At 43.9% G+C, this 129046-nt stretch overlaps 4 protein-coding genes across 12 annotated transcripts; 2 read left to right on the top strand and 2 right to left on the bottom strand.

Moving 5' to 3' along the window:
* Positions 1-20541: 20541 nt before the first annotated feature.
* On the top strand, positions 20542-36354 carry IRF6 (interferon regulatory factor 6). Of its 7 annotated transcripts, XM_061187498.1 has the most exons (11): positions 20542-20852; positions 23595-23662; positions 24323-24492; positions 24732-24815; positions 25360-25536; positions 29132-29336; positions 30363-30491; positions 32515-32673; positions 33731-34123; positions 34838-34956; positions 35612-36354. In XM_061187498.1, exons 5-11 carry the CDS (start codon positions 25363-25365, stop codon positions 35834-35836), a joined length of 1404 nt encoding a protein of 467 aa, XP_061043481.1. In that variant the 5' UTR covers positions 20542-20852; positions 23595-23662; positions 24323-24492; positions 24732-24815; positions 25360-25362; the 3' UTR covers positions 35837-36354. The 7 variants fall into 7 exon arrangements, with proteins under 7 accessions (XP_061043481.1, XP_061043483.1, XP_061043480.1 ...); XM_061187500.1 differs by lacking the exon at positions 23595-23662 and having other exon boundaries at positions 20542-20766; XM_061187497.1 differs by lacking the exon at positions 23595-23662.
* A 4034-nt stretch (positions 36355-40388) lies between these two features.
* On the top strand, positions 40389-47972 carry C3H1orf74 (chromosome 3 C1orf74 homolog). 3 transcript variants are annotated; one of them, XM_061187503.1, is made up of 2 exons: positions 40389-40622; positions 41324-47972. In XM_061187503.1, the coding sequence occupies exon 2, from the start codon at positions 41419-41421 to the stop codon at positions 42208-42210; it is 792 nt and encodes a 263-aa protein (XP_061043486.1). In that variant the 5' UTR covers positions 40389-40622; positions 41324-41418; the 3' UTR covers positions 42211-47972. The 3 variants fall into 3 exon arrangements, with proteins under 3 accessions (XP_061043486.1, XP_061043487.1, XP_061043488.1); XM_061187504.1 differs by having other exon boundaries at positions 40389-40626; XM_061187505.1 differs by lacking the exon at positions 40389-40622 and adding an exon at positions 40639-40700.
* Positions 42461-62996, bottom strand: TRAF3IP3 (TRAF3 interacting protein 3). The gene is made up of 16 exons (XM_061187495.1): positions 62922-62996; positions 61406-61809; positions 59587-59734; positions 59393-59456; positions 59086-59110; positions 58794-58823; positions 58605-58700; positions 52104-52175; positions 49692-49832; positions 49432-49569; positions 47519-47654; positions 46931-46993; positions 45370-45429; positions 44141-44277; positions 43283-43396; positions 42461-42682 (listed from the first exon to the last, which is right to left on the bottom strand). Exons 1-16 carry the CDS (start codon positions 62983-62985, stop codon positions 42590-42592), a joined length of 1785 nt encoding a protein of 594 aa, XP_061043478.1. The 5' UTR covers positions 62986-62996; the 3' UTR covers positions 42461-42589.
* Positions 62997-80036: 17040 nt separating this feature from the next.
* On the bottom strand, positions 80037-128111 carry HSD11B1 (hydroxysteroid 11-beta dehydrogenase 1). The gene is made up of 7 exons (XM_061185542.1): positions 128032-128111; positions 112100-112213; positions 111226-111356; positions 110386-110497; positions 110064-110255; positions 82169-82312; positions 80037-80560 (listed from the first exon to the last, which is right to left on the bottom strand). The coding sequence occupies exons 2-7, from the start codon at positions 112185-112187 to the stop codon at positions 80343-80345; spliced, it is 885 nt and encodes a 294-aa protein (XP_061041525.1). The 5' UTR covers positions 112188-112213; positions 128032-128111; the 3' UTR covers positions 80037-80342.
* Between the last annotated feature and the right edge of the window lie 935 nt (positions 128112-129046).

The following is a 129046-nucleotide window of genomic DNA, read 5'->3' as shown; positions in this document are numbered from 1 at the left end:
GGTTGAAGGCAGTGCCTTTATATTATGCCATAATATAAATACCAACTAACATTTAATTGGTATTTATATACCAACATAATATAAATACCAACTAACATGTGCCGGCGCATCTCAATTCATCCTCACAACAGTAAACAAATAAACCTTGTTAATAAGCCTGATATTGGAGATGAGAAAGCTGACGCTTACAAAAGGTTACATACACACTAGCAAGAGAGGAGATGGAAACCTAATTCTCTCTGATGCGACCACAGGCTTTTCCCACTAGGATCTGCCACATGCGTGTGCTATGTGAAGAATGGGGACGCAAGGCTGATATTCCCACCCTTACCCTACCCCCTCATTTTCTGAAAGTATTGCAAGGGCCCCTGGTAACAAATCTGTTCTGACATTTTTCATGTTATAAAAGCAAAAAACACATCCAGAGAGGTAAAGTGACTTTCCTAAATCACCCGGAGAGTCGATGTTAGAGAAAGCAGTAAAACTCAGTAAAGTGTCTCAAAACTGAATTGGGGCAAATTGGGATGGAAAACTTTTAAAGGGTAAGTAACTTTTCTATATCTGGATCGTAGTGGTGGTTACACCTTGTATACAATTACCAAAATTAATCAAACTGTACCTTTAAAATTGGTACATTTTAATGCAAGTAAGTAATAATCTCAATAAACAAAGGGGAAAAAACAACGCAACTGGACTTAATACTCTAGAGACAGGCAGAGTGTGCAGGGATACTTAAAAACCACAGGATAAACACAGAGACACTTTTCTTCTAATAGTAACTTACAATGTCAATCATAAACCACAGAATTCACCTGAATATTTAAGGTAAAATAGGAGCCGTCAAAGACTGTTCACTGGCTCTGCTATTAGAGGATTGTCTGTGAGAGAATTTGAGCTTTGTCCAATACCATGTCACACCTATAGAAGTCGCACTATAACTATTAAAATCCTATTTTTGTGGTTCTGGAGACCATCTACTCCTAATTAGATTCTGGGAGGTTAGGGTGAGGTAGGGAGGCGAGGGGAGGGAGTATCAAGAAAATATGCAAACAGCAGGTAGTGCCAGCAGATGGCCCAGCCAAGGAACCCATAAACAAACAGACATCTGTCTTCTGTCTAATTTCAAGATAAAAAGTACAGTCACTTACATAAACAAAAGGCTGTTTGCAAATGTCATCATACATACTAAGGCACTAACCACAGTATAACCTGGCTATGACAAAAAAGTCATACAATGTTTTTTCTCCTCCCACCCTATTTCAAGTGCCCCAGCTTCCCTCCCCAGAGGCAACCAGTTTCTTGGTGTTCTTCCAGAGACCTGCTATAAAAAGCTGTACTCTTGAGCACTTGATGTGACTCTTTACTCTCTCCTGGTTTCCACGTCATTGTAGTCCTATGGACAGGTCTAGACTGCTCCCTGGTTCAGACAGAACTGTGCCCTAGCTCCACCCAAGTGGTCTCATCATTGGCTCACTGAGCCCGCTTCTGAAAATATTTATATTAGCCTTTGACAACATAAAAGGGTATGCTTTGTGAAATTTTAACCTGAGAGTTCGGAATTTAAACATTTTTTTCATGCCTCCAGTGAAAGTTCTCTTAGTAAAACCCACACAAAGAAGATGCATGTGCCAACTAGTGAAGGCCCTGGGAAAATTGTAATAAAGGCAAAATTTGTTCTTCCCTTTCTTCTTCCCACACTCAGCCCTTCCTTTTCCCTCCTGCAGGGTTTTCTTTGACCTTGGCCCTCAGGGACTCAGTATTTTCAGGGGTAAAATCAGTCCAGGAAATAATCTTTTATACTAGTTTGTAAAGAGAGGCTGATGAATTAATGTTACTTGGGTATTTTCAATTCGGGGAGACTCCCTAGGATAACGATCTCAAGGGGTGGGAGGGGGGTGGCTGTCCCTTAGGACAAGATGGTCAGAATATTCAGAAAAGTGTTAGTTTTTCTTTATTAAAAACTTTTTCTTTGGAAAACTTCAAGTATATACAAAAGTAGACAAAACAGTATAATACACTCCCATGTTCCCATCCCTCGGCTTCAATGCAAGGCCATCTTGTTTCATATATATGCCCACCCACTACCCCTAACTCCCGCCCCCGTATTATTTTTGAAGCAAATCCCAGACATTGTATTATTTTATCTGTAAATATATTTTTTAAAATATCTAAAAGATAAGGGTTCTTTCTTTAACATAGTCACAATGGCACTATTTCACCTAAAAAAAAAGGTGATAACAATTTTTTAATATCATCATGTAACCAGTCAGTATTCAGATTTCTGATTGTCTCATAAATGTCGTCTTTTTTTTTTTTTTTTTACACTGTTAGTTGAACATGTTCTGCTGTTCTCTGTGTTTCTCGTGAATACATTGTGGGATTTAGAACTTTGATCAGATTTCATTATAGCTGATATTTTATACTTCCATCAGGAGGCGTATACCATCTGGTTGCCTTTCATTCTGTGATGTTACCAGTCATTGGTAGTCAATGTCTAAATTTGTTAATTCATTAGAGGTCACATTCTAATTCTATCATGAGGTGATATTCTAATTCGATCATTTCTTCTTCACTTACTTGCTGGACTATTTCTATGAAAGCAAGCTTTTCCTTCTCCTAAATTTTGCTTACCCAGTGGTACTGTTTGTGTAGGAAAAGCAGAAGAAATGCTTGATTTTCTCCCTTCATTTACTAATTTTCAACACAAGGAGTCAATTCACTAGATCTTCTAATGTTGACCAATCAAGTTTTTTTTTTTTAATTTTTAGTGTCATTATGAACTCATGGAATTATACAAATTGATGTGTTTTAATCCCTTGCAAATATTATGGTGTACATGATTTGAAAGAGCTTATTTGACATATAGTGATGTATTTGAAAAGACAAACTACGTCCTAATACAAACCACAGAAAGTAAACAGGAGTCTATCTGAGATTCTCAACAGAGCAGGAATGGGAAGGTGGGGAAGGAGCACAGTTTGAGGATACAGATCAGATGCTGGGGAAGTTTGAGTTTTGAAATTTATGTGATAATATAAGTGATAACAAGGGCACATGTGTTCAAGATATGTTGACAGGGAGCCATAAATAATCCAAAGGTATGACTCTCTAATGATGAAAGCTCCGACACCTCAGCTACTGATTTGAGAAGATTCTGGGGAAGGTGTGTGTGCACCCACACATCTGTCTCCTCCTAAATGCCTCAAATTAGACAGTCTCCTCCACCACATGTATGCATACATGTCTGTATACACCCCAAAGCCATCCAGCCTCATCCTGAGAGTGCTGGCAGAAATCAGTCTCTTGCTACCCGTATAATGAAATGAGCTTGTTTATTCATTAAAAAAAAATGTACTAAACACCATGTGCCAGGTGCTGTGCTAGCAGCTGAGGCTGGGGGAAAGAATAAGATCCATTCCAGCCTCTTCAAGGAGCTCTCAGCCTCATCCAGGTATGGATAAGTGTGCAGACTATTACGATACACTGTGATAAATGCTAAACTGATAGATGCTGGGTGCTAAGGAAGCAGCTCGGTCGGGGTTTTGGGGCTGCCGGGGGTTGGGGGCCGGGGGGGAGGGTCATCTGCTGCTTTTGAGCGTTTGTCAGTCTGTCACGTTCATTGAACATCGGTATTGAACTTGAGATTAATCTAGATTGTAGATTTTAGGCTGTATGAGTTGTTTCAGCTGACTTCATGAACAGCATGTGTGTGTGTTCAAGACAGGATATGAGGGATATAGGGCAACAGGAAATTAGAAAGCTGGGTAGTCATCGGATTCCACAGCGTTTATTGTGTAAGGAGCAATGAGCTTTCTAGGTGGAGCATATTTTAGATAACAAGATTATGTCTGAAAAGAGAAAAGCTTTGTAATGCATTTCAATGAACTCTACATAACTTGAAAATGTAAAACACTATTATATGTAGTACCTACCCTTTCTATTCATCTGTACCCAGAAGAACTACCCATTGTCAAACCCAGAGCCTGGCATAGAGTGACCTGTAATAATTATGTTTCCTCAAGCTTATCAGAGGTTGGTTTATATTAGGCCTAGCCTAAAACTGAAATATTTTATCAGATTATATTCATCTGACTGAGAACAAGGCTAAAATGCTACACTAGAGGGGATAAAGTTTTACATCCCTCCCTCTAGTGGAATGTTGGTGTAACTACATTCTGTTTTTCACATTTTTCTGGCAGAGGCTTAGCAGGCAAACCTTCATTCATTTATCAAACATTTTCTAAACAGTTACCATGTTCCTGTCATAATGTTAGGCATTAAGGATTTAAAAAGCTCAGACCTCAGGCTTTCCCCTTGAAGACCTCATAGTCTAGTTGGGGAGACAAAGCAATTAACAAATAATTATTTTGTCATGGGCTAGATTATAAGGATGTCTACAAAGGGTTTTAGGAACCCAGAAGATAAAGAAGCTCCTCTTGCTGTGGAGGAGAGAGGAAAGGTCATGGGGAGTTGCACAGAGGATGCACTGAGTCAGGGTTTCCTGGGAAAGAAGGTTCCAGGGACAGGGAATAGCATGAGCAAGGTGGAAAGATGTGTTTGGAAAACTGTCTGTGGTCCCTGTTGCTGAGGTGGGTGGGTGGGAGTAGAGAGGTTGGAGAGACGGACAGGTGAGGAGTCAGCCCACTAAAGGCCTTGCATGCCTTGCTGGGGCATTGAGGCCCAATCCCATATAAGGTGAGGAGCCCTTAAAGGATTTCAAGCAAGGGGGTTATGTGAACCGATTTGGACTTTAGCGAAATCACGGTGATGTCTGTATGGGTGACAAGGACATTAAATCTTCCTTTCTGACGCCTTCCTGGAGCAGCCGATTCACTATTGATGCTGCCCACCTCCAAAAGACTTTGGAGACTTTTTCATGTTTTTACCAAAGGCTTCCTCCCACTTCTCAACATTTCTTGAAACTAGTATTTCAAGTCTCTCCTGATAGAGTTTTCCTCAGTTGAGACTGTAGTGAATTCAGTTTGTGAAATCCACGCCATCCATGCTAGTTCCTGTGTGGGGCATAGATACAACATGAGGGGGTCATATGGGCCAAGCTAATGGGCCCTGCTCCCCACCTCTGTTAACTGCTTCTGTTCTCCCTCTGTTCCTGTGGCTCAGAGACCCTTATATCCATCTTGACAGATACTAAATGATCATCTGGGTCAATATTGCCTTAATGAGAACATTTGTGCATTCTCACAAGGTAAAGTTTCCTTCCCCGTCATTTTGGTGACTGATAATACTACTGTAAATGTATTTGGTTTTTTGAAGCTCATAGGGTATTAATATGTTGGAGCACTATGTAAACTTAAAGAAGTCATAAACAGCATTTATTACTTTGGTATATCAAAAAAAAGAATGTCAAGATCATTCAAATCACACATTAAATTTGAGGTTTCTATTAGACATCTAAGTGAAGAGGTCCAGGAGGTAGTCAAATATGCATGCACATCTGGGATTCAGGGGAGAGTCCAGGATGCCAGGATGCCCAAATGGGAGTGGTCAGCATATGAATGAGACTGAGTGAGATCACGACGTGTAAATACAGAGAAGGAGCCTGAGAACTGAACCCTGGGGCCTTGTAAATTTCAGGGGCTGGGGGGATGAGGAAGAACCAGCAAGGTGATGGAGAAGGAGCAGCCATTTGGGGAGCAGGAAAGCTGATATCGTCTCCCATTTACTGATCAATCCGTCTCAGGAAAGGCAGGTTTACAAAGGGGTTAAGACCGAGGGTATTGGACTCAGTTGGATCTGGATTCAAATCTCCGTCACATAGTAAGTACAAAATGAGTTTACACTTCATATATGCCACTGAAACTAGTATAGGACCTGGAGGGTATTTGTTCAGTAATCACTGATTGCACATTACTGTACACTGGGCATATATTGAGTGGCAAGGGAGTTTATGAGAAAGAATAAAACAGAGGCCCTGGCCTCAGGGAGCTCAGAGTTCTGAGGGAAGGAGCAGTCCTAGAAGCCGATGATTGTCCATGACATCACAACATGATAAATTCTTGAATGAAAGTATGAGCCATGCACTGAGAGAACAGAGGAGGAGTGATTAATCCAGCCTGCGATGGCCTGACTTAAATGTGATGCTTTTTTTTTCTCATTCACCTTTTACATGCCATTTCACCCATAAAATTCATGACTCTTCTGAGCACCACCAGTTAACCTACATGACAGTTTATGAGAATGCTTTTCTTTAGGAGAAAAGAAGTGGGGAAAAAATCCTCAGGATATAGACTACGGTCCTACATTTAAAAAAATGAAGTTAAGAATTACCATCTTGAATGAAATTGAATCTATAATTGCCTTTTAGCCCAAATTGACAGCAGCTGCTATGTTCTCCCACTTTTGACTGTTAGCAAATCACTCCACAGTGTGGTTCTCCCATCACAGGCTTAACTGCCCAGCCTGTTACATCTGGTGTGGGAGGCTTCAGTGATCTTAATCTTTTTCCTTGGGCGCTGATTTACCTTCCATTTTGGGGGCAGCTTTTCTTGTTCAGATAGTGAAGCCCCAAGAATGTCAGCCTTTCCCATATTGAACAACCATACATTTCTCATGAAGAAAATTTCTAGCATCTTCTTGTGGTTTTTATTTCTCCTTGTTTTCCTCTCTGTGCATTTATTCTGGCTAGAACTAAAAATTTTAGAAATAAAGTTTGCAGCTAAAGATGTCCTTCATGAGTTTACCATAAATTCTTGCACTGAAAGTTCCACAAAGGCAGATTGCAAAGCTGCTTGTAAGTCAGTGTTGAAGGCGGACTACCTTCATTCTGCAGACTTAGATCTCCTCCAGCTCTGCCTGAAGAGGGGATTTTGGAGCCAGATGAATGTTTGGATCATTGTGTCCTCCAATCCTAAAGTAACTGTAACTGTAGTCCCTTTGATGGCTGGGGTGGATGACAGTGAATGTATCTGGGACAAGGCAGGAAAAGAGATGAGGGCAGCATGGGTAAGTGTTGAGCATTGTCAGCTGGGATCCAAGGAGGACATTCTCTTCAACCAGCCAGGAATATACCCAGGAACCAGTGTTTGTTCTTCCAAAAACAAAAAGACCATGAAGAATCATTAAAAGAAAATAAAATTAGACAATTGTGTAGCCCTGATTTAAAAATGAAGAAAACACTAGCCTTTTCTCTTAGAAAAGATAGTTAAGGTTTATTTCCTACAAAGGTTATATATTATTTGAAGAATAACTGCTCTTCAGAGTTGTCCCTGTACTTCAGCCTTTAACTAAAGGGACCAAGTCTCCTTTAAAGTAGGAATCCCAACGACACTGAGTACAATGGACTGAATATTTGTGTCCCCGCGCCCCATTGCCAAATTCATATGTCGAAATCCTAACCCCCAATGTGATAGTAGCAGGAGCTGGGGCCTCTGGAAGGTGATTCGGTCATGAGGGTGGAGCCCTCATGAATGGGATTAGTGCCCTTATGAAAAGGACTCCAGAGAGCAACCTTGTCTCTTCCACCATGGGAGGACACAGCAAGAAGATGGCCTTCTAAGAACTTAGAAGTTGGTCTTCACCAGGCACCAAATCTTCTTGGACTTCCCAGCCTCCATAACTGTGAGAAATAAATATCTGTTGTTTATAAGCCACCCAGTCTATGGTATTTTGTTATAGCAGCCCAAATGGACTAAGACACCAAGTTTCTCCATGAGTAGATTAGCAAGGTGTTTAGTCTTCCCTCTGGTTTGGCCAAGTCTCTCAATGATGCTGACCCAGTCCAAAGGGTCAGTCCTGGTTACATTCATCAGCAGTCACTGCTGAAGCCTGGCTGTGCTCCAGGGGGCAAGAGGAGACATTCTCCCCAGCCCTCCCTGTGCCCTCCCCCAGCTCCCCCCAATTTGTTATACTCAGTCTCAGGCATGCCACTAGCTCCCAGTGGTATAGCTCTTTAGGGTCCGAGTTCTTCACTTGATGGGTGCATGGCCATTTCCCTTGGCAAACCCATAGTGTCAAGGTAGGTGGGCTGGAAGGAGGCTTCAGCATCAGCCTCATGCCGTTCCCAGAGCCAACTCACCCCATGATGGGCTCCAGGCCCTAGGTCACTACTGTCTTACGGTGAAGGTCATTTCAGTGGCCTTGTCACAACTGTCTGTCATTGAGCCTTGTCAGGGCCCCTCTAGTTCATCTGACATGTTCTGGTGACTCTGAATCTCAAAGAGACTAGATCTACAAAGCTCAATATGAGCCATTACTGTTGTTGAGCATCATTTGCTGTCTAAGCATAAGTTCCTATTAAATTAAACTGAATGAAGTAGGAAGGGTGGGGAGGAGTTGGCTCTGCCACTCGCAGATGAGTGTGTGTTTGTGTGTGTGTGTATGTTGTGGGGAGAAGAACAGGCTATAAAGACCTGAGAGCGCATTCTACTGAGGTCCAGGACTCTAATTTTCTTTCTCGTGATTTCCTAAGAGAGTCTAGGGTAGGGCAAATACCAAGGTGTTGAAGACAGATTTGGGGTGACAGGGAAATTTTATAACCTCTAGCTAATTTGCCGTCATCAGAGTCAACTGTCTAAAATTCTTGAACCTTCAGCCAGTTTGGGCAGAGGCCTTGCACTGCCAATAGTAACAACATAGAACACTTCTGTAAGTTTTTACAATCACATAACAGGCCAGATAAAAATCATACGGTAGGTATGCCAGGAAACCCAGAGAGAGCTGCTAAGAGCCCTGGGAATCCAGAGAGAGGCAGACATGCTTCTTTGGTCTATCACAAACATCAATTTTTCACAACCCAATTAGTAATGCTGAGTATCTCCTCTATGCTACACCTTTAGGGAATGAAATGCTCTGGCTCTTCCTGTGCAAGAGTTGATCACCTCCGTGGGGAAAGCAAAAGGATGCACTCCTAGAAATAAATAATTAAGACAATAGACTCTGGACAAGGCCTCTGGGCATGACCTTTAGCTGCCCTGGTTAGCATTGTGTGACCAGCTACCTTCAGAAGGAAATGCTTATATACCTCCCACATGGCCACTCTACATAGCAACAACCTGATTCCTGGCATTAAGGAAGAGTTTGCTCCTAGTGGTCAGGGCATTTGGGTTGAGAAGTGAGATGGCAGCAGCTGGCACCCCTTCTGTCCGTTCCAGAGCTAGGGTAGACCAGACGGAAGGCTTTTTACCATTTACCAAAAGGCTTTACTCCAGGCTTTACCATTCATCAAGAAGGCACACACATCTCCCAGGAGAGGGTGGCTACTGTGCTTGGAGAGCCGGGTGCCTTGTTGTAGTGAAAAACCATCTGAACAAGTAAAAAGACAAGGCTAAATCAGGGTAGGTGGGAGCAGGGACTGGGGCTGGCAGGGACATCTACCCTCGTATTGGATTAGAAGAGGTTGGCCATCTCCTGGGAGAGTGAGGTAGGTATTTCTTACAAAAAGCAAAGTCCCCCAGTTTCCTACAGGGCTATGAGCAAAAGTGCTGTTAATTATGTTAACTACAATAACAGAGCACTTCAGTTCTCAGGAGAGCTTTTCATCTTCAAAGGGACACCAGGATGGAGCATTACCGGTTGACATGAAAGTCTCTGGAGTTTCAGAACTGAAGTCTGAAGTCCGAGGGGCCCTAGCTGTGTGGGACAGGCAATGCCCAAGGAATTCTCTTGCTTCAGGGTGGGGAGCAGGTCAAGGCAGGGTTATGTGTCCAGAAACTGGCCCTTGCCTCCCTGAAATTGGAGAGGCAGGGGGATGGAGTGTCAGCCTCAGTCCAGTTCAACGGAGTCCTGCCCCCTATATCGGGGTTGCCAGATAGGTACAGGACACTCAGTTAAATCTGAATTTCAGATAAGCAAAAAGCACACGGATGCAGTAAACAATTATTTGTTGCACACACACACACACACACACACATACACACACACACACCACACACAAACACACACAGCTCCTGCGCAATCAGAGGCTGGGCTTCCTACCCAGAGACTCTGACCTGAGAGCTCAGCAAGTCGGGGCGTGTTCCCCCAAGGCCACAGGGAACAGGTGCTCTCCAGACCTGCCCAGACCCAGCCTCTTTCCCGCCCTCCTGTGGGAATGCGAGAAAGTCCTCCTTTCAGGGACTCAGGACTGGGCTGCTGGGCAGACAATCCAGCCTTCCCAACTCCCTTATTTGCCTTGGATTTGGGGATGAAACAACCTCAGGGATGGAATGTCTCAAGCTTCCCTTCCCTCCCCTCTTTCCTTCTCTACACCCTGATATCCACCCCACCACTCTGTAGCTTAAGGGAGAAGAAGCCTGTGGCCACCCACCCACCCCCATCGCCCTGAACTGCTGGAATAGAAATTCCTCTGTGACAAAACCCAGGGAGAAATGGTCCCTGGGCTGAGATGAGCTTTCTGCCTAGGCGGTGGAATCCAGGCCACCAGGACGGGTCTGGGCCTGAGCTAGAAATGCCTCCGGTTTCCCAGGCTGGGCAGGAAGGGAAGACAAGCTGGCACTTGCCACAGCGCAGAATAGCAACTGGGAGGTGGCCATGCCTGCTCTGAAACAGCGAAACTCTTGGGGCCTCCAGACATTGAAGCACTTAGAGAGAGGTTCCCAGGCCCCTAAACCTCCAGATCCAGCCCCTGGGTTCAGTCAGTCAGGGTCAAGGACAGAGCATCTTGCCTTCTTCACGCCCCCAGGACAGACAGATGGTCATGCACATTCACATCCTGGGATATTACTTCAGGCCTGTGGGCAAGATTAACATTCCAAAGCTTGGGTTCCCCTCCATGACCTAATGCAAAGGACACGGAGCCAGGCAGATCGGGCCTGGCCAGCTTCCTACTCACCATTTATCAGCTGGTAATTTATCCATTTACCTTGGATAAGACTCTTTTAAAGATTAAATTTAAGAAAAATCCCCCGATGGACTTGAAAATAAATCCATTTAAGGAAAATGAATGTGTGCAAGATGAACTGACTGGCCAGCAATGCAGTGCATGGGGTTCTGGTACAGAAAGCGGAGCACTGAGCCGTGACTGTGCCTTCAAAGACAAGATTCTGGAAAGAGTCCAGAAATTGGTAAATGACTCTCAGAATTGTATAGAGGAACAACAGCTTTCCCCTGCGAATTGTCATAGTTGGCAAAACATGCTAGTGTTTCCTTCTCTCCTTATCCTTTCTTAATAAATTGAAAGTATATGAATATATGAATAAAATGTGACACAGTTCATGGGCATCATTCAAATCATTACCTGCCAATTATGGGTGTCTGTTGAACACTGAACAACAAATGTTTCTTGACTGACTAAACTACTGTCTGATTTGATGAAGGGAGGAAGAGAGGAAGAAAGAGGGGAAGGAAGGAAGGATTGATTTTATGTCAACTGAGTAGATCTTAGCAGAAATCCTGACTCTGATTTTAGAAGCCTCAAACACTGATATTCTATTTCCCCAAATCCCCCTTCACTGGCTCTATTGTTTTCCCACCTCCTTTCATTTCTTTCTTTTTTTTTAAATTAATTTTTATTGGAGTATAGTTGCTTCACAATGTTGTGTTAGTTTCTACTGTACAGCCCACCTCCTTTCATTTCTATGTATGCAGCAGCCATGAGCAGCTCTGCTAATAATGTTTGTAAAAGAGTGAACTAGATCAGAAAAAGCCTTGTAGCTACCTGGTACCCCTAGGGATTTAGTCATCCAGGATCCTGGCCAGCAAGATCTGGTGGGTCCTTGTTTGGATTTGAAAGACCCAGAAGAAACTGCTACTGCTAGCAACTCAACGTTTTACAGATGTCACTGTGCTGGGGAGGGACAGGTGGTGAGTGGGCTGACTCATCTCTGATTCCTAGGTCTGAACAAGATAAGAGAGGGAAAACAGTCCTAGAGAACGGGATCAGAAGTTTCCCAGGGGGGTTAAAATCAAGTGGAGCCACACACAGGACATCTGAGCTGTCCCCACATCCTGGATGGGGGATAGGGGGTGGTGTAAGGGTCTGACAAAGAGCTGTTTCTACTCTTCGACTCTTAGTCTATCTTAATCCATCTCTCTTGCAAGACATTTTGTCTATTTCCAAGTTCAGAGATTTGAACTTGAACCTGAGTGTGGCCACTTCCCGTGTCATCTGTTATCCTCCATGAGCCTCAGTTTCCTCAAGCGTACAATACAAATACTAATAACTAACACATACATATACATTTAGCAAACATGTTTGAACACCTACTGTGTGCCAGGCTCTGTGGCAAGCACTGAGAGCACAGTGGAAATAAGACAAAGTCCCTGTCCTCCTGGAGCTTACTTACACTCCAGGCAGAAGCCCCCAGAGGGCAGCTCCTATGGGGGGTTTTATATACAATTAAAATTTTATACGTAATCAAAATTTTTAAAAAACTTGTTGCAAACATATAAAAAATTGGAAGATTTTATATAAAAATCTAGATTTCCCAGTGGCAAAACTGGTCCTGTCTTTCTGTACAGCAACCATCAGCCAGAACTCTGGCTGCTTCCTTTAAAAGGAACACATGCTTTCCAAGTAGACACAGTCCCCAACATTCCCAGACACTCTTACCTTGTTCAAACTTCAACAATATTTTTGTTTATTTGTTTGTTTACCTAAAACCCTTCAATGTTCCCTCACTGTAAATAGGAGAAAGTCTAGCTCTTTGATATGACATTCCATTCAAGGCCTTCCAGATCTGTTTCCTGCCTAATGCATCCCTATAAATGCTACACACCAGTAAACTGCAGTTTCCTGACCATCCCATGTGGTACCTCTGAACCTGTGCAGTGCTATTTTCTTTCCCTAAAATGTCTTTTGCTTCTGTTTTTCTATCCAGATAATTAATATTGACATTTAAGGGTCATCTTAAACATCTCCCTCTCCCTTTGTGCAGGCTTCCTGTGAGGAAATGCCCAGAGAGTCACATGGTCTGGAGACCCTCAAAGATGCAAATGGTCCACTTGAGACCAAAGGGGAATCAATTGTTCTTTATCTTATGGTTGGGCCCAGGGACCTTCCAATTGGTGGCAACTTGTAAAAAGCCTCAGCTTTCCAAATAAGTGGGGACAAAATATAAACATTAAATGAAATAATGTCTGTAAGTGAAATTAGACAATACTTTTTAAAATATTGAATGGAATTATTGATGCTGGATAAGCAGCAGCTATTATTCCAGTTGTTATTATTATTCGAAGTGGAGGCCACTTCATCAAGGATGATAGGTCAGCAGCTGCAAAGTGTGTTCAGAGAAGAAGAGTCTGTTAGGGCTGCAGGGTAGCGGAATAGTAAGAGATGTGATTGGACAAACAGAAGAGGGCCAGCAAGGGGCCTTCCAACTCATCTCCCTGCTTGGCCATTTTCTCCTTTCTCTTTATTTTAAACACAGCAGCCAGAGTGATCCTGCAAAACAAGTCACCCCATGTCACTTTTCTGCTCAAAACCCCTAGTGGCCCCCTATCTCTATCAGAGTAAAAGCTGCAGCTATTAGGTCTCAGATCTCACATCCCAACCGTCTCCCCTCTCTCCTCACTCTGCCAGACACTGGGCCTCATTCTGACCTCCCTGCTCATCCTTTAAAGTGTGCTCTTACCTCAGGGCCTCTGCACTTGCCAGCCTCTCTTTCTGGACCCATATTCCCTCTGCTATCCCCAGGGTTCCCTCCTTCATTTTCTTAGATCTTTACTTAGATGTCTTCTTCTTGCTGGTTAGTCTATCTAAAATTTTACTTCTCCCTCGCCCCCTCCACTTCCTGACCTGTTGCCTTATTGTTCTTAGAACTTATCACCAACTAACATGCTTTACTTATCGTACTTGTTTATCTTGGTTATTGTCTATCTATCTCCCCCACTAGAATATAAGCACTATGAGAGCAGAAGTTTTTATCTGTTTCTCTTGCTCACTGCTGTATCCCCAGCACCTAGAACAGAACCTGACACATAGTAGATACACAATAAACATTTGTTGGATGAGTGAATCAAGTTTCTTGATTCAATAAACATTGGGAAATCACAGAATGTTTTTGACCAGAAGAGTAAACCCATCAGAGCTCACAAAGGGGCTTAGGATAGATTAGGGTAGGGGATAGGATGGGGCCACAATAGTAGAAGGATACACATGTGAAGGTTTTAACAGAGGGCTTCAGTAGGAATAAAAGAAAACAATAGGAGGCAGTAAGTTTCATGAGGGCAGGGATTTTGTCTGGCATATAAGAGGCGCTGAATAAATATTTACTGAAGGATGAATGAAGGACTGATGCTTGTGTCTCATGTGGGATGGACCCAGGGCTCTGGTTTGGGTCTGTCTTAGAAAAGATATAAATCCTTTTTGATCTTGACTCGGATGTTCTCGTGGTCAGGGGTTACACAAGATCAACACTGAACTCTTATAACTGTATGTACATCTTCCCTTTCTTCCTGGATTGGGCTAACCCTCCATGGCATTTAGTCACCTTGTAGGCCTCAGTTCAACTCAGACAAATTGGGATTCAGACTGTGGGAATTGAGGAGGGGGGTCGAGCTGTAGATGTCTAAGAGCAGCATCCAGATCGAATGACCTTTTTGAATGCTATACAACCAAAGTTTTAAGTGATGTGGAGAAATTAGTGTGGAAGGCAGCCCATAGTGTGGAAAATCAGTGTGCCAGTCCAGAGCCCTTCAAGAGAGAGGAAATCCCTGTGGACACCATCTTTACCTTTTCTGCAGAACGATAGGTAATGGAATAGGAGGCTAATCTAGGTTGAGGTTGTGTATGTGGACTCTGTTAAGAGAAAGTTCCCACAGTGGAGGGGTGGAGGGATGGAGGGGTGGAGGTGGGGCTGGTACTTGGTCAAAGAACCTCTCATTCATGCCCTCCCTTGTCTGCCCTTTAGTTAGCTACATCTCCTCAAAGGAATTATTCACTAGGCTCTGATATCCACACTTGGACCTTGCCCCTAATACAATCAACAGAAATGAGGTGCTTCACATTCTCCCTGCCCCAAGAATAAATATACAGTAACTCATTTCTGAACTCTTCAGGTTTTAATTAAACCAATGCCTGGTGCCCAGAACTGTGCCAGATCCTTGCCTAAATATGGGAGGTGCAGCAGTGGAGAAAACATACATTTGCTGCTTTACTTATTTGTTGCTTTACTTATTTCATTTAATCCTTTTGTCAGTCCTGAGAAATAGGCAGTATCCTCATGCATGAGTTGAGTAAACTGAGGCCCAGCCAGCTCACACAGCGAGGAATTGAAAGAGGAGAAATCTGAGACAAATTTTGACTAATTCCAAAGCACAGGTTGTTTTTCTGAGGACGTCAGTGCTGCCTCTATAATTTACTTGTAGAACTAGGAACTGTTAGAACTAGAAGGTGATTGTGGGATTTGTTCAGCTCCTTCAGATAAAGGGGCTCAGGCTCAGACAGCAACGGTGACAAGCTCTGCTGTCACCAAGTACCAAAGAAAGATCTGACACCCAGGTGTCTCCTGATTCCCAGGTGCTCTTTCTTCTTTCTTTAAAAAAAAATACTAATAATACTATTTTTCTTAAATTTTATATATATCTGCTTTAAAAATTAAATAGTACTGAAAGCTTTAAAATCAAAATATCAGCCCTCCCCACTCCTTATTTTTGTTGATGTAATATTTCATCTCCTAATATTTTCTGTTGAAATCTTTCGTCCATCTTATCTCCCCGCCTGTGCTTTTGTCCTCTCTTAACCTTATGGGTTAATATCTTTTTTTTTTTTATTCCTTCCTTGTTATTTTACTGGAATGGCCTGGGGAGGGAGACAAGATAAAACACATTTGGTCAATCAGTCTTATTGAACAGAAGTCCAGTTTTTCATCTCACTGACCCCCAATGATCCTGTATCCCCAGATAACTCATTTTTCTGAAGTCAACACATTCTCCGCTGCTCATGGAGATCACCCTGCCCCTAGCCCTGTGCCAGGAACTCCTGACTTACAGGAGTTCCTGTCTGCCCTCAAGGACTTGACTGAGGCCTGGAGAGAATGATTTACAGGAGGAAACAAAAAGCAGATAATAGCAGTGAGAAGCTCTCCCATCCACACAGCACTTGTCCAATTTCAGAGAGCTTTCATATCCACGATCTCATTTCATAGCCATAGATAATCACAGGATAGGTAGTTTGGTGCTGACCAAAGTCAAAATCAGGACACTGCTCTGTCCCAACAGGGAAACATATTTGAAATCAGGACTATGAACCCTCACGTTCATGGTACTTGTAACGTCTTGTTTGGCTCTTTTATCTGCAGGTCCAGTGACAACTTTCTTTGCCAGGGGAGATGGAAGTGGACTGTTAGATTGGCGCTGAAGGGAAGAAGTTTGGAGGGAGGGCCCCAGGTGGGCAGCGTACTTCCAAGGGAGTTACAGAGCCTTCTTTTTCCTCCTCCTCCTCTTATACAGATCCAAGTTTGGAATAAAGAAAGCTGCTTCTCTGAGAACACTTAACCAGTGCTCAGCTTGGTCCAAGGATAAGAAGAGAGTCAGAAACAAATAATTCTGAACACTTTAGTGGAGAATTCTCCTAAAGTCCCAAGCCAAAGTCTGTTTCATTGTCTGGGTTGGAAAGTCAGATTCATTTATAGATTTCTGCTGCAGCTTCCGTTGCAGAAATCTCAGTGATTCTAGGATTTGGATTGCATTCTGGGATGCAGTCTATGGAGGGTAAGGGGACAGAGGAAGGGGCAACACCAATGTGCACTACAATTTAGGTTGTTGTTCAGGCAATGTGTTAGGCCCATCTATAGCCCCAGTACCTTGAAACACTTGATGGAGCCAGAGATAAACCAGGGCGTAGAAAGGACTTGGGGTAGACCTGATGGGTTCCAGAATTGCCTTCCAGAGGCTGGCTGGGGTCTGAGTTCCTCTGAGAGAGCACAGAATTGGATTGTTTAGCTTGAAGTCCCTACACCTTCTTCAGCAGCTCCACTGACGTGCAGCCCAGTCTCTGAGATTATTTGCTGTCACTGATTCCAGGAACACTCTCCACTGTACCGAGCCATTAGAAAAGGTTCCAGTTGCCATGCCCTCTACTCTGCAAGGAAGAGGGTGGGATTTGGGTCACCTTTGGGCTTCGGGCTTTATTGTCATATGTTTGATATTGCAGAGGCTAAAGCCACAGGGTGGTGAAAAAGACCCCTCCTCACCAGGTAAGAGTTGCCTGGGAGCCAGAGAGGGAAATTCCCTGATTCCCTGTAGTTGTGAATCACGGCCTCTGTGCTCAAACGTACATCCCACTGCCTGAAACTCAGACTCACAAGTGACTCAGTAATGCCTCACCTGAGCAGGGACGGAGGGCAAAATGCTGGGAACACTGCAGGCTCAAGCCACACTGGGGATGTCTGAATCCTGTGAGAGCTCTTTTGAGAACATAGAAGAACTGATTCCTCTAGAGCCCTTGCAGGGACTCACAAGATGTTCTTATTCCTCAGACCAAGCAGATGAGGTATGTCTCAAGCAAAGGAGACTTCAGGGTGGCCTATTGCCAGCTCTCATCATTTGAAGAGCCAGGAATTTCCTTCTGATCTCTACCTTAATTCCTCCTGCTTTATTCCCTTTTATTGATTCTTCAGTAGAGTGACACAAGAGTTGTTCACCATAGTATCAACAGTGTCTAGATGCATGGGTAACTTTAAAAAAAAAAATTAACGACCAGTGCAGCACAGTCAGAATAGACTCTGGCTGGGGTGCTGAACAGGGTCCAAGCGGGAAGAGCTCTGGGCTTGGGTTCTAGTCTTGGCTTTGTGGCTAATTTGCTATGTGACCTTAAGCAAATCACTTGACCTCCCTGCGCCTCAGTTTTCTCACCTTTAAAAAAGGGATATTTGGACTAGAGGTTGCAAACTCATATGCCTACAGAATCGGGCAATTAAAGTAAATGAGTGAATCCAATATGATGGGGTTGTCCTGACTGCTACCTGTAGACTCCCTCTAAATGGGCAGCTGTTGCCTGTTGGAAATGCTGCCCTAGGCTGTCCAGAGCATTTGACTCTTCAAGAGATGCTAAGGATCTGGATGTTTATGTGAAATCTCCCAATGTTTAAAAAACTGTGTGGGGGACTTGCCTGGTGGCACAGTGGTTGAGAATCCTCCTGCCAATGCAGGGGACACGGGTTCGAGCCCTGGTCCGGGAAGATCCCACATGCCGTGGAGCAACTAAGCCCGTACACCACAACTGAGCCCGCATGCTGCAACTACTGAGCCCATGTGCTGCAACTACTGAAGCCCGTGCACCTAGAGCCCGTGCTCTGCAACAAGAGAAGCCACCGCAATGAGAAGCCCTTACAACGCAACGAAGAGTAGCCCCCGCTCGCCACAACTAGAGAAAGCCCATGCGCAGCAACGAAGACCCAATGTAGCCAATAAATAAAAAAAATCTAAAAAAACAGAAAACATGTGGGTCAAACAAACATCTCTAAGCCAGTTTCATCCCTAGACTAGAGGATTTGAAGGGCCCTCCCAACTCAAATTTTCTGATTCTAAAACATGTGTCTTCCAGGGAATTCCCTGGCGGTCCAGTGGTTAGGACTTGGAGCTTTCACTGCTGTGGCCCCGGGGTTCAATCCCTGGTCAGGGAACTAAGATCCCACAATCCACACAGAGCAGAAGAAAAAAAAAAATGTGTCTTCCAAAGAAGATCACTAAGAAATCACCTTAGTTATGGTAATTTCAACTACTGGAAAAGTGAATGTCCGTGTGTGCACTCATACTTGTATGCCATTGGGCTTTTGGCTCCCCTCAAATGACACTCTCCTGGTGGTCTTCCTCCATCACACACACCTGCAGTGGACTGTTTGCTTGGTCTCAGGGGCCCAGCCCTGGGCCAGATGGAAGATATGGCTTGTCCGGTGAGCTCATCAGCAGTAATAGGCTGGCTGTGCTGACGAGATAGCCCTTCCCTTCCCCTAAGTGAAGGGAAGAGTGGCCACAAGCAGTGACTGAGACAGAGGCTGCTTGAGTCAGGATCTGGGCCTTGCTGCCTTCCCAGGCCTTTGCTGGCTATGTCCCTAGGCTGAATTGGGACTAGGAATCAAGTTCACAGTATTACCAATCTGGAGCTCTCCAACCCATCTGTATTAGTTTGCTAGGGCTACTGCAAAAAAGTAGCACAGACTGGGTGGCTTAAACAACAGAAATTTATTGTCTCACAGTTCTGGAGGCTAGAAGTCCAAATCAAGGTGCCTGTAAGGTTGGTTCCTTCTGAGGACTCTGAGTGAGGGAAGGATCTGTCCCAGGCTTCTCTCCTTGGCTTGCAGGTGGCTGTCTTCTCCCTGTGTCTCTTCACATCATCTTCCCTCAATGCCTATCTGTCTCTGTGTCCAAATTTCCTTTTTTTAGAATGACACCAGTCATATTTGATTAGGGCCCACTCTAATGACTGCATTTCAACTTGCTTACCTCTGTGAAGACTTTATCTCCAAGCACGATCACATTCTGAGATACTGCAGGTTATAGGACCTCAACATCTGAATTTGGGGGGGACACAATTCAGTCATAACACTACTCCATCATGGTCTCTCACTCATTGCTTTAAACTCCAAAACCTAAGTACCCTGCTTATGCCCCTTCTTACCTGTGACAGCCTAGTGCTTCCACATCTCATGTACTAGTACACAGCTCACTGTAAGCATGCACTTTACATGCACTGGAGTTCTCTGCAGTGGGAAAGGTGAGGGAACTTTTATCAAGCACCTGTTAGGGGACATACAGGCCTTGAATTTCAGGTAATAGTAGATGTCTGTTTATTCCACGAGACAATGCCAATATGGTACTTTTTATCCTCACACCAATAAAAATGGTATTTATACTGCACTTGGAAAGTGCCAAATACTGTTCCAAGCACTTTATATGAAGTAATTTTTTGAATGCCCACAACACCCCTTTGAGGTGGGTACTATTATTTACCTCCTTCTACAGATAAGAAACCGAGGCGCAGACAGCTTAAAAAACTTGCCCAAGTCTGTAGTAACTGATGGAGTTGGATTTGAATCTCAGTAGTTGGCTCCAGAGGCCATGCTTTTAATCATTACCTGATAGTATTTGGAAAAGGCAGGACTATTATTCTCATTGAATAGATGAGGAAACTGAAACTGAGCAGCTAAGCAACTCACTCAGGGTCATAGGGGTAAAAGGCAGAGTGAAGGCAGAATTCCTGCCCTGGAAGCCACAGGGCTTCCCTCAGAAGGGACCAAGTGTCCTGAGTCCCTTCCCCATACCCCACTCCACTTATACAGGCCCACAGGTATTAGGGCCAACCCAGATTCTCTAAATCCTTATTTGTAGTTAACCATCTCCATACCGCAGGGTGATTATGGGGCATGAAGGAAGGGAGGCACCTTCTCGACTTAGATCTAAGTCTTTTCGACTTATTTTTCCTCCCAGTCGCTTCCAGTTCAGAAGACCACCAGCCCCAAGGGGTCAGGCCTAGACCCCAGTCCCGGAATTTTCTCAGCCCGGATTAGAAGCGGGGGAGGGCGGTGGGGAAGGGGCTGGGCGGGGCTGGGCCGCCCAGGAACGCATAGTATCATATTTCTCGAATCCCGCCAATCCTGAACGCAGGGGGGCGTGTCCACACCTGGGAGGCGTGGCCGGACGGTGGATGGGTCCGCGGCGTCCCGAGGCGAGGCGCTGACGTGAGCTTGGCTCACCTGGGCGGGGAAGGTGAGGGCCGGTGTGGGACTGGGAGCGGAGCCTGTAGTCCCTACTTGCGCAGAGCCAGGTGTTGCTTGCCCAACCGGCCGAGGATAGCAGTGGCGACGGGTGATCCTGACTGGGGACTTGGTTTGGAGGGACGTTCGCTTCTGGCAGCCGGATTGAAGAAAGGTGGGGACGCCAACGTCTGGAGCCTCGCTTGAGGGAGGGAGGACACGCCCGCCGGTGAAGAAGCGTCCCCTCCAGAGTTTGTGGGGGTGAGGAAAGCTTGCTTAAGGACATCTTTTTGTTTGGGGATACCCTCTGTTTAGGGGTATATTCTGGGCCTCTAGCCATAATTCCCACGCCCTGCCTCCCTGCTTGATTGGGTGCCCATCGCTCTGCTTCAGGTAGCTTTCGGGCGGTCCTAGCCCGGGGACGCTGGGCCCTTACCGACCCCCTACTTCTGTCGACTCCCTTTCCCTCCCGCCCAACTGGAGTGTGCGGCTCTCGGGCCCCTACCCACCAACCGTCGGGGAGCGCTAAGGCTCCTCCACCACGGTGGTCCTCCCAGCTCACTGCTCCGCAGGCCCCTGGATCCCGAAGAGGGGATTTCCCAGGCCGGCCGGCCCTTGATCTTAGTGGGTGTTTTGGGAAATTGCGCGTCGGGGCGGCCAGTCACTTTAGCCAGTTTGTTTCATCTCCAGGGATTTGTTTAGCACAGTCAGGCCCCTGCCCTGGGCCTGAGAGACACCCGTGAATTTCCAAGTAGCTAAGCTACGTGCTGGCGAGGGTGGCGCCGGGCGTGGTTGCTCTGGGGGTGAGGCCCTCTTCGCCTGAAACGGCTGGAGGGCTGGTATAGAGAAGTGGGGAATGTCTTCCAGGCCTGACTGGAAAGCAGGCCCAGGGTGCCACTGTTTACAGGGAGCCTGCTGTGTGGTAAAGGGGTCATCCCTACCCCAACCCTGCTCTCTTGGTGGATGTCAAAAGTGGAAGCCAGGGAAGGGAGAGGAAGAAGGCGTTTGAGTAGGGGTTGGTGAAGGCTGGTGCTGACCCAGGAGAGTAGTTTTCGATGTTTGTATAATGCGTGACAGCAGCACCTGTACCCTGTAGCTCCCTCTCTCCAGCCCCCAACTTCAATCAAGCAGGGAGGCAGGGCGTGGGAATTATGGCTAGAGGCCCAGAATTTACCCCTAAACAGGGCTAAACTAAATGGAGGAAAGACTGGGGAACTTGGAAGATGGCATTTCAGGTCTCTCCAGGAGGAAGGGAAAAAGCAGGACCACTACTGAGGCCTGTCTGCAAGAAATGAGGGGGTGTGTTTTACTCTGAGCAAAACCATTGACGACTGAATCTTGGCTTTGGGGTGGCTGTGTTCCTGGAAACCAGTCTGGGCAGGGGCTGCAGAGGTGGCAGTATGGGTGTTTGTAGGGGACCTGTTCCCTGGAATGGGGGTGTGAGAGAGGATGGTTTATGCCTTGGGGAGGTTAATAGTGTCCCTGCTCAGTGCCCAGTATGAGGGGAGTGGATGGGTTAAATCTTTGTTCTTTGGCTAGTTGAATACCTGTTGGAGACACAGGCCTTGAATTTTGCTGTGGTGGCAGCTAGAGATACCAGAGCTGAGTTAAACTAGGCTGAGCTTGTTCTGTGGGCATTGGGATTTGGGTCTTGAGAGTGTTCTGAAAGAGAACTCTGGTTTAGGTGTGTTTAAGGGTGGGTGTCATGCAGTCTCCTCCCTAACCACTTCGTTGGCCCTCCGTGCTGCTTGGATCTTTGTTGATGTTTTTCATTTACTTTCTTGGTGTATAGAAGAAGGGAGGGACTTAGAAGGCTGGGTGCAGTGGCAGGATATGGTACAGCACACTCTGACTCACAAGTGTTGGGTCCAGGCCCCAGATAAAACACTTTGCTGTGCCTCAGTTAACCCAGCTGTAAAATGGGGATGATAACAATGGGGATGATAATTTCATTATGAGGATGAAATCAGACACGTTAAATAAAAGCGCATGTAAAAAGTGTTAAGCCTATGTAGATAGAGAGGATTGTTATTACCATGGTTTCATTAGCTGAAGGCCATCATCTTTTATATCTCCCAGTGGCCAAGAAATGTCTTAGCTTCCTGTGGTTAAAAAAAATACTACTTGTAGTGTTTTGTTTTTAAATTGTGAATCGAAACATGTCATTGTAGGAAAATGTGAATCATATATAAAAGTACTTAGGCACGTATAAAATTCACCCACAGTCCTATCACCAGGTAACCACTAAGAACTTCTTGTTGCATCGATGTATTACTTCTTTCCCTTTTAAAAATTCTCTGTGCTTATATACACAAGTGCATGTTATGTTACAAGATGGAGATACTACTATACAGTCAATATTGTATGATGCCTTTTCCCCCCTTAAGTACATATTTAAACAGTTTCCCAAATCCAGTAAAAATTCTTCAGATGCCTCGATGTTAATGGCTACTTGATATTGCAGCCTATGAATGTCTAATTAGATATTTTTCTCTGTGATTTTGGTTGCTTCCAAATTTTCCCTCTCTGCCTGTTCTTATAGTCTAAGGTACTGGGTGGCAGGTGGAGGAGATCTTGGTCGACTTTCAGAAGGTGGAGAGGGTTAGCTGTGATGGAGGTGGGGCATGGAGGAGGAGGAGGCTGGGGCAGCGTTGCTCCTGTGTACTGCCATCTTGGGAGAATGCTGAGAACACAGGGCTCTAGATCTTAAGTCATCGACCTCTAAGGGTGGCTGCCTCTCCCTCCCCATCACTCTGTGCAGTTCCTTGTGTTGGCCTGGTTGCCTTAATTTATTTTGATGTGCTGTGGATCAACTAGGATAAGCCCTTTTCTTCAAAGCCCATGATCTGTCAAGAGGTGGATTTCACGTATCTGCCAGACCTCGACACAAGACTGACCAATATTGCAACAGAAATTCTCAAAAGCCCCTCACTAGGTGGACCAGTTTGCTGCCCATTTCCCTGTTCTCTTTGTTCTTCCCTTACCCCATCCCCCTTCCCGCAGGCAAGGACTGAGGAAGAGAAGGCTAGAACTTGCCCTGGGGAGAATATGCATTCCCTCCTCCTTATAAGGTAAATGTTCTCCATGGTTTGATAGCTTGACTTTGCTGACCTACAGAGCAACCTACACCAAGGCCAAGAACATGGGGGTGGGGGGCACTTGAATACCGAGTGCCACCTCACCTGCCCACTGTGAGCTGCTCCCAGGGGGGAAGGTTTCAGTTGCAGAACTCGGTAATTGGGTCAGAAGGCTCAGGTGAGAGCAGGTCCTGCCTTGCTCTTAAAGTGCCAGTGACCGAGCTGGGTTTGAGTTTTCCCATGTGTTGGGAGCCTGGCTGGGGAGAGAAGTGGCCTTAGGACCCACCCCTTAAGCTAAGTTCCTCCAAGGGGGAGCCTTCAGCTGACTCAGCTGGTTTGGTTTCTGAACCGTGATCCAGGTGGGAATCTTTCTGGGTGGGAAGGTGACTTATTTATCTTCCTTTTCTCAGGTCATTGGATGTTTGAGCAATTCCAATGTGGATTTCTTCAGGGAGTCTGATGAGAACATTGTGTTTAGTAACTAATGTCGCCCTTGTCACACAGCAGCTGACGGACAAATATTTGTTGAATGAACGTTCTTTTGCAGGCCTGTCTTTCTCACCTGAAGTAAAAACAAAGAGAAATGAGAACGCCAAAAAATCTAAACACAACACCCCAGGCAAACACTTCTCCGGTAACTGCTTTTTCCTTTAGGCACCCAATCTGGGCAGGCCTTTGTTTCCCGCTGTGAGTGCTGACCGCTGCCACCGAATGTTATCTGCTATGCTATGCCCTTTATGAGAATCAATTGCAGACTTTACCCAGGCTGGCTCCTGCAACCAATCAGTTCAATTCAGCCTCTGTGGGGAGGTAAACAGACCCAGGTGAGGAGGCTATCCTAGCAGTACAGAGCTTGTCTTATGACTGGTTTTAGTACTCTAGGGTTAGGAACTGTGGTATTTGATCATTCTAGGGCATCTTAGCTTTACCAGACTCAGGTACAGGGCAGGGTTCTTACACTTTGTCTCCAGTGCTCCCAAGCCTTGTCCTAGACACTGGATTGTCGGTGGGGATAACCAGCTCAGACACGCCCCCCCCCCCGACATTTTTTTTTTTGGTGCAGAACCTTTGGGTGGCCCAGAGAAAGGAAAACTGACTTGAGGCCCAGCTCTCAGATTCCTGTGGATACAACTGCCTGCTCACCTATGTAAGTGAGGACTTTGGAACCAGGGACCATCCCTCGCCTTCTTCTCTCTCTTCACGATGCTGTCATTTCTTATTAAAATATTCCCATTCACCTTAGTTGTCTAAAAAGAGAGCATGCTTCAAGTTCTTGCCTATATACTTGCTGTTTCCATAACTTTTTTCTTCCTTCTCCCGAGATGAGATTGAAAAGAACAGTTTCTCTCCTCTTCCCTTGGTACTTGCGGAAGGACTGTTTTCCAGCAGGGATGACATCATCTTTTTATTTTTCTGCCTTAGGATTTAAATAGAAGAAATGTGATCTACTTACCTGATAAGTCTGATTTGGCTAGAGCATGAAAAATAAATGGCTTTGGAATAAGAATCAAAAGAACCTTTTACCCTCTTTTCTTTTCTTCCCCACCTGGCACAGTTTATTCCCATATTTAGTTTCTTTGCTGTAATCTAATGAAACTGTAGCTCTATCATATGGGAACAGTGGCTGGGAACTTTCCCAGGGGCTGGCCTAATTCTCCTCTCCCCATTTCTTCCCCCTCCCCCCAACCCAGATCATGGCTCTCCACCCCCGCAGAGTTCGGCTGAAGCCCTGGTTGGTGGCCCAAGTGGATAGTGGCCTGTACCCTGGGCTCATCTGGCTACATAGGGACTCCAAACGCTTCCAGATTCCCTGGAAACATGCCACCCGGCATAGCCCCCAACAGGAGGAGGAAAATACCATTTTCAAGGTAAAGGTCTTCTTTCACCATCTGACTTAAAGTGTTTTCCAGTTCTCTCAGACCTTTCTGGTTTCTTGTTCTTCTGTTTTCAGTTTTGGCTTGAAGAAGTACTAGATCCAAAATGCTGATGCAACAAAGAGAATGTTTATGATGGGGGGGTGGGGGCAAACTTAGCAGGCATAGTAATTTCTCTTGTTGGGGCATGTCTGTTATGGTTGAGGCCATTTATTCTTTCCCATTGGTCAAAGCTACTCAACTCACGTCCCAGGGGATCCCAGGTGTGACTGGCTAAACTCCTGTAAGTGCGTGTATGCTGTGGTTGTTCTAGAGCTCCCGAGGGTCAGCCAGCAATCAACCCTTCATTCGCTCAGGGCTCTTGCTCTGGCCCAGGAATGGCTGTCCAGATCAGGGCAGAACTACTGAGTGTTAGCAGGCTCCTAACAGCCTGTAGCATGGGTGTTGAGGGTGCTTTGCAAGTTTTTCTTCTGATATTAAAACACTTTGCCCCATCCATAACTTCCGCTTAAAAATGAAAGGTGATTTAATTACAGGTTTTTATTCTACAAATATGTTTTCTTAACTGAAGAGTAGCTCTGATGTGAGAGTTATTTTGCTTCACTGAAAATAAGATTGAATCACACGGTATATCATAACATGTAAGTGAAACCGAAGTCTAAGACAGAAGTAGGTGGGAAGCTCGTTGTGGGAAGGGGTATTATGTGGTTTGTAACTCCGGAGCCCATGCCTCTGCTCCAGACCAACTTCTCTGTGCTGGTCAGTCTTCCAACTCATGAGTAGCTTTAGTTCCTGCACTCCCAAGGCATGGAGAAATGAGTTTCCCCATTTCTTCCCTGACTATAAGCTGGAAGTCAGAAGTGAAATCCAGTCCCTACCCTGAGCCTCTCAAGGTTGATGCTCCAGGTTCTTGCTGAGACTGGGCCAGGAAAGGTGGACTCATACCACAAAGGAGAGCCAACCTAGAGTTGTTTCCCACCCAACTCAGTTATATTGGGTGTAGAGGTGAGAGGTGGAGAAAAAATTGGCCTGTGAATACTTAGAAAGTAAATGAATGCTTTTAATGTAAAAATTAAATAATGATATGAAAGTGGTAAGGAAAACATCTATAAATCAGCACCATTTATTGGAGCTGGCATCAGAGGGGGATGGGCCTGCCCTGGCCCAGCTGGCCTCTGGCTGTGGCCTTGGTCTGAAGACTTGCTGTTGAAGTGCCTGGTGGTGGCTGGCCATGGGGAGGAGGCTGGTTCCTGAAAGCTCCACTCGTGAGAATGTTCTGTATGCTTAGGGCTTGAGGAAAAATTGGCTGTGGGAAGCTGCTTTGTCTTACTGATATCTGTGTATCTGTTTGCAGAATGCTAAGGGAGGGCCTGGGTGTCAGGAGAAGAGTGAGGGTGCTTTCACAGATCCCAAGCTCTGACAGGCCTTTGGCAGGATATGGGGTGTGGGCAGTGATGACTAGCATTAAGTGGGTGCCTGCTCCATACCCTAGGTCCGTTATCTCATTTGCTTCTCGACAACACTGTAAGGGGGGCGGCACCCTCATGTTATAGATGCAAAAGCTGAGTCTCAGAGGGGCTATGTAACTTGCCAAAGTCACATAGCCAATAAGTGGTGGGGTTAGGGTTTGAACCCAGGCCTATCAGCTCCCCCATTATCAGACGGCCCCTTCTGACCAGGAGCTGGGAGACCTGGCTTCAGATCCTACTACCATCACTTGCATGTGTGGTCTTGGACAAGTCACATAATCTCTTTGGGCTTTAGCTCCCCCTTCAGTAAAATGGGGATAAAACCAGTCTTGCCTGCCTCACAGGATTGTTGTGAGAATTGAGTGAAATCTGTATGGGAAGGGACTCGTAAATTGCCATAAAAATGCAGAGACTGTGTCCATTTTAGGAAGAGAAATAGGGACCTGCCCAGTGACCAGAATCTCAGAAGCAAGACTCAGAATGGGTTTGAATAAGGGATGTTTATAAAGCACAATGATTGTCATGTGGTGGGTACCACCCTCTGCTGCATCAGCCAGGTTCTCTGCATCATCTGAGTGGGCCCTGGGGAATGGCTGTGTTGTGAGCAGGATGTCTGGGGCTGTGGTTCTGAGTTAGTCTGGCTGCTCTCTGTGGAGGGGCAGGGATTCAGGGAGCCACAGAAATTTTGCAGACCTGTGCCAAAGTCAGCACAGCCCAAGCCAGCTGGATGGGGCCAGAGGGGGAGTGGGCACGGAGGATCAAACAAAGAGAGGGGAAAACGTGAGGAGGCAGCAGCCAGGTACTGCCAGGTGCAACTGGAGATGTGCCTCTCCGACACTAGGGACTCACTAGGGTGAGGTTGAAATCCCCTACAGGGGGTTGGATGGAATGGAGCCTGCTGAGTGCCCAAGGGCAGCAGCTTTGTCAAACTGCTTCATTCCATACTGCACATCAAGTGGAGGAGCCCCCAGATCTGAGAAGATGGTAAGAAGAAATGAGTGAATTGGAGGAGAAGGATTTAGATTGGCTATTGGGAGAAGCTTCCTCATGATTGTGAGGCTCTGCAGGGATTGACTGAGGGAGACCAGAGAGCTCAAAGGATGGGGCCGGAAAAATTCCATTTCGGCTTGAGGAAGCAGTCTACATTCAGGAGCGGAGGCGGGGAGTTGGGACTGGACAAGCAATATGCCCTCTCCACTTGAACAAGCTGCCGTGTGCTTCCTGATCTTGAGTCCTCTGCAAAAGACATCCCCCTTTTCTGCACCAGCACATACGTCACACCCCTGAAGAAAGCGTAGACATCTGAGATACGTTAACAGTGGGGGAGGGCTGATATCCCGTGAACAGACACATAAATGCCTGTTAGACCTGGAAATTGAAAACCAGAGAGGCGGGGCCACACTGGTTTTGGCCCAGGCCACCAGCCACTGGTGTTCCCAGCAAAATGTTCCCAATGTGGGAGTTTGAGGAAGTAGGGAAAGGCAGGTGGTGTGAGTTTATTAGGACTTGAGGCCCTCAGCCTCCCACTGAGGCAAGCTGAACCCCCAGAGCGTGCTTCCTGCCCTCCTATGGGCTGCTACTCCTAAAGGTACTTGGTTTCAGTAGTTATTTGTGCATCAGATTGAAGACTGAAGGGAGAGGGAACAGCAAGCCTAAATTCTTCATATCATATGCCATCTCCCTTTCTCTTCTTATTATATAAGCAATTCATGTCAAAAACAAATAAGTAAAACAAAACAAAACAAAACAAAATTACCTGAAATCCTGCTATCCAAAAGTTACCATTAGTATTTTGGTGTATATTTGTTCCAGATTTTTCTTTATTTTCAACCCTTCATTATGGCCATTGTAGTCTTGACAGGTGATGCTGGCACAAGCACTTGAGATGAGGCTCCTCTTTTTAAAAGATTGTATTTGCATTTGGCTTCATTTCTCTCAGGCCCTGCCTTGCCTGGTCCCCAGGGTGGTGTTTCCTGCTGCAGTCTCTGTAAATTGGAGTTGGGGTGATGGGGCGGTCAGGCAGGGCTGTGTGTATCTGTGTCTGTATGAGGGAGGGCGGGCACACTTTCCAGTGTTTCTGGGCAACAAGCAGGCACTCACTGCAGTTTCCTATCCCTCAGGCCTGGGCTGTGGAGACAGGGAAGTACCAGGAAGGGGTGGACGACCCCGACCCAGCTAAATGGAAGGCCCAGCTCCGCTGTGCGCTCAACAAGAGCAGGGAATTCAACCTGATGTACGACGGCACCAAGGAGGTGCCCATGAACCCAGTGAAGATATATCAAGTGTGTGACATCCCCCAGCCCCAGGGCTCAATCATTAACCCAGGTGAGGCCCCAGCTGCTGGGGAGAAGGTGGACAGTGTGCCAGGTTCCGGGCTGGACCCTTAAAGCGATAGTCGACTTGAAAGTCTCCTCGTTTACAAAGTTGAAGACTGGTAAAGCAAGAAATCCTGTCCCTAGAAAGAACCCAGAGAACAAAAGATATAAACTCAGCAAAGTCTTCCTGCTCACCCAGTGGAACAGTAAAGCATTAGAAAGAAGAGCGGGTATTGAGTTCTGTAAAAAATAACTTCTCTTGGGACTCAACACTGAGAAGAGAGGCCAGATAGTTTAGAAGAAGGAGGGATTAAAACTTAGAAGGTCTGAGTTATAAACCTCGTTCTTTCCATTTCACTACTTGTGGGACATTGAATCAAGTCATTTGACCTTTTGAGCCTCAGCTTCTTCCACTATAAAATCTGAGTTCTCATCTTTCCTGCGTATTTCAAAGGCTGTTCTAAGAATCAATTGACATGACATTATGAAGGCTATTAAGTTCTCTTTATAAATGATGGGTAAGTGATTATTTACTTTGTATGGTATTTTTCCTAGGAGAATACCACCTGATCCCTATATTTACTCAATGTTTAGCAAGTTCTGACTAAGAGCCAGATAATTTAGACTTGACCTCCAGTGAATCTAGTGAGGCTCTGCCATGAGGGAAGGGTCTGTCTTCACATTAAGCTTACAAAGGAGAGAAGCTGTGGTCCTTGGGTCCTTAGAAGGGATGCTAATGTGTAGAAAGGGGTTTAGAGTAGGAATTAAAGGATTTCTAGGAGAAGGGAGTAGGGTCTGCAGCTCCTGGATAGGGGAGGGGATGAGAGCTTGCACTGGGGCTCCGTAGGAGGAGCTGGGAGTGGGGTGAACACCCTTGGTTCCCACTCTTTGGCACTGAGGGTGCATACTGAACCCAAGGAGCCTCTGTACTGGCAGTGCCTAGCTTGAACAGTGGGTCAGCTGCAGGGGTGACAGTGCAATGTAAGCGGCTCACTTGTGACCTGTGTGTGTGTGTGTGTGTCTGTTTCTCGGGTAGGATCCACTGGATCTGCTCCTTGGGATGAGAAAGATAATGATGCGGATGAAGAAGATGAGGAAGATGAGCTGGACCAGTCACAGCACCACGTTCCCATCCAGGACACCTTCCCCTTCCTGAACATCAATGGTGAGTGGGGGTGCGGGGTGGGACAGAGGCATGGAGAGGATGTAAGGGGCTTTGATTTTGCAACAGTTGACACCGTATCCACCATTGCACTGGGAGCAGCGACCAGGCCCTGTGGCCAGGCTGCCAGTCTGTTAGCAAGTAGGAGTCATAGGCAAAGGAACTCCGTAGGCATAGTTATCCCAGTGGGGTGGCTTCTAGGCAGAGAGAGCATCTTCTGAATCTTATGTGATAATTCAGAGAAATTAAAAAATTAAATTCATTCTCAATCCCGCATACAAATACACAAGCTGTTATAAATTTTGCTGATTTCCTTCAGGCCAAGTGCAGAGATCATTTTCGTGAATTGTAGGCAAACTCTTCTGCTATCTCCCTCGGTATAAATTTTCTGTCACTGCCTTAACAGCCTCTGCTAAGGCTGTATCATGGGAAACTTGTGGCTCTACAGCTCTTAATACTAGGCTCTGATAAAATTTATCTACTAGAGACTTTTATCTTTTTTTTAAATTGACTTTTTGAATTCAGCTTCCCAGGAAAGATGAGTTTAGAGGTTGGAGGGTCACTGTGAGACAGAGCAGGTACTGCATCTCCCATTGCACATTCTGAAGATGCTCAGACACAAGGTGAATTGCTCTTCCGCAGCATCTTCACTTGAACTTTTCACTGACGTGCAAGTCATATGACTTGCATTCAGTTGAGTAGCTTTTCACTACTTTTCTAAGTTCCATCTGACTGCTAGGGTCAAATGAGATACTTTTGCCACCTAGAAAATTTAGTATATCAAGATGATTCCTGTAGGATTTTGGAGTACCCTACTCTAGGTGATGCCCCTTCTTTTGAGAATCAGGAAATGACTCTTATCTGTCTACTTGCCCTCCTTCACTTACCCTGTCATTTATAACTTTGCAACCAAGTGATGAGTAAAGACAACGATCATAGAGCTCTCTCAGGTTAATATTGCCACAGCTACATTCCCACTTGGTGCAATTTTAAGATTTGGACATTTGGAAATGTGAGATCCTTTCCCAAATCTTTGGCTGACTCATTCTGTTATTCTCACCCCTTAAAAGGATGCAACCCATTTCCAGGATCCTGATTTCCCATTTTTTTTTTTTCATGTTTTTTTAAGCTAATGTTGTGTGGCCTTATGTTATGGGCCACCTTGGATCCTTTATGGAAACATGTGAACATATATTAAAAATAAAAAAGTAAAATGGGTACATAGGTATAACCAGACTCGTACACAGAGGGTCAAAGAAACCTTAACCTCTGTGATTTCAGAGCTGTTGGGCAGAGGAAGAAGAATTGTTGAAGAATAGATGCTTAAAAGGTGAGGCTAGGAGGAAAAATCTGTAAACTTTGGAGTGAGCCGACTTTGACAATAGCAGGGATATAGGATGTGTTTTTCATTCTCTCTTTTAAAAGCTTTAACTGGATACTTTTGAATAAATAATACTCTTACATGGTTTAAAATTCATAATGGTACAAAAAGGAAATCAGCTGAAAGGCTTTCCTTCTATCCTGTCTGAACAGTTCCTTCCCTGGAGGAGACAGATCTTTCCAGGTTCTTGAGTATCCTTCCAGATGTTTCATGCATGTAAAAAAGTATCTGTTTGTTTTTAAAGGAATTTCTATACATTAACACTTACTCGAAGCTAATCAACCAATTTAGTTGAGTTCATTTTATGGAAGACAACCAGTTGCTATTTAATTGCTGGGTTCAAATTTTGTAACAGGGAATCTCTCATTCATACCTGTTCTAATTTAACCCCAGAGAGTACCCACTTGTCTGTTAATCATCAGCAAATGCATGTTTTCAGAATTATGAGTTTATGAGAGAACTAATAAGATGAGGAAGCAGAAGCAGGGGAACCTTATTTCTTTTGGTGTTTGTTGGGGGAATTACTGATGGGCTGCCACACTGAGTTGTGGTCCAATGTTGGACCTTTTAGGTTTTAGAGCTTCGGACCCAGGTGATATGCATGTGTGGTGCTCCTGCCTGCTCACCCACATCCTTCTGTTCTAGGTTCTCCCATAGCACCAGCCAGTGTGGGTAACTGCAGTGTGGGTAACTGCAGCCCCGAAGCAGTGTGGCCCAAAACGGAACCTCTGGAGATGGAAGTACCCCAGGCACCTATACAGCCTTTCTATAGCTCTCCAGAGCTGTGGATCAGCTCTCTCCCAAGTAAGTGAGCCTTGATTTCCTAGCTGGATCTTCAGCTCCTATTACAGTCCATTTCCTGCCCCACCTTCTGCCTCCATTTCTTTGCCATGTATAGAATAGTCCCCCAGGCAGCCTCTGTGTCTGGTTCCTGGCTGGCTGATGAGTCATCAGGAACTAAAGAAACATTAGCCCATACCTACTTGCCCATAGGGATGCTCTGATTGGTGCTGTGCAGCTCTAGGTTACTCACCTGTTAGGTGGGCGGAAGGCCTGGGTTTATCAGTTTGCCTAGGGGATTTGAGGACAAGGTCAGTTGTGGGATGGGGAGGTGAATGACTGTGGATTTGGTCAAGGAGGCTCTTGGGTTTTGAGAGACTTTAGGACCCAGAGAAAATCTCTTTCTGAATTGGGTACAAATTGATCTCGGTGAAGAATCATTGTCATTGCACCTCCCTTTCACACTACACATGGTAGGGGAGGTGCCAGGGGAGTACTAGCATTTTGTCCAAGAGGCTGATAGCTTTGATAAGACCTATTAGGGTTCAATGGACTCTAGCTGAGTGAAAATTTACTTTGTTGTGAACTGTGTCCTTCTATGATATATTATTAGAACATATCAACAGTGTGTGCTCATCTGTGTAATTTTCAGAAATATGCCTTGGTATTGCTTATTGTTCCTCTGGTTTCTTTAAACAGTGAGTCAAAAATGATACACAAACCAGATGCTGCCTTAGTTTTCAGCTCCTTCCAATGCCTATTGATGTAAAGACTCAGTCAGTACAAAATGGGGAGACCAGGACCCAGAACTCTGGTTGGAGAAATTCTAGCTGTTAGGGTGTGGTGACTGAACAGAGATAGTATAGATGGAATTTGAACTATTTGCTTCAAGGCAGCCTTTTGAGTGACTATTCCAGGGATATGTTGATGTCTCCCTTTGTTGCAGGAAGGATAACTATGGCAGTGGCCTTCCTGAACGCTGGTTGAAAGGTGGCTTGGTCTTGATGGACTTGCATGAGTCTTAGGGATGGACGGGCAGAGCAGCAGAGCAGGACTCTCACTGTCCCCCCTCACCTTGCAGTGACTGACCTGGACATCAAATTTCAGTACCGTGGGAAGGAGTATGCGCAGACCATGACGGTGAGCAACCCCCAGGGCTGCCGGCTCTTCTATGGAGACCTGGGTCCCATGCCTGACCAGGAGGAGCTCTTTGGTCCCGTCAGCCTGGAGCAGGTCAAGTTCCCAGGTCCGGAGCACATCACCAATGAGAAGCAGAAGCTGTTCACCAGCAAGCTGCTAGACGTCATGGACAGAGGACTGATCCTGGAGGTCAGCGGTCATGCCATCTATGCCATCAGGCTGTGCCAGTGCAAGGTGTACTGGTCTGGGCCATGTGCCCCATCGCTTGTTGCCCCCAACCTGATCGAGAGACAAAAGAAGGTCAAACTGTTTTGTCTGGAAACGTTCCTTAGTGGTGAGTCTTTTTTCAGACGATTGATGGTGGGAACTGCTCCCTGCAAGTATGTCTTCCTCCTTCCTGCCCCCCTTTCCTGGCTCTGCAAAGATCTTCACCAAACAGTTTCTTCTGGAGGAAGTCAAGGTAGAAGGGGACCTTGATTCTGAAAAATAAAAGTGACCTGGGCAACAAAGAAGGGTGTTCCACTCCAAAGCTATGTATTTGAAGCCAGTTTTAGGTGGTTGTGGCTCCTTTATTGGCAGAAGGAGGAGACAGCCTTGTTATTGCTCCCCAAATTCTACCAGCTTATCCTGAACTTTGGAAGGTGACCCTGTTCATCATAATCAGCAAAACATATACTCTTCTCATTTGGGCCATATTTGAGTGGCAAATTTAAGCAGACATATTTAGGGAGACCACTGAGATGTGAATTTTCCAATGTGATTTGAACCCTAAGTCTGGTGTAAGTGATGTCCAATAGAACCCTCTGAAATGATGAAAATGTTCTATATTTGTATTGTTCAATATGGTAGCCACTAGCCACCTGTGGCTATTGAGTATGTAGATGTAACTAATGTGACTAAGGAACTATTTAATTTTAATGAATTTAAATTCAATACCCACATATTGTGGCCAGTGGCTACTATTCTGGACAGTATAAAAGAAAGTATTTACTGAGTAGGTGTGGAATGACCCAGTACACCAAACTCCATGCTCTTCCATGTTCTGCAGATCTCATTGCCCACCAGAAAGGACAGATAGAGAAACAGCCACCATTTGAGATCTACTTATGCTTTGGGGAAGAATGGCCAGATGGGAAACCTCAGGAAAGGAAACTCATCTTGGTTCAGGTGAGGAGATAATAATGTGTCAACAACTCTTTGCCTTTTTATCAATGCTTTAGCCTCTAGGTCTGGGCTTGAGCCCTGAGTGAGGATCCATCAGCCTCTGTGGGTTTTAATCCCATCAGATGTAGCAACTTGAGCTTTGTACATTGTACAGTAGGACCAGGCTGGAGAATACAGTGTCCTCAAAGCAAGTGACTGATTCAGGGGACACCTTGTTCTCTTACTGACATTAGAGTCTTGCTGAAACCTAACAGGATATGACTCTTTCTAGCTCTTTTAGAAAAACCTTTTGAGGTACTTTTAAGAACGTGTTCTTATTCTGGAAAGTGGCAGCAAGACCACTTGGGTTTGGCTGTGGATTTGTGCATCAAGACAGGCAATAGATGAAATTTGGGTAAAAGTCTTGCTAAATAAGCAGTTATTTATTTAGGCATGTGATGTGATGCTACTTCTAGGTTCTTTACCTTCATTTGAACCAAATTCTAACGTGAACCTTGGCAGGATGGTCCAGAGAGATGAAGGCATAGTCAGTATCTAGACATTAAAGTGGTGGGCTTCCCCACAGCCTCACTGGTCCTTCCTTCAATCTTGGGCCCCTCCTGCTGTTTAAAAATACCCTTTCCTCAGTGGATAGCTGTGTGCTCTGTGTCCTGAACAGGTCATTCCGGTGGTGGCTCGGATGATCTATGAGATGTTTTCTGGTGATTTCACACGATCCTTTGACAGTGGCAGTGTCCGCCTGCAGATCTCAACTCCAGACATCAAGGATAACATTGTTGCTCAGCTGAAGCAGCTGTACCGCATCCTTCAAACCCAGGAAAGCTGGCAGCCCATGCAGCCCACCCCCAGCATGCAACTATCCCCTGCCCTGCCAGCCCAGTAATCATGAATGCCATCTTCCTTCTCTTTTTTACAGTATTGTACATATGGATATTTTTTATTAGTCAGATTTAACCAGCTTTTAAACCTGTCTTCTTTCTAACAATATTAGTACTCTCTGACTCTCCAAATATGCCTAGCTTTTAAAGTTGATTTAATTTATGGAAAAATCACCCTTCATACTTTCCCTTTCTTTTTTAAACCTCCCCATGGTAGTGTAATGTAGTAGAAGGAGATTTGGCCTGGGAGTTTGGACACCAGGGTTCTAGCTGCAGCTTTGCTTCCAGTGGTGTGACCTTGAACCAAGTCATTTAGCCTCTGGGCTTCAGATTCATTACTGCAAAATGAAGGAGTTGGAATGATGCCTGAAATAATGCCAGCTTTAAAACTCTGACTCAGTGACTTCATTCTACTTGTACAAGGCCAAACTGCCTGGAACAGAACATTTCTGCCTCGTTCTTGCACCACATTTTTTTTTTTTTTTTTTTTTTTTTCTTTCATTAAAGTTCCCTCAAGCACTGATTTGTCCAGGATTGATTTCCGTTTGACCTGTTCTGCTAGTATAGTAAGCTGGCTCCCTGATGGGGGAAGAGGGAGGGAGGGGCGCCGGCTGGTTGCTTGGGAACCAAGCTAGATATCTAAATAGAAATAGGTGCCAAAGTCTGAAAGTCACCCAGCCTGCGGAGTAAAAACTCACAAATTGAGCTTCTAAAGGGAAGCTGTTGATGTAGAAGGCTTAGGGATTCTGTAGAAGAATTGGTCGTCAGGTTTTCAACTCATCACCACTGAAATACGGACATACTTCGGAGATATTGCAGGGCTAGTCCCAAACCACTGCAATAAAGTGAATATTCCAATAAAGCAAGTCACACAAATTTTTTGGTTTCCCAGTGCATATAAAAGTTATGTTTACATTATACTGTAGTCTGTTAAGTGTGCAATAGCATTATGTCTAAAAATACAAATGTGCATACCTTAATTAAAAATACCTGGGGACTTCCCTGGTGGTGCAGTGGTTAAGAATCTGCCTGCCAATGCAGGGGACATGGGTTCGAGCCCTGGTCTGGGAAGATCCCACATGCTGTGGAGCAACTAAGCCCGTGTGCCACAACTACTGAGCCTGCGCTCCAAAGCCCGTGAGCCACAACTACTGAGCCCGCGTGCTGCAACTACTCAAGCCTGCGCGCCTAGAGCCCGTGCTCCACAACAAGAGAAGCCACGTTAATGAGAAGCCCGTGCACTGCAATGAAGAGTAGCCCCCCCTCGCTGCAACTAGAGAAAGCCCGCGCACAGCAACAAAGACCAAACGTAGCCAAAAATAAACAATAAGTAAATTAATTAAAAAAAAATAAAGATACTTGATTGCTAAAAAATGGTAACGATCATCTGAGCCTTCAGCGAGTCATAATCTTTTTGCAATAGTTATATCAAAGATCACGGATCACCGTAACAAACATAACAATAAAAAAGTTTAAGTATTGTGAGAACTACCAAAACATCACATACAGACATGAAGTGAAAAAATGCTGTTGGAAAAATGGCACCAATAGGCTTGCTTGACGCAGGGTTGCCACAAATCCTCAATTTGTAAAAAACATAGTATCTGCAAAGTGCAATAAAGCAAAACACAATAAAATGAGGTATGTCTGTACCACTGTGTGTGTGTGTGGTAGATGACAGTATATAACTCAGTGATAGCCTTTGGAGAGGATAGAACTCTCTTGTTCTTTTTTCCCTTCTTTGAGGAAGACCTGAGAGTGAGCTGGGCATCCAGGACCAACTCCTGTGACCGCAGAGGAGACAGGGACAGTTCCTCCTTGTATGGAGATGTTTACAGTCTTCCTGTCATTTGGATTTTTTGTGGATGGGAAAAATGGGGTGTTGAATGTGTTAAGGTCAAGGTGAAGAAGGGCTGGGCAGTGCTTTTCTGGAAATGGCTCACCTAGCACAAACCTGCTTGTCTCCCTTCCTGGTGGAGGTAGCTGGGTGTGAACAATTAAGGTGAAGAGTGTAGATTAAGGTGTAGAACATTGCAGCTATGGCTACAATTAAGGTGTAGAACATTGCAGCTATGGCTGCCACAAACTGGTCTGATCTATTAACTTTTGCTCTGTCCCTGACCCTTTGACTCTGTTTTGTTTTTGTTTGTTTTGTTTTTTAGGGTGAAATTATACATAATTTAAACTCCAGGACCTAAATGGAAAACAAGATGCTTATCTCTGGTTGCAGGTTCCAACCCTCCTGAATACTGATACCTATGTGTACCATGCCATATTAAGAAAGTCCATGTCTGGTCTGCTACCCTTAAAGCAAGCCACCTCCTACTTGCTACTGTAGTTGAGCTAGCTGTAAAGTTGGGCTAGCTTTACTTCAAAAACCCCTCAATCACAAGTGGCAATGGGACTTATTTATTTAGAAAGCTTAAGCTGTAGTTTTAGGGTCTCTAAGGGACCTAGTAGTATCTGCTATTACTAAAGCATGACCAAGAGAAATCTGGGTGTTCTCTCTAAGGCACCTAGTAGAATCTGCTGTTAATAAAGCATGACCAAGAGAAATCTGGGTGCTCAGGTGCGCAGCTGTGAGCAGAGGTTGGGCTTCTAGAGACCAGGAAACATGCAAGGTATAGTAACTTTATATTTTGGGGGCATTTTGTTGAGTGGGTGAAGTGAGGGATTTGGTCTTGATGTCTGGCTGCCTCTGTCTGTATCTGCATAGCTCAAAGTTAAAAAGAATCCACAGAAAATACATTGGGAGGGCAACTGCTGGATCTGGGCTGGTCCCTTCCCCTTATTCTGTGAGACGCTAACAGCCAGGCTGTACACCTGGATGGGGGCCCAGAAAATGTGAGCTGGCAAAGGGTGTAGAGAACGGTGTTCTTAAGTGCTAAGAAGGATTGAACTTTTAGTATGTGATTGTAATGAAAAGCTGATGAATATGTTAGAGGAATGGATGAGTGGTTTTATGTGGTCTTAACCCAGTAGTGTAGTTTCTTCCTTGTTCTTTATCCTTTTCAGAACACTGGGAGAGCGCATGCAGGGCTCTCCACTGATCTCCCTCAGTGCTCCTTCTCTGGTCCTGATGCCAGGTGTCCTTTCTTGGAGACTCGGCCTACTATCTCCTTTGGTGGCTACACCACTCATTCCCTTGGTGTTTTCTACTTCCTTGCCTTCACCTTGCTTAAGACTGGGAAGGGAGTTAGGTGGTGTCACCAGCTTTTCGTTTTCTTCACTGTCCACCCCACTAAACTAGATTAGCTGTAGGTGTCAATTGGGAGGGCAAATGTTGGATCTGGACTGGTCCCTTGCCCACATAATTAGGTCCCTGGCTATATGTTCCCAGAGCACCCTATCGTTCCTCTTTCAGAATAATCATTTCCCTTGTAATTGCTCAGTTTGTGTCCTGCATGACTACAGACTTGCTGGAGGTAGGGACTGTTTGTCTTGGACTTTGCTGCCAGCCCTTAGCACAATGTCTGGTACATAGTATGTTCTCAAATATTTATTGTTAGAATAAATGCATTAACTCAATACGTCCTTCATTTCAGAAACTGCTAACTACCATGGGAAAATAAAGTAAATATGGGGATGGAAAAAATTCTAAAATTAGTTTCTGCTCTGCTTCTGACTCCCTCTGAGCTAAGAACGTTAGCGTGGGAGCCCCTACAAGCTGGACCTCCTTCCAGGCTGGCCCCACCTTTACTCTACAGTGGTCTCTTTTCACAGTCTGAAGATGCCACCAAGGTACAGCCAGGAGTGAAACTTCCAGTGTAGATGACTGCAGTTCCCTTAGCCTCTGCCCTGCCCATGTATCAATAAGTTTGGGCTGTTTCTTCAGATACGAATTTTCTCAAGAAATTCTTTCCCTTCGTGGTATGGGCCATATCACTGGTAGTTAATCTTTCAGTGAAATAACTTTTTCTTCCTAATGACCTGATTGAAAAGCTTCTGCACCTCTGCCCCTCATTTCTCATGTGAAGTCAGCAAACTGAATTCCTCAACTTGAGCTCCAAGAAGGTGGGGTTTTTGTCTGTTTTCTACGCTGTAATACTTCCAGCGCCCAGAAGCATACCTAGCACACATTTGTTGAGAGTAAATACTCATGCACTTCACACCCTGCTTAGAGATGACAAACTTTGGCCAGGACGCCTGTCCACCCACTTCTCGGAATTCAGCCTCTCAGGATTTAGGTAGGTCAAAGTAAAAAACAAAAAACTTTCCAGCACCCACAGGTGAGGATATTATGCAAAACACGTCGCTTGTCTTGAGATAAGTTTCATTTGGAGGGGAAAGTACATTTCTCCAGAGACAAATCAAAGCGTGTTTTTGCGTCGAGTGCCCTGCTTCTGCCTTCCGGGTCAAACGGGACACCGGACTTAACAACACATAAGTAGGGCAAGCGGCGGGCTACTAGCTTCACCCGCCTCTTTTCTTCCACTCCCGCCTCTTTCCATTCCTACGCAGACGGGTGGGGTCCGCCTCTGCGTAGGAATGGAAAGGGGCCGGAAGGGGCCGGGCCGCAGGCGCCCAGACTTCCGGCACGCAGCCGGGCTGCCCTGCCGGTAGTTCTAACGCGAGGCGCGCGAGCGGACTTCGTGACGTCAAGGAAGGCGGTGGGACGGGGGACGTGTTGGGCATGCGCAATAGATCGACTTCGCCGACCCTGGCCCCGCCGCCAGTAAAGGACCTGCTCAAGTTTTGTGGCGGAGAGCGGGCGCCTAGCGGCTTTCTTGCCGGCGGGCAGGAAACTGGCAGGAGTTCCTGAGCCTGAACGTGCAGCGGAAGTAGAAGAACGTATGTATGTGTGAGAGAGACCTCTGCCTCATTTAACAAATTACGATACTATGCTCAGGAAACGGTGTAGGGGTTGAGGTGAGCCCATAGTCCGAGGGTCCGTGGATGTCCACTAGTAGGGGAAGGCGGGACCAGCAGAAGTTAAAATACAACCCTCTTGCAATTCTACCCGATTTCATTTATTTACTTTTCTGTCTCAGGGTGAGATGGTTGGTAGTCCACATTCTAGTGTATATTAGTTTAATCAGATTGCTATTCTTACAACTATTGGCGGGAAGAGAAGGGGGAGTTGGCAGTGAAAAGAGTGCATTTGGAACCTAGAACTCTATCTCAGAGGGCAGTTTTAGGTGAAATGCTCAGAATTTTGCCAAAAACTCCTCTGCTTCCTTTCTGCCCCAAACCCCTTAAGGTTTGAATCAGAGAAAATAAATAAAAACAGGTAAAATTCAGCCAGAGAGAATATAAATCTAGCCGTAGGCTAGAAAGACACTTGAATTTGGGACTAATGGAGGCCAAGTCAACCAAAAAATCAGATAGCATTGGTGACCCCATCTTGTCTGGGCTAGGTTAGCATTCCAAAGCAGAGGGAGGGGAAAATGGCCTCTGGAAGATGCTGTAAGACTTAAGGGAAAGTTGTTGGCAGGTTTCCTGGTATGTCACTAGCTGGTGTTAATAATCCCCTGCTACTGCTTTGTTTTTAGGCCCTTCTTCAAGTGTCTGGAGCTCAGAGATGCAGCCCAGGGGAGGGAAATGTGACTAGTTGAGGAGGCCATGCTTACTGTTGCTGCCAGATCCCATGTCAGCACCAATTCCTCAGATGCTGGTGGCAGCTGCTCAGCAGACCCTGGGCATGGGAAAGAGACGAGGCCCACCCCGAGCTGTGTGCCTTCATCTAGCCGGAGAGGTGCTGGCTGTGGCCAGGGGACTGAAGCCAGCTCTGCTCTATGATTGCAACTGTGCAGGGGCAGCAGAGCTCCAGAGCTATCTGGAGGAGCTGCAGGGCCTGGGCTTCCCAACCCAGGGACTTCACATCCTTGAGATTGGAGAAAACAGCCTGATTGTCCTTCCTGAGCATGTGTGTCGGCATTTGGAGCAGGTGCTGCTTGGTACCATACTCTTTGTGGATGTTTCAAGCTCTCAACTTCACCCTTCCGTCTGCTCCCTGGACCAGCTTCAGGACTTGAAGGCCCTCGTGGCTGAGATCATCACACATTTGCAGGGGCCATGGAGGGACCGATCCCTGGCCGTCTCCTGCAGCAGGCTCCATTCCTCAGACTGGAATCTCTGTACTGTGTTTGGGGTCCTCCTGGGCTATCCTGTCCCCTATACTTTTCACATGAACCAGGGAGATGACAACTGCTTAGCCCAGACTCCACTACGGGTGTTCACTGCCCGGATCTCATGGCTACGTGGTCAACCACCAGTCTTGCTCTATTCCTTTAGTGTCCCAGAGAGCTTGTTCCCATCCTTGAAGGACATTCTAAACACTTGGGAGAAGGACCTTAGAACTCGATGTAGGACTCAAAATGACTTCGCTGGCCTCAGCATCTCTTCTGAGATAGTCACACTGCCGGCTGTGGCCCTCTGACTTTTAACTCTTTTCCTGTGTAGAAGGAGCTCGGTAAATGATCAGCTCTCGGTCAGAGATGGCAAATAGGAATCATCTCAAGTGCCAATTCCAAGCATCTCGAGGACACTAGGGAAGAATGCTGTAATAAATTTGCCATTTTTATGCTGAACTGGACTAGGGAGAGTAGACCAGGATGCTTCAGGAATAAACAGAGTTCTCTGGAACAGAGGCCATCAGGTGAAGTTTATTTGTTTATTTTTACAGCAGGTTAAAAAAATAATGAGAGTCAGAAATCTCAGTTGAGTTGGAAAAACCCACACATTGAAGTACCCAGACCTGAGTTTTTTACTGAATTTCTCGCTTCTGATTTTTACCCAAGGCAGCTGTCACCAGTTATTCAGAGCTTCAGGCTGTCCTTATTGGCCAGGAACACTGCCACTGCTATAGCAATCAGTGCCATCAGCATCAGGAGCCATCGGCCACATTGCCTCTGTGAGGAGGAAGGGGGAGAGAAGAGAAAGAGGCCATGGGTTAGTCAGAGAAGATGCAGGCAAAAATAATCTTCCTTCTTCCCATTCTAGCCCAGTGGAAAACCTTGGGTTGGTGGAGAAGAAAAAGCTTTTTATATCTCTGTCTCTCTCACTTTGCCACCTCCCTCGGGATAAAACCACGTTCCAGTGGTCACTGGCCCAGCGAACCACAGCCAGCAGGGGCCAGGTACTTAAATACTGATATGAATAATCAAAAGTGGAAAATAACTCAGCAAAATTGTATTCTGTTTATATTCCTTTTCTCGTCACTCTCTCTTTGCCACTATGCTCATAATAGACTAAAAGAACACCATTTCATACTTCAGCTAGTAGTAAGTTTTTCCCTTCAGGCTCAGGCGTTCCATGAAAATTAGGCTTGGAGGCATGAGCCAGTGTTTCTTTACATGGTTGCTATACTCTCAGTACAGTATAAACCAAGCTGAACGGGGCCGGCTGGTCAGATGTTGGCATGGGCTAAACAATTTTATGGGCAAGATTTGGCTAAAGGAGGAATCGTCCCACCATCACCTAGGGCTGTATGGGAGGATAGACCGTCTTACTCTGGGAGGCAGTTGCTGGCTCTGGTTCAGCTCTTCTCGGCAATGCTGCAGCTTACGCAGGCAGGAGAGATACTCATCGCTGAGGCTGTCTAATTCTGAATGCAGTTCTCTGCACTGTGCGGGGAGGGAGGGGGAGACCACCACCAAGGTCATCAAGACAGTTCTGTCAGGGACAGAGCCCAGGTAGGGGAGAGGGCCCTGTGTAAGTTACCCTGTCATTCATTTGGAATTTTTACCTCCATCCTCCCCAGCTTTTCTCAGAGCTTTCAGTTTGCCTTCTGACTGTCTCACCTAGTTTATTTGTAATGTGTTCATTTAAATGATTGATTATAATGCATATTATTATATATTATACATGTGTGACAGTTGTATGTGCCAGTGCTTTGTAAATGGAGACACACAAAAATGAAGTTCCTACAGCATACACAACCTGGAAGTGATCTTAGTGCAAGTCTCTTTGCTGGGAACTAGTTGCATGTGAACACTTCTGGAGCTACGTATTTCTGTGAGTATGCAGATAGGAAGAGTTTTGTTATTTAAAAGACGCTGTATGAAGTTTTAAGATACTCAATGTAGGACAAAGTTTGAGGAGTTAATGTGTTTGTTAAATGTGTTTGAGTTTAGGTTGACTTTCTGAGAAGTAACTCTTTAGTAAAACCTTGAATAAGGGTTGGTATAAATAAGAGAAAAGATTGACAATTTAACCCGAAAGCAAAGATGTTTTATTCAGGCCTAAATGAATACCTGCAGGCATCCAATCACAACTTAAGCTCTGAAATGCCTGTTGTCTGGCTGCCTCCCAGCAGTTTCCCTATCACTGTAGGGTGAGCCCCTTACTATCTGAGGTCACCATCTCACCTCCTTTTCCTTGGCCAGGAGCTGCAAAGTTTTCTTTTGGAGCTGGTCTCTGAAATCCCAGTCTTTCTCCTTCCCTGGACCGTCAGGCTCCACTTCGTTATGGGAGGGCTTTGGACTCCACCCAGGCAAAGCCTGATCTAAAAAATCAGCCAGATTCGCAGTGATAGTGAGGCCCATACCGCTGAGGAATGGCCCCTACACACTGAGAGAACCCCTAGGCGGGAGGGTTAAGGAAGGGCCTGTCCCTGGCCAGACTGTGTGGATTGCAATTCTCTGACTTTTAAAGAACATCCACTGGGACCCTGCCCAGACTGGACAGAGAACGGGAATTTGAGCCCCTTGAGGGCAAGGTTGGCATTTTACTTCTCTCTGTATCTCTAGTCCTGTCTAAAGCCAGATACTTTTAGAAAATACTTATTAATTTAGTGTCTTTGGTTGCATGTCACATCTTTTAGTCTGGGAGTTTTGCTGGATGCTTCAGTATAACTCCATTTTCCTTCTGTCCTTGTTTCAAAATGATGAGATGAGAATGGCAGTCATATAACTCATCTTCATGTAGTTAAAGATGGTTTTTCAGTCACCTGGCAGTCTGCATCTTGGTGAAGAGAGCCCTGGACTGGGAGTCAGAAATTCTGGATTGTTGTCATAGCTGTGTCCTTAATTTGTGTGACCATAGACCTTCATTTACCTTCATTTTCTTATCCATCCTATGTGGGCATAATAATTCCTTCTTTATATTTTACCCAGTGACTGTGATGACAAAACAGAGGGCCATGTGCAGTGGATAAATGAGGAGCTTTTGCCTCTCCAGATGTATGATGAATTCGTCTCAGGAAGCTAAGGCAGCAGACTTGAGGGCTGAGAGTGAGGTGACTGTGGCATGTGACGTGTTTTCTACTTGGGGAGCTGGATGTGGTTTGGAAAGTTCAGGGTAAAAATTAACATAAAATCCTGAGTTCAAAATCAATTTATTGAAATATTCAATACAGACATATGTTTTCAGAGGGAGTAGAAATCCTTTTCACAGTTTATATACCTCTCAGGATAGGAGGCTAACTGAAGTATTTTCAGAGCCAGTGATGAGTCCTTAAAATGCTCCTCTAGCTCCCTAACCTAATAGACTCCCAGAACTGGGTGGGACTCCAAGAGGTCATGTAGTCCATCCCTCTGTCTCTAGGCGGACAAGGAAAGAGCAATATCTTAGAATTTGTGGAAATAAATTTGCTGACCTTTCTTTGTTAAGAGTTTCTCCTGTTCTTGAAGCTGTAAGGATTGATTCTGAAGCAGACCTGTTGGAAAACACAAGGAACTTTTCTGTGCTAGCATATTTACTGCGAAGAGTATCTTTTCAGAACTTTGCTTAGAACCTTAATGATTGTGTTCCCATCTGTAGTTGGTTGAACTGTGTCTCCCCCCCTGCCCCCCACAAATTCATATGTCAAAGCCCTAACTCCCAGTACTTCAGAATGTGACCCTGTTTGGAGATAGGTTCTTTGCAGAGGTAATCAAGTTAAAATAGGACATCAGAATGGGCCCTGACCTAATATGACTGACGTCCTTATATGAAGGGGTAATTTGGATACAGACATAGATGGATGGAAGACGTGTGAAGAGATGGACAAGACAGCCATCTCCAAAACAAGGAGAGCGATCTAGAACAGATCCTTCCCCCAGAGCCCTCAGAAGGAACCAACCCTGCCTGACACCTTGATTTTGGACTTCCAGCCTCTAGCACTATGAGAATGTAAATGTCTGTTCTTTAAGTCACCCAGTTTGTGGTGCTGTGTTATGAACACACCATCCTTATGTCTTTTCCTACCATGTACATTTAAGTCTCTGCTTAAATGTTACCCTAGAAGAAAGACTTTCCCAGATGACCCTGTGTAAAATAGCAACTATTTTCTCTTTAACCTGCTTTATTTTCTTCTCTAGCCGTTGTTAATACCTGACACATATTTGTTCATAGAAACTCCGTAGTCCACTGTAGTGTTTCCTTAGAATGTAAGCTTTGTTAGGGAAGAAACAGTGCCAGCTCTGTTCATTACTGTATCCTCAGTGTGTATCTAGGGTGCCTGGCACTTGGTAGGGGCTCAATAAATATGTATTGAATAAATAAAGGCATGATTTTGAAGTGACTTGCCCATTCAGCTCCCGCTGTGTAGGAGCCTGGCTTCTGCTGGTGTTCTTTTTCCCTTACCCCTATGGCTGCCTTGCTGTTTTCATATTCATTGCTGTTTGCATGAAACTTCTCTGTCAGGGTGTCAGAGGTTAAGGTGTTGGGCAACCAGCAGAGCTATTAATTGAATCAGGTTCTCCAGCTTTTCAGAAATTGCCTGCTTTTCTTCTGAGACGTCCCTTTTCCTCTTTGGCCTCAACATGTAATTTTGAAGTGGACTGAGGCATATGTAGTGTGAGCTTACTTTCTGAACCATTCCTAGTGACAGAGGTCTATGTGACATATGTACATAATGAATTAGAATATATAAAATAAGAACTACCTTAGAAAACTCAACACGTTTTGAAATCTGCAGTTCTGGGGGAAATGCAGGTGGTTGTCAGAGAACATGGTGGAGAAAAGTAGAAACAAAAAAACCCAGAGGCTAATGTGGAACTTGTGAAGAGCTGTAAATGACCTCACTGCACAAGAAGAGGGTCTGAAAATGCAGAGGTAGAGGATATGCCAAGGACCGGGCTCCCCATCCCTCCTTTGGGTGCCTTTCGTGGGGCAGGAACCCCAAGAACACCAAAAAGCCACCTGTGCTACTTTCAGAATCTGGAAAGGGGACTTACTCTGCAACTGCTGTACTTTGGTCACCAGGGCGAGTTTCTCCTCCTCTGACCTCTTTAGTTGATCTGAAAATGAAATAATGCAAACCAAAATAGAAGAACCTAAGACTTAATGAGCTCACCCCGGAGGCTGGAAATTAGATGCTGTCTTGCCCATGGCCTCTGACAAGTGTCAAGTGCAAGTTGCTCTTTCTTCTGCTTGTCCCAGTTTGGAAGAGGTGAACCAGAACCCGACTACCTGGGATTTCATCTGCATCAACAGTGGGCTGAATTAAGGGTTATATGTGCACATAATTTGGTCCTCTCTCAGCTGACAGAGGCTGTGACTGGGAAACCTTCACCATGCCTTGTGTTTCAACTGACCTTTCCTTTAAATTAGGAATGCGGCCTTGACATGGGACTGCTGTGTTCTGGCTTAGAGGGATGGGCTGGATCCTTTCAGTCTCGGATGATTAAAACAGCCTTGACTTTTTCTCAAAGTCAAATGAAATCGCCAAGTCAACCAAACAAACAAGTGAAAGACTGAAGCCTTTCCACCCAGCTTCCTTTCTCTGGGCTCCTTCAGCCAGAGGCCTCCAAGGAGAAGGGTACCTTGTAGGTGCTGGGTATCCGAGCTGCACAGGTCCCTGTCCCCCTGCAGGCGTTCAATCTTGGCCTGCAGCTCCTGGTGCGCATTCTCCAGAAGTCGTAGGGCCTGGTTCATCTGCAAGTCTCTACTGTCTGCTCCCTGGAAGGAGGAGGAGGGGTGGACACAAGCAGGTCAGTGCTAGGGTGGAGGTGGGGGGCAGATCCCAAGGAAGAGGAAAACTGTAGAAAATTGTGGAATTTTAGAGCTGGAAAGAGTCTTAGGGAAATGGAAAAATAGGAAAAGTTTTTAAATGCTTTGCTCTATTCCTCACGCTTACAGCAAACAGTGCATTAGATTTTTGATGTTCACAAGGGATACATTTGGGTAACTGCCCAAATTAAGGAATACTGAATCATCACTTTTCTAGATGTCTTCACTTTGTCTTTACTTCTCATTCTCACGCTATCCGGGGTGGGGCGGGGTGCGGGTAGTATCATTTTTCACAACGAATTAAGGTTAAAAAGAAAAGGGCCTTCAGGAGAGTTGCCTTGTAGGTGATTCGAGGAAGAGAACAGTGGGTGAGGTGTGGCTGCGGTGCAGCGCCCAGCGAGGTTCCCTCCTGTGATAAGACGACTCACTTGCTGTTTCTAAACAAATGGGCTTTTTTTTTTAAAACAAAGAATTTTAATGTCCTTTGAGAAATTCTTTGCCTTTTAAAATAAAAAATTAAAGAACAATATAAGAATAATTTGTACCTAAGACTATAAAAAGTGAGAAACAAAAAAAAAATGAGAAGCAAATAAATTCTAAGGTTTTTGTTTTTTAATAGATTTGAAAGGAAATCTATAGATAAATCTTAAATGTTTTTAACCCCCATTCCTCTGTCTGATCTGTTCTTCCTTTTTCTACATTTGGAACATTAATTCTTCATAAACAAATATGATGTCAATGAGTACAAACTGCTCGAGGTAATAAGGGAATTACAAATGTCTTTTTAATGACTTTTAACTAGAGTTGCACTCTTCTTCATTGCTAATAATAGGATATTGTATATAAAACTCAAACACATTGATTTCTGGACCACCATCCCCCCAACAAATTCTTTACAATCACTCAAAATGTTCCCCTTTCTCCCTGCTCACCTTAGAGCCACACATTAAGGTTTAGGTTGTTAAAAAACATAACAAATCAAACAAACGAAAACAACTTTCACACTTAATTGATCTTATTTCTAGAACTGGCACACACTAGGATTCTCAGATCCCAGCTTCAGTAAAAGTATAAAGAGACACTTTTGAGGTGGGTCCTCGAAATTCCAAACCAAGTAAGTAAAATCTGCGAAAAACAATAGCTAATATTTATTGAGAGCTTATATGTGCGAGGCATTGTGCTAAGTGCTTTGCATGGATTTCCTCACCTAATCCTCACAACAATCTTATGATAGAGGTACCATTATTATCCTCATTTTACCGATGTGGAAACTGAGGCTTAGGAGGTTAGTTAACTCCTTCAAGGTAAACACGGATTGGAAATGATGGAACCCTTGAGAATGCCAAGGGTCTACAGTAATGGCTTAAAAAACACATTGGCAAGATGTGTTAATTGATACTCAAACTGTAAGTAAACTGGTGACATTTGTTCTCCGCCAGTAGTGGGCATTTCTGAACTGGATGCCCTGCTGGGATGGGGTGCAGAGAGTGGGTTGGGGTATGACAGTAGGCTGATGACTCTTCCAGCCCAGCCCTTTGCATTTGGATGATGTCATTTCAATGAACACTTAGGTCATTAGCATGAGCAGTGCAGACATCCTTGCTAAACTCAAAATTAGCTTTGGGGCCCCTTGCCCAGCAGCAGCTTCTCTCATCACTGCTGTCAACACTTCCCTCCCCTAAACCCTGCCTTCCCTTCCCACCTCCCTACCCCCAGGGCCTGGTACCTGCAGTTTGGACTGAAGCACGTGGAGCTGGCTCTCCAGCTCCCTGTGCTGGGTCCCCAGGGCCCTCCAGTCCTCCTTCAGAGCCTCGTACTGGCTCTTCCACTCTTCACACTTCTTCTCGGCCAGAGCCAGGGACCGCTGAGGGAGATCAGAGAAGAGGGTGGTGCCTTGGGGGTTCCAGGGAGTCGTGCAGCTGGCTCCCTTGCCACCCAGACTGCCCCAGGGTTCCCAGCCCCAAGGATTATGGAGCATCCCCACACCTGTGTGCTCTGCAGTTGCTGTTCTGCACTCATTTTCTCCTCCAGCACTTTCTGCAGTGACTCCTTGGCCTTCTGCTCATAGCTGTTTTTCTGGTCTTCCATCTCTAATAGCACCTTATTCATTCCCCAAGGAGTGTATTTCTGTAAATTGGAGGCAATTCAACAAATACACATTGAGCTACTGTGTGCTAAAGCCTGAGCAGGGATACAGAAATGAAAAGAAATGGGTCCTTGCCCACAGGGCAGAGATGTCAGTAATCTGGTGGACCTTCTTCCAGGCTGGAGGCAGGAAGGGAGAGTCCCTCAGGTGATGTGAGAGGTGAGTGGGGATAATAAACTGCCCTGGGCATGCTGGGCATTCTCCCCTAGGCCTTCCACAGGCACTTGAAATCCAACATTTCCAAAGGGACATCATCTTTCTAAACCTGCTCCTATCTCAGTGACCAGCATCACCACCCACCCAGTCTCCCAAACCCTAAACCAGGGAATCATCCTTGATTTCTCTCTCACCTTCTCCAAGGAATCAGTTCATCATCAAGCTTTGTCAAGTCAACGTCTTTAACAGCTCGTATCTGTATCCTCTATCCCTACTGCCACCTCCTTAGTTCAGACCCTAGTAATACTATTATATGGATTATATAGAGACTATATATTATCTTCATGCCTTGCCTCCCTTCAAACCCTTTTCAGTCCTGCAGCTAGAGGGTTCTTTCTAAAATTTAAATCTGATCACGTCACAACCTGCTTAAATCTCTCAGTGCTTCTCAGTGTTCTAAGGATCAGGTCCAAACTCCTTGGCATGGTTCCTACTTACAAGCCCAGACTTTCATCTCATGCTGCCTCCACGCAAGCTGAACTGCTTGTAGGTCCCCTAAGCACTGTGCTTTTCAGCGTCTGCCTTTGCCCATAAAGCTTCTTCTACTTAGAGTATCATGACCCAAACTTTTCACCTGGTTAACTTCTACCCATGTTCAAGATTCAGCCCTAGAATCATAAATTCTGATAAACTTGGTCAACCATACCTAACCCCCGACTCTTTATGGATTAGGTAGTTTTACTGGTGTTCACATAATATCTATATTTCTATCTATTGACTCATCTATCTCCTTTAAGGGATTGTAAACTCCTTTGAGGCAGGGAGCATTTTTTAAAAAATAAAATTATTTTTATAGGCTTGGGGATCTGAACAATATTCAGTAAAGTCAAGTTTTAAAAATTAATACATTTGTATTTTTAGAATTTCTCCTGGCTTTAAGATCAAAAAGAAAAAGACACAAGAGCAGCTTTGCAAATTCACTGGGGGTCTTGCCCTTCCAGTGCTTTTCATTTTTATGCCCTGTGATTTTTGGGAAAGCAGGAGCCTTTTACTATCGATTCTGGGTTACCCAACTGGGTAAGAGATAGTCTAGATAACGCAAATTTAGAGTTCAATATGAAATCATTTCCATCTAGCTTTGGAATCATCTGAAAATTTGGATTTAAATGTTGAGTGGGTCTTATGTTCTTGGAATTGTCATTAGAAACCAGATACAGGAGTTACTGGTTGAGATCATACATGGTTATGTCCGGGTTATTGGACTTAACCATGCTGGTCACTGGCCAGCTTTATCCCCCACTGAAAACGCGTAGACTGGCATTCTGGATTATATGTCAGTCTCTTATGAGCTTGGTTGGCATTACTGAAAAAATAAAAGTTGTGGATCCGCAAACCCATAGACTATATAGACTATGTTCCCCTGCAAAATTCTAACTACATGGCCACCTTATCTTCCTAACAAACATCAAGTGGGAGCAGTCTGGCCGGTCCATCTCGTTCTCTTGACTTATCTCCCTGCCTGTCAGAAATCTATCACTTCTCGAGTGTGAAAACTGACTTTTTTCTCTCTCATATAATCCAAGATCAGGCCAATCAAGAGATTACCAGAGCTGGATAACAATGCCACAGAAAGCCAGGAGTCACAGTCTTTTACTTTCTCCCAGGGATTGCTGCTAGATAAAAGTTGCCCATGGGATGAAAATCATTTTGCGAGACTTCATTGCAATATCCAACTCATCTGTTCAAATATTAGGGCCTATGAAGTTCTATCCAGGCGAGCTGAATCTTTACCAAGGGCCTCTCCCTATGTTTCCAGGTATTCTAATGTTCCCCTGGAGCTGGCAAAGTGCTTAGTGCTGGGCTTCCTTTCCTAGGGTGCAAAGTGAAGGACACCAGGAGAAAGGGAGAGGGGGATGGAGATAGTGTTTCGGTGAATTGGAGACCAAAGTGAAAATGGTAAAGGCCAGAACGGGGTGAGTAGGGATGGGTGCATTAATCTCTAGCAGGTGATGTTTCTAGAGAGTAAGCTTGAGGTTCAAGCATTCTCTCCCTTAATTCTAGATTCCTGGGCTAGAAGTGTCCTCCAGAATGCTTACCTGGGTACAGGTGTACAGCTGGTTTTCCAAAGATCTCAGTTTGCCCTTCAATTTGTCTTCATTAAGCTGGCCCTGGAGCAAATGGGATGAGTTAGCCAGAATACAGCTTGGGCCAGAATATAGCATGCAAAGAGTTTTGTTCTGTATTCCCAGCCTACTGCCTAGAATAAACAGTGTTTGTGGAATTGAGCTCTTTCAGGAGGTAGAGAGGGGGAGAGATGACGAAGGATGTTTGGAAAGAAGAGGATCTTTTCCTCTTTCTCTGTAATAGGAGAAGGAAGAATCAGACTGGCCCCCAAAGTCTTCTGTGTACCTTGAGGTTTTGTATCAAATGGCTCAGGGTATCATAGCAGGGGCCCATTTGAAGGAAAGCTTCTAAGCTCTCCTTTTCTTCTTTCATTACCTCTCTCCCCTGTCTGTCCAGGCACTTCTGTACTCCTCACCTCCTCTCAGTCTAGTACATGGCCTTTTACCTCTAAAGGCCAATAGGACTAAAGGGGTCTCCCCTCCCAGGGGGAATATACATCCCTCCCTTACCCCCTGTTATGGGGTGAATTATGTCCCCCTAACCTCCCCCCAACGTTCATACGTTGACCTCCTAATCCCCAGTACCTCAGAAGGTGACTGTATTTGGAGATAAGTTCTTTAAAGAGATAATTGAGGTCCTTAGAGTGGGCCCTAATCCAATATGACTGGTGTCCTCATAAGAAGAGGAGATTTGAACATCAGGATATGCAGAGGGAAGACCATATGAGGACACAGGGAGGAGAAAGCCATCTGCAAGCCAAGGAGAGAGGCCTCAGAAGAAACCAACCCTGTCGACACCTTGTTCTCACACTTCTAGCCTCCAGAACTGTGAGAAAATACATTTCTGTTGGTGAAGCCACCCAGTCTGTGGTACTTTGTTATAGCAGCCCTAGCAAACGAATACAGTCCCCTCCCTGCCCTGCGCACACACACACACACACACACGCGCGCGCACGCACACACACACACACACACACGACTCAAGATGAGAAATTCTTTAAGAAAGCAGGAAAGGGATGAGGGATATTAAGGCAGGGTGTGTATGTGTGTGTGGTAGTGACGGTGGTGGTAAGAGGACCTCCCAGAAAGCCACATGCTATTTATTCATGAGCTGGGTCTGTCTAGTGGCATTTTGGACATTCCAAGAGGGATGTAAATCTCAAGGGTGGGGGTGGCGAAAGGCAGGCAGGAAGGCCCGTTATCTGTTTCTCAATTTTTCAGTATTTCTCCTTAGCAGCCGACAGCTTCCTTGCTGCCTTATTCTTTCCTCCACCTGTAGACATTTTCCTTTTTCCCAGGTAGGGGTTTTGTACCTCCAGTCCTGAGTCTGATTTAAGGTTGTGTGTGTGAGGAGGTGAGGGCGGGGAGGTGCCGTGGATGAGAGCCAGTTTCCCAGAGAAAAGGCCATGGGTCTCTTTAGCAGTAACCGGTTCTCATATCCGTTCGCTGGCTTTTCCAACCAGGCCCCGTGGGATGCTTGTGAGGTCTAGAAATTACATTTCTCCTCAGGCCTGAGACGCCACGGTCCCTCTCCGTCGGGCGGCTTGGACGTTTCCAACCCTTACAACGTTTCTGGTCTGTAACGGCCAGAGGGCAGAGGAGCCTCTGTTTTGAGGTCTGTCCCCCTCACTGAGTTTCAGGGCACCTGGGAGAGGCAGGAAGTGGTATCTCACAGCTCCTGTTTTGATCTTGTTTGACTGATTCTTCTAACCCTGGGAGCCAGGGGGCGCCTCCACCCTTTTTCCTTCCTGTATTCCTCAGCGGGGCCTTGCAAAAGAGAAAGGCTTTGCCAAAAATAATTTTTCAAAGTGCCTCCTGCTATTAATGTTTTTCATAATGTCTGGCGTGAGAGCCGAGAGTCAGGATTTGGCATCTACAATAACCACAGGGCTTTGGGACAGATAGAACAGAGGGACAAAGACTTCCACTGTTCTGGGCTCCGGAGTAACTGGGAAAAGTTACTCCCCTGCATGGCCTGTTCACTATTAATCCACAGGTCCTGAAATCAACCCCCTCCACCTGTACCGCAGCTCCGGGTTCAGATCGTCTGACTCTGTGTATTTTCCTTTGCCTAAACTCTTACTTTGCAGGATGCAATGAAACCCACTAAGTTTGACAGTTTATCTTGCGGTAGTTTCAGAAGAAAACAAACACGCCCAAGGCAATATTCTTACAGTTCCCCCCATCTCCTACCCTCTCTGGGTAGCTCCCTTCTCCTTTCTTAGTACGGTTTTTATCCAGTATTTTTGCCTCTTCCAACTGTTTTTGTGTTTTAGCCACACCCCAGATTACTTTTCCATTCACGTTGTAACAGAAGACAATTCAGGCTAGGCCCTTCAGTGTAGACGAAGGGCCACCCAAGTCTGGGGCTTGAAAACATCTCTGACCCACAGCTCCGCCTGCCCAGACTCCCCAAGGCAGGCAGGAAAGTTGCAGCCAAGTTGTTGCAAATGGGGCATGTGGTTTCCTGGTCTGAGCCCCAGCTCTCCCCACATGAAGCCCAGTGGTACAGTATGGGGGAAGAAGCACTTTTTACAGGCCAGTTGTGGACCTTTTTTGGCAGTTGCATCCCAGGAACCCAGGGTTCAGAGAGCATAGTACCCCCAGTTGTAAAAGGGAGCAAGGTGGAGGCCATACACACCTGGTGCCGGTCTGAGGGCTTCAGCTCCTGCTTCTGCTTGGCTTTCCCCTGCCTCTGATCTCCTCTCCAGAAACACCACCGCCTCACCGCAGAAGCACCAGCCCACTTCTCATCTCTCTGCTCTACTAGAGGTTGCTTAGGGCCTGCAGCCAATCCCCCACTGCGCTGTCATCTTAAGATCTCATTTCCACTTTGCAGAACTTAAAACCCACGTGTGCCCTGCTCTGGGTTTGTATTGCCCCATACTGAGGGCTCGCTTTCTCTACCGCCCGAACTGTTTCTGCTCTGAAGCTTGGACCCAGCTCAGGAGTCTCTGCCGTGCCCCAGGGCCTGTCACATCCAAAAGGCCCAAAGTCAGCTTGAAGGTGGAGGCAACGGAGGGAGCTGATCTCTGGTGTTCTAATGGAGTTTGTGGTGAGCTTCTCTGCATGTGAAGTTGGAGATTCAAATTATGGAGGCCAAATGGAAAAAAAAATAGAGGCCTGAACTTGGCTGAATATCAGAGTCCCTGTTCCGGCCACATTCTTCCACTTACTTTTCCCAAGTACTGCAGTCTGGGACTGTCCTTTCATTGAAGTTGAGCTTTCCAAGGGAGGGGTAGGGGGTTGAATTGTCTTGTTTTGGGGGAAGCAAGAGCTGTTAACTGAAAAATCTGAGACTATTTTTCTTAAAAACAGGAAGCTGAGGGGTTGGTGGGGAGGAAGAAGACAAAAAGGGCGAATATTAGGAGGGGGGGGGAGAAGGGAGGGAGAAAACCACATAGAGGAACTCCTGCCCTCTGCAGGAGCATGGAGTGAAACTGCCCTCAGAGTCTACCTTGGAAATGTCTTTTAATAAATCCTCCCCATTCCCACCACGCCGGCTGTAATTCAAGTTCTGATTGTGTCTTACCTGTGGTATTGCAAGAGCTTTCACCACCCCTACACCCACTCAGAGCCGGGGTCCTCATTGTTGTCAGAGAACCTTTTATAAGGTTTATAAAACACAGATCTGATCAATTGCTTTCAACTCAGTTCCACAGCTATCTTTTTCATTTCACTTCATTTATTTATTTATTTCTTGGCCACGCCGCACGGCACGTGGGATCTTACTTCTCCGACCAGGGATCGAACCCGCACCCCCTGCATTGGAAGAGTGGGGTCTTAACCACTGGACCGCCAAGGAAGTCCCACCACAGCTATCTTAGTACACGTGCTGCCAAGCGAGTGCAACTCCAAGGCTACTGGACAAGCTCCTTCTCAGGATGGGCCGGACACTGCTAAGTGTAGGGCTTTAAACCTGAGGAAAGCGTGGTCCCACTGCGCCCCTGCTTATTGCCTGAGGCAGTGTTTCTCAAACTGGGGTGGCATGCATTCTCATGATATATATATATATATATATATATATATATATGTATATATATATACTTTTCCTTTAAAAGGGAATCTATAACTATTTAAGTTTGAGATACCCTATTCAACAGAAAAAGTTTAAGTGCCATATTTCTAGAGACCTATCTGAGGCCCTTTCGGTCTTATCTTTGGAGCTACTCTGACACAGTCCCTTCATTTCCATCACACTCTGCTATACCCTATGCTTTGTTACACCTAGGCCTGTAATCATTCTGATTCCTTTACTGTAAGCACCCTTTTCCTTTTTCCTTCTTCTTTCCCTTCATCATTCCTGCTTCTGTACTGGTAAACTCCTATTCAACCCTTCCAGACCCCGCTAAAGTGGTCCCTTTGCTTTGGAGTCTACCCTATACCACCTCAGGCAGAAGAATTGCTCCCTTCTCTTTTCTCTGTGTCACTTTGTAGAAAGTGCTGCTACAGCTTTAGCACACTGCAGTAGAGTTATTTATGACCTGTCTCTCTCTTCCTGGCTGCTATAGGAACTCCTAAAGACAAAGGACCCTACTTCTGTCCCTGTAGCACCCAAGCCAGCACATAGTTGGAACTTATCAGATGTCTGTTGAATAAACGAGTGAGACAATCTCAGTTTAGTTCAGCACCGGAAACCACCTGGCATGCACAGCTGTCTGTCTCAGGCTCCTACTCAGCTATGAAAACAACTTCCTTAACCAGCAGGAGCCCTGAACATAAACACCTAAATCCAGGTACAGTGACCGACATGAAGAGGGAGGGCTGAGCCTAGGAGTCTCTTTGACATCACTGCAAACTTCTTAGTTTTGTCCCACGTCTTCCCATCCCATCTCTCTGTCTAAGCACAGCCATCTACGTGGTAAGGTCAGATGTTCACGGAGGCTGGGTGGTTGTGTGTTCTCTCTGTGCACCCGGGGCTTTCTGCTCCAGTGGCATCAAACTGCTTATGGTCCCTGAACATTAATGTCTACGGGTTTCGATGTGGGGTCCAAGGACCCCTGGGAATCCAGGATCTGCAAGGTCTTCCCTTTTCCAACTACATATCTGTGTGAGGCTGGATTTTCCTCATATGCTTCAACCAAAACAATGTATTAACAACAGACTGAATGCAGACGCAAATATGAGAATCTAGCTGTCTTCCGTTCAGACATTAAAAAGATTTGCCAGCTCGGTGCTTTGTGACCACCTAGAAGGGTGGGATAAGGAGGGAGGGAGGAAGACGCAAGAGGGAGGGGATATGGGGATATACGTATGCATATAGCTGATTCACTTTGTTATACAGCAGAAAATAACACAACACTGTAAAGTAATTATACTCCAATAAAGATGTTAAAAAAAAAACAAAAAACAAAACCAAACAAAAATTTGCAAAAGCATAAAACAATGCCACTCCTCTCACTATTTTAAAAAATACTTATTTTTCACAAAAATATATAATTTAGGTTCACATGTAATCTATTTACTATTGTTATTTTAAAATAAATACATATTTTAAGATTCCTGTTTTCATTTCGAAGTGGTAAATATAAAAAGTTCTTTGGATTTTAATAATTTTTTTTAAAGAGTATAAAGGGGTCCTGAGATTAAAAAGCTGGAGACCCATTGCATTAGCCTATATCATGCCTCTGGTTCTTTGCCTATGCTGTATCCCCTGCCCAGAATATAGTTCCTGTTTCCACATTTGCCTGGAAAATACTAATATAACTATAAATATTTCCCTGGTTCTCCCCTTCTGTGGAGTCATTCATTTCTCCTTGTATTCTACTATATCCTGAAAACATTTATTTCTCACATCTCTGCATTGTTTAGGCATCTGTCTCCCTGACAAAACCACAAGCTCTCTAAAAGCAGGAACCCTGTCTAATTAATCTCATTTCCAGTGCTCAGTGTAGAGAACATGACTTATGAATATTTGTTGAATGAATGGACTAAAATCAGGAGGTCTGAATTTTAGTTCCAGTTCTGCCTCTAACTAGCAGTGTGACTGTGGACTAGTCACCTGACCTCCCTGACACTCAGTTTCCTCATTGGCAAAATGAGAAAATTAGCTAATCTCCAAGGTCCCTTCCCACTTTGACATTCACGTCTGGGCTAACTAGTAGGTGTAGGATGGCTTGGAATTAATATTGGTGTGAATCCCATATGAAAATAGTTGCATTTATCACAGTCAGTAATATTAACTGAATTGGACCGTCCTTTCTTTCTTCCAACAAATTAAAAAATGGAAACTCTTGCCTCTTTTGGTTCTGGGTCTTCCCTGGGTGTGTCCTCAGCTGACCACCCTGGATTGAGCCAAGCTCTCCCATAGATTTACCGTGACATGTTTGACCTCTAGGTCTTAGCACTATCTCCCACCTTCGGCCTCTTCAGTAGCAAAAAAGCCCCTTCTCTTGCTGGGATGGTATGGAAAGAAGAATGAGATAGGCACACATAGAAGTCTATGAGCTTTGTTCAAGCAAAGATTTCCCTTACCTTCCAAGAGCTGTCAGAGGCCCGAATCAGGGCAGACAGTAGGTCTTGGAGAATCACCATTTTCTGTTTTAGAACCAGCTCCCTCTGTAGGGCCTCCTGGGGGGCAAAAGGCAAGAGGGTAAGATTAAGTTGGAGGAGAAGGGGGCAGATGGGTGGAGGAGCTGAGGGGAGAATTCACATGTTACTTACTTTGAGGTACTCAGAAAGCTGGATGATTTCCTAGAGAGAAAGAAAAAGGGTATTTAAGAAGATTGTAGGTTCCCTGAAATCCTAGAACATGGAACCCGAGCCAGGATTGGCTTGTGCTGAGTAAACTTTCTTCCTTGACTCAGGGTCCCTCCAGGCCCCCATGTCTATGCTCATCCAGGAAGAGGGTACCCCTCCATCCCAGCTGAGTTTACCGTGGGATTCCAGAATGTCAGAGCTTGGAGGAGCTTAGATGCCATCTGATTCAACACCTTCACCGTGAGGATTTTCTTACCTTATCTAGAACTGCAACTCCATAACTGGAAGAGAAGAAAAAAATGAAAAACAAAAAACAAAAATGACAATGGATCAAAGAAATAAGAGTGTCAGGAGGCAGTGTATTGATTCCTTCTCTGATCTCTTCTGAAGAGCCAGTGGGGACGGGGGGGTGGGGGAAGGCCTTCCTTTTTCTTAATTAAGGTGGACGTGGAAGTTCCTCGTGCTCCTCTCCACATTCTGGGGGAGGGTTCAGGTAAAAGCTTAGAAGACAGGAATGGATGGGCTGTGAAGGAGTTGGGATCAGGAACATGAAAGGTACTCACTTGGTTTGCTGACTGGCATCGTTCTTAATTGTCGGCTGTGTTTCTTCTGCCTTTGTCTGAGTGCCTGAGGGATAGGGATAAGGTGATTCAAAACCCATGGGAGAGGCAGTGAGGGAAGTGGGGAGGGAGGGACTCTCCACTGCCAGCGAGTGGAAATGCCTCGGCCCAGTGAGTGAGGAAGGCCCTGCTCTTACCACGGTGGTGTTTGGGTGGCTTCTTGATGGGAGAGTCCTGTGGTGGAAGGCCCCCAGCCCGGGAGGGGAGGTGGTCAGCCGGATCCCTCCAGGTGCCTGCGGGAGGATGGTGTTGGGTTGCAAAGACCTCGGAGCTGGTCCCTGACACCTGGAAAGCAAGTGGGGGAGGCTGAGAGCCTAGATAGAGCCTCTTAGAACAGGATTCTCCAGCTGACTGCAGAAAGATGAGCCAGTGATCAAGTTTCGGGTCCAGAAAACCAACGGAAGCCATTCAAGCCTTCAAAGCTACAAGGTTATCCCTGCTCCTGCCCTTTTTGTCCTGGCTGGTGGGATCGGTCCTCCTCAGTTCAGGCAAATGGGGAGCTGGGCTTGTCTCCAATTACTCTCTCTAGAGTCCCTGATCCCAGCCACTTACACAGCCGGCATGGTGCTGTGGAAAGAGAACTGGTCTGAGGTGGGAGTGAGGGGATCTGGGATCAGGTCCTGCCTTTTCTTGGTCTCAGTGTCCTGGCTGTATAATGAGGAGCTTGGAGTAGATGGTGTCCAAGGTGCCTTCCTATTCTAGAGGTGGTTTCCTTTCTCTTAGTAACAGCTGGACTATTGTTGAGGTTTTGTGTGAAGAGAAGGTAAATTAGGCAGCTGTATGGAGGAATGTAGCAGTAGTTGTCACAATTTTGCCTGCTATTTTTATATTTTCTTCTTACAAACTAAAAAATTTTATGTTTGTAACATAACACTAAAAGGCTAAGAAATGCCTGTGGCAGCTAATCATGCAGACTAACTCAATCTCAAGAAACCTTAAATAACTGATAGGCTCAGGAAGAGTTCTTTAGGTAACTGTGTTTTCTGTTCTTTTTCTCCTTAAAATTATTTTTTCAACGAAAGCACACAGAAACCTTCTTGCCTTAGAAAGTACACAGCTGGGTTTATTTTACAGCTGGGCTCGAGGATCATTTTTCTGAACAGCACCTCCTGTTGTGGATAACATAGGCACTGGTTAAGAAGGCCCGACAGAGCACCTACTCTGGGGACAGTACAATACCAGTTACTTCCAGGGAATCCGGAGGACCCATCCCTGCTGTCCACATGCTCACAACGTGGATAGGAAGACACAGATGGTTTGCTGGCTGAGTTCGTTTCAACATACCCTGGCTTTTGCCAGCACTGCTCCTTCCCAGGGCAGACTAATGGGCCCTCTAAGAGTTATGCAATCTTAGAGGATTTATAACCTCATAAAAACCACAGAGAGCAGAGGTGGCCTGGAGAAGCTAGGGAAGCTAGGGCTTCCTGGACCAGATGCGGCCTTAGGTGAATGATATTGGAATTGGGATGGCCCAAGAGAAAGAGAGAAGGTGGGTGATGCAACAGCCTTACAGAAGAATAGAGACGAGAAATGTGTGTGTGTGTGTGTGTGTGTGTGTGAGATTCGAGGGAGACATTAAGAAGATTGGTCTGTGTCCCTGGCCTACAGTAAGCATTCATTGAATGTTTGTTGAATGACGGATGAATGAATGCTGTAGAAGATATGTCTAGATAGACTGAATTTGAACTAATACTAGGAATTAGCTATGGAATTGTTTTTAAATTATTTTTTTCTCTCCTAAAAGGCAAGTGCAAAACAAAAAAATAGCTAGACAAAAAACCCCCCAAAACACAACAACAAAAATATCTGTTGAGTAAGAGGCTAAGGGAGACTTTATGATGACTGAGGAAGGAGGGACTTCATTTAAATCACTTCTTAGTGACCTTGAGCCCACCCACCTGCCTTGGTCCTGCACCCCATCCCCTCCAGAGCAGTGTGTCCCTCGACATGGCCCACCTGCTGTCTGGGGGCAGAAATCCTGTTGGCCCAAGACAAGGGCTCCTTGACGTCAGCCGCCTGGCCTGGCCTCCTGGAGGGACCTGACTCCCTGGCCTGCGGGCTCTGTGCCTTGCCTTCCTCCTCCACTTTCAGGTTCCTCCGTCTGAAAAACTGCTGTTGTCGTGCCCTCTGGAGCTGTTCCCTCTGCTGGGTCCTCGGCGCCTTCCCCACCTGGCGGCAAGTGGTCACATTGGGGCGGCAGCGGCGGCTCTCACGGGTCTCCTGCCGGTGCTCGCACTTGGCCTCGTAGCTCTCAGCCCACCGGGCCAAGCCAGAGGCAGGCCTAGGGTCTGGGCTGATCATGATGACCTCCCGAGCACCTGTTGTGCTTGGCTTCCAGTTCCTGGAATAGCTGCCTGGATCTGCCAAGTGCCAAGAGGGAGACAAAGAGGAGGGGTCAGGAGATGGGCAGAAAAATGGCCATCTCCCTGGACGAGGGGGCAGAAATAGCACAGCGTCCCATATGTGTGGGTTGACAACTGAAGAGGGGATGATGTCATACGGGGACTCAGGACTTCTGGATTCAGCCTCTAGACTAATTTCTGCTCTTCTCTGGCCTGCGTCTCCCCTTCTGCAAAGTGGCGAGATTCCTCTGGCTGCCACTTCTTCCTTGACCAAACATCTCACCCTGCCTCTAAGTTAGGGGAATGTGAGAAATAATTGATAAAAATCACTAAAAGCTTCTAGCCTTCTGGAGGGCAGATGGGGCTGTGTTCCTCTTCCAGGGACTTCTAAAGAACCAGTTAAATTGGCTCCCTGATCCCCAATCTAAAAGGAAAGCCAGAATCTTTACTGCTCTCTTGGCCCAGTTGTTACTAACATAGGTGAGTAACTTTTCTCAAAGCCTGGAGGGATAGCCAAACCCCTCGAGGTGCTACCAGTCCTATGACCAGCACTCACTGTCCTCTGCTTAGCCTTTAGCAGCTATCTTGCCAGCCTGGTCCGGGGCATGGTTCGGGAGGGACACCCCATGCTATTGCCTACCGTCATGGAGTCCTGACCTTGGTCCCTTGGCACTCCACTCCTGGCCCAGGACTGGGCTCTGACTCTGAGGTACAGGACAACCCAGATCTGTACTGGCTGAGTACTTGCCACTTGCCCATCACTGGCCAAAACTCATTTCAGAGCTTTCAGCTCAATATCTCTTCAAGTGGCAGGTTCCATTTTTTTAGAATCACCTCCCTGTTAGGGCTAAGTCTGGTGCCAAGTCTGCTTTCCTTAGCCCAAACACAGATTGTGCCATCGAAACCAGCAACCATGTGGATTATACCTAAATAAGGCTATTGCCAAGAAAAAGGAAACCAAAGCAAACAAACAAAAACAGTAACCAAAAGTCTCCAGGGAACCAGGCTTGGAGTAGAGGCCACACTTGCTGCCCTATACATGGCCTTACCTGCTACTCTCATGACCCCAACCCTCACCCCTTCTGCCTTCTCTGTGCCCTTCTCTCTCTTTCCTACTCTCCCTCACCTACCTTCTGCAAATTTGTTCATTCTCCTAGAACCCTCTGGTAGCTTGGCTGAGTTGGGGCTGGACATGGCTAAGCTGGATTCTGAGCACTGGAAATTCTGGTCCCTGCTGTCAGCCTGGAGACTGATGAAGGGAGGGGGACTTCCCCTTAGAGCTGCCGCCTCTCTCTGTCCCACAGCCTCACCACCCACTGCCCTGGGAATCTAGCTCCCGGGGAGGTCAGTGAAGGGATTTCTCAGCTTCACCAACCAGGAGGCATTTGCTGGCTCTGGCCCCTCGGGTTTATTTATAGTCAAACAGACTCAACAGGTAGCAGCAGCCTCTCCGCCCTTTCATTGGAGTTCCCTGCTCCTCCTGGATCAGTCTGGAATTCTCTGCAGTATTCTTGCTCTCTCTTTCTCTCTCTCTGGTCATACGACTCCTTCCGGGGGGGGTGGGGGGGGTCATGGATGGGGCCGTATCACACCTTGAGCGGGGGTCTTACATAGTCAGACCCTGTTGGCTCTCCAATGCCTGACTCTCCAGGCTTGGAGGGGCATCTTCTGGTCTTGGGCAGTGCTGACCCCAAGCAGAACTGTTAGGCTGTCCATGCTTGTCTGCTCGTCTCATCCCTGGGTGCCTCTCCCCTTTCTTTAGGCTTTTCTCCTCACTCCTACTCTGTAGGGTCCCTTCACTTCTCACCTGCCACTTTCTTCGTTTAAAAACGTAGGAAAGGATCTGAGAGGCCCATTCATATTAAATTACGAAGGACTGGGTGTGCAGGTAAACTCCACGTTCAGACTCTATACTTGTGGTGTCCTAAGCCATAGGCCCTAGTTATTCTGCCGTAAATGGGGGAGGCGGGGTGCCCCGACCCTGGACTCAGACTGTGTGGACTCCTGTCCTGGCCCTGTCATCTCCTACCCACGTGCTTTTGAACGAGCTATTAACTGTCTCTATGTCTCCGTCTCCTCATTTATAAAGTGGGAACCTACCTCCTAAGGTTATGAGGATTAAAGAGAAAATGCACGTCAAGCATCTGGGACATCGCACACAATAAATGTTAGCTTTTTATAATAATATGATTATTATCACTCCTGTCCTACTGATCTTGGATATTGAAGACTCAGTGCTATAAGACAAACGTCCCGAGCTAACCTAACACTCCAGGACCGAGAATGCCTCATCCTCCAATTCCCCCGCCCCCTTTCTCTTTGAAGGGACACTCTCTACCCCACGGAGGCGATGCTGGTCCCTGGTTGAAATCATATTTACTGTTGCTCTGTTCATCTGACTTCTGGGTGTGGGCTACAGGGAGAAAGGACTACTCTGTGGTCTGGATACAACTTCCATCTCAGTTAGGCCTGGCAGAAAGGCAAAGAAGAGAGGCCTGCCTGCTTCCCACCTTTAAAATGTGGGGCATTAGGTCCCCTCCCTTGTTGGTTCCAGGTAATCCCTCAGGCTTTGTAGACGAGGCAGATCCCTTGATTGTGGAGAATCCTCCTGCCTCCTTCTGTGAAGAAGAGAGGGCTGCTGGGGAGAGATAAGTGTGTGGGCTCTGTCTACGCTAGTTCACTGAAACACATGGCTGCCCTGCTCTGTTTCCTGAGGGGGCAGACGTTAGCCCTTGCTACCCAAGCTGGGAGTTGCAGTGGAAAAGTCTCCTCAGACATGTGAGTGTTCTCAGGCCCCCAGGCTCTCACACTGGGTAGGATTTGGTGTGGCACACCTGGGTAGAATCATACCCAACTTTCCGGGAGGTCTTGGCTATTCTGATTTGCTTAAACACAAGAAGCCATGTGGACGGCTGACTGACAGAGATGGGCTGTAGAAGAAAACGGAACGGGTCCCCGTGTGCTTCAAAGAAAGGTCACTGGGCCAGTGCCCAGGCAGCCCTTGGTGGCATGACAGGGCCCAGCTGGAGCTCTGGGAAGGGGTGGTATTGGCTGGGGCGAGACTGTCCTCACTGCCACAGGGGGAGATCAGGGCGCTGCCCTCACCTGACAGTGCTTTGTTGCTGCCTTTCCCAGTCTTTGCTCCTACTTCCCTGCTGTGTGTGTGATACATGACCTCCTGCATGAATGAACGGTCTGGCCTTCCTAGCCGAGAGCTCTCAGAGTGAGCTAGGAGAGAAGGGCCTGCACCCAAGCTGCTGGGAAGGCAGCTTGGCGCTATGGGGTCCCTGCTGTGAAGGGAGCTGTAAAATGTACCTCCCATCACTGGGGAGCCTGAACCTTAGTCATCTGACTCACTGCTAATCTAATCTTACGGATGGAGCAGAGAGTGATGGAAGCTGTGCCTCTGGAGACCAACGCGGGACACTTTCCTGTTTACCCAACCCCCAACACTCAAACTACAACATCCGCTCCAGTGTCTCCCCCTTCAGACCAGGGAAGCTGGCAGACAGAGAGTCTTCTGCCCCCACCCCAGAGTCGGAGGTCCCCAACCTGGACACAAAAGCCTCCTCCTCAGTTACCTTGGGTCCCAGGCTCCAACCCAAGCAGCTCAGGAAAGCATCCCAGCTCCTGGGCAGATCTCGGCTCTGGTCTCTGATGGGGCAAGCTCTCAATCCATGGCTCTGGGCCCCCTTAGCATTTCCCTTCTTGGTACTGTCTTTCTTTTCGCACAGCAGCCTTGCTGAAACAGGAAACAGACAAAGCCACAATACTTGCTCACCCCAGTTCCTCTCTCTTGCTCTCTGGTGCGATCTGAGGGGCGCCTGAACCCTTGAGGCCTTCAGGGCTGGGCTCAGGAGCTCCTCCCACCAGTGGGCATCCCAGCCACCCTTTCTCTTGCTCTTCGATTGGTCTGAGCTCTCAGTCAGTTTCAAGTTAGAAATCCCTTTCTAGCTTAGACAAGGATGGGTCTCTGGGTCAGATTCAAACCTTGCAGTTGCTATGAAGGGGAAAAAAAGGCCTTTTTGACCTAGAAGAGAGGTTCCAGTGTAGGTTTTCATGTGTATCCGGTAGTTCTCTGTGTAAGGATTTTCTCTTTTCTTACTTTATCTCTTCCCAATCCTGGTGTTGTAAAGACTTTCTGCTCTTCTAAAGTACTGGTATTTTTTTTTTCAGAATTCTGGCATGAGGTCAGCTCTGAATTTCCTCCTTTCTGAAGCAATGGGCTGGGGGACAGGGGGTAGGGGAAGGTGAAAAGATGGAGGTTGGGTGGCTGGGAAATCAGGGAGCAATAACAGGCAGAATCTTATGAAAATATTTCCTAGTCCACTGAACTAGGAAATTTGGGGGAAAATCTAATAGTAACTTATCTGTGTGCATTAAAAAGAAACTATTACAAATGCAATAGTCAGGAAATTCCCAAGAAGTTCAGTATAAGATGGTGGAGAGGGAACCGGATTGGGACAAGTTGACTGAGTAGCTTTGTAACCTCTGTGCAATTCATCTTATCTGAATGGTCCATTCAGTGTCTGAATGGATGATTTATGTGGCTCCCATGAAGTCTAAGACTTCACGTGTGAGGCATGTAATGAGACTTTTAAATAGCTCTGATAAGATAACAATTATTAAGAGGTTGGGAGTATGTCACAATCTTCTCGGTTACCCACTACTGCCTCCATTCTCTGAGGAGAAAGAGAACAGGAGTAGGCAGGGGAAAATGAAGATGAATTCTCAAGCACTGGGACTGAAGGGAAACGACATTCCCTCAGGATGAGAGACAATAGCCCAAGGTCCTGTGCCTGAAGCTTGGCACATGGAGATGGGAATGAGGACAGAGGGGCTGGGGAGCCCAAGATGGCAGAGTAAGAGAATGTTATGGGCATAGAAGTATGAGAGGGTTCTGGGAGTTTAGGGCGCTAGAGCATAAGAGAGGACAGGTGATGGTAATAGGAGTTCCTGTGGGCCAACTATTTGGGTTCCACTGAAAGTCAGAAGGAAATGTGTATGAAGATTGAAATCCCTTTTAGGGCTATACATTCAATGGGATACCACCTCTACTTTAACTGGGGTTTGGAGAGGTTACAAGTGTGAGTTCAAGGTCACATAGGTTTGCCTGACATGAGAGCCTGAGCTCTTAACACTATGTTCTGAGAATAATACAATTAATAAGGTTGTCATACCTATCTATCTATATGGACAGAAAAAAAGAGAAACACACACACACACACACACACACACACACACACACAGAGAGAACTCTGAAAACAGAGAATGTACCTTATTTTCAAATGCCCATGAAGAGTCAAAAAATTCACTGTATTGATCATAAAGCAAACTTCATTAAAAAAAAGCAAACATTAGTCTAGTGTAATGCATTGAAAATAGACAGGATTTGACTTTTAGTCTGCTGCTGCCCTCAATCAGTTGTGTGAGCTTGGCTTATTATTTTATTTCTATCCCAATTTCTTCATTCGTAAATGGGGAGGGCCCCTTCTGGAGCTAATATTTTCTGATTCTTTGCTTTCTGTTTAAAAATGTATTATCCTGGGCTTCCCTGGTGGCGCAGTGTTGAGAATCTGCCTGCCAATGCAGGGGACGCGGGTTCGAGCCCTGGTCTGGGAAGATCCCACATGCCGCGGAGCAACTCGGCCCGTGAGCCACAATTACTGAGCCTGCGCGTCTGGAGCCTGTGCTCGGCAACGAGAGGCCGCGATAGTGAGAGGCCCGCGCACCGCGATGAAGCGTGGCCCCCGCACCGCGATGAAGAGTGGCCCCCGCTTGCCACAACTAGAGAAAGCCCTCGCACAGAAACGAAGACCCAACACAGCCATACATACATACATACATACATAAAAAGAATGTAAGCAGACAAGAATAGCATTAAAAAAAAAAAAAAAGTATTACTCTCAACAGAATGATGTTGGACCCTTATCACATAAATAAAAATGAACTCAAAATGGATCAAAGACCTAACTGTAACAGCTAAAACTATAAAACTCTTAGAAGAAAACTTGGGGCAAAATCTTCAGGACATTGGATTTGGCAATGATTTCTTGAACGTGACACCAAAAGCACAGTTTGGGATGATGAAAAAGTTCCGGAAATGGATAATGGTGGATGGTTGCATAACAATGTGAATTACTTAAGTAGTGTCACTAAACTGTACAGTTAAAAATGGTTAAAATTCTAAACTTTATGTCGTATATTTTACCACAATAAAAATTATTATATTTCATGCATACAAAAGAATATAGAAGAAAAGCAAACATTAAAACAAGTTTATCTCTTACAGCAGGATTTTCTAACCATAGTACAGTAAAATTAGAAATAAATAGCAAAAGTTGACAAAAAATCCAGGAAAAAAAATCCTCCTGGTTTACTGTTGAAATATAGAGGAAACCAAATCTGTAACTAAGAATGACTTGAAAACAAGGCTAATGAGAATATTAAGAACAAAATCTACGAGATATGGCCAAGGCATAGTCTTAAATATTTTTGTATTCGCAGTCTTAAATATTTTCATTACTTAAATAAGGGGGATTAAAAACAAATTAGCCATTTATTTATTTTCAAATAAATTTCTAAAAAAAAAAGGAGGTAAGAATAAAAGGGAGATAAAAGGGGAAAGCAATAGAATAAATTGGAATTTAGAGTAGAATTCATTTATTTATTCATAAATAAATTCAGGAACTGGTCCTCGTGTGTGTTTGTGGAGAGAGGTATAAATACCAATAGAAAACAAAAGCAATAAAATAAACTACTAGCAAGCCAAATCAATTTAAAAAAGCAAAAGCACATCTGTAAAAATGTATAAATGATACATGGAAAGTAAATATAATTCAATGGAAACTAAAATAAATTTAGAGTTATTTGTGTAACTATGCTAGTGTTTTGAAAGTCTGGATAAGATGGATTTAAGAAACTCTGCTTTACCAAATTAGACTCTAGTAGAGATAGATAGTCTAATCATCTGCCTGCCTCTACCTGAGGGTCCCCTTCCTCTAATGTGGGTTAGTAAAGAGAAGGATTTAGATCAGGCCCCTGTTGAGTTGACCACCTAGCATTTACTGGCCAGCATTCTGTGCTTCTCCTCACTATTTCCAGGTCCCTTTGTTGATGGTCATATCCTGAACTTTGGGGTATGGTCTCCTTGATAGATGCTGAGCCCTCTATGAGCTCCCATGAAGGGGTAAATATAGGATAAGAAACATTATGCTTTAGAACCCTGTTGCTTTACCCTTCACAACATCACACAAGGAGGTATGGGATTATCAGATTTTATGGTAGGGTTGGGGTAATGACCGGGAATCTCAATTATGAAAGAAAAAATTTTAAACTGTATGCTAACATGACTTTTCCTATACTCCAAGAAATAGCACTATGAAGTTAACCCCTAGTTAACCCATGGAGGGCCCCCTATGGGTGCTACTAGTTCTAATCTTGTTCCCCCTTTCCACTCTACTGGATGACTCCTTATTCATTTTTTGGGAAATGGCAACCTTGCTCAAAAGAAGTTGTCCCTCCAATATTTTCTCAGCAATGCCTTCCTGAAGTCTAAGTTATTCACTTTAGAATAAGGTCACAGACATTCAACAGAATAGTACCTCGGGGCCTTGGCAACCCACATTTTGCAGAAGGTACCGGGGGTGTGTGGTGAGGGGAGCTTGGAACTCCAAGTCCTGCAGAGCAGCTCAGGGTGGGCATACTTAAGTCTGTTCCCATTCAAGTTTTCCCCAGTGCAGACTTGCACACTTTCCTCTTTAGTCTTCCAAGTGTCTAGCTGGTAACTGTTTAATCAGATGTCCATACAAACATCCCTAGGACAAATATTCATTCTCAGAGGTGATACAGTCTAAACTCATCAGGAGAAGATAAGTATCTTCTTAACTTGTCCATTTGCAAGTTTGCTTCTCTAACAGTGGAGTTACAACTTCACATTCATGGCAGGACAGAATTCTCAGTCCTCTTCTCTTTTGTTGCTTTGTGTCATCATTGTTGATAGAGGACCTTTTACTGTACTAAAACCTCCAAGTTACGCTGTGAGAGATGATCAATATTGGCATGAGATTCATCTATTGTATAGATGCTAAGAATCTGAAAGGCTTAACCCCAATGCACAACTAACTGTGGATCCATTCTTGTGGGTCTCAGCACTGAGCAAGGAACAAGTTACTTTTCATCCGAGGTTCCTGAGAAGGACCATCTCACTGGCTTTGACCTGGAAGGGCCCAGACAGGATGCAACTTTAAGCCTGGGGTTGGGGTGGAAGGTGTGTGTGTGTGTGTGTGTGTGTGTGTGTGTGTTAGAATGGACAGATAGAAAAGCGAAGAAAAAGGTAGGCCAGAAAAGGAGGGCCTCCCAGACACCAATCTCTGTTTGGACTAAAAGGAAAAACTGGGTGTTAGTCTTCAGAGCAACTTAGTTTCTCCCTTTAGACTTTGTTTCGGATTGTGTCCCCTTGGGCCTGTCAGAATACAAAATAAGGCTTATCTCCAAATCAAATATCATCATGAGTTATCCCCTAGGTATGCCATACCCCTTTCTGAACTTTAAAAATTACTGCTTTTTAGGGTTCAATTAAAGCACTGCCCTCCTCTCCCCAGGGTGAGTTGTCCAGTAGCAGGACTCTGAGAACTTCTAGTTTATCACTAAAAAGCCACCTTATTTATTAAAAACTATATACTTACATAAATTACTCAGCTACCAAAAGTCATTTAAGAAAAAATTAAAAATATGAAGCTTCTATTCTTTAAAACATGCTTTCACTTACTTTACTTCACTTCCATATTGTTTTTTCATGATAGCCTGGGTCGTCAGAACCAGTACCTTTGTCTTAAGCCAAGAATTCTAAGAGCCTCAACAATAGTAACCGTACTCACTAACACTGTAATTCCAGAGACGTTTGCTCTCTGGTAAAATTAGGTTATTTGATAGTGTTATCCTCTTCCTGAAACTGACAATTTTCCTTCCTAGTTTAAATTGTCATTTTTTGGCCACAGCTTCAGTTAAACAATACCAATTATTTCACAGATGGCCTCACATTCCCAAACTGTAATATCCTCCAGAGCCTTTTCAATACATCTTACATCTACATTTCTACCCTTACCTTTCAGATCTGTTTTATACTCAGCGCAATCTATTATCCATAACAGAGAATATCTGAATTGATGCAGTAAAATGAACCCAGACTGATCTCACCAGAGCGCTGACATGTTAGACGGCTGTCAGCCTGCTCTGCAGAGAGCATTCCAGGGCTCTGAAGACTAATAATGAAAGCAGCTTGGTGGAGAAATGGGTCAGAAAGCCTTCAGATTTTTCTTTCATTTTCTTTTTTTCAGTTCTAAAAAGGGGTAATCTGATACCCTTAAAAGAATTTTTAAAATAGAAAAAGAAAGGCCTCATCTTACCACCCAAACACAAATTAGTTTCATAATTTTTACATTCCCTTCTAGTTTTTGCCTCTATGCACACACGTTTTTTTTTTAAATATAGATTTTGTGTTGTGAATCTCTAATTAAGTGTTTTTTTTCCACTTGATACTGTATTATAAATAGTTTTCATGTTTTTACCTTTTTTCATATTTTTACTTTTTAGTGTTGTTACAATCTTTCATAGTGTGAGTGTGCTACGATCTGTTTAATAATTTCCTTATTATTGCATGGCAGCCATGGCTCCCTAGCATTGCTCAGGATAATGCTTAACCACTGGTTAATACCATTTAATAGACATAAAAATAACTATGAGTTATAATATTATAATTTTCTGTAATTGCAATGATAAATTCAGAGCTGGGATAACTTTCAACTTCGGAACAAGATTACTTTATGTATCATATCTGATACCTCCTGTTGCGCACTCTGAAGGGTTCTGCCCTGAGTGGCAGCCCAGGGCAATAGAGCAGCAAGGGTGCTCCGAAGTAGGGCTGCCTGTGTTGGAAGCCTGGCTTCACCTTTACTGCCTGTTTCAGTTTAGTAAATTATTTAACCTCTTTATATCTCAGTTTCTTCCTCTGTAAAATGACTATAATGATAATCCCTACCCTATGGGATTATTTAAAGATTACATGATCTAACACTTATATAGTACTCAGTACATGTTAGCTGTCACTATTATTTTAGCCCTTGTGACCTATTAGTGGTGGAGGTAATGGATCCTCACTTGGATCTGCAGTTGTATGAATATGAAGGAGTGGTTTCAGTGAGTTTTTGTCTGGTATAATTTCACAAGTATATCTATAGGATAAAAATGTTTAAAGTTATCACTTCAAAAGATCAATAAACATGTGGAACCTCTCCATCCATGAGATGATGGCAAAAGTTAAAATATGTAATTTTTTGACAATCTAAATATCTTTATTATTATTATATTTTTTGTGTTTAATAAAATATGTAACTTTTAAAACTCACTCAACGGACCAGGTTCTTTTTTTTAAAGGGAACGCTATTTATTTATTTATTTTTGGCTGCGTTGGGTCTTCGTTTCCGTGCGAGGGCTTTCTCCAGTTGTGGCAAGAGGAGGCCACTCTTCATCGCGGTGCGCAGGCCTCTCACTGTCGCGGCCTCTCTTGTTGCGGAGCACAGGCTCCAGACGCGCAGGCTCAGTAGTTGTGGCTCACGGGCCCAGTTGCTCCGCGGCATGTGGGATCTTCCCAGACCAGGGCTCGAACCCGTGTCCCCTGCATTGGCAGGCAGACTCTCAACCACTGCACCACCAGGGAAGCCCCTGGGCCAGGTTCTTTTAAGAATATGTGTTACTCTACTCTGTGGAAGAAAAATATTTGACGTGCCTCACAGAGCTCCCCCCAAATAAGTGTCTGGTAGGCCACTTAACTTCTATTTTTTATTGGACCAAATCAAATGTGTTCTGACATAAATAATGGGAATCATAATAGCACCTACCTCATAGGGCCGTTTTGAGCATTAAATGAGTTAATATTCATACAGTAGAATAATGTCTGAACATAGTGAGTATATGGAAATATTGGCTAATAAATGAAGTTAAAAAATCATCCCAATGTATTGATACTCCTTTTAGCTTTTGCATTATGTGATTGGTAATTTGATTTATATGGAGATTATATGGAGGAACTTAATTTTATTTATATGGAGATTTTGATCATTTCTAATTTTTAGCTTTTACTACAGTGCTGCCAGTGAGCACTTCATGCATGCAGTTATGCGTTTTCTTCTTTTAAAATATATCCTTGAGGATGAAAATCTCAGGAGTGGGTTTGCTGGGGCGGTTTCATGAAGACGTGGTTTCCTTCTGATCAGAAAGTTTTGCAGGAAGTGGGCCGGAAGGAGTAGAGCTAAGGTATTGGGCACTGCTGGAGGTGGCAAAGTCAGGAGAGCTGCAGAGAGGTGAGGGCCCTCCTACCAGCATGATAGCTCAGTGCTGCTGGGTGTTGGCAAGGAGGCAAAACCAGGGTGGTGTGGTGAAAAGAGTAATGGTCTGGAATCTGGAGAAATGACTTTTACATCCATCTACGCCTCTCTCCTGAAATGCAAAGTTGTTTTGTCTCTGTGGGTCTCAGTTTCCCCTAAAGCCTTTCCCAGTATTAGGGTCTAAGAGTCCTCTATTTCTGAAATGTTAGTTAAATACCTTATACATGCCAAGATCTGTGTTTGGTACTAGGGATGCAACAATGAGTAAAATACAGTAAGTCCCTTGATGTAGTCATGTAAGACAATTTAAAAGGTAAATTTAGAGCTGGTAAACTCAAGTGATAGGCAAATACAGAAATTTATAGAGGCACAGGAGAGGGGTGGGAGAGCACCCATCCCAGCCTTGAGGGGTGGGCCCTGTCGGAAGGGGGGGAAGTTTTCCTAGAGGGGGTAGTGGTTGAGCTGGGTCTTAAAGGATGAGCGGGAGTTAAGCAAACTATGGGGAGAGTGAAGAGTGTCTGGGCAGAAGAGGTGGCCTGGGTAGAGGTACAGTGGGAATAGCAGGGCGCCTTTAGAGGACCAGTGGTTCCGTGTCCTCAGAGAATCCAAAGCATGGCAGGTGACCCGAGGTGTGTCTGGGGCGGTGGCCGGGGTCCTTGCACATCACTGTAAAGAGTTTAGGTTTTCTATGTACCATTTTACCCAAGGATGGCTTTGGGTATATGCTAGCCTCCACTCGCAGCCAAGACTCTGTCTTGATTTCCCCATACCTTGACATTTCTTTCCCCTGGAGGCTCAGAGCACCTTGCTTTTGAGGATGACCACTAGCTGTCGCTATTGAACAGATCTGGCTGCCCACAGCTAAAGGCCAATGGTGGTGTCCTAGGCTGCTAGCTCCCGGCGGCCCGACCAGATGCTTGAGTGTGCCCCACCTCCTCTGGGTCTGTTCATCCGCCCTGAGAGGTGACTCACAAGTAGACACGCAGTGAAGAGGTGGGTGGTAGCCCTTGAGCAGAACCTGGGCAAGCTGGGGGAAGGAATTGTGGTGAAGTGCGGTCCACCACACCATCGCAGTCAGCCACTGGGTGGCGCTGCCACCACTGACCGCAGAAAGGGAGGCCTGTGAAAAGGGTAAGTCTCTGGATAGGACTGCTTTGCTGCTTTGGGATGGGGTAACTTTTGCGTCCACTCTGTTACCTGGAGTTCGGGGGCCACAGGACTGGTCAAGGACAGTGTGAGGGAGGTCTGGAAGCACACCGACCCAACAGTCCCAGATCAGCCAACACTGCCATTTTTCGGGTCCTTCAGGCCTCACCCCTGGCTGGTGTGTGTTTTTTGACTTGTCCCCAGTTTCCACCCTTTGGTTCCAGGTCATGCAATGAGCCAATACACCCTCCCCTTTGGCCTCGGTTTCCTTATTTTCCTTCCCAGCAACTCCCATCTCCAAAGCCTCCCCATTCAGCAGGTGTTCATCTGGTACTGTTCTTTTTTAGGAATCCATTTCCCCCTCTCCTTTTTCCTGTGGCATTGCTGTTTGCTGTGAGACTGTGTCCTCACCCTGTGTGTTCGGGATCTGTGCAGACTTAATTCTGCTTCTCCTAGCTTTTTTGCCTCTGGGCGTTGTAGTTCTAAGTACTATTTTACCTTTTTAAAAGTTCTCCCTTTTCTTGTCTGCCTTTTCTTTTCACATTTGCCCTGTCTTCGTCCCTGTCTCCCATTCCCCCACCTTTAAAAACTAGAGAATTTAGACATATTCTAAGTCTAACTAGAAAACTTGTGAGTCTAACAACTAGAGAAGTTAAAGAAGTTAAAGTCTAACAACTAGCGGGGGAGGATATAGCAAGTAAGGGGTATCCTGACTTATCTTGGCATCCTTCATGAACTGGCAACCCTCTGGGGTGGGCTGGTGATCTAGGGGTGCTGAGAGGCTGACACTGAGGCGGACTTGCTGGAGACATTGTGAGACAGCATGGGTACTTATGTGTTTTTCTTTTCCCTTAATGCTGCAAGTTAGTATGGTTCTCATACCTCCCTTGAGAAATTAAGGGATGCTTCTGGGACTTCATTAGCATATGTGTCCCCGTGCTCTGGGATGGGCACTAATGAAGAAGAATGTGGGTTCTTGGCAAATTCCCCAGACAGCAGGCAATGCCAGAAGGGGTAAGGGTTCTACCCAACATGTAGCATCCTCAGAGGGGAACAAGAGCACACTCTGAGCCAAGGGAAGGTTAAGCCTGTAACTAAGGTTCCAAAGGACTGGTTAGTAGCATAACATATGCTGACTTCTTCCTCTCACACAACTTTAGAGCCTTAGTCTCCAAAGGGGATGTGTTGCAGGGACTACTGGGGTGTAGGGAGAAAAATATTAGAATTTCTCTTTATTTTTTTATCTTGTCTTTTTAAGATTTCTATTTTTGCATATGTTTTGTGCTAGTAAATATTACATGCATATATTATATATTATTATTATATTATTTCTGATATATCTATCAGAAATACATATGCCTAATCATTTTTTAATGATGAAGTGTGGGATCCAAAGTTTCAGAGATCACTGCTCTGGAGAATCTTTGGAGCTTGCCATGGACTCTAGCGGAGGCCTGTGATGCTGGCCCAGAGCAGCCCAGCTGAGGAGAAAGGCCCAGCCTGTGTGGACAGACTTGGCGGCGAGGTGGGACTTAGTTGTCCTTGAGAGGGAGCTCTCCAGAAACAGCAGCTGGATGACTGTCCCCCATGCCCATGTGAGTCACAGCCTCTGAGGTCACCTCAGGGTCCCCTGCTACCTGATATCTTAGGGCCTTTTATTACATTCTTTGCTGAGGAGAGGTTTCATAGTTTCTCAAAGGGGAATTTGAAGAGGTGGCAGGCCTAGGATGTTCTCCAGCATGGGGGGAGCTGTGACTGATTAGGACTTTGCAGATGGTCAGTGGGAGGGGGTCCTGTCACCATGGTTAGGAGCCTGGCATCTTAGGGACTGTGTCTTTCTGCTCTGACTGTATCTCAGACTTGTTTCTGAGGTGATTTACGTTTGTGACAAACACTTGTAGTTGCCTAACGCAACCCCATTTTTGTTTGGGGTGGAAATGTGCTCAGCTAAAAATTCCATTTCTCAACCTCTCTTGAAGGGAGAGGTGGTCCCAAGATGTGACTCTAGCCCATGGGATGTAAGCTGAAGTCCTGGCTGGGGCTTTCCCGTTGGCTGTTTATTAGGGGTCAGAATCAGCTGGTGCACACATTTGACCCTTCACATTTCTCTTTTTTTTTTTAGTATGATGCTGAAGGTGGGGCAGCTGTCTTGTGACCCCACCGTGACAAGGAGGAGGATGAATAATTGGAAATATAGAAGGAGCCTGGCTGCCGGAGGTGCTGGTCTGCTCTTCCCAGACTTTTTGTTATGGAAGGAAAAGAAATCTCTATTTGATTCAGCCATTGCAGGGGTTTTTCTGTTGCTCCCAGGGGAATGCAGTGCTAGCAAACATGAAGGTGGACTCAGGGCTTGCAGACACTTGGGTTAAGGCCATGACTTCATGCAAGATGCTGACGTCCTTAGAGTTGAAGAATGTGACCGTCCCCTGTCTCAGGGAGCCCTTGTTCCTTCTTCTTCTCCAGCAATGATGGAAACAAGCTGTCCTGTTACTTGCAAGTCCTTGGAAGAGGAGAGAGGCATTGAGCTGGCCCTTTAAGAATAACTAATTCTGTTAAGAATGTGGAAAGTGAAAGTCAGGGTGAGTGCTGGAGCCGGCTGTGCAGGTTTGAGCGAACTGAACTGATGGTGCTTAGCTCTGCTAATACAAATTCAGTGGTGGCAACTGGTGGCTTCAAATTGGCCATGGTGAGAGTATTTGTATCATGGAAGTAGGTAAATATTACACACCAGGGCTTTTTTCTTTTTTTTTCTTTTCGGGAGAGCCAGTTGTTAAGCATTTACCAACACACCCTTGGAAAGACCACAAGTTTAGTTTGCTAACTACCTTAATATTGTTTCATAGCTTCTCTGCTTTCCCCATGCTGCCTAATAAGTTATAAGTGAGCAGAATCAAGAAGCAGCTGATTTCTACTGAACTCAGGCTGAAGTCTTTTATGTATTTATTTTTAAAGATCCTTGAATTTTATTTATTTATTTATTTATTTATTTATTTATTTGGCTGTGTCGGGTCTTAGTTGTGGCATGCAGGGTCTTTTGTTGTGCACGGGCTCTTGGCATGGGCTTAGTTGCCCCGAGGCATGTGGGAGCTTAGTTCCCCAACGAAGGATCCAACCCATATCCTCTGCATTGGAAAGCAGATTTTGAACCACTGGATCACCAGGGAAGTCCCAGGCTGAAGTCCTATTATGTCTTTGGGCCTAAGGTGAACCCTAAAAGTTCAGCCTGAAGGCAAAACTAATTTTAATCTGACTCTGGCTGTAAACTTGTCATCCAGTCAAGCCCCAGTCTCGGCATTCGTCTCCTTTCCACCTCATCAGCCTCCTGCCCCCATCCTGTCGACAATCTACAGGGCCTCAGCTCTTGCAAACCTGGCTTCTTGCCCCAGTTGTGCCACCCACAGAAGCCCCCGATTCTGGGTCTGGAACAGCAGTTTCTTACTTGCATCCACACACCTTATGATCTTCCTTATGAGCACACCGCATGCTCTTCTTACGATGTGACATGACAACCCTCTACCAAGAGGTGGGGTCTGTATGTCCTGTCCTTGAAATGGAGTGGGTCTTCATAAAATTGCTTCACTAATAACATATGGTTGGTCGTAATGGGCAATACAGCTTCTGCCTGGCTCTGTCTCTCAGGACACGTGCCTTTGGGGCCCAGAGCCACCATGTAAGAAGTCCGGCAGCCCTGAAGCTGCTTGGAAGAGTAAAGTCATGCTGCTGAAGACAAGGGGATTGTAATGTCCAGGTTAGTGAAGACAGCAAATGATGAGGGTGTCAGTGGTATTGGTTCTCAGACCTAATTTCTGAGATCATCTCCTTTGGATTCTGGGGGAAAACCTCATGTAGTAAGACGTTTAACCTCTACCTAAGCAAATTCTAAGTCGCTTTTAATATTGTCCCCACCCTTCAGTTAAGGAATTATTGCACTCTATGTCATCAGCAAAGTCTGTGAAGAGGGAGCCTCATTTCTACAGGAGACTGAGGAGTGTTAATCTGACTGGTCAGAAACCAAGACATCTACTAGACCTCATTTTACATGTGTATGTGTGTGTGTGTGTGTTATGCTATATAGTCAGAAACCAGACTTCACGTTTTTGGTCCATTTTCTCACACACAGGTTCAGTCAGGTCTCTCTTGCTCCCTTGCCCTGGACATAACCTGGGAAGGTCTATGTTATGGACTAAGGAAAGTCCAGCCATATTCACACTCCCAGACCCAGCTCCTTGTCCACGGGGCTGGCAGCTCAGCGGACTCCAATTTGCTCTGCTGACCAGCCATTTAGATGAAGAAGCGAGAAAAGGAAATTCACCCTACACTTCCACACCCATGTCTTGTGTCCCAGCATTACTTCCCATGGAAACTCTACATTTGGGAGTGTTGGGTTTGTGCTAGATATACACCATCTATCCCTCCAAACACTCTCCATCCTTTTCCACCCTGCTCTGTGTATGGGTATGCTGACCTGTATTGTTTATATCAATCTACACTTTGCCCCTTTGTTCACCTAATAGAAAATACCAGCAAGAAATCAGAGGGAGGGAAGTGAATGAGGCTGGTATATTTATTTCCCCAGATCCCTCCCCTGTGGTCCCTGATGGGCTGGTGGTATCCTTTAACTGAATGTCATAGCTCCTGTCATGTGGCACTCTGCAAACACTTCTTTCTATCTGGGCTTTTATAACAGTTCTCACCTCTTTTCCCGATGGTGGGCCTAGGGTTGGAAATAGCTGCAACTAACCCTGAGATGCTACGTTACCTCTGTGATTTCCCTATAACCTTGTCCACACTTTTGTAAAAAAATCTCCTTTTCGGGGCTTCCCTGGTGGCGCAGTGGTTGGGAGTCTGCCTGCCAATGCAGGGGACACGGGTTCGAGCCCTGGTCTGGGAGGATCCCGCATGCCGCGGAGCAACCAAGCCGGTGCGCCACAACTACTGAGCCTGCGCGTCTGGAGCCTGTGCTCCGCAACAAGAGAGGCCGCGACAGTGAGAGGTCCGCGCACCGCGATGAAGAGTGGCCCCTGCTTGCTACAACTAGAGAAAGCCCTCGCACAGAAACGAAGACCCAACACAGCCAAAATTAAAAAAGAAAAAAAAAAAATCTCCTTTTCATTAGCCTCTACTAAAATTATCCAGTTTGCCACTCTTACCTGTTGGGGGACCTGGCCAGTATAGGGCTTTGTTGAGTTGCTAATGTTTTGTTTCCTCTTTGGTTGTAGTCAAGTGATGCCTAGAAAGTGTTTGATAGATATTTGTTGAATGAATGGATGACTAAATGTGTGAGTGACAGGATTGAACTCCAACCCCTCCTCTACAAACTTCTAATATACTACTGAGCGTTCACATGTAGAGTACAGTTGCTTGATGCACTCTGAGTACAATAAACAAGTGTAGGTTCTGTGGCTCCAGTTTCCAGGAACCTCCACTTCTTTGGATTTGCCCTGGTTGTTCATACCCAGATGTCCTCCTTCCCAGAGGAGCAGTATGAAATAATATAAAGAGTATCTGAAATGTACAAAATGGTAAAGACACGATGTTCACTAAATGAAGAGTAGGATGATTTCTTCAACTCAAAAAGAGATAAAAGGTTCATATCACAAAATAAGAAATGTACACTGAAAAATTTCACATGTATAGGTTATGGTTTTAATGGAGCCGTACTGAATGAACTGAAGTTACAGCTATGAGGTATGAATTTATAAAGTTTATGTGACCTTTATTATAATTAATATTGACTAAGCATTATGACATTATTACATATGAGATAAATTTGATATAACTATCTTGTAATTATATCTATTGTTACTATCAGTTTCACAATTGCTGGTTCATGACATTCGTACACTTTCTACTGTATAAGTGTTAGAGGAACTTCTTTAAATTGTGAGATGTGATATGTGACTTGCTACCCCCTGGGGACACTCATATCTCTCTGGGGAGATACCTTCGTGATGGAGCTCATGTAAATATCAGGCAGAATTGTTCCAAGCTCCCTTATCATGCCTAGCCCTAAGGAAGTGCCTAGTTGTTTATAAATATTTCCATATTATAATTTCGTAAGGAGAGAAATTCCAAGATCTTTCTCCCTGGATTTCCCAGCAGGAAAGGAGTCAAGACCGAACTGTCATAATACACTTCCTTTTGGCGCAGAGCTCCCCCTTTGATAATCTCCAGGGCACATTCTTCCTTTGGAGATGCTTCTGCATTGTATATCCCAGCAGTTCCTGTCATGGCTGTTTCTGTAGAACGACAAGAGAAGAGTGGGGTTATCTAAGACTAGTAGAGCCTACACGATAGAAGGCCTGCAGACACCAACAGCTTAGCTTTTAGGGGCTGTTGGCCAGTGCTTGCTCCGCAAGGTCCATGGGCCCTGGCAGGAATACGTGGAGAAGACTGGGTATGTTTAGGGCCTATTGGGCAAAGGGAGGCTTAGTGTTCATATGGGCCCCGTCTAACCAGATGAAGATTTGTGGAGGCAGCTGGAGGTTACTTGTTGGGAGATTTGAATCATACTCCTCTCTTGGGTGTTTTGGCTGGAGTGAGGGAGTAATATGGGGGAGCAGAATGAGGACAGAGGTCATATGATGGGAAGTGTCAGTGGGCAAAACCAGAGTGAGGTATGATAACGACTACTGATTTGTAAAAGGAAATGACGGACGAGAATCCAGGCCTTTGCTCCCTTGTCAACACCAACCACTTTCACTTAGAAGGAAACTATTGTTACCTGCTCTCTTCCTCCAGGTATTCGTGTCCTTCTTGCCCAGCTTCTCTCTCTCTCTCCATCCTTGTTTCACTGTGTTTCTTTGTCTCTCTCTCTCTCTCGTTCTGTAACTACTACTCAATTTACTCAACTACTCTTAAATAAAGTTTTCTATTTAAAAAAATGTTTAATTTTAATTTATTTATTTGTCTGCGTGGCATGCGGGATCTTAGTTCCCCAGCCAGGGACAGAACCCGTGCCCCCTGCAGTGGAAGTGCAGAGTCTTAACCACTGGACTGCAGGGAAGTCCCTTAAATAAAGTTTTCTTATCATACTTGCCACATGTTTTAGATAAACTTGCATTTGGACTTACAGAAAAGTTGTAAAAATTGTGCAAAGTTTTTCCTTATATCCTTCAATCACAACAACATAACCATTGTACAATTATCAACAATAGATACGATAGAATTGGAACAACCTTACTAATTAAACTGCAGACTTTATTTTTTCACTAATATCCTTTATATATTCCAGGATCTTATCCAGGATTTCACTTAATAGTAATTTCTTCTTATTTTCCCTCTTATCTCTGACAGTTCCTCAGTCTTTCCTTGTCTCTCATGGCCTTGATGCTGTTGAAGAGTACTGTTCAATTGATTTGTGTAATGCCCCTCAATTTGGATTTGTCCACTGTTCTTATAATTAGAATGAGGTTATGAATTTTTGGTAAGAATACCACCAAAATGATACTGTGTCCTTCTCAGTGCATCATATCAAAGGGTCCACGATATCTATGTCTTATTACTGGTGTATTATTAAGGAAAACAAACTCTCATTTGATAAGTCTCACATAGGAAAATAATGGCCATTGAGTTTTCATGAGGACATAAGGTGTTCAGAATTGGGTCATATGATGAGTGTGGTGTCACTCAGCACTCTTGGTGGTCAGAATGGAAAGAAGGGTCAAAGAGCAGTCAGAGGCTCCACTAATGACAGTGGAGCCCCTTCATTAAAGGGGGACTAGCACTGTCACTGGTTTTCATTGCATGACACACGACGATATCAGGGAGTTCAGCACCCTCTTTACCCACAATGGTAAGAAAGACAATCCATCTACAGGCCATTTATTCCAATCTCTTGACCTTACCTGTGTCTATGAGGCCAAGGATACAGAGGGTGATCGACACATTGACATTGGTCACTGCATATTCCACCCTGATAGAGGAGAAGAACCCATCCAGAGCAAACTTGCTTGCAGAATAGGCAGCAATAAGTGGATTAGCTGTTTTCCCTAAATGATATAGAGATGGGTTAACACGGGAACCTATTTCAACTCTGACAGAGCTGATCTGTGTTTTATCAGTAGCAGACTTTGTAACCCCTGTGAAGTCCTTTTACCCTTTGAGTCTTAGTTTCTGTCTACTCCCCAAAGAGATTATTATGCTGTGTTGAATTTCTGAAAGAGAAAAAACATTAAGGTATCAAAGAAACTCCCCTTGATGAAACTGGGATGCAGTGTGGAGTGGGCTGCAGGAAAGCCTTCATTGAAGAGGGATTAGTTAGATTTTTAGTAAAGATGGTAAATAAGTGGATTATGAAAGAGCCATGTAATTCCACAGCTGCAAACTTTTCCACCTCTGACCCAAGAGCGCTGGAATCCAAGGGTTTGGCAAGGGCTCTCTACACAGAGACCTATCACTGATTTACTTTCTATGCAAGGGGAATGAAAACTCCTGTCTTTGTTTTCTACTCCATATCACTTTTCTTACTTTCATCAGCCTGGTTAATTCTCACTCAGTTTTTTGGAGGATATGTGGACATATGCCTGATAGCATAACCTATTCATTATACCCTTTCCAAGAGGAGAGAGTAGTGGTGTCCTGAGAACTTAGACTCTTTGCTCAGTATTATTATAACAGCTACTTTAAAATCCTTGTCTGCCAATTCTAAAATCTGGGTCATTTTAGGACTGATATCTATTGATTGCCTTTCCCTCCTGAGTATGGGCCACATATTCCTATTCTTGTATGTGCAGTAATTTTTCATTGTATCCTTGATATTGTAAGAGTCTCTGGATTCTGTCATATTCCTCCAAAGAGTATTCATTTTTATTTTTTATTTTTTGGTGGGCAGTTAACTTGGCTGAAACTCTGTGTCTCTTGCAGTAGGTACCAGATGAAATCTCTGTTTAATTATTTGAATCTTAACTGGGCTTCTTGGTATCTACACTGCCCTGTGAGTATTTCAGGGGACAAATAGAGATTTGAGAAGGGTTTACATACAGAATTTGGTGCTCTTGCACTGTGGCTCTTTCCTTTCTGGGATGTCTCCCTTCACTTTCCAGCTGCTACAGAAACCCCAAACTCTTCCTTCTGCTTTTACAAGGTAGTAAGATGGCAGATTTCAATCCTAAAAATGACACTGATTGGGGTCTGCCCTTGAGCACAAGCTACAAAATTGGGAAACTCATCTAGTGTCATTTCCCTCTTTCAAGTGCCAACTACTCTCCAGTTTCTTCTTTTGATTCTTCTCTTCAGTGCTTTCAATGGTTGTTTTCTGTATTTTGTCCAAGTTTGTTATCTGGAGAAGGTTGGTCTATTAGGTATTACCCTGCCATTATTGGAATTGGAACCTCTGTGAGTTTTCAAAATATAATGAAGTTTCATTCCAAATCAATGAAGGAAGAATGATTTATTCAGTAAAGATGCTGGGAAAGTTGGTTAACTAATTGGAAAAAATTGTTAGCTCCTTGTTTTATGTCATGTATCAGAAAATGATACATGGAAAATTATGGTAGGTGGTGTTGTCTACCCAATATCCATTTCCCTTTCTTTAATAAACTAATCTAATTTTGTTCAGGATAACAATGTATTCAGATAAAAAGATTTACTTCTTCAAGATTCCCTTGCTCTTTTGGGTAGTCATGTGATCTAAATCTGGCCAATGAGAAATCTAGCAGATGGGGTCTCCAGGAAAGATATTGATTACCTGATAAAATAGACGGATTCAGGTGACATGCAGCTTTTACATTTTGCCCTTTCTCTTTCTTTCTAAGTAGACTACAGATATGATGCCTAAAATTGCAGTAGTCATTTATGAACTTGAGGAAAAGCTGTATATTAATTATATAATTAAGGATTATAGAACAAAAATGTGGAATGAGCTTAGATTCTTGAAGATACTGTAAGTCCATCAAACCAGCCCTGAACTTATTACCTGAGAAAAGGAAACCCTACTTAGTGTTAAGCCATTTTAAGTGGAGTTTTTGTTACATGTGCAGCAGAATGAATCTCCTGACTGATTAAAAAATTCAATCATAGAAAGAGGATAATATAGGCAAACACTTACCAGATTCTTGTTTATGAAAAATCATTCTAACATAAAAGTAAAAAAACATGTAAAGGCAAAGAATATTTTATTATACAAAATGTAAAATTTCTATATGTCAAAATGGTAACTATAATAATTTCACTATAAAGGTAAAGGGTAAATGATAAACTAGAAAATCATTTTCAACATATTAGTCAGACAAAAGCTTAATATCATCAATCTTTAATATATAAAGAACTCTTAAAAATTCAAAAAATACAAACAAATCTCTGTAGGGAACCACTCCATCCTCAATCCTCAATCATGAGTTTTGGCTTGAGATAACTCTGCAGTCAAGTTCCAGGAATGGGTGTGTAACACAGGATGTCCAATCAGAGTTTCTGATACCACTGGGTTACTGATTAGTCTAAGGCTGGACCAAAGACCCAAGCAGGGCTTCAAGATACATTGTTGTTGCTTAACAAGAAATTTGTTCCCTTTTCTTCCTCTGTATCAGAACCCCAACTGAATTCATGTTTCCACCTGTTGCAGAGACTGCAGTATTCTCTCCAAATATCTTCTGCCCCTCTTCCTTAGCAGTAGAATCCCGGATTTGTAGCTGGGCTCAGTTATCTGGAATAAAGTCCACATTTCTCAGCTTCTTTCAGCCAGATGGTGCCAAATGACTAAGTGCCGTCCAATAAGTTGTACACAAAAGTGTGTCATGTGATTTCTGGGATATGTCCTTAAAGGAAGAAATCAGTCTCTCCCTTCTCAATCCTTCCTCCTTCTTGGTTCCTGAAGGTTGACCCCAGAACTATCATGGATCTTGAAGTAGAAACCGCATGTTGAGAATGGCAGAGCATTTAGAGAAAAGAAAGGAACCTGGGTGACCATGGAGCTGCCATCCTAGCCCAATACTGCTTACCTCCAGACTTGATTTGCCTTTTAACTTATTACATCCACTGTTATTTTAGGTTTTCTGTGTCAGAAAGCTGCACCTAATCCATGTTGAGAGTCTCCCTCACTTTTATGTAGCCCATGTGCCAAAGGAAAGCTGATACCATCTCTAACTCTAGGGGTGGCTTGTATGATTTATTTAATACCATCCTCCTTGCCCATGATTGTTACAGGAATGGACATGGGGCCCAGTTTGGACCAATGAGACTTGAGCGGAATCTTGTTGGAGTGTCTGGTAAAGTGCTTTGTCCTTATGGGAGAGTTTCTTAAAGTAGAAATCCTGTTTCTCTTCTGCTGGACATTTCTGTGTATGGATATGGGAGCTGAAATTGCTACATCTATCTCACTGTCAGCCTGAGGATGAAGCCACACGTGGAAGAGAGCAGAGCCAAGAGAGTCACGGACACACTGAGCTTGAGCCAAGTCAGTTGCCTGCCCTGAATCTGGACTTCCAGTTACGTCAATAATTTTCCTTGTTGTTTAAGTCAAAAATAGATCCAAATGTTTATAAGAATAGCATAATTGTCAAAACTATGAGTTCTCGAGTTAGATGACCTGGGTGTGAAATCCCAAGTATGCCATTTCTTAGCTGTAATATTTGGATAATAATATTACTAAGCTGAAGTAATCCATGCAATAGACTTAGCACAAACTGACACTTAGAAAACACTTAGTAAATGCTATTATTAGTAGTATTAGTATTTCAAATTGGTGAGAAAAGCATGAGATGTTCAAAAAATCACGTTGGAACAAATAGCTAGCTATTTGGAGAAAAGAAAAATGCCATTCTAATAAATAAATTCAAATTATATTAGAGAATATATGTGGAGAATAAAATAATAAAATATGTGTGAATATATAACCTCAAGATAAGAGATACTTTTTAAAGCATGAACTCAAAAGCATATGCTATAAAGGAAGAAATAAAGAGGTTTGAATATATGAGATTTAAAAAGCTTCAGTGTACTAGAAGTGCTCGCCATTGCCTTCCTACACACATCCCCTTCAAAAAGATTTTGTCTTTCCATCTACAGAAGGTCAGGTCAGTGGTAGTTAATATGCACAATGGCTTGAACACGTATCATGGTCTCTCTCTCAAGAAACTGAAATAAGCAACAGCAGGGTTCTAATTAGCCCCTGTGGATTTTGAACTAAAACATCATGTAAGATTGGGACTGGGGTAGCCATTTCCAGTCATGGAAAAGGATAAGTAAACAGACGGACAAAATAAGTGGCCACATGGAGCAGACAAACAAAATAATCATAAAAATTGGAGCTAAATAACAGCTAACATTTACTAACATATATTTAGCTCTTATATACTAGTTTAAAGTCTAAAGGCTAAATAATTGCCTAAGGTTTCATGGTTAATGAGTTGGAGAACTAGGGTTCAAATCAGAATTCAAACTTGACTCTAGTGGCCCACACTTTCAAGCATAATGTGGTATTTCCTCTACATAAGTCATCGTTCTTTATATGAGTGTTTCTCAGGAGCCATTTGTCAAATCCAGCCATTCCTGAGTGGGTGAAGATTCTCTCTACTCGAGAGCTAAGCCCCAAATAGGCAAAATTTATGAAAAGCAGAAATATTTTCACTTTAAAAAAAATTTACTTATTTAATTTATTTATTTGGCTGCGTTGGGTCTTTGTTGCTGTGCGCAGGCTTTCTCTAGTTGTGGCTAGCGGGGGCTACTTTTGTTGCAGTGCGCAGGCTTCTCATTGTGGTGGCTTCTCTTGTTGCGGAGCCCGGGCTCTAGGCGTGCAGGCTTCAGTAGTTGTGGCACGCGGGCTCAGTAGTTGTGGCTCGTGGGCTCTAGAGCGCAGGCTCAGTAGTTGTGGGGCACGGGCTTAGTTGCTCTGCAGCATGTGGGATCTTCCCGGAGCAGGGCTCGAACCCATGTCCCCTGCATTGGCAGGCAGATTCTTAACCACTGCACACCAGGGAAGTCCCAATATTTTCACTTTTAAGCTGACAGATGAGGGTACCCGTAAAAAGATAGGGCTAGTTACTCCTAGTCCCTTTGTATTAGTTTCCTGGGGCTGCCATAACAAATTTCCACAAACTTGGAGGCTGAGACAAGAGAAATTTATTCTCTCATAGTTCTGGAGGTTAGACGTCCCAAACCAAAGTATCAGCAGGGCCACATTCCCTCTAAAGACTTTAGTGGAGAAACCTTTCTTGTCGTCAAGCTTCTAATGTCTGCTCCTCATCTTTGGTGTTCCTTGGCTCATAGATACATCAATCTGTGCCTCCACCTTCAAAATTTTGTGTGTGTCTATAGCTCTTTTATTTTTATTTTTTGTAAAACGTGTGGCTCTTTTTTTAAAAAATTTTTTTGAATTTATCTTTGGCTGCGTTGGGTCTTCGTTGCTGTGTATGGGCTTCCTCTAGTTGCGGCGAGCAGGGGCTACTCTTCGTTGGGGTGCGCGGGCTTCTCACTGTGGTGGCTTCTCTTGTTGCGGAGCACCAGCTCTAGGCGCACGGGCTTCAGTAGTTGTAGCACGTGGGCTCAGTAGTTGCGACATGCAGGCTCTAGAGCGCAGGCTCAGTACTTGTGGCACTCGGGCTTAGCTGCTCCGCAGCATATGGATCTTTGTGGACCAGGGCTCGAACCTGTGTCCCCTGCATTGATAGCGGATTCTTAACCACTGAGCCACCCAGGAAGTCCTGCTCTTCTTATTAAGACACTTTTCATTGGATGTAGGCTCACCTAGATAATCTGAGATGACCTCATCTTGAGATCCTTAATTACATCTGCAAAGACCCTTTTCCATATAAACTCACATTCACAGATTCCAGGTGGACATATGCTTGGGGGGGGGGGTCACCCTTCAGCCCATTATACCCTTTAGATGATGATAAAGATATTGACTATGGCATTTCATAATGTATATGTTCAGGTAGCAATAAAAATGCAGAAGCAAGGGACCATGTGAACCCATAGTCTGCATTCCCATAGCAGTGATTTTTGTCCCACTAATGGAGCTTAGTGTATTCCGTTTTCTATTCTTGATTACGACTTAGGTGACGCTCAAAATACTAAAAAGGATTCTAAGTTGTTTTGCAGGAGAAAAGAGACAGATTTTTTTTTATTGTTGTTGTTCCTGAGAGGAAGGTGAGAAAAGAGAGAAAGGGAAAGAGGAAGAAAGGAGAGGGGTACGGAAGGAGCCATGGCAGAAGAGTTTTTGAAAAATTCATCAGATAGCTGTATGGTTTCAAAAAACGTTTTAAATGGTGAAGAGAAATACTGAATTGACATAGAGATGGCCAACAGGCACATGAAAAAATGCTCAACATTGCTAATTATTGGAGAAATGCAAATCAAAACTACAATGAGGCATCACTTCACACTGGTCAGAATGGCCATCATTAAAAAGTCTACAAATAATAAATGCTGGAGAGGGTGTGGAGAAAAGGGAACCCTCCTACCCTATTGGTGGAAATGTAAATTGGTACAGCCACTATGGAGAACAGTATGGAGTTTCCTTAAAAACTAAAAATAGAGTTACCATGTGATCCTGCAATCCCACTCCTGGGCATATATCCAGAGAAAACTCTAATTTGAAAAGATACACACACCCCAATGTTCATTGCAGCACTATTTGCACTATTTACAATAGCCAAGACATGGAATCACCTTAAATGTCCATTGAGAGATGAATGGATAAAGATGTGGTACGTGTGTGTGTGTTTGTGTGTGTGTGTGTGTGTGTGTGTGTATATATATGTAAAATGAAATATATATACATATAATGAAATATTACTCAGCCATAAAAAGAATGAAATAATGTGATTTGCAGCAACACGCATGGACCTTGAGATTATCATACTAAGTGAAGTAAGTCAGACAAAGATAAACATCATATGATATTGCCTATATGTGGAATCTAAAAAAAAAAAATGCAGATGAACTAATTTACAAAGCAGAAATAGACACACAGACATAGAAAACTTATGGTTACCAAAGGGGAAAGGTGGGGAGGGATAAATTAGGAGTTTGGGATTAACATATACACACTACTATATATAAAATAGATAACCAACAAAGACCTACTGTAATACAGGGAACAATACTCAATATTTTGTAATAACTTATAATGGAAAAGAATCTGAAAAAGAATAGGTATATTATGTATAATTGAATCACTTTGCTGTACACCTGAAACTAACACACACACACACACACACAAAATACTGAACTATTAGACAAGGGTCAAGATTGAACAGACTACTGAAAGTTTTTCATCTTTATTATGAAAATTATGCATGAGGTACATTTTAACCTAACCACCTATGGGAACTGTCAGTTTTTCAGCTGAAGGCTGCAGCTGTCATTGACATTCATTATAACCATATTTCATTTCTTAAATTTTGTGACCTGCCACTGATCTGCAAACCTTTAAACCAGTAGTTCTCATATTTAATTCCCGTAAGCACCATGTGTCAAGAACAGGCAGTTTTGAGCCCACCTCCTCCTCAGATTCTTCTAGTTGGTGTTTTGGGGTAGAGGCTGTGCTGAAGGGTTCAGTAGGAAAAAGGGTCATAAACCATATCTAGGGTGGTTTTAAGGGTGGATATGGGAGCAGGAAAGGTATGGCGACATAAGCTTACTGAACCTGATCTAGGAACTTACAGGAGAAATGGAGGGGGAAGGTCTTTGGAAGGGGCTGAAGTCTCTCACAATGATAATTGGATGAGCCGTCAGTAAATTATGAGTTGTTGGATCTCTTTAAAGCTCATACTAGTATGATCAGGGAAAATATCTGTCCCATATCTAACGTGGATATTCAGGTGAAGAAACGTATTGGACTAACCAGGAAACTTCACCTGCAGGAGGTAAGTTCTGAACTCTGCTTTGATGAAAGAAAGTGCAGGAAGGGCCAGGTTGGTGGGGGAACGGGGTGTACAAAGACTAGAGGTGGGAATGAGTTAGTTACAATGAAAAGCCAATGGAACAAGAAAAATAACAACAAAGTATATTATATTTTCTCCTCTGTAGAAGTATAGGCTTATAAGCACTTATCCAAAGCCCTTAGGGCCTGATGTGCTATGGAACTATTTTTGGAATTTAGAAGATGGTGTGAGGCTTATACAGTGTATTACATAACACTCCCAGTAGGGCCTGGGGAGGTGTCCTGTTAGCAAACACATTATTATTTCTGCACTAAGATATTTGAAAGTTCACACAGAGATAAAGGCTTTAAGTAGCTTCACTTTAGTTCAAGTTAAATTAATTACAGTAAGTCCCCTACATACAAACGAGTTCTGTTTCGAGAGCACGTTCTTAAGTCCACTTTGTAAGTCCAACAAAATTAGCCTACGTACCCAACTAACACAATCGGCTATATAGTACTGTACTGTAATAGGTTTATAATACTTTTCACACAAATAATACATAAAAAACAAACAAACACAAAAAAACAAAGAAAACATTTTTAATCTTACAGTATAGTACTTTACCTTGAAAGGTACAGTAGTACAATACAACGGCTGGCATACAAGGGCTGGCATCAAGTGAACAGGCAAGAAGAGTTATTGACTGGAAGAGGGAGAGGAGGTGAGAGATGGTAGAGCTGAAGGATCGTCAGCAATAGGAGATGGAGGGCAAGTTGCAATTTCACTCACGCCTGACATTGATGGCACAAGTTCTGGTTCCTTGGTGGATTCAGTTCTATCTACCCTCTTGAAAAAATGATCCAGTGATGTCTGGGTAGTAGCTCTTTTTTTTCTCATCATAGATGACACAGTAGCACTGGATTGCATTCTGAACGGCTGCTGCAACCTTCGAGTACCGTTCTACATTCGGGTCCTGTGCCTCAAAAACTAACAGTGCCTCCTCAAATAAGGAAAACTCCCTTGCCATTTCCTGCATCGTGAATCTCTTTGGTTCTTCAGTTACTTCTTCCTCTTGTCTCTCTTTGTCCTTTTTCTGGACCTTCAATACCATCAGGTCCTCATTAGTAAGCTCCTCGTGTTGCACATAAACAGTACTGTACAGTAAAGTACACAAAAGCACAACCACTTGTAGAGGATGCATGTACGTAGCAATGTACACCAGACACGTGAACTAACTTATGTGATCGGACATTCGAATGCATGTTCGCATCTTTGAAAGTTTGCAACTTGAAGGTTCGTATGTAGGGTATTTACTTGCATATAGAATTAATTATTTTTAAAAAATCCTTGGTTTTCAGAGTTTTTTTTTTTCTTTTACCCCACACAGCTTTTTGGATTTTGAAATTGCAGATAAAGGATTGTAAACCAGTCTAGGCTCGCTAAAGGAAAGCTGAAACATATCAAAAAATAGAACAAAGAGGAAAGAGGAAAAAACCTCCTAGGTTCTCACGATTCCAAACAATCTTGGTGCATTTCGTTAAAGTCTGTTTTCTCTTCACAGCACTATTCTTAATCATCTCCCCACATAATGCTAATTAGCTTGTGTGAGGAAACCTTTGCATTCTGCTCTAGGTAAAATATATTTCAGAGAAGTTTCAGAGAGCTGAAAAGGGCAAAACCCCTCTAAAAACACAAACTTTTATTTTTCAAAAAGGATCTTTGAGCTAAGAGGCCCTGGTCAAAATGGAATAAATAATATGTAACAGGATGTTAAAATACGACTTTTCCTGCTCTAATTTCAGCTGAGGTTCAAAGACTGAGAACGTAGTAAATGGCAAAAGCCTCCATATTCTGAAGGGAGGTTCCAGGCTACCTGTACACCTTATGTGGGATGTGGTAACACAAACAAACCCCCCCAAAACCCTAAAAATAAAATCTAGTTTGCAACACGTAGACCCTTAACCATCCCAAGGGAATAAAAAGGGCCGAAGGTGAAGAGGTTGGAAAGGACAGGCGTTAGAGAGAGGAAAAGAACAGCGTCTCAATGAGCTTCCAAGAAGAAGGGGTTAATCCTTGTGAGAGGAGCTTCAAGGGCACCTCGTGGAGAACTTGTCCCCAGGAATTTGAGGGGCACTAAGGGCTGGGGTTTGACCCAACCTGAGAGGCGCTGGTTACGGACAAGGCCACTGCAGAGCTAGTGCAAATTGTGTCATATGTAAGGGAACTCTCCCTGTGGGGGGCCTGAAATCCAGCCCACACTCTGCTTGCCAACCTGCGGGTCTTGTCCCAGGGCTCATCCCTTCTCCCCTAGAGTCATTTCCAGTCATGCCCAAAAGGACAGCCCTATGTGATAAGTGTATTCGCCTGTACTCCCACTGTATTGTCAGAGTCTGAGGGAAATAACAGAAGCAACTGCTGCCCAGCTCACAGGAAGAACTCTCAATATCCCAGCAAGGACCTCCAAAGAACCCATGAAAGCACCCAGTGGAAGAGTCAGGTGTGGTCATCCTCCCAGTTCAGAGAACATGAGCTTTCAACATGCACTGTGTCCAGAGGAGACTGATGCTGTAATAGCTGGGTACCAGCCAAGGAAGATCTTTCCTACCCTGAACTTTTCTTCCCTGCATTCTCCCTTTCCTTTTATAGGAGAGGCTAGAGGGAGCCTGATGAGTAGGGAGATGGGGAACAGGAGGAAAAGTTGAACACGTGTCTCTTTCGTATCCCAGGTCTCCTATGACAACAGGTTCAAGCTTGATGAGGGGAGAAGCTTTACTTAAATTACAAATGAATGGACATTTTAATTACTGAAGTGAGACCTTTCCTGAGACTGGAAGCAGCTGGAGAATCTTCTATTATCCTAGAGTGTTGCCATCTGCCCTCAATCACATCCAGGTTCAGAGAAGAACTCACCCATTGAACAGGTCTGAAGGAAAGAATAAGTTTATTTTCTGATTGCACCTTACGAGATCCACTGTTCAACCATTGCTCATAAAAAATATGCCAGAATATGAACCTAATTAAATCAAATGGATAAATGAATGAATGAATAAATAAAACAAACAAACAAATAAATAAATAAACTGTTCTAATATGCATGACTCAGTCATGAAAGTGAAGGGATTAGAAGCCTGAGTGCTTTTGCTCAGGGTTAAGTTTTGGTTTATGTAGGGAGAATGGAGCCCGCAGTGAGATTTATCTTCTGGGAAGTTTTAGACCACAAAGAACTAGAGCTATGGTGACCGTATTTTCTGAAGCAAAATATGGGACATGGAATCTGACAAGTAAGAGTGCAGACTTGGTGATAAATGGGACAGACTGCAATTAGCTCTGTCGCAGAAACACAGGGACTTAGCCACTGTAGAAACAGCAAGAGCCAGAGAGCTGGCAGATCAGCTGTGTGCTGGAGCTTGTTAGCTGAGCAGAAGAGGTCAAAAGCAGGCCTCGGTGCTTTTGTTCATCCACTCCACACCCTCCATCCCCAACTGCTTTGCTGAGATCTTGAAATTATTTCCATTTCAAAGGCAGATTTTAAACTACTTTAATTGAGAACTCGGAAGAAAGTGCACAGGATTGAAAAGCTTCATTCCTGCATGCCCTTAGACTTTCAGAGTGACCCCAGGAAAATGTGCCACATCCTATATTGAGCAAGCCCCAGCTTGAGGTTCATCAGGCCTCAAAGGCTGGGTGCTGCCCATTTTTTCTAGCTCTTCCTAGAATATTTTTTCTCAGCTAGGACCCTCATGGTCTAAACTCTTTAGTTGTTTGGGTTGAGTTGGGTGCTAAAGATAAATTCATCTCTTTACTCCAAGCTTTGGTAGCCTGAGGTGTCGTCATAGGTACTGAGACAACCCACAATTATCCAATAATAATTGAAATAATGGGAATGGATGGGATTGTCCAGGGAGAGTATGTCGGGTGAAAAGAGACACAAGGGCTTACAATGGAAAGAATCCTGAGGAAACCAACAAGAGAGAACTGAGACAGGCAGTCAGAGCAGCTAGAGGAAACCCAGGGAAGGATTTTGGCTGAAGACAAGGGAGTGTATGGTGTAGAATCAGCACAAAATCCTGCAGAGATGAGATAAAACCTGGAAAATTTCACAAGGCAACTTTGGCAAGAGCATTTCTGTGCAGGTACGGGACCTGGGAAATGTAGCTCCTCCTTAGAGCCTTAGCACATCTCCCAAGGCAAGAATAAAAGAATAGATTTTAAGAACCCCCATAGTTGAAGAGTGGACCAAAACCAGTTCTACCAGCATCACCGTATCTCCCACATGCAGCCTAAATAGTTGTGCTTGGGGAGAGGAGAGTTGTCAGTGTCCTATGTGTTCATCCACCAGAGGTCAGTTCATCTACTAAGGGTCAGGTTCATTCACCAAGGGTCAGGGGAGGCATTTGCATTGCCTTCATCTTAATCAGCATGAGAGGGGCTTCAAGAGGATTTTTTGGAGACCTTTACAAGTATCCCTGGAGTTTGGGGATTGGTATTTGACACACACCTGGAAGTCTAAAGGCAAGAGGCAGGGCTGGAACTGTTCTAGCTTGAGAGTGAATCTGAGTGCATTGTGGGATCAAATATATCCACACACAGCAGGCTTCCCAGAGACCTGGGAAGGGTGAAGGGGGACTGGCTTGGGGTCACCTACTCAGGGATGGTGGGTAGACTGGGTCAAGAAGGCTGGATTTATTGAAGCCCTGGAGCTGAGGAGGACACTTAAAGGAGTGAGCTAGAGGGACCACTGTTCATGCCAAGGGGGTCTCCTGCAGGGGATCTCTGAGGAACCCACGATAAAGCCCCACAGAATCCACCCTCACGTCCTCCAAGTCAATAGAGCCCTGAGATGGGGATTTTTTTTCTTTTGAAATAATTTCAGATCTATGGAGGAGTTGGCAGAATAGTACAAATGACCAACCCCTCTTCCTGAACTATTTGAGAGTAATTGCTATAATTTAGGTAGTTGCTGACCTGATATCCCATCGCTCTTGAATATGTTAGCATGCATTTCCTACATGTAGGGACATTCTCCTACATAACCATCCAAATGAAGAAAGTAATTTATTAGTTTCTTAGAACTGCTGTAACACATTACAATAAGCTGGATGACTTAAGACAACAGAAATGTATTTTCTCACAGTTCTGAAGACCAGAAGTCTGAAATCAAGGTGTTGGCAAGGCTGCACTCTTTCCAAAGGCTCTAGGGGAGGGAGAATCTTCCTTTGCCTCTTCCAGCTTCTAATGCTGTCAGCATTCCTTACAGCTACAAACTCTGCCTCTACCTTCACGTGGACCTCTCCGTGTTTCCTTCTGTCTTTGTCTTCTCCTCTGTCTCTTATAAGGACACTTGTCATTGGTTTTAGGGTCCACCCAGATAATCTTGGATGATATATTGCAAGATCCTTAACTTAGTCACACCTGCAAAGGGCTTTTTTTCCAAATAAGGTCATCTACACAAGTTCAGGGAGTTTGGATGTAGACATATCTTCTGAAGGCCACCATTCAACCTACTCCATCAACATTGATGTATCCATTTCATCTAGTCCAAAGACCCCATTCAAGTTTGTCACATGTCCCAATGATATTCTTTATAGCAAAGGATTCAATCGAGGATCACATGTTGCATATAGTTGTCATGACTCTTTAGCTTCCTTCAAGCTGGAACATTCTCTAGTATTTCCTTGACTTTCATGACTTTGACACTGTCGAAGAGTATGCCAGTCATTTTGTACTGGAGTTGGTTTATCCTGGATCATGAGAGCTGGTTGTGCAATTTTCATGAGTTTTGCAAGCAGTTTGATCTTGATATGGCTATCAAGAGATTATTTACACCATGGAAATGTTACAAAGCAGAGTTCTTAATGTTCCCCTTCTAAAGAGCGAGTTGGTAAACATTTACCAGCTCACTGCAGATGAATGTCCCTCAGTTTGGATTTCTCTGTTTCCTATGATTTGATTCAGGCATATATTTTTGGCAGAATCATACAAATAATTATCTTCTTTTCACACTGTATCCCATAAAATGATACATGATTTCGATTTATTCCATTACTGGCGATGTTAAGTAATATTGATCATTTGATTCAGGTGGTGTCTGTCAGGTCTCTCCACTGTAAAATTACTCTTTTTTTCTTCTGTAATCAATAAGTATTTTGTAGGATGGTACTTTTTTTTGTTTTTTAAAAAATATTTTAACCATTTTTAAGTCTACAGTTCAGTGGCATTAAGGACATTCACATTGTTGTGCAACTATCACCACTTTTTATCTCCAGAGCTCTTTTCATCTTGCAAAACGGAAACTCTGTACCTATTAAACAATAACTCCCCATTCCCCCCTCCCCTGAGTCTCTGGCAACCACCATTTTACTTTCTCTCTATGATCTTGACTACTCTCAGTACCTCATATAAGTTTAATCATGCAGTATTTGTCTTTTTGTGACTGACTTACTTCACTTAGAATAATGTTCTCAGGGTTTATACATGTTGTAGCATATATCAAAATTTCCTTTCTTTTTAAGGCTGAATTGTGTATATGTACCACAGTTCAATTTGCTTATCTATTATCTGTTGATGGACAATGGGTTGCTTCCATGTTTTAGCTATTGTGAATAATGCTGCCATGAATGTGAGGGTACAAATATCTCTTCAAGACTGCTTTCTAAACATATTGAATCACTGTGTTGTACACCTGAAACTAATATAACATTGTAAAGCAACTATGCTTCAACTTAAAAAAAGAAGGAAAAAAGAAGAAAAGACTCTGCTTTCAATTCTTTTGAGTATATACCCAGGAGTGGAATTTTTGGATCATATGGCAATTCTATTTTTAATTTTTGGAGGAACCTCCATCTATTTTCCGCAGCAGCTGCACCATTCTACATTCCCACCAACAGTGCACAAGAGTTCCAATTTCTTCACATCCTTGTCAACAGTTGTTATTTTTTGTTTTTGTTTTCGATATAGGCCATCCTAACAGTTGTGAGGTGATATCTTCTTGTGGTTTCAATAATTAGTGATGTTGAGCATTTTTCATATACCTGTTGGCCATTTGTATGTCTTCTCTGGAGAAGTGCCTATTCAAGTGCTTTGCCCATTTTCCAATCAGGTTGTTTTTTTGTTGTTGGATAGGGTGGTACTTTGAGATTATGTCAATACTATGTTTCTTATTAAACTTTTACCCACTAGCTTTAGCATCGATTTATGCTTCCTGGATAAATTATTACTATGACAGTTGTAATATGGTGATTTTACTAATTTCATTATTCCTTCTATATTTATCACTTGGCTTTTTATTGTATGGGAAAACCTTCTTCTCTCCCCATTTATTTATTCATGTATTTATTTATATCATTATGGATTCTTATTGTATGTAATGGTTTATAATCTGTTATTATCTTTACTATTTATTTGAATGCCCCAGTGGTCCCAGATTTGGCTAGTGGGAGCCGATGAGAAGTTTCTGTGTTCTAGTAACGTGTCCCTCTTTTTCTTTGAGCAGTTCTTTTTTTTTTTTAAACATCTTTATTGGAGTATAATTGCTTTACAATGGTCTGTTAGTTTCTGCTTTATAACAAAGTGAATCAGTTATACATATACATATGTTCCCATATCTCTTCCCTCTTGCATCTCCCTCCCTCCCACCCTCCCTATCCCACCCCTCTAGGTGATCACAAAGCACCGAGCTGATCTCCCTGTGCTATGCGGTTGCTTCCCACTAGCTATCTATTTTACGTTTGGTAGTGTATATATGTCCATGCCACTCTCTCACTTTGTCACAGCTTACCCTTCCCCCTCCCCATATCCTCAAGTCCATTCTCTAATAGGTCTGTGTCTTTATTCCCGTCTTACCACTAGGTTATTCATGACCTTTTTTTTTTGTTTTTACTCACAGCCACAACGAGATTTTCAGGTTCATCTTTCTGGCCACTGTCCTGGAATCAACCTTTTCTCCAGAAAGTCTTGGTTTCTTTTAGTGGAGAATGATATTTAGAAACTAAGATCTGGGTGCTAAGTGTGCTCCCAGGGCCTCTCAGATGACAGAGCTAGGGAATATATGCACTCATATATAGACACATATATCTATATTTCCATATCTATCCATGTATATTAAAAACTATTGATTCATACCAACACCTCCAATTCCAATTCAACATCACAGGATTCATTCTAATTTTCTTATTTTCATATTTATAACTCCAAAAGTGAGAAACTAGCTTCTGTTATCCTCAATATATACTACTTATTTGATTAATGATCCTGTATGTGAGTATTCTTCAGTTGCTTCTGTGCCCTCTATGTGGATGCCTTCTCCAGTGTACCTGGGCTCTGACACCCCCATGCCAGGCTACACAGATGCCCTCTTCACTCCACATTGGGCTGCCCCATTGCAGCCCCCTTGCACATACCCTCTTTGCTTCTCTTAGTTCTGATACCCCATGCCAGATTATCCAAAGACTATGCAAGCAACTCAGATGTATCTACCATTGCCTACCTTGCTTCTAGCCTAACTCTGCCTTCCCTCAGCATGGCTTTGCTGATTAGACCTGAGTCAATGACTGTACCTCTCTAGGCTGGTCTTCATAAATAATTTGGGGGGTTGACTTATAAATTTCAGTTGAGCCAGTTAGACACTCCTTCTTTGGGGGGAAGTTTAGAGTTGGAAAATTGAGAGATCAAGAATGTTGGCAATGGGGTTGAAGTCAAGAGTGCACTGAGAACTGTCATGCTGAGAAAGGACTGTAACAGCCAGATTGAACTCTGTCCCAAATGAAGCAGAGCTTAATAGGGAGAGAAGGAAGAGGAGCAGATGTGCTGAGGGAAGCTGGTATGACCTAACCATGCTACCTCTGGGATATCCCAGCTGCAGTTCCCCCAAGGCCAGTTGTCTCCCCAGGGACAGACTGAGACAGGTGTGGGCCAGTAATTTGGCAGCCCTTCAAATAATATTCTTTAAACATTGTTCACATTTAATTATTTAGTGAGTACAGGGAAAGACTAATTTTCTAATGCTAGAAGTAAAGGATTTATTATATACACTTATTACATGGAAGTTCCTGAACCAGACAACTTCATGGAAAAATGTTAAATAATTTAAAACCCATATAATCAACTCAACTCTGCCATACGTTAATTGGAATCTGACTTCAGGCACATGTCCATTGCCTATTTTCAGCATTGGTAGCTTTGCTTGTGCATAGACACATTGAAAAAAATCCTACAACAAATGTTTTTGTGCATATATCTATGACTGGATTGATGATTATTCCTTGACAGATTCTTAACATTATATTTGCTGGGTGAAGTTGGAACCGAGCAGAACCCTGCAGACTCCACACTACCCCAAGTACAAGAGCCCCTCTATGTCCCCTGCCTCTTGTTTGTAGGAAACCTGAAGTCTCCCAGGCCTCCTGAAGTCACAAAAGAGCAGGCTCGAGCAGTCAAAGATTAGGACAATAGAGTCACAGATTCAGTGTCTGATGCACATTCCTGAGCTGTTTTTCAGATACTATAACTGCCACCAGAGGACATGACATAAGCTGCTCCATCTTGATCAGTACTAAATCTATGACTAATACAATTCCAAGAACTGGCCTCAAGAGAATGGGATTAACATTATTGCTCATAATGATCTATATCTTTGTGGTCATCAAAATAATTATAGCTTGCCCTGCCTGTATATGTAAGTGGGCAATTAAAATTGTCAGCAAAGAGATGCTACAGACCCATGCTGACATCTTCAACTCTGAAAATATGGCACCCTATGTCAGCATGAAGAAGTTACAGAAGATGGACCTTTGCTCCTAATCCCATAGAAATGGAATGATGTTGGACAGTGGGGAATTGAAAGCAGCTCTTTTGCTTCTTTCCTGTTTGCCCATTTCTGTTCCCCTCTAACCTTGAAAGAACCTAATTATAAGAATGAGATCACTAGACAATTTAAACTATCTTCTGACTGTGCTCCTGAATGCACACCATGCCTTGCCTAAGCTGTTGATTCTTTTCCTAGATTAAAAGAATTAAGAATGGAGAATTAAGTGGTTAAAGAGTGACTAGCTCTCTACCCCCAAGAACCCCCTTAGCAATCCTGCAGGCAGATGACGAGGGCAAGATAACATCTGAAGAGTCAGCCAGCCTGCACGCACGCAATGGAGAATGATGCAGAACCCAACCTCCTGCCTCGATGATTCACTGGGATTCTTCCCCTCCTTTTTCCCTTTAAAAACTGTCATGGCTGAGCAGAATCTTTGGAGTTGGTCTCAGGACATGAGTCCACCTTCTCCCCAGATTGCTGGCTTTTCTGAATAAAGTGACTTTCCTTTCTACTGACACTTGCCTCTTGAATTATTGGCTTTTGAGGGCCGAGCATCCGAACCTGAGTTCAGTAACAAAATGATGGGAACCCTTAAGGCTACATATTGAATATAGAATATTCATATTCTACATATAGAATGCATATTGCTAGATTGCTTTAGGTAAGATGAAAAATGAAGGGCTAGACTTTTAAAAATCAATAGTGAAACCAGTTAAAATGAATAAAAGAACTATACCCTTTCCCACCGTCTCACACCTACTTTGTGGGGTTAACAAAGTTTGCAACAATTTACAATGTTGTAGGCAAACAAAAGACCAAACCAAACAAGAAAAAACAATACCTCCACCCGCTCCATGGTATTTAATAGTTTGAATTTGGTGTTTTAGTAGTTTCAGTCATTTGAATTTATTTGTTTACTTGTGAGATAGAGTACAATCTCTGTCGTCCTGAAGTCAGTCATCCTGAGAGGTGAAATATTTTGCTTTTGGTTACCATACAGAACCTGATCCCTTACTTTTCTTTAACAAAGTTATTCTAACAAAATTCATACCAAGCTTGTTGTACAATAAGCAGTTCCAAAGTGTATAAAATGAAAGGTAAAAGCCCCTTTCTTTAGACACAGTTGAGCTCATAATATATATACTGTTCTCTAAATTATTTTTCCTTGAACTTATGATTTTTATAGTCAGTATGCATAAAAATTTATGTAGTATTTCACCACCATTTAGAAACCTGTCCCTAGTGGTGGATATGTAGGTTGTTTTTAGTGTTTTTATGACCACGAACAATTCAGTGGCAATCGGTTTGCACTGGAATGTGGGCTCCAAGGTGACAGGGGCTTGCCTTGTCACAGCGCTGGCATCGGGAACTGTGCCTGGCTCAGAGTGGACCCTCCATTCATATCTTTTGAATAAATGAATGAACGTATTTGGGGAACATTTGTGCAAGTTTATCTGGAGAATACATTTCTCAAGTGTAAAGTGATGCTCTCTCTCCCCAGCCTGTCCTCATTTTTTAAAAAAATTTTAAAAAATTTTAGATGATTTTATTTTTTAATGTTTATTATTATTATTTTTTATTTTTTGGCTGTGCTGTGCGGCATGTAGGATCTTAGTTTCCCAACCAGGGATCAAACACACACCCCCTGCAGTGGAAGCACAGAGTCTTAACCACTGGACTGCTGGGGAAATCCCCTGTCCTCATTTTGAAGTAGCTTAAGTGGATTTCTCCTCATTGAAATCAATGCTTATTTCAAGAGGAATCCTCCTTGCGTCAAGCTCAACCATCTAAAGCTATATAGTCACACTATGTCAAATTCACTTTTCACTTTATTAACTTTAAATTTAGCTGTGTCTCAACAATATACCTTTGTCAAAGTTTGCAACAAGAAGCTGCACATGACATTGATTTGCTGTATTTATTGTTAGAAAAGTTTTGCTAACATCTCAATGGGCAAGGACATAGAAAAACAACTCACAGAATAGAAAATATAAATAACCTATAAACACATGAAAATTCATTCATTCATTAATTACCTGACTTTTATGAAATATCCACCACGTGCCAGGTGCTGTTGTAGGAAATAAGGAAATAAGTATAACCAAAAATAGAATACTACTAAGGCAAGAGACAGATTGGCCCCCAGGGCAAACGGTTTGAGTTCGTTCCTTGTGGACAAATACTCCGAGACGGGAATAACAGGAAAATTGAGAGAGGAGGCTGGCACCTGCCCAGATAGAAGATGAGACCACATATTCATCATTCTCAAAGTCAGAAGACCTCCCTGACTACACATGTGCAGAAAGGCTCCTTGGAGGTCAAAAAGGGAGTGATGCCAACTAATGCTCACTACCCATAGGCCTCTTCGGTAGAATCCACCTTGGTTAAGAGATGTGCGTGCACACATGGGAAAATCCTGAGCTATACCAAATACGGACTTTGAACCAGGCAAATCAGAATGACTGGCCAAAGGAAAACTGGAAGAAATGCCCCATAAAAGTGATTCAAACTGCCACGAGGGCATGACTCTTTCTCTGAGCCTGCCCGTGTGTCTATCCATATGTACTCTTTTTTCCTCTTAATAAATACTTTACTTGTTTCACTACTTTCTGTCTTTGTGGGAATTCTTTTTCTGCCAAGCTGTAGGGCCAGGGCCTTGTCACTGATCACGGGTCTAGTGGCTAGGAATCAGTGCTCTCACCGCCAAGACCCAACCTCAATCACTGGCCGGGAACTGAAACCCTGCTTCAAGCTGCTGCAGGACGAGGCCACCCGAGATCACTACTGCTCTCAAGGGGACAGGGACCTCACATTCCATTTCATAAGTAAACAATGAAATTCAAATTATAACCACTAAACGCCTTTCTCCTTTACTTACAAAATTGTCAATTGCTGAAAACTTTGTTAACTCTGAAAAGCAGATGTGAGATGAACACTCATATGTATACTCAGGGTGGGAATGGGACATGATGCTCATATTCATTTAAACTGGTTTTTATTTTTATATATTTAAAAAGTCAGGTCCTTTATTTTTCATTTTATATAAAGCAATTCGGAAATATGTACCAACAACCTTAGAATTGGTTCCATCATTTCACCCAGTAAATCTAATACTAAGAATTTATCAAGGAAATAATCATCAACCAGGCCACAGATTTATGGGCAAGATACTTGTTTAGAATTTTTAAAATACATTGAGAGTAACTGAAACCAAGTCTCCCTTAAACTGAGTTCCCCTGCTGAGTTAACAATCTTTCTATCCAAAACTTTATTCCCTTTCTTGTCCCACCCTTGTTCCCCTCAAGATTGAGGAGCATCAAAGAAAAGGAGGGATTGAAACCAAGCATGACCCTGAGGGGCATTCCTGGGGCTTTCTGTGTCCCCCATTTCTTGTTTGTAGAAAAAAAGGTTTTCACCTCCTAGGCCTTCCCCAAGTTCCAAAGTGCAGACTCAAGCTGTTAATGATTAGGACAAGAGTCACAGGACTCCTTTTTCCTCCTGAAGGGATATAAGTAACAGTCTGATGCATATCTTTGAGTTGTTCTGCAGGAACTAAGCCCCTCACTCCGGTGGAGCATGATGACTACATGCTGACCACAAGCTAGTGGACCCCAGACTGTTGGAACCAGAAGGCTGATGATTGAGATCTCAGAAACATCACCCTGTTACCTCACAATCAACCAATCAGAAGAAGGTCCTCAAGCTGATCCTATGACCCTCTCCCCAACACTGTCTTTAAAAACCCTTGTCTAAAAGCCAATGAAGAACACGTTTGATCCCTGGTTGGGGAACTAAGATCCCGCATGCTGGCCAAAAAAAAAAAGAAAAAAAAAGCCAGTGAAGAGTTTGAGTCTTTTGAGCACAGACTGCCTGTTCTCCTTGCATGGGTGACCTGCAGTAAACGCTGTACATTCCTTCACCACAACCTGGTGTCAGTAGATTGGCTTTGCTGTGAGACAGGTGAGCAGACCTGAGTTTGGTTCAGTAACATAACCTAAATATCTGGCAGTAGGAAAATAATTGTTCTGTATCTATATGTACCTAGAAGGAAATTCTCCAAAATATTGGCATGAATATGGATGATCTTTATTTTCAGCTTTGTGCTTCTCTTCATTTTTCCAATTTTCATAATGTGTGTGTATGTGTAGCTTTTTATAATCACAGAAACATTTTTAAAAAGTTGTTAGGGGCCTTGCTAGTTTCATTATTTTGTGCCTTCAATTTATAATCTTTTATGAGAGGTTTATTTCAGAAATTATTTGCTTCCTGCAGTGCTTCCTTCTTTTGAATATAATCTTGTCTATATACTGATACTATTTTTTTTCTTTTTTTTCCTTTTTGTTAAGAAACTCAAGAGCCAAATTAGAAACTTAAGCACAGCTTCTATGTTGAGTTTAATTTTGGTGTTTTTATATTCTTTTCTTAAGACCTAGTTTTTTATTTGGGTGTTTCCAAATAGAGTGTATTTTTTGTAAGCCTTTTGAAATTCCTTGGTGAGTGAACGTAAACGCATGGATGATGGTAGAACCCTGATATTTTTGTCAAGAAAAGTACTTGAACAAAAATAATGGTCGAGCAGGGTTAAGGAGCCATGACTACTTAAGCTCTTCCCACCCACCCCTTTCAAGGGAGTAAACGGAGTAATGGTAACATGGATAGCATTACAGTGTTCTCAACCTGCACTAAGTTGTCACTGTCATCAGCAGGGAGTCTTCTCTTCCCCTTTAAAATCTCCAGTCACCCCTCCTGGGGGGCAGATACAACACTGAACTCCAATGTCGAGTGCATCAAGTTGTTTCAATCCTCCAGATTCTGCCTGAGCCCAGTCTCTTGAATTTAGGTAACAACGACTCCTGAAATTTTTATGTCCAGGCTGTTGATTCTTACTCTGATCTCCTTTTTTTTTTTTATGTTTTAACATTTTTTATTAGATTTGTTTCTAATTACATACTTAGTACAGACAACTTGGAAAATATTTTTAAGAAAGGAAAATTTGTATAATTCCATCACCCAATATACATTTAACTCCAGTTGCCTTCCAGTTTTTTTTTATATACATACATATTTTGTTTATAAAAGTATAGCACACTGTTCTGTAGCGTGATTTTTCTATTACAAATATTTTCCCATAGCAATGAGTGTTTTTATACAGCAATACATATATTAACATCCATTAATGAATGTACCAAAACATAGTAATCTCAATCCAAATCTATACACACACATGCCTCACCTCCCTGTGTTTCTCCCCATGCCCCTCCACACAGTCCAAATCTGCAGCACTCCCCCATCACGTAAATACCTGTATCCACAAGCATACACTTCCACTTACCTTGGAAATTGTGGTCCCTGAAAATTATTTCTGAGGTAATCAGGTTTAAGGGTAAAGATTCATCTTTCTTAGAAATATTAGGACAATTGGGTGAGGGATAAACTACCCCATTCTACTATATTTCTTAGTCTCCTTTGCATCCTAGACCTTGGTTGCCACCCTCTCCCCCCCACTCAAGTTATATCCATACACTAAGCATTGGTCTATCTTTTAGGAAAAAGTGGGTGCCAGAGGTGTAGGTGGGGGATGAGATTAACACCTGTACATTCTTTTTTTTTTTTTTTTAATCTGTGACTCTGTTAGCAGGACCCAGAAACCTGCTCTAGCACTTTTTGACTTTTTTTTTTTTTTAATTTTATTTATTTATTTATTTATTTATTTATTTATTTATTTATTTATTTTTGGCTGTGTTGGGTCTTCGTTTCTGTGCGAGGGCTTTCTCTAGTTGTGGCGAGCGGGGGCCACTCTTCATCGTGGTGCGCGGGCCTCTCACTATCGCGGCCTCTCTTGTTGCGGAGCACAGGCTCCAGACGCGCAGGCTCAGTAGTTGTGGCTCACGGGCCTAGTTGCTCCGCGGCATGTGGGATCCTCCCAGACCAGGGCTCGAACCCGTGTCCCCTGCATTGGCAGGCAGATTCTCAACCACTGTGCCACCAGGGAAGCCCCACCTGTACATTCTTGTCTTTATGCAGAGCAGCATTTTGCATATTCCAAATCCTGTTAGCTGATCTGTGTAGTTGAGAAATCTGTTTCTTTTTTCCTCTTTGTAATGTAGAATTCTTGAAATAGGTTTGGACTGCACAGCCAACCCTCAACCGACAAACAGTTTAAGGTCCAACAAGTGACTTCATGCATTGGTTTGAGTTTTCCCACAAAAGCATTGTCTTACAAGGTATTTGCCTCTGGCTAGTCAGCTTATAATGAGCCTGAAATACTACACATTTGTATAAAAAATAGTATGAAACAATGCTGGGAATGAGTAAGCCAGGAAAGGAATACATTTGAATAAGACTTAAACTATATATATATATATATGTATATAAAGTATATATAAACTTTATATATACCTATATATACTTTATATATATATAAAGTATATATAAAGTTTATATATATAAACTATATATAAATATATATATATAAATATAAACTATAATTTATAAAATATAAAATATAAACTATTTATAAACTATAAATATATATATATAACTATATAACTATATAACTATATATATATATATAACTATATATATATATATAAAGTTGATCTTTTTAAAAGAAGATTTACTTGGAGAAAAATGAATAGGTAACTGGAGACATTTAATGGAGCTTCCAAAGAGAGGTCTGAGCATTCAGAGGTTATTGGCAAGGCTCTTTTACTCCTTTTGATGTGTTTTTCACTTTGAATATTTAAAGAAACCCAGTGTTTTATTATGTCTAGCTTCACTTCAAAATAGGGCTTGGATTTTTCTTGATACAGACGAATCACCATCCTTACACTTGTACCGGCCCAGTGTGGTTGGCATTTGTACTATAATTGTTGTTGCTAGTATTTGTATCACCAATGAAGCCGAAAAAGAGAAATAGAGAGGAAGTAGGATTTCTAAGGTAACTTAGGAAAATGTAGTAGGTAAGAGGAAACGTTTAAATGAATCTGGTGAGGACTGAAAAAGTCTTCAAAGGAGGTGAGGTTAAATGGATCCTTAGAGGAAAAAAGGTGGGGCTGTTGGTGGGGGTGACAGGTTTGTCCCTGATCCCCCTGAGGGGGAGTAAAGAAGGGGCAGAGAAGCAGTATTAGATGCTGGGTCCAGCTGTCATGTGTGTAACTACCATAGTTATGGGGTTCACAGAACCAGGGAATTCAAAAATGGAATGACTTTTCCTTTTCTAAAATTGAACCTAAGACAACCTTTTTGACTCATGGCAAATAAACTTTTTCCAGATGTTGTCAAATGTTCTCTGCCCAATCCAGTGATTTTTTTTTCAGGCAAATTGGAGTATTAATCTCTCTGTCTCAGTTTGTTTCACAGATACCATCTAGGTATTTCTTCACATTCTTTCTCCTGCCCCACTGTCCCCTGCATCAGTGCAAGGGGTTTTGCTTTCGTGATGGACCTTGAATGTGAGAGAGATTGGGTCTGGGATGTGTGTGTATGGTGTGAGGTACACATGTGGGGGTGGCCTAGAGGGAATACTGCCTCTGGTCTTATATACATGGGTGATATGGGGGCGACTGTTAACTGTCAACATCAGTGTCTTTTATAGAAATAGAACCCCTGATTTTCAGCTGGACACAAGTTCACCTTGAATAAAGTCCACAACTGCAATCAGCTGTAGCAGAAGTATATGACATTCAAGTTGTGTTCTTCTTTCTCCATTTTCTCTAGCTAGAATTCTGACATGATAATGAGCCACCTTGGACATACGGGTGAGGATAACACCCAGGGATGGTGGTTTTGTGATAGAAGGTTCCTAGACGATTCATGGGGCAGAACTCCCATTGCAGCTCTAAACTGCTTACCCCAGGCTGTTTCATCAGAGAAAAATTAATTTCTATTTGTTTAAGCCATTGTAAATTTAGGTTTTTGTGATAGTAGCTCAAAATATATCCCAACTAGCATGTGGAGGAAGGAGGGGAGACTAATTGATGTAACATATACATAGAAAGTTGAGCAGTAGGTGCCAGAAACAGTGTTGAGTGGTGGATGGATGTGGACCATAAGGAAATTCCCAGAGGCAGCCATACTGTCTTTGATGATGCTAAAGAAATAGCTGAGGCTTTAAAGAACGTATTAAAAGTATGGGATTTCCATGTAACAAAATACCTAGAAATGCACTGGGGATAAAAACAATTGCTGATTACTGCAATTCAATAAACCACTTAATGCAGTCCCTGGAAAGAATTATTAAAAAGCCACCCCAACACTCTTTGGCTGACCTTAGGATCAATCTGCGGTTTAGCATCCCATGTTTGTGGAATTCAGATTTTACGGAGGAAGGATTAAGGAACATATTTGCTGACTGTCTGAAAGAACATAGCTTATGTAAATCAACTATGCTTCAATTTAAAAAAGAATATAGCCTAGAGCAGAGAAATTCTTCAGTTAGGGAGAGAAAGCAAAGTGTTTGTACTTTGCCAATTTACAGACATGCTTCAAAGCAAAAACGTTGAACTTTTGGCTATACAAACAACAGGCACGAAGGTTAGTAGTCCAGCTAGATTTCTACCTCCCAGAGTCCATAGAAATTATGAGGTGACATTTGGTAGGTGGAGAAGATGTGTGGAAACAGGTTATCAGAATTTCATCACACCCTTGGATTTCTATAGTAACTCTGTTCCTTCTGAAGACATTTAGGCTGTAATGTTGTAAGGCTGTAAAACCCCCTTTGCCTAGAGTGGATATATTACTTATTCAACTGAGATCATTAAAGCCACCTACACCGTGACTGATGTGAGGGTTTTGGCCAATGCCCTAGGATGGTTTGGGGATGTGCCCAGCACCCTCTCACTCAGTATGCATCCAGAAGCTCTCCCTTCCTTTCAGCCCAGAGAGAGGCTGTGTCTGGGGAGGGGTGGGGGAGTCTGTGTTGTCCAGGAAGCACAGGGATGCATATCAATCACCCTGTTTGGCGGGTAGAACAGACACGCTGCCCTTTTATCCGATCACTGATCACTGTGCAGGCCTTTCCCGTGCTGGAAGTAGAACTCTTTACAACATAGATGGTGTTCTGAGTTATAGTAATAACTAATGTTTGTGAAGTACTTAAGAAATTACAAAGTCTTCTAGGTTATTTGCTTTTACATTGCTAGGAAACACATGTAGATGGCTAATTTTGATCCTGGTGTTTGCATCTTCCATGAACATCCTTCTAACTGACTAATAGACAAATACGTGTGGAACTTCTCTACTGGACCCATAATGAAATGGGCCTAGGAATCCCCCAAGCTGGAAACTCTCTGGCTTTTCACTGGTGATAACTTCGAATGCTGTCACCATCCAAAGCATAGGGAACTTCTCTTGATCACGCAGAGTTCTCTTTATGAATATTTCTCTGTACACACTCTCTTCCTACCCTGTTGGTGGATTAAAATGGACTTTTGATGTAGCAAGTTCAGATTTTGGAGAACACCCCAATATAGGCAGGTCTGTTATAATATGGTGTGTTTGTTTTTGTTGTTCATTTCATTTTACCTTGGCTCAACCCACTTATCAGACAACTGTATGTTGTTAAAACATTTCACCTCTCAGTTCTACCTTTGTATCAACTAACGTTACCAACCTACAGCTCTTTGTCATGGAAGAAGCAAAATCTTGTTTATCTATGATGACCAGGTCTCTCCCTGAAACTCAGGACAGGCTGTCCCTCCAGCAGCCTCTCGATGACCCTTTGGACTCCCATTTGTTGATCACAAACAACCAGGCGAGTTCAGGGAAGCACTCTGAACTGCTGCTCTTCCTCCGCTACTTCCAGGAATCTTGTAGTCGATCCACCCTGAACAAGCCCTCATTTTTACGGTCTCACTTGTTCCTAACACTGTGTCTTTTACTCAGCATGCATGCTTCTCGGTGAGTTTCCATACCCAAGGCTCTTATTCGTACATCTGCCTGTCCACGCATATGGGCAAGCTGTTAATCAGCTTTTCTTTAAGATCACTGTGAGCATTTCAACTTCCAGTTTCTATTGTGTTACTTCTCAGGATGGAAACTGATAAAATGCATGTTCACTGCAGAGCCCCCAACACCATCCCTGGCACTTCTGCCACTCCCGCCTTCCACACTGGCCCCTGCCCCACTCACCAGCTATTGAGGAGACAACCACAATGCTCCCATTGCTCTGCTTCAGCATGGGCATGGCGGCCCCGCTCAGGACCACATAACTCAGGAAGTTGACCTCCATGTTTTTGCGCACTTGGTCAATGTCATCAATAAATACAGTCATAGGATTGTTGGTGTTGGTGATGTGGTTGAGAATGAGCATGTCTAGTCCCCCTGTAAGAGACGGCTGTGTTGAGAGAAACCATCTGAGGTTGATACCTTCTCCCACTCCTCCCCGTCTCAAAAGCTCCCTGGTGATCCCTAGGGCAAAGTCCAGAAGAGGAGAGAGGAGAAGCTGTCTCACCCATGAGTTTTCCAGCTTGGGCAACAAATTCCTCTGCGAAGGTCATGTTCTCCATGGTGCCAGCAACGTAGTGTGCTGAGGATGCACCGAGCTCCAGGCAGTGGGATACCACCTGCAGAGGCACAGCGGCCATGGTGTCAATCTTGGCTGCAGAATTTTGGGGGGCAGTCTCTGACATAATGGGGGTTTAAATGAGAGGTTGCTCACAGCCCTGTTTTGGTAGGGGTGTGTGTGTGTGTTGTTAAATGCAACTGACACAATATTAGTCCCCTGTTTGAAGTACTGTCTGGAACAAGATAGGGTATAAATGGATAAATCACTGTGCTGGAGTTTAAGTCTGTGCTCATGAGTTTCTGTAAACAGATGTCTCTGAACACATTATTGGTAGGGATGCTAGTTCCTGTGTGGGTAGCCCTAGGTTTGTGAATATTTATTTGTGTATCCTTGGGTTTGTGAGTCTGAGTATATAAGAGAGCGTGTGTCTGCATGGGTACCAGAGTATGAATTCATGAGTAGGTACTGGAATGTTGGTATCTGAGCACATATATGTATGTCTGTGACTCCATGTGTCAATGTGTGTGAATAGGCATGTCTATCTCATAGATAGAGATAGAGCCCAATAACTTTGTGTCTAGATATGTATGCATGAGAATGAATACTTAAATGCATATTTTTATATCCCTGTGGATGTTTGGGTGTTTGAATCCTCCGTGTGTGTGTGTGTATATGCATCTATGTCTGAGTGTGCCAGTTCTGTGTGTTGGCATGTATATGTGAGCATACATAGGAATACATCTGGGCACGTGAGGGTACCTATGGCTGTGGGCACAGGACCCTCACCTTCTTTAGAGCTTCTTCTGACCTCGCTGTCACTACCACATGGGCTCCCATTCTCGCCAGATGATAGGCCATCTCTCTTCCAATCCCCTTGCTGGCCCCTGTGACAATCACTCTTTTTCCTCGAAGCATCTCTGGGAAACCCCAAAAGAAAATGAGGACCATAGTTGGCAGCAACATTCCTCCTCCCACTTTAGAGGTGGAGAGCCTTATCGCAGTGTCTAAAGGTTATGAGCCCAGATCAACTCATCTCAAATTGCATAAATCAATGAAGGAACAGATCAACTCTTCCGTAAACATTCTCTGAAATGGGAGTTTGCTTTGGTTGCTCAAAACCAAGCCTTCCTGCTGTCCTTTTTTGAAAACCCCTATGGAGAGAGAATTCAGCTAAAACACTGGAGTTCCAGACATTTCTGGATTCATCCAGTTGCTCAATTGAAATAAAATTCAAAGAGTCATCAAAACACATGTGCTCAGAGAGATTCCAGATATTTTCTCTCACTTCTATTTAGTCATCAACTCCAGAATTCTTTCTTGTTTCCCACTTATCCATCTCTCCACAGAGCCCAATTATCTGGCTAAGTTGTGAATTTTGGAATTACCCTCATTTTTTTGGTAAGAGATCTGAAACTGCTTTTGATCAAAGATGCCAAATAAAACATGGACTATTTGGTAATCTTTTAACGCCATGATGACCCCTCCCTACACCCCTATTACCCAGCCTGTGGCTGGAAGACGTAGAAACACAGTCTCACCTCAGGGTCCCCTCTTGTTCAGCAACTTTGGGGATCAAGAACTCCTTTTATCCTCAGAAACACTCTAGCCATCCCTGGGTTTTTAAATCTATTCCTCCAAAATTAGACACATTGGTACTTACCTGGTCTGAATTCCTCCTTCGCAGAATAGTAGTAGTAGGCCAAGAAGATCCCCAGAATGGGGAGGAGATATTTTTTCATAAAAGCCATCAGACAGGGACCTGGCCCGAGGAGCCCTGTAAGACACACAGAGAGAACCTACAGAGCTTTCTACAACCTCCTAGGCAGGCAGCGGCCTCTGAATTGTGACATCAGGGATGGGGGAGGCTGGTTTAGTCTCAGGCAGTCCTAGCCAATTTCCCTGTCAGAGCAGTGATTGGCTTTGGGTGGGATCCCATTTGTCCCTGGCAGCCTGTGTGGTGGATTTCATAATGGACAATGTTTACTCCATTTCATTGAGCAAGAAGAGACTTCCAGATGGCCAAGCTCATGATTGTACAGGACTGGATTCCTGAGCATCCCTACCCTGAGCCCGTCTTCCTCTTAATGCCATTTACTCCAGGAATCAACGGACTTTCAAAAGTGATATATCAAAGGCAGAAAGAAAGTGTGCACAGGGCTTCTGGGGAAGTGTGAGTAATAGCAAAGAGAGCCAAAGTCAAGCAAGTCTCATTCTCAGCCCCACCTCCTAGTCAGAAGCAATTAAAAATAACAGCACAAAACAGAAAAATAAGCTTAGTTAAAAAAAAAAAAAGTGCACATTTTGGAGAAAAAAAAAAGCAAAGAAGCCTTATAAATCCCACACTTAAGTTCAATGAACAATATTACAACATCAAAGGGGAATGCAAGCCAGCCAGAACCCAGATGGCGGGAAACCCATGACCGGTCAAGACTCTCAGGCAAGTGCAATGGAATGTACACTTATTACTTTAACAGCAAATAAAGAAGAAATAATGAGTGCCAAGAAAAAAAGGCATTAATTTGTTAAAGTAGGTCTTATAAATGCGACAGAGGACCAAGAACGTGAAGAGGATGGTAGGAAGAGGGGACCTGATGTAGAAGAAAAAAGAATGCGCATCGTTGAAGCAAAGCTAGCCTGAAAAGCCCACATCCAGCTAAAAATTGATCTAGTAGCAGTAAAAGGACCAGGGGGGAGAAACCCCTACTAATTTAGAATTTATCACAGAAATATAGAAATAACAGCCTTGGTATGTCTGTAGCAAGAATTTATTAAGGATCAATCTTCAAAGAAAGAATTTAAGATATAGTATTGTTAAGTTTTTCAACTTAAAAACAACTAACCAAACCATACACATTACCCTATCACAGAGCGAATCCAGAATTCTGCAAGTTACCAGTGTAGCCAAGAAAATCATTTAAATATAGCAATAAGAATAGGTACCTGTGCTTTGGAGGAGGAATGTGGGTTGAGGGCGGGGGTTGGAGAATTCACACAAGATTAAGGCAAATTGAATTATGACCCCAAGTACAGTATCTGGAAACACTCACTGAATTTTCACTTCAGAGCAAGGGAAAATAAGACCCAGAGGAGATGAAATAATTTGTCAACAAAGGCCCACAGCTGTGAAGTTCACTTCCAGAAAACAGTGCAGATTTGAGAACAGTTGAGGGCTAGATAGAGCTCAAGGTTCATGGAGGACAAAATAGAAAACATGCTTTTTAAAAATCAAGTGGAAAATTACATTACATAGTGTCAGAACTACAAGATCTATATGCATAGTTTTATAAAGGACTTTATGCCACCAAGATATGTTATACACTAGACTCCATTTTCATCTCTACAGGAAAAGGAATTTAAGTTTTATTTTCTTAATACTATACTATTAATAGCAAAAATATAGGAAACAATGAAAAATGACTTTCAAATCTGATGATGCTAAAATGATAGAAAGATGAACAGATTAGGGAAGTTTATTGTCTGACACACACAAAAAAAGAATTTTAAAGTGCACTACAGAAAATATAAATTTAAAGAAAGCAAAAATAACAATGAGCAGGAGGAACTGTAGGTGACAGAACATAAAACAAACACAACTATTGCTCATTGTTGGCTGAATTAAAAAATGAAGTCCAATGTTGTGCTGCCCCCAAAGACACATTTAAATGCAGACACATAAAAAAACCTGCAAACAGATTAATAGTTAGATGGCCAAAGAGCCATCACGTTGGAAAATAGGGGTATAGAGAGAGCATCCAAGAAAATAATTTTCATGGACTTTGATGAAATAATTTTTTTTTTTAAAATATACTCTGACTAGCAGTCTGTTTTTTTTTTTTAATTTATTTATTATTTTTTAAAATTTTTGGCTGTGTTGGGTCTTTGTTTCTGTGTGAGGGCTTTCTCTAATTGTGGCAAGCGGGGGCCACTCTTCATCGTGGTGCGCGGGCCTCTCACTATCGCGGCCTCTCTTGTTGCGGAGCACAGGCTCCAGACGCGCAGGCTCAGTAGTTGTGGCTCACGGGCCTAGTTGCTCCGCGGCATGTGGGATCTTCCCAGACCAGGGCTCGAACCCGTGTCCCCTGCATTGGCAGGCAGATTCTCAACCACTGCACCACCAGGGAAGCCCGAAATAATTTTTTTTGTATCTTTTTTTTTGGCTGCATGGCATGAGGGATCTTAGTTCCCCGACTAGGGATCGAACCCGAATCGGTGCCCCCTGCAGTGGAAGTGCGGAGTCTTAAACACTGGACCGCCAGGGAAGTCCCTGATGACATAATTTTTAATCAATAAAATGCATTAATGAGAATGAGGACACTGCGTAATGGTTGATGACATTCAATCTTAGAGGTTCTCAGAAGTTTTGGTCTCAGGATCCCTTTAACAATCTTAAAAATCATCGAGAATCTCAAAGAATTTTTGCATATGTGGTTTTACCTATTGACATGGATGTATTAGAAATTGACTGAGAATTTCTTTTTTAACTCAAGAATACATAAGCATCCATGTATTAAGCTTTGTATTATTACACATCCTGTAGGCTGGGGAAACTCATGAGAGAAGGAGAAGGAAAAAGGACAAATAATGTTTTAGTATGATTATGAAAGCAGTTTTGACTTTTCAAACTCCCAAGAGGGTCTCAGGGACCCAGGGGACCACACTTGGACCACATTATGTAATACACATGGATCCACTGTATGTCTATAGTTACATGCCTGGTTCTCTCATTAGCTTGTCGACTCGGACACGGACTATGTCTTTTTCATCTTTATCTCTCTCCATCTCCCTCTAGCTTTGCTCCAAAATAGGCATTCAGTGAACTTTTGCTGTTTTAGTGTTTCCGAGGCACTGCAGCAATGAGAAAATTGCTGTCTTTCTGGAGCCTGATTTAATCCGGGGAAGTCACTGAGATTTAGCATTCTGGCCAGAGCTGATCAACCCCCGCCCCCTAATCCTCTTCTGGTGGTGCTCAACAAATTGAAAAAAAAAAACAAAGACAAAAGGACAAAGGAAATATGAACACTTCACCTAGCATTTGTTTGGACAAATTTTCACCAATCAAGTAAAGTTTCTTTCACTGCCATAGCAACGAACTGAGCTGTTCATTCCTTCACGCGGCTCCTTCTTTGTAAGGCATTGACCACCTACATTTCCGAGCAGGGTTTCAGTGAAATGCCCTCAACATGACCTGGTCATTTTCAAAAACCCACGTAGCATGGGTCACTCTCAGCTGGACGTGCATGGCTGAGCCCAGCCAGGAATTCTCTCCGACTTGATCAGCCCCACCTAAATAAATGGGGTCAAGAAAAGCGAGACGGTGAGAAGATGTGCGGGGGTTGTTGAATGGGAAAGGGCCTCGGAGGGCCAGGCCAGATCTGGGAGGACTCACAGGAAGTGGCAGACACGTGGGGGGGGAGCAGCCACAGGGGAATTCCTGTGCATTTGGCATAAAATGTAGATCATGCAAGGAGCACCTGTCATTTCTGAGGCAGCAGCATCTGGAGTGCCTTCTGGGACTGTTTGGTAGCTTTGTTAAGAAAGTGGTCTCTTCCTTGTGAAAACTAATCCTGCCAGTAGAACAGCGGGCAGACCTTGGAATAAAAGGTGGGTGAACCCTCTCTGTTCCGAGGTTCTGCCTTCTCTGGGAAAATAACACCAACAGGTTGAGACAGGAAAGGATCTTAGCATAATGTTAGAACGCATAAAATTCTCCCCTTTCCTCAATCCTCCCACCCTGTTCCCCACCCCAATCCAGTTCCTCTGGTCCGATTTTTTTAAAGAACTCCTCAGTCTGTGCCATGGCTGCCAAAATCTGTTTCTAGCCATGGAAACAGCTGTAAAATGAAATTCATGAAATTCATTCTATAGCAAGACAAGAAAAATTTAAACAAAAAATCTTCTCTGCCCTTCGGCCTCCTTTCTCCTCCCACTGTGCATTGTATATCTGTATTATGCATGGCCCAAACCTTCCCCATCGACAGAAATACCTGCTCAACCATAAGAGCGATGTTCTCCTAGCATCAATAAGACAATTCCTTCAATATAACAGTCCTTCGGGGCTTCCCTGGTGGCGCAGTGGTCGAGAATCTGTCTGCCAATGCAGGGGACATGGGTTCGAGCCCTGGTCTGGGAGGATCCCACATGCCGCGGAGCAACTAGGCCCGTGAGCCACTACTACTGAGCCTGCACATCTGGAGCCTGTGCTCCGCAACAAGAGAGGCCGCGATGATGAGAGGCCCGCGCACTGCGATGTAGAGTGGCCCCCACTTGCCGCAACTAGAGAAAGCCCTCGCACAGAAACGAAGACCCAACACAGCCATAAATAAATAAATAAATAAATAAATAAATAAATAAATAAATAAATAAATAAACAAACCCAAAGTTAAAAAAAAAAAAAAGAGAACAGTCCTTCATGGTGCTTAGATGTGGATTATGTAAATTGTCAATAATCTGTCATTATACGTCCATAATACAGCCCTGTGTCTCAAAAAACTTATATAACTGTGGCTTGACTTCTAACGGGCAGAACAATTCTCAGAACTTTCTGAGATGCTCTTCCTGGGTTGTAATCCTCAAATTTGACTCAAATAAAATTTTCCTTTTCTTTCTTAGATCAACTGATTCATTTTTTGTCGACACAACTATCATTTTATGTCGTTTTGTCTAATAACATGGATTCCCTGCCTCCCCTACCCCATCCCCTTCTTCTCCCTCCCCTGTATACCTAACAAGAGGGAAAGTTCTATTTGTCAACCCTTCTGTAGGACCCTACTCCTAATGCACAGATTTACTCATTTTTTCCAACTAATGGAAGCTCAGATGCAGGAAAATGAACTAGAGACGGGATAACCTGCCCTGTGTCTGCCGTCCTGTCCTTACCAGTCACGTGTAGTCCATGGCAGGGGGACTGGTGAGGCAGACTACCTGGAATCTGTTTGCCTGGGAGAGCCGAGAGCCTCCTGGGAAAGAGCAAGTACCCTAATGAGGCCCAGAGTTTGGCGTGATCCCTGCCCCTCAGTGTGGGTAGGGCAGAGACAATTCTAAATATGTACTTGCGTGCAGTTTTTCAAGATTTTCCTCTGGTCTATGGCACGTGAACTTGCCCTGGAGCTCCGAGTAGCCATGCACCGTAACTGTAAAGTTACTCCCCAGAAAGTTTGGTGAAACAGGAGCAGCACCAGGGCTCCATGGAGAGGCCCGCACAGCGGGGAGGAGAGGGCTGACTCTGGCAAAGCCACCGCACGGCTTCGGCCACCCAGTGCTTTTTCTTGGTTGTTCAGCCCAGCTTTCAGGAAGCTCATCAGGTTGGCATAGCAGCCTCCGCCAGGTGGGATTCTTAGGGTGCCAGTGACTACAGCATTAGAGGGAGGCCACTTCCCTTTGGGGTGAAGTAGGGTTGCCACATTCAGCAAATAGAAAGACAGGACACCCAGTTAAATTTGAATTGCAGATAAACAACAAATGTTTTTGAGGATTTATATAATCTCAACTATTGCATGGGATTATACGAATACTAAAACATTATTCATTGTTTACCTGCAATTCAGATTTAACTGGGTGCCCTGAGTTTTATCTGGCAACCCTGGAATTGGCACAGAACTTTGGGAACGCTGGGAAATTGTACCTTAGGTGTGGACAAAGCATCCTTGACCGTAGCTACTGATAGCAGAAGCAAGAACACCTTGTGTACCTTCCCCGCAATGGAATCCAGCTGCCCGGCCACAGACAGCTCCCAAAGGGCTATAAGTAGCAAAGGAGGAAAAGGGTACATGCCACGTGTTGGCTGAGTGACTTCATTTATTTAGGTTGTACTACCGATCAGATCCTATGACCTATGAAAAAACAAATGCCTTCCAAGTCCTAGAAGGCGCTAGACATGGCAATAAACGAAATGTGTAAAGTATTGTCAGTGCTGTGATGGAAGTCTACAGTGGGGAGTAAAGAAGGAAATAGCCCTTTCAAAGTGGGGGATGGGCAAGTAGGGCAGGCTTCAGAGGAGAGGTCAACCCTGATCCATATTGGGGCAAGAACAGGAATACTCCAGGCAAATGAAGAAGGGTAGGAGGGAGCATTGCTAGGGTTCCAGAAGTGTGTGGGAGAGAGAAGAGGGTTGCTTTGTAGAACATTCCGTGCAGAGGAAGCTGTGTGAGAAAATAGAAGGAGGTGTGGAAGAGAATGGAGTGTTTGGGAAACTGCAAACAATTCCACATGGCAGGATCACTGAATTTCAAGGGATGGGGTTACGTGGGGTGAAATCAGCCAGGAGAAGTAAGCAGGAACCACATCCTTGAGGGCCGTACACATTTACTGCTGGAATCTGTTGTTCTGGCATTTACTGCCAGACATGAAGCCTCTGCACCCTCATCCCTTCCCAGAACTCTGCCTGTTCACTGGCCTTTTGCATCCCTCACAGCCTTATGCTGAAAATTCTGGATCCCCTGCCCACCTCGGGCTCATCAATCCAGCCCCCCTCCCTCCATCAACACTTCACTCCCCCAGTGCCACGCTGGGCCTGGCCTCGTCCTCTGGCGGCTTGCAGCTCTGGAGCTTTGCTGAGCCATGTTCCTGGGCTCCCCAACCCATACGCAGGTAGATTTTCCTACCACGTCTTCCGCTTTTTGGTTCTGTTTACTTATCTGATGTCTCAGGAGCCCTATCTGCTCTTGCCTCTCTCCCCTGCTCCCAAGCATCTTCTTCCCTTGGATTCTGTCTGTATATAGTCTCTGGGCTTTCTTCCTACTCCTCAGACTACTTCCTCTTGCTGTTCTTTAGATTCTGTCCTCCCTCTTTCCTCCTTTCTATCTTCTCTGGGCGATTTCCCTCATTCTCATGGTTCCAGTTGCTATCTTTAAGTTGATGAGTATTAAAAATCTCTATCTCCTGTGCCGCATTGTATCCTAAATTTCAGGCGGCATAACCACCTGTTTACTCCACCTCTCCCTCTTAATGCCTCCTAAACACCTCAAACTCAACATGCTGAAACTGCCCTGATTATTTTTTTTAACAGCTTTTGTGAAGTACCGTTTTTATACCAGAAAAGTATCTCGTGGTAAGTGTACAGTTCAATGGTTTTTAATAAATTTGCGGAGTTGGGAAACCATCACCACGATCCAATTTTACATTTCCGTCACCCCCCAAAGATTCATCTTACCCATTTACAATTACTCCCTGTCCCCATCCCCAGGCTTGGGCAACCAATAATCTAGTTTTTGTCTCTCATTTTAGTGGCATCACATAATATGTGATCTTCTGAGCCTGATTTCTTTGACTTATCAAGTTTTTGAGGTTCATCCATATTGTAGCAAGTATCAGTACTTTGTTCCGTTTTATTGCCAAATCATAGTCCGTTGCGTGGATGCACTACATTTTGTTTATCCATTCACTAATTCACAGACATTTAGAATTTCCCACTTTTTGGCTATTACAAATAGTGCTTCAATGGACATCGGTGTGAAAGTCTTTGTGTGGCATTGCTGGGTTGTGAGGTAAATTTATATTTAACTTTTAAAGAAACTGCTAAACTGTTCTCCAATGACTTTGTGATTTATTTCAATCAAGGGCTTTACCATCCATCCAGTTAAAGCTCCAGAACCTTGGAAGTCCTTCTTTACTCCTTCTCCATCTCCCCACCTTCCATTACTTACCAAGCCCAGGCAATTCTACCTCCTAGATATCTCTAGAGCCATGTCCCAATGCTCACCCTCGCTATGACTATCCTCACTCAGGCCAGTGCTGTTTTCTGCTTTAGTAGCCTCATCACTCTTCTCTCTGCCTATCCCACCTTCTCCAATCCATTGATTTATTTTTTAAAAAGATTGGGCTTCCCTGGTGGCGCAGTGGTTGAGAATCCGCCTGCCAATGCAGGGGACAAGGGTTCGAGCCCTGGTCTGGGAAGATCCCACATGCCGTGGAGCAACTGGGCCCGTGAGCCACAACTACTGAGCCTGTGCGTCTGGAGCCTGTGCTCCGCAACAAGAGAGGCCGCGATAGTGAGAGGCCCGCGCACCACGATGAAGAGTGGCCCCCGCTTGCCACAATTAGAGAAAGCCCTTGCACAGAAACGAAGACCTAACACAGCCATAAATAAATAAATAAATGTAAAAACAAAACAAAACAAAAAACAGTATCATTTTCATCAGCAACTACAAACCAAATACTATAAAGATTGTCTTAAATTAAAAAAAAAAAAAAAGAGTGTGAAACATTTGATATGCACAAAACAATAGATGAAGCCATGAACAATTTAGGAGGCATGAGAATGAAGCAAAAGCCTTGCTGGTCTACCAACCATCTTAAGACCTGACTGTTGTCAACACTTTGGAAGTGCCTGTGGGCTTCAGTGCACCCAATTCTTCTTCAATGACTCCTTATTGTTCTTAGAAGAAAGTCCAAACACATTATTTTAGCTTTAACAAGCTCTTTATAAGCTTTGAAATAGTTTCCCAGGAACCTCTCACCACTCTACCCCCATTCCTTCTTATCCTTCAGGTTCTACCCATTGAAGTCACCCTCCCTGCCCTCCCTTGGACATGTAAGGTATCCCCAAACACAGGGTATTTCTCTTATCATAGCTCCCATCGCTTTGTACTCACAGTTGCCCATTTGTCTGTTTTTCCCATTACACACAGGCCTGAGAGGGCAGAGGCTTGATCTGTCTCACCAGTGTATCTCCCGTGCTTAGCACGGTGCTTGCACACGATGCAAGTGCTAGAAAGCATTTTCTGAGTGCTTAATGGAAACAGACTCTTATACATACAAATAAATATGTCTGCTAGGTATTTGAAGGTCAGGAGAAATCTCTAGGCTAGAGATATTGATTTGGGAGAATGAAATCATATAAGTTAAAGTTAAAAGCAGACAGATGACACCCCCAGGGAGAAGGTGAAGGGCACAGTGGGATATCACAGAAGACGAGAACTGGTGGAGAGGAGCAAAGGAGAAACAGGCAGCAGGAGGACCTGAGGCAACAGGTAACCTGGGGGAGGAGGGGTGGGGGTGGGCGGAGGGTGGTCTCTATGAGAGGCGAGAGGTCACAGCTTCTGAGAGGTCAAGGAGGATGAGAAGCGACCAAAATACATCGGGTCTGGGAATAGGAATCGCTGGAGGCCTGTCAGAGTCGTGAAGGCACTAAAGCCAGGATGCTATGGGTTGAGGAGTGATGTACAGAAGGAAAGGACATGTTTAGTGTGAGTGTGGAGGAGGGGGACATTCGAGGATCTTGGGAGGCATGCAGATCTGAAGGAGGGTTCTGATTTTTAGGATAGAGGTGAGTTAAGGTTTCATTCAAATGTTTTTGAGCATTTTCTCTGTGCCAGACACTGTGCTGGGCTGAGCAGATTTTCAGCGTATGGGAAAGATCCAACAGCGTCCATGGACAGAATCGCTGGAGCGGCAAGATTTACAGGGTCTGACGATCTGGCACGTGGCTCCAGAAAAGGAGACTCAAGGAAGGAAGGTGAGGGTGGCTATTGAATTCCTGCGGTCTGCTTCTGAATTCCGTGAGCTTTTTAGCCTAGCGTGTTTCCTTCCTTCGATTTTTGAGAGGCAGATGGCTAAGGCTTCCCCATCTGTCCATCTCTCTTGGAGGAGGGAGAGGAAGCAGGTGGGGAGTTGAACTCCTTAAGGTCTCCTTTTCCTCGGATTTGGCCACAGTATGTAACTTCTATTCTCATATCTGCCTCATCCCGCGCCGTTCCTGATCTTTGTGCATTCACACCTGTAAGGCAGGAAAGTCTTTCCCAGGGTGGTTGAATTTTTCCTTTTCTGTCTGATGGGAGGTTCACGAAGTTTGAGGGCTTGGAAACCACCTGGGAAAATGGCCTTATAGGAATTATAGGAACGGAGGGAGAATTTCTAGGTTTAGGATGCTATGAGTTTTAACAGGTTTCTGCCAGAAGAGGGAGCCCCAGGGCTGAGAGAGAAAGCACAGACTGCTGGGGTTTAAAATCATGGGGATGGGGTCTTTGTTTCTGGTATTGTTTTCAGCAGTCCACAGGGGTTTATGGGTTAAGATAAAAGAAGATGAAAGAGGGAAGGAGGGAGGAAGACAGACTTGCAATACACCGACATATACACAGAAACAGTTACACACACACAAATCACATAAACCCCCCTCCCTCACTCCTCCCTACACGCACTCACAATTTCTGCTTTAGTCCAGTGATTCCTAAAACTTGCTGTGCAATTGAATCATCTGGGGGAACTAAGGGCAGATCCCCAAGCCCCACCAAGGCCTGTTGAATCGGAACCATCAAGGGTGGGACCCAGCAATCTGTGTTTTTGCAAAGCTCCCCAGGTGATTCTGAAGTAACATTTAGGTAGACAGACTGGGGAACTCTTCTGGGTAATTAGGTAAATACTTTAAATATAGCTTGTTTGAGACTGAATTTAATGGCTCCAGCCATCAACATGTTGAGTGGTAGGTAGAATGTAATCCATGAATGCTGTTATAACTGAGCCATTTCCTCTCTTTCTTCTTTTCTTTCTTTCTTCTTCCCTCCCTCCCTTTCTTTCCTTCTTTCTTTTCTTTCTTTCTTTCTTTCTTTCTTTCTTTCTTTCTTTCTTTCTTTCTTTCTTTCTTTCTTTCTTTCTTTCTTTCTTTCTTTCTTTCTTTCTTTCTTTCTTTCTTTCTTTTTCTTTCTTTCCTTCTTTCTTTCCTTCCTTCTTTCTTTCTTTCTTTCTTTCTTTCTTTCTTTCTTTCTTTCTTTCTTTCTTTCTTTCTTTCTTTCTTTCTTTCTTTCTTTCTTTCTTTCTTTCTTTCTTTCTTTCTTTCTGTATTTATTAATATAATACATGAGAGGCTTTACAAAGTCACATGATATCAAAAGGCTTATGATGATAACAGCAATCCTTGCTTCTCCCTTCCCCTTGCCCTAGTCCCATTCAGAGGCAACCACGTTTTAAAATCTTATTTCTTTCCTCTGGGAATTAACTGCATATTTAAAAACATTTACTGCTATTTCTTGATTTTGCAGTTTTAGAGATTATTTATTGATTTTCCACCAAGGAATATTAGGACTTTTCCTTTTTTTTTTAAACAGCACACACAGATACTCATTCCCTTCCTTCTAGATTCCTAACACTATTAAATTACAATTTTCATTAAATCAATAGTCAGTGTTCATATTATTATGACTGTTTTTTTGCAGCTCAGCAATGTAATGTACTATGATTGCATTTCTTTTCTTCTATTCCCCACCCCCGACCCGGGAGTCAATAATCACCTCATTTTTGTTTGTTTGCTTACTCAGTTTTCATGTTCTCCAAATCCTCCGGTAAGAGCAATACAACTCAAATAAATTGGTCAAATTAATTGGATAAGCTATCTATTTTTTCCCTTGGAGATATCCATCTTGGAGCCCCGGTCTTCCTGTTCCAATCTGGACTAGGAGCTTGATAGGCTGGTAGATGGGACCTCCCTTTGCCATCCACCTGACAACCCTGACTTTTTCTTGGTTTATTTCTTCATGATGGTAGGGAACTTTTTTTGAGACCTTGGATGCAGGAGTGCTATTTTACATTGAACATCTTTCATGGGCTTTAGTCCATCAGACCCTGGCCACATACAGCCCAGTGTGTCAGCCCTGCCTGCTTGTCCTTACTTTACCCTCTCCCTGATTCATTGTTTGGCTGGGTAAGGATTTCAAGATTGGAGATTATCTTCTCCTGGAATTGGAAGACATTGCTGTATTGCCTTTCGGTTTCTAGCTTCCAGTATTGATACTGAGAAGTTCAATTTCTGTCTGGATTCCTGATCCTTGGTTTGTGAACTGTCTTTCTTCTCTCTAAAACTTTTGGGATCCTTTTTCCCCTGATGTTCTAACGTTCCTAATTATGTGCTTTGGGGAGAGGTTTTTTTTTTTGTTGTTGTTGTTGTTCATTGTGTTGGGCACCCACTGGGTCTTTTCAATATGGAAATTCAAATTTTCATTATGGGAAATTTTGGAGAAATTATCTTTTTGGTTAATGTATTCCCCTCCATTTTCTCTGTGCTCTTTTTTTTGGAATTCTTATTAGAAGATGTCAGAGTTCCTGGATGGATCCTGTAAGTTTCTTATTGTTTTTGTCCTATTTTTCATCTCTTAACCTATCTGTCCTACTTTCTGGGAGATTTTGTCAATTTTATCTTCCAGTACTTCTTTTTAATTTTTAAATTTCTAGTTGTATTTTTATTTTAAAAAGCTCCTTTCTGTTCTCCACTATTTTTAAAAACACTGACTTCTTGATCTTCATTGATGTATACACTGCCTTCCTTTATCTCTGGGGGGATATTGACGTTGCCAGGGCTGTTGTTAATGATTTCTTCTGCTCCCTGGATTACCTATGTTGGGGTCTCCATCGGCAATGCCAGGGGCTTTCATTTTATGCTTGGTGATCTTTGGAGTCAATTCCTTGGCTGTTGGAAGCTTTGTGTGTGAGGGCAGGGCTTGTCAACTATGGGAATGCACTGCAGGATAACCCAGAGGGAAGTTGGCAGTATCATTGGGGGACCCCCAAATATCAGTGTCTGTAATCATTTTTTCTTTAGTTGTATACTCTCTACAAGGAGGAATGCTTCATTCTTCTGCCTGGGGTGGGGTGGAATAAGGAGAAAGCAGAGGGCTGTGCGTGTTCTGGAATCTGAGTCAGGAGAGGGGCTGGGGAGTCTCATCTTTCAGGATGACGTCTTCCTCTAATTCTCTGTTTCTAGCTCCCTGCCTAAGCCCACCCTTTGCTGTGCCTGATGTCCCTGAGCCTGGCATCTCTTTGGCCGATTTCTCCAGAAAATAAACTTTCCTTCTTCTTGGAGGGAAAGAAAGGGGATTTGGAGCGTCTCTTCCTATTTTTGCTCCCACCTCTCCCTCTGAATTGAGGTTTCTGGTGGTCTGATCCCTGGGACTCTCCTGGGCTCTGTGGCTTCTTGTTGGCCTCCATGGGCTGTTGGGCTTCAGCAGACTCCAGTTTGCTAAGTCACTTATCCCGCGTCCATCCACTTTCCATCTTCTGAAAGGGTATTGACATTTCTCATCTGTTGTTGTCTCCATTCTGGTTCTCTGTCCTTGTGATTTATAGCATGCACATTCTTCTACTGTACTGTGATCAGTGCATTTTGTAAGGGAGCAGAAATGAATGTTTGTTCAACTGGCATGCATAACCCTAGAGAGTGCTTTTGAACAGCCTGTCAGGTTTGAAAGGAGAAGAAGCCTATAGTAGTGCCATCTTCTATTCCTCCCAAGATACCCAAAAGTCAAGAGTGTGGGAGTGAGACTTTTTATTAAATCATTTAAATGGAAGAAAAGGAGGGGAAATCTTTCATTTGTTCATTCATTCATTTCCCCCAAATGTTTATTGAGCACTAATAAATGTCCAAAACTGTGCTTGGTGCCAGGAATATATTGTAAAAGCTGATCAATATCTGATGTTTTCCTTCAAGGAGATTCTAGTTAACTATAAGGAGGGTAGGCAAGTAAATCAAAGCTCACAATAGTGTAATAATAATGTGCATAGGGTGCTAACGGAGTACAGAGTAGGGCAGCCAAGTCATCCCAGGGCAGTGGGAAAGCCTTCAGGGAGGAGGTGACCCTGGGGCTAAGTTTTGAAGAATAAGTACAAGTTATGGAGATGAAGAAATTGGGGGAAGGCCATACCAAGCAGAGGGAGCTATATGTGTTTATGTAAGGAGTCTAGAAATAACTTGATACGTCAGAGCAACCTCAAGTAGTCTGAAGTGGCTGGAGCAGGGGTCCATGTTGGGGAATGGCCTGAGTAAGAATGTAACAGTCACTGAACTATAAATATTCACGTTAGCCCACAGCATGATGCTGGGCCTACTAATGAAATATGCAGAAATAATAATATCTTATTCTCTCTGTGAATTTGAGCAAATTAAAAAAAATATTACTTGTAAAAGGAGGATACTATGCGATTATATAAAGAGATAAGATATGTAAAATGCTGGATCAATGTAAAATATTCTGGCTCTTTCATGACAAATCTGTCTTGAATCCTTCTACTCTCTCCAGTTTCCTAACAGTTACAAAACAGATCTAGAAAAGCTTAACTATTAGGAAAATCTTTTCCCACTTTCCATTTCTGCCAAGTAAGGATTAGTTGAGCATCTTTAACTGAATATTTTATTTTATTTAATCAGGAGTTGCCATGTTTATGTGTTCTTGGGTATCTGGGACACTTTTGTATAAAGTTTCTTGCAAGGCCCCTGGGTGGGACCGAGATAATTGAGTTCCAGTCTCCCTTCCTCCACTGACATATATGTGACCTTGGGCAAGACCCTGCCCCTGTCTTGGCTTCAATTCCCTCACCTGGCAAACAAGAGGAATTAGATTACCTTTAAGATTTGTTCCAGCTCAGAAATTGGATGCATGGAGCTTTTTAGCTGTACTGAAATTAGTATCAAGAAAGAGCTAGGATTTTTGGATTTTATTTTCATATCATACATAAGAGGGAAAGGCAACTCCTTTCAAATTTTGGCAAGCAAGCAGAAGTGAGATTCTTCCATCTCTCCTTACCTCTCCCGCCTTCCTTTCAGCTTCCGCCTGTGATGCACTCACAGAAAACCCAAAGGAAAATACTGGCACTAAAAGAAAAATAAACACTTCAAGTGTGTCCCTTTGAATTGGTAAGCTCTGTTGGAAAAGTTGGGGGAGCAGGACTCTTCAAAGCCAAGTGTTGTGAAAACACACCATCATGGTCTATAGGCATTTTCCAAAATGTGAGTTTAACTATTTTAATTCCCCCAAGTGACTGGATCAGTAAACTGCAACCTTCTGGATGGTACTAGCTATCGATGGCAAGGGAAGGTTTGGGTAAATGGGGGTGTGGAGAGTGGGGAATGCTATTTCTTGCTCCTGTTAGGTTTCCTCTAATGGACCTGAAACCAGGGGCTTTGAAATCTGAGTAGACCCTTCTAAGGCTCAGAATGTCAGTATCCCGAGCAGCAGGCTGGATTGGGATTAAGGAATAGATGAACAGCACAGGAAGAATTTTGAATGACAACTTTAGGCCTCCCTTGGTCCTTTGAATAAGACTCCTTGAGATAAAACATGCCTTCTTCAAAGCTCTAGATCTCAATATTAAAAATATGAAACTAGCTGATGATTGGATGCAAAAGGCAGATATCTGCACTCTTAGCAATTCCCAAGATACGGCATAGTGTTTGTGCCCTGTCATTACTTTAAAGCCGCTTTATAAAAATGCTTAAGACCTCCAATCTTTGTATGATTTCAAAAGAACATGCAGACCTTTTTTAAACTATTTTTGCAATTTTTTGTTTCAACTTAACTTTCTGTCCCAAAATGATCAGAATGTGCTCAGTGCCAGTAACAGACATCTGGTTCCATCTGTGTTTTATCACATCTTCCCTCCTACAGAATGCAAAGCTCCAAAAAAAAAAAAAAGAATGCAAAGCTCATCGGGCATTTCTTTTTGTTGCTTGTTTTGACCAGCATTTGACATTGAAATCTCTTTCAGCCCAGCCCTCCTGTTTATTCCAAATAGATGCATTATTTCAATAGCGTTTTTTTGAGGACCTACTATGGACTAGGCCCTGACACAAATGGTGATGCTATTACATATTATTGTGATTTAAAAGAGTCTTACCTTGGGGTTTCAACCAGATTTGCCTTCTTTTTATTGATCTCGTTTTTCCTTTTGCTTCTTTTCTCCCTCTCCCTCCTCCTCTGCCTTCCCTTCTGTTTCATCTCTCTCTTCCTCTGCGGTTTCCCACTCTTTGGGGAGGGGCAGGGTTTCCTGCTCAGAAGTTGGTTGGTTTCTGGGAGGAGTCAGAAGATCTGATTCGGGACTGGAACCAGCTGGTCTGCCACCTGATACAAGAAGGTGAAACCCGGGCCAAGGAAGAAAGCCCTCATGCTAGGACTGAGCTTGCAGCCAGGAGGCACCGGGAGATGAGCCCAGTCCTGGGCATCAGGCATCAGGGCTCCCCAAAGAATAGAGGGCCCCTGCAGCGGCCCACGGTGGGAATGCTTGGAAGTGGTCCTGGTTGCCCTGGAGACTTGTCCATTACTATTGCTAGCTCTGAACATGCCAGAGGCACACCAGGCAGAACCCCTGTCCCACCCTTAGCAAGCGCTCACTCTCAGATTCCTGGCTTTGCCTCAAAGGAAATAATTAAAACAAGAACTGGGTTTGGGCAGATTTTCCTTTCCCACCAAGAGAGACCAGCAATCTAATGTACTCTGTGAGGCTGCGTGTCTACGCGTTTCTTAGTTATAAACTCCTTAGGAATCATTGAGATGACTTATAGATCATTACGGTGATCACATCAGCGGGGGTGTGGAGTGGACGGCAGTGGGGAGACGGATCCACATGGGGTAGGGTCTCCACAAGTAGGGACAGTAATTCCAACCTGATTCACACCAACTAATGATGGAGGGTCACATCCCAATTCAGAGGTTTCCGTTCTTTTGGACTAAGGCATGGATAACAATGGGTCATCAAAAAGTTTACTTTCTTCATCCATTTATTTATTCTATATTCAACAAATATTTAATGAACACCTGCTCCTTGCCAGGCACTGGGTTAATACTTCAACTGTTGGGTTTACTCCAGAATGCTCTTTGAAAGTTTCCCGAAGTCTGTTTTCATTTTTAACTTA

Source organism: Eubalaena glacialis, chromosome 3 (assembly GCF_028564815.1).
Source record: "Eubalaena glacialis isolate mEubGla1 chromosome 3, mEubGla1.1.hap2.+ XY, whole genome shotgun sequence".
In the NCBI taxonomy this organism is placed as follows: domain Eukaryota; kingdom Metazoa; phylum Chordata; class Mammalia; order Artiodactyla; family Balaenidae; genus Eubalaena; species Eubalaena glacialis.
Note: the sequence above shows the minus strand (reverse complement) of the source record. Positions and strands in the feature narration are given on the sequence as shown.

Bases quoted from the DNA above. Each gene is read 5' to 3' on its own strand.
- C3H1orf74 (XM_061187503.1), top strand. From the start codon at position 41,419: ATGTCAGCACCAATTCCTCAGATGCTGGTGGCAGCTGCTCAGCAGACC.
- HSD11B1 (XM_061185542.1), bottom strand. From the start codon at position 112,187: ATGGCTTTTATGAAAAAATATCTCCTCCCCATTCTGGGGATCTTCTTG. The intron at 111,357-112,099 runs GTAAGTACCAAT...GGGGTTTCCCAG, and splicing joins GAAGGAGGAATTCAGACCAG to AGATGCTTCGAGGAAAAAGA. The intron at 82,313-110,063 runs GTGAGTGGGGCA...TATATCATTTAG, and splicing joins GGTTGTCTCCTCAATAGCTG to GGAAAACAGCTAATCCACTT.
- IRF6 (XM_061187501.1), top strand. From the start codon at position 25,363: ATGGCTCTCCACCCCCGCAGAGTTCGGCTGAAGCCCTGGTTGGTGGCC. The intron at 29,337-30,362 runs GTGAGGCCCCAG...TTTCTCGGGTAG, and splicing joins GGGCTCAATCATTAACCCAG to GATCCACTGGATCTGCTCCT. The intron at 32,674-33,730 runs GTAAGTGAGCCT...CTCACCTTGCAG, and splicing joins GTGGATCAGCTCTCTCCCAA to TGACTGACCTGGACATCAAA.
- TRAF3IP3 (XM_061187495.1), bottom strand. From the start codon at position 62,985: ATGTCCAGCCCCAACTCAGCCAAGCTACCAGAGGGTTCTAGGAGAATG. The intron at 58,701-58,793 runs GTAAGTAACATG...TTTGCCCCCCAG, and splicing joins AGCTTTCTGAGTACCTCAAA to GAGGCCCTACAGAGGGAGCT. The intron at 52,176-58,604 runs GTAAGGGAAATC...CATTTGCTCCAG, and splicing joins CCTCTGACAGCTCTTGGAAG to GGCCAGCTTAATGAAGACAA.